The following is a 140862-nucleotide window of genomic DNA, read 5'->3' on the forward strand; positions in this document are numbered from 1 at the left end:
CTTATAAGGAAAGGGGAAGAAATTTTGGTATAGGAAAGGTAAATATCCTCTTTCGATGCGTTATTTTAAGGTAGGCAACACATCTGCAATTACAGTTGTCCATGGGCACCGGTCGCTTTGCTATTTCGGCGAACTCAGATGACCGCTCACTCGTTTGCCACCTTGTAATACAAAAAATCTATAATCATTGAATTATAATGACTTAAAACGTAATTGAGCGTAAACGAACGTAATTAAATTAATGTAAAGTAAGTTTGGCGAAGATACTGAAAGTCCTCTTTGCGATCTAATTATCAAACTGCTCCCCTGAGTATATCTCCGGAACGGCTAAACGGATCTTAATGAAATTTGGCGCGGATATAAAATATAGTCAGGAAGGACACATAGGCTATTTATTTTTATTTATTTATTAACTCTTATTGCTAATACAAATTATACAGAAAAATTACTAAATACTAATTTACATCGCAAGGGCGGCCTTATCGCTATAAGCGATCTCTTCCAGGCAACCCTGTGGGACAGGAGAGACTAACACAAATAGCGGGGTGTATCATAAATATAAAAAAAAGGTCAAAAATAAATAAATAAGAGCAAGAACTATGTATAATTAAACTAGTTAAATACGAATAATTCATTAAATTTTAAGCTAGTTAAAATTATGTATAAACCTGTGTTATATACAACTAGTTAAAACCGTCACTATCATCATGAACTAGTTTCTATAACAAGAAAGTAAACAATTACATGGTTGTCGACAATTCTAACCTAAAAATAATATGTAAATGGTCTTGTCTTAGTGGTATATATATAGGTAGTTGTGAATATTAACTACCACTGCGTTTGGAAACGTAACGCAAACCACAAACTTGTAATAAGATTTCTATTCTCAGATGTATAGGTATTAGATATATTATGTAATCTAGCTGAGCTCAACAATTCTGTTTTCATATAGTAATTATTAAATAGTCTGTAATCTTACCTTAATAACCGAGCTGTCAGATGCACTGTTTGAAATTCAAACTATTGTGCCGGATACAAGTGCGTCAAAACAAACTCTACACAGTTACTCTAGTGTTGATCTCTACTATATTATTAAAGTGTAATGCGACTGAAAATATTTTTGGAACGAAGTTCCTTATAGCGCGCTGTGAAAGGGGGCTAGACGGAAAAAATTCTTACGAAAAGTTGTCACGACACTTTTTGCTATAGTAAGCTATTGTAAGGTATTGTAAGCTGTGCGGCGTCGCATGTTTCTCTGTCTGTCTCTCTCTCTCTTATAGAAAGCAAGCCAGATATTTTCATTTCTATTTCGCATTGAACAGTGTGGTGTCGCGACTTAAAAAAAAATAAAAAAATAATTATTACAATTCCTTCACTAATTAATTGAAAGGAACTTCGTTCCATCCGGGTGTCCCTTGACACCTCTCAAGTTTTTTTCTTTTTGTTTTAATTAGGTAAATAGTAGATCAATAAATAAAAACGCAAGAGTTCATTTCACGTAAGACATATCGAAAACAAAGTTCCACTTTCCAAAGTCATCTAGATTTGTATTTAACTTATTTTGGCAAATGTTCAAGCAATTATTTTACTGATATAATCCGGAAAGATATTAACATTAAAGTATTGGTTTTGCCTTTCGGAATAACAAGACGCCAATGCAAATAGAATCAAGATTTACGGATACAATTCTAACTACCATCAGAGAACTATTACATCTATTTCTCAACATATATTACTCTATGTAGAACATAACCTAGTTGTTGACTTTGAAGAACAAATATTGTATACCTAAAATGAATCATACGTTGAGTTAAAAAATTTAATACACAGTACAACAACCTTAATAAATAAAACATGTTCAACGTTTATGTGTCATTAGTCACTTTATATTGATGGAAATGGAGAATTTTTTGGAATTAATATCCGCTAATGACGCAACTTTTTAGGCCTGATAATATTACTCATATCTTACTAATATTATAATTGCGAATGTTTAGATGGATATTTGTTTGAACGTATCTCCGGAACGGCTCAACGGATCTTGATGAAATTTGGTACAAACTCGTATGCAGAACCTAGTCTGGAAAAACACATAGGCTACTTAATACGTTTTTTTTAATTCCGCGCATACGGAGTCGCTGGCGACAGCTAGTATTTTATATAATTTATTGTAATTTTATTAAATAATACATAATCAACTCGATGGCTCTATCTTACAACTCTTGTCGACAATAGTCACCCCTAACTTAGGGTAGGCTCCGAACCCCTCAGTGGGGACGTATAGTGAGCTGATGATGAACTCATCTTACTATAAACGTAATGAAAAATCTGTGCTGGAAAATTATTATTTATTACAAGTCTAAGTCAATAGCAGCGTTTGCAGTAAGTAAATAAAGGTAAAAATTCGTTTCTATTTTCGAATTGCGATGTTAAATAACGAAATTTCAAAAGGTAAAGTTAATCAAAAAGCAACGAAACTTCGCTTCAAGCATTGTATAGTAACAATAGGTGCAGGAACACAACGCGAATAATATGACCTCAGTTTGCATCGGAAATAATTAATACGTATTTTATTTGATGTCGAATTCGAATAAAGAATTTTCTCTTTATTACTTTAAATATTTCGAACAAAAGTATTATGAAGTATTCATAATCTTTTCGTAAATTAAAAAAATCTTTATAAATTATATATGTTAGTTATAGATATTACTAGCTGTCGCCTGCGACTCCGTCGTAATAAGTAAAAACATAAAAAGTAGCCTATATCGACGCTGGAAAGCATAAACCCTTGAAATCGCGAATATGTTTTTCACACGTTAATAATTTCAACCATTATCAAACGATAATGATTTTATTATAGGTTAGCACAAACTACACAACATTGCTAAATACCGCATGCTTGTAGGCGTATCAGCTCACGAGTTATCATTTTTTGGCTCTCCTGTAAAGTTCATACTTTCGGGGTTACAGCGTTTATGCTTTCCAGCGTCGATATGTTCTTCCAGACTACGATCTACATCTATGCCAAATTACATCAAGATCCGTTGAACCGTTCTGCAGATACCTTCAAACATACATCCATCATTATTGTAATTAACCAAATGTGTTGTCCTTTTACACATCTAAGTGGTGAAAGAGGCCGCGCAATTCATTAAAAAGTTTTTCAATTAACAAACTTTAAGTGTAGCAATTTAATTAATTTTCTCCCTCACGCTACAGATCATGAGAAACATATTACATTAACGAATAAATTTAAATAAATGATATACAAAACAAAATCACGGCTTTAGTCAGTTGATATGTATATATTTAATTTCCCTATCTTTTGTTTTTTACTTATTTTGCCTTTTCTGTCGTGAAGTTTTATCAAAGACGTCTCCTAGCCCCGTAATAATTTTGGTCACGTGACTGCTTTTTTTCTACGTAAAAAATCATTTTCACTTTTCGCATATTTTTCTTTTCACAGTAAGAATAAATGTTTACATTAATCGAAATGGAAACAAAACAATTCATTCTTCTTGTGAACACTTCACGGTATCTCGAAGTAAAAAAGACAATGATTTTTATTTGATCGTTCAGTTTATTTGCAGTTTACGACAGACTGAAGGAGACTTGTTTTAAAACAGTAACGAGACATCGCTCGTAAGCCACATGTGACACCCGACACTTTATTACGTCATCGTATGCCTACATTGAAATATACAGCACATTTATATTCAAAGTTTATCGACATCTTGTTGTTGCCTTCGACTACAAATTGTGAAGAATTTGTCAATTGACATGTTACGAGAGATTAGAAGAATACGAACTTGATGACACATCATTTGACATAATCGGTCATTCAATCTACAAGAGGTCACAAGCACACTTGACATACAAACTCCTGAACCAGTCGTATAATAAGAGGCAGAACAAAACGTTTTTGCAATGCGAACAGATTCTATACCTTTTGAATTAACCTTTTATCCAACCAAAGCGGAATATTCTTAAGATAAAATTGCTCGAAAAGCATTAAATTGATCTTAAAATAATAATGTTTTAATAACACTAGAGAGTAAAGAAGCAGCCATTAACTGGGGTCAATGACATTGACTTATCTGCTCACAATTTATTATTTATGAGAAAATGTAACGTAAAATCTTCTTTAATATTATCTTGCTCAAAATCCAAAACAAACATTTTTTATAGCTAAAAGTAATGCATTATTAATAACCATTACTCTTACTTTTTGAATATTTTAAATTGAAGCGATACACGTAGTTTAACAATAATTGCTTCGGCATCATAATATTAACGTAAACACAATCTCTTAATGTCTAACATCCTACAATATTTTAAAAATATGATTTTATTAAGCATTTTATTAAGACATTTTCAATTTCATGCCAGCTATTTTACATTTGAGTATTTATTTCTAGATATTACTAATATCTCAGTTCATTGTTCCTGCTGAAAAAAGTTTAAAATGCAACTAATTTTACTGTCACATAAAATTGACTAGAGTTAACTGAGTTACGTCATTTTCGTGATTATAAAATCTTTCTATTCTAGAAAATTAACTCGATACCTTGTAATATAGAAATTGTGAAAGCGATTGCCCCTATCAATATGCAAATCTCGTTAACTTTGCCTTGTCCGGGAACAAAAGGCCGCATCAAAGAGTTTACGTCCTGTTTTAACGAAACACAATTTGTCGTAAAACTTAATCAAATGAATAACGTAACTTAATCAAATTAATACGCTTAATTTATTATTACGCTTTAATCTTATATCATCATCATCAGCTCACTGTACGTCCCCACTGAGGGGATCGGAGCCTACCCCAAGTTAGGGGTGACTAGGCCATAGGCAACCACGCTGGTCCAGTGCGGGTTGGTTGACTTCACACATATCTTTGAATTTCTTCTCAAATATGTCCAGGTTGCATCACAATGTTTTCGTTCACCGTAAGAACGTCGGATAAGTTTACATATGTAAATCGAGAATCGAAAAACATATTGGTACATATCGGGATTCGAACCCAGGACCTGCAGATTGCAAGTCAAGTGCTGGACCTCTGAGCCAACGGCGCTCTCTTTCCGCCGACGCTCGTTTTGTCGATTCTCTCACTTCTTCTTTTTTTATCTCATACAGTGAAAGTGAAATAGAAGTTCTGTGGTAGTTTGTAGCGCCCTCTATCTCAACATTGTGTGACTAATCATTTATTATTACCTTGAATAACGTATTGATAAGAAGACGTGTGTACGCGGTGAGAGTAAAAGAGCAAAAATATATCATATAACAAAAATAAAAACAATACATTGTGGTAGGTAAAGATGCTTCATCACTGGATATCCAAGGCAAACTTTTTTTTCATTAAATTATCAATAAAATTGTCAACTTTTTTGGGCAGTGAACTTTCTGCTTAGAAGTACACGCGTGTTTCGTTGCACCCGAAATATTGAGTTCAAAAACAAAACTCCCTTTGAAATAAATAATTGAAAACTTCTTTGGATCATTTGTCTTCGGTTCGAAAAGTAATTCGGAACTTTTGCAATTACTTTGAAAAGTTCCTTTGTATTGGAATCTTGTTCGAGTTTGTTCATCTCGAATTATCGAAGCCTGTTATTTATGTATTGGGAATGTAAATAACTTCACAACACTTTTGATTACAGACAAACAGAATATCAACACTTTATTGAATTCGTGTAAACAAAATTATTATGTAAAATCTGATATTTACGAGGTAAATGATGGTTTACACTCTTTTACATATTTTATGAAAATTTAATTTAAGAAATTGAAAAGTAAAAGATTTATTACCGACTGCTCAACAAATAAGTGTTAGTAATAATTTTATATAAAATCCTATTGTGAAAACTAACTTGTTTTAATATTAGTTGTATTAAAACTCTTTATCGGCACGTCTTTCCAAGATACAGAGCCAAGTAGACTTTAGTTCGCTTTTCGACTTTAGACATGAATCATCAAAGTGTATTAAATTAGAAAGGTTGTGTAAAGTTAATGTACCTCTACAAAACGATGTTGCAAAACAAACACTAACGAAGTGTGTAAATTTTACACAGAATTATGCTTACAACTGTATCTACTTAAAAACACTTAAACTTAGACTTTGTAAACTTTCGTAGATGGTCTACGAAGATCTACACAAACTGTAGAGCTTCTTCAGTTCGCGTGTTGGAAAATGATAACTCAAATACAAATGTTGAATAAATTCGGGTTATTTCGATAGAAATTTTCTATTTGTGAAATCATTGTTTCGAACTAATTATCAATTTGCATTCGAATGATGTCAATATATGAAATTTTAATAAAGTGAAAAGTTTTAATTAAAGTACAAATTAACAATTTAAAGTTTACCAGCGACAAAATTATTTACAATTTGATTCCTTCATTATTGAAATAATGAATTATATTTAGTTAACCTTTTTATTTTACAAATACATTTTAAGTTTCAAAAGGTTTTTATTTGTTTACTTGTGGTTGCCCGCGACATGGTTAGCGCGGATTTAAACATACGAGAATAGTCTATTTTACTCCTGCATTCATCAGCTACCTTCCAGTAAAAATCCCGCCAAAATCGGTTCAGCCGTTTCAGAGATTATCCAAAACAAACACGAATTTGCGGCCAGACAGACAGAAAAAAATGTTTAAATTTGGTTTTTCAATACTTAGACAATTTTATACATACAGATATTACTGAAATTTTAGTAATATGTATAGATAAATAGATATTTGTACTTGCTACTATTTTTCAGGAAAATATACCGTTTTCTAAGTTTTTTTTAGTTCTACGACATTAGACATGGACATGGCATGGACCTTCCACGGGGGTTAGGAAATTTTGTTTTTACACTATATTATGTGCCTTTGCTTCTGTCGCCACTGTTCCCAAAAGCAATGTAGATAAAAAAATGCCATTGTTACCACTTGACAAATGTAAAAGACGCAAAGGCAACGTTAAAACTTTTTACTCAGAACTCTATTAGGTTAATGGATCCTCTAACTGCCTCTGAAATGTTGCGAACAAAGGCAGCACAAACGAAGAGTTATAAATAATTTAAATTAAATCAAGTTATAATAATGTGGTTAAATAAAGAAATTTCCCAATCATTAAGGAACCACACGTATTAAGAGCCACACTAATTGTTTTTCTTGCATTCTACCTGGTTCTACTTTTTCTAACTTTCCCTTCTAAATACATATATAACTCTACTGAACATCAATCCTAAATCTGTTTAATTTTAATATCGTCTCATTGTTGTTTTTTTAACTATAGCAATATATTATCAAACAGCTTTAGAAGTAAAATATAAAACACATATATAAAAATAACGTTTATAATCTGCAACTGTGGAATAAATCTGAATGAGCTATAAACATCGCAGAAAGTCAGGCTTACGTCCGCAACGGACGAATAAAAATATTATATTATAGCTCTTTTTGTTAGTATTCAAGGATTTTGTTATGACACCGTATATTTCCTATAAACGTCCTCATTATATCTGTGGCGCAGTATTAAAGCATTTGATCGGATCGAAATTTATACATCCAGGTCCATTCCCTACTATGTACCAATACGTCTGTAGCTCTTTGAATTTCATATGTACGTGTATCAGACGTTCTTACGATGAAGGAAAACATCATGATGCAACTTGTACATATCTGAAAAGAAATTCAGTTATGCAAGTTGACTGTGGCATAATCCCCTCTAACTTGATGAAACAGAGTAAATTGTAATTTCAAACGAAATTAACACGATTTTTACAAATAGATCAATGTAATGACCTCTGAGATATTTGTACCTTAAAGTATTGACCTTAATTAAATAAAAACGATAAAAATTAATAACGACAATTGAGCAATTAGTATTTCTTACTAATTGCATTTTTTTATAGAAAAATGACAAAAGCTGTGACTTAAAATAACCATAAATGTAGTCAGAACGGTTCAAATATTATTTTTCATCTTAAAAAAAAATATTAATTGGACCTTCTTGAACTTGCTTTTCGAGGAAAGTTAATTGCTTCAGGAAATTCCTTTTTCCTTAAAAATATTTTATACTTGTAAAAATATTTTGTAGACCAACAACGTAAGTTCTTTCCTGGAATGTACACGGTCACCTGTTTGCAACAAGAAAAAGTAAATGGACGAAGACGAATATTTTTAGTTTAATTTATAACTTTTTTCTGTTACGCAAAATAACCGAAAAATGCGGAGAAATACTTTTGGCTATGGCCTAGTTACCCCTAACTTAGGCAGGATAAACTCCGAGCCCTTCAGTGGGGATTTATAGTGATCTGATGATAATTTGACAGATTAAAAAAGCTTTGAACTGAATATAACATATGTAACAAAGTAAATATTCTATGAACTTTTTTTAAATCAGCGCAGTTAATTTGACGGCACAAGTGAATTTAAAGGAATTATGGCTATCGAACTGAGCCCAGATCTGACATTGACATATTTATTGTAGTGACAACCAAATATCATATAGATTACGGATTTACGATTAAATTTATTTTATGAAGCACCAAAAATCTAATAAGCAAAAGATCACGTGTCCATTGGTTCAACTCTCGCCAATCGACTACTGCCGAGAACTTTAACCAACAAATGATTTATAATTAAAAAAATAAAGACATAATTATAATGTCGTAGTAGCTACTAAATAATATATTGTTAGATATTTGATCCAAAAGTATTTTAAAAGAAATAAAGTAACAGCGAAATAATTAATTTAACTGTACTTCGAAATAATCCTCGCAATAGGATAAACTCAAACCAAACGTAAATAAACAAAAATGTCAGACGTTCCGCAATGACGGATGGAAAGAGACTGCCTCGAGCAGCAGCGCACGCTTCCTTATAAAACCTTTTGTGTGGCTACCCTCAACAGTCCTAACACTATAAAATTAAGTTAAGAGGTAGTATGTCATATATTTACTTTCAAGTAACGAAAGGCACTATAGACAACTTTTATTAAATCCGCCAAGTGCCAGGTCAGGTGACATTACATGTGAACAAACGGTTTGCTTTTACTTTATATTACTATCCCCAAATTGATTTACGTGACTGCAATAGTACGGAAGCAAAAAGGTTTGATATATGACGCACAGGTAAGGGCCTCCTATCTCGTCCTAAGTACGACTAATGTTGTGTGGATAACACCCGCATAGTTCTTAAGTCCTTTATATCGTTTGCTATGTATGAAATAGTTTATGAACTTATATGTTTCCCCTATAATACTGCCTTTGCAATTTTAAGTTTATTATAAAATATACTTTGATAATATAGAACCAAGGACATAGATAATGTATTGATTTTCCTTCACGCAAAGTTAACCGAATGTGTTTTAATCATAACATTAGTAAAATCAAAAACAATTACCAAAATAAATAAATCTTATCTTACTTATTACTAATATAATAAATGTGAATGTTTAGATGGATGGCTCAACGGATCTGGATGAAATTTGTCACAGATGTTGAACATAGTCTGAAAAAACACATAGGCTATTTATTAAGTTTTTTTTAATTCCGAGCGGTCGGACTCGTTGGCAAAAGCTAGTATGTAAATTTTAATTATTCAATCAATAATTGTTGTAGAGGCGTCTTTGTGTACATTATCACGTTATTGCGTGATTTTGGACGATATTGTTCCTATTGTCAACGACGAAGCTTTTATTAAAAAGATCCTGAACAAATACCGTTCATGCATACAAACACATGCAACCCATACAAACAAGAAAAGCAATAAAACAACCTCTAATTCATTAAAAAGTGTTAAATAAATCGTAGAGATTTTTCATATGTCAATAAAATGTGAAACTTTACAATGAAAATTTGATTCACGATTATTATCTCGGGCCTTTTCCTACTCACGTAAGGTCAGCACACAAGGTTTTATAAACGTTAAAGTTTTAGCTTAAGTTTTTACGGCCGGCCGCCTGCCTGTCGCCAACCCTACTTAGGATTGCGACAGGCAGGCCATTGCTATACAGTATTAGTATATTTAGAGGTAAATAAATAAGATAGTAATAGCAAGTTACGATTTTAAATAAATTAAAGTAACTGAGAGAACATATACAAGCCAACCGTAGAGAAATTAAGACACGTGAGTCGGGGAAGTATTTACACTCGCCGGTTACCGAGCGACGGATAAATAAATTCTTCGTACATTTTTACTGGACAAGATAATTAAATGAACGGCAAGGTGGCATTATATATTCTGTTTCATTAAAATGGCGAGTATCATCTACGTATATACATCACTTTACATCAGGTGGAATCGTGGTCAAACGCTAAATTATTAATTGTAAAAAACAGCCACAAGTTATTTTAGGACGATGAATTTATTATTGATGAATTTTACTGAAATAAATATTCCTTGTTTTAAGTTCGTCGTATGCGTTTTTGTAATAATAAATCCTAAGTTTAATATTAAAAGTTAATGTTCTTTTTCTTTTACTTATTTAAATTAAAATAAGCCAAGAAACAAAAAACATCTTCATACTATAGCCCGATCAGAAATATAAAATTCCTCGCCATATTTCGGATAAATACGTAACTAATTTCTTTGCGCACATTAGAAAGTGATTTAATAAGGAAACCGATTGAAGTCCCCCAGGCCAGGATGTTTTATATTTTTAGTTAGTATATACTTGATTTACTCTTACATTAATTGTATATTTTACAAAATTCCGTGACCATTTCTATTGCAGAGTTAAGCCTTAACAATCAATAAACTGTCATTTTACACCGAGTAAAGTTTGGTGTTTGCTACAAACAGTCACAAATACCAAACACTTGCCAAATACCGATCACAAACACCGAACACAAATAGGCGAACTTGTTAATTTATTCCAAATTGGCAAAATCATTGTTCAAAATACTTTGATTTGTGTAGGAAAACCAACACTGTCGCCGATCACTGGCACAAACAGCGAACACCTATTCACACGTTCATGTTTGTTGTTCGGTGTTCGCTATTCGCCGTTGTTTACCAAGCGTGAGTAGTCGGCTTAAGACTTTGGATTTTAAACTCCTGAATCATAGTAACCAGACAAATTGACGCGCAGTTTTTAAAAGTAATATTAATGAAGCATACATTTATGAAATTGTGAAAAATAATGGTGTGTCCAATTACTGGCCGAATTCATAATTGAAGCACCGCGTCCGCACTCAGTAATTGCCCGGGGGACAAAAATGTGATGATATTTTTTAAGATGTCCTAAATAAAGATGTTATCATGAAATATACATGTTCTTTGAAGCTTACTTAAGATAATAAAGTGTGCTTAAGCCTGAATAATGTTTGCTCACTTCCTCGACTCAAAAGTAGATGAGGTTTAAATAATTAAATGTCTAAGATTTTTTTAATTTTCTAATATTTTTAATTCCAGTCAAAATTGGTTACAAAAAAATAAGGTACAAGGTAAGTTAAGATGATCAATATTATAATATAGATCTGTACAGTTTTTCGATAAGGTCTTCCCAAGTAGGATTGGCGACAGGTAGACGGGCGGCCGATAAAATTAAAGCCAAAACTTTAAAGATTGTAAAATCTTGTGCACCTACACCACGTCAGTGGGATAAGACCAGGGAGTTGATGATTTTTGATAATATTGAAAATTTTTGTCATCTGTTTATAAGCTTGTCGGTTTATAAGCTCTACTTATTTTGCTATCCACCAGCTTTGAATGTCAATAAAATTAATGTGTTGTGTACAATACTATGAGGCAATTAATCTTATGTAAATATGTATATATAATATTCAGGTTTGCGACGCGACCGCGGCGTTGTAAAACAGAGATATTGCCTGCCGCCGCCGCCCGCCGCCGCCCGCCGCCGCCCGCCGCCGCCCGTCGCCGCCCGCCGCCGCCCGCCGCCGCCCGCCGCCGCCCGCCGCTGATTAACAAAGGTATCATAAAAATATGAAAAAGTAATACGATAATATTTAACAGCCACTTTCTTTTACTCGAATATGAAAATGAAACAACATCGTTCAGTTGTTTCGTATGAAAACGATTTCGAATTGTAATACGGTTTCAGAATTATTCTAAAGCATATCGCACAGCATAAAATAAATTGAATTCAAAAATGTTTATATTTTCTTTAAAATAAAGCGAATGGAATAAAATAAATAAGTTGTGACATCTCAATTTGTGGAGTGCAGTCGAAAAAGAAGCTCATTCCCACGAGCTCTGTACTTTACTTACTTTACTTCAGAAAACATATTTACTTCTTACTCATTTCAAATGTCGCTTTAACTAAAAACAATCAAATTTTAATACGAAAATGCGCATCTTTACACACTTACTAACATACACATACAGAATAACATTTTATTTCTACATATTTTACTTTTCTTTAAATAAGATTAGCATAAAACTGTTTTATTGCTGTCTGTCGTATATATTTTTCCTAAAATTAATGTAATATTTTTTCCCCAATATGTGTTACCCAATGTTACACGAAATAAATAAATAAATAAAATAAAAATATTAGTATAAGATTTTAAAATGAAAACAGTTTATATCTAAAAAGCTATAAAATAGAAAAGGTAAAAAAAGATTCTCTGAAATTATAATACGAGTGAAACAATATTAATGAAACACAAAACGTTATCTCTGTGAGAGTTAACTAACAAGATAAAACTCATCAAATATCTATTCGACGCCGGGACCAATGTGACGGACACCATTATTGTTTTACTGTTAAATTGATTTCGCATTACCGTCACCACATTTGACACTAAAAGGAGATAACTTAGGAGCCAATGCGTGCGTTTTAAAAAAACTACAACTTTTTTTGTAGTATAAACAAGACTGTTAAAAAAACTAAGCTTAAAACAGGAAGATTGATTACTTAATACATCAAAAACTGTAAGAATTGATGTTTGTTTAAAGATATTTTAATATTAAGCTAGATTTATACACATTTATATAGTTTTCAGTAATGTATACTTCTATAAAATTAAATAATTTTAGCGTAAAGTAGTGTATTTTTTAGGTTGAATAGAGTAACAGTACCGGGAGTGCGCAAGTCATTAACTTAAGTGTGTTCCAAGTTTTATGAGCGATCATCATGACAAGTTGAGGAGATCTCAGACAGTACTCAGTTCACTCACTCACATTATGTTACGCTCAGCGTCTTGATTTAATTCTTCTTTTGATTGCCTAATAATTATATTAAGTCATTAGCCTCTTCGTATCTGTAATGTGGATCATCTATACAGTTCATAAAAATTGGAGTATGAATGTAATATCGAAATAAAATAATATTTTGTGTCCGTCCGTCTGTCGGTCCTATGTCTCTAAATGAATAAGCCGATTTTATCGGGACTTTCAATGAAAGCTGATGTATACTGAATATTACAGAATAGATTTTAAAATTTTGCGCTAAGGAAGTCACGGCACACTACTAGTTTGTGCATTTAAAGTTAAAAAATTAACATAACTAATAAACTTGTCTTAAAATACTTCGATTTATCTCGCAAAATATCGCGTTATTAAACGCAAACGCCTATCAGAAAATAATGGAAATGTGTCATTTGTGTTCTCTTTCCTAGTTCTGGCAGGCAGTTTCTGTCGCATATTTATTAAATTAGTACTGTTTTGCTTATAATTTTACATGATTATTATTTGCTTATTTTTTTTTTTTAGAAAAAAAATTAGAGTCTATTAAAGTCTTCTAATTTTATTTACAACATATATCACTCTATTCGAGGAGCAACTTGAACAAACATGTTCCCATTTGTTAAGCTTTAAGGTGAAAAATTCCAAGAAAATTCCGAAGCATTTCACAACACGACACGACGTTGACAAAAGTCCGCGTATTAAAAGCGATATCTTTTGCTCGTCAAAGCGGCCGCGGGGGGCGGGGGGGGGTGATACACGCAAGACAAATCGCTCACGTCAGCAATAGCTTTTATTGAAAACCCGTACATTATTGTTATCTTTTTTTAAAGATTTATTCTGTTGAAAATCTCTAAAATTCATCACGCGGACAGTAAGATGAGTAAGAGAGTTAGGGTAATCCAATTAGTGCTCGGTTCATCTGTAATAAGAACAAGGTGAACATTAAAGGTGAATTAGCGTCCATTAGCAGTTAAATATAACTGCCGCTAAGCCGGCATTCGGGCGGGGAGCGGGGCGGGGAGCGGGGCGGGGAGCGGGGCGGGGAGCGGGGCGGGGAGCGGGGCGGGGAGCGGGGCGGCGAGAGGGGCGGCGAGAGGGGCGGCGAGCGGGGCGGGGAGCGGGGCGGCAAGAGGGGCGGCGAGAGGGGCGGCGAGCGGGGCGGCAGGACTATAAACAATACTTTATTGTATTTCGTTTGCAAGGAAATATTAAAAGAATATAATGCGGAAACAGATCATGTGGTTTTATGATTGCTTTTATATCGTGATAAAAGTTTGCCATTGATGTAAGATACTGGTGTAGACACAGACTGTGTGAGTGTTCATGTGAAGATGTGTGAAGCAGGGTACTACTTCAATATCTACAAACAATGTTTGCTCAGATTTTAAACAGTAGTCGATCATCTCAAACTTCAAACTTCAATTCCATGAGTAAATTTCTACAAATTGCGGTTTCTGTTTAAGAATAATGAATTGTAATAATTTGTCAAGAAGTAATGTAAGTTGAGAAGTCGCGCTCCGCTCCGCCATGGCTATGGCCGACGTTTGAGTCCGGATTAAATCGCAATTTATACAAATGTTCAAATTAAAACTTTGCACAAACCTTCATTGTCACGAAACTGTTACCATTCTTTTTTGTAATTTAGTTTTTTGACAATGAACTTGAAAAATAATTTATAACTTTGGAGAGTTCAAAATCGTTTTTATTTCATGTTTTTATTTTATTGAATATACTCTTCTTAAAAAATAAATAAAGATGTTCAGAAGAATTGAAAAATCCTTCCCTTTTTGTAGTGGTATAAAAAATTAATGCGACCGGCTTATAAACTAAAACGAAAAAAAAAACTGCCATGTTAACGCTTATTAACGCCTCAAAGTCTCATTAATTTCGATATCTAAGTCAAAAATAACTTAAAACAGTTAAGTTACACGTTATGTGAGTAGTAGAATACATCGTCATGTCCTCCTGCCTAGCGACCTGCTAATTTAATTTAGATCAAATTGCTGTAACTTACGTTACTCGACAACAATGTTCCAAACTGAGAACAAAAGTTGTTCTCAGTTTGGAACTGTGGAATTCAGATATTTAATATAACGTCCATAAACAGATTATTTTGTCGGCATTAAATTAAAATAAATAAAGTAAATATGGAGGTTATAACAGAAGAGTTCTACTAGTTACAAACTGTAAATTACTTTAAAATATAAACGAAACATTTCGATGTAATTGCAAAACTTCCAAATTGCTTTCCGATCTAAACACGATTCATTAAGAGAAATTTTGAATTATTAATCATAAATGCGTACATTTTGTATAGAAATGCTTTAAAATTTAATTGCTTGTCGTTTCCTATTGAAAATCAAATAATCTACTTACGACATGAACTTGCAAAGTTGGTACATACTTTTTAAAGCGTATTTAAATCTACGCACTTCAATGATAAAGACAACTTTAATAAAGTTTATTGTAAACTAGCTTTTACCCGCGACTCCGTCCGCGCGGAATAAAAATAGAAAACGGGGTAAAAATTATCCTATATCCGTTTCCTGGTTCTAAGCTACCTGCCCACCAATTTTCAGTCAAATAGATTCAGCCGTTCTTGAGTTATAAATAGTGTAACTAACACGACTTTCTTTTATATATATAGATATAATATTATATTACCTAAATTAAGTTTAAGTGATAATCATTAAATATTTTTAAGCCAATAACGATGGATGTAGTTTATATTTTACGAGAACATTGTAAATATTTTCCTTCGCAGCAGCAAAGTAACCCGACTCCTGGACATAGAGAATCATAACAACTTCCTTATTTCATTTAACATTCTAATTATGTAATTGTTCGTCTCAAAACACAACTGAATCAATGTTTCCGTTGTCAAAACACCTGAATAAAACACATTGATTGAAAAACAGGCATTAATTTATAGTTGTTATAACAGTGAAAAGTCCCGTTTAAATTCCTTATAAATTCGAAAGAATGAAGCTTTATCAAGAATAAACCTTTTTTTATATCATAACATGGCAAACGAGCAATCGACTGCTGTTCAAAATTCGCTGTTTCGACGAGTTCAAATTCTCGTCGAAACAGCGAAGCGACTGCTGCCCATAGACATCCGCAATTGTAGATGGGTTTCCTATCATCAATTGAGGGATGTACAGAAAGAAGATATTTACCCGTCCTATGCGTCCCTCTATCTGTTAAATCCTCTCCCCCCTCCCATCCTTTCCTTATGAGAAAAGGGTGGAAAGAGATTGGGGACTAAAATTAGGCCTCCTAGGTAAACATTTTTTGAGGAATATAATATTTGTAAGTTAAATATTTGATATGTTACTTTTAATTGGTATATTAGACTCATCCCAAGAATTCCCAAGGATCCAAGGATCAAACATATTTCCCTTTGAATGCGCCCGCTCCAGCCCCCGGAAACATACCCGCGTCCTGCGCCTTACAAGCTTCAACAAATACATTATCCTGCGAGCTTTAGAAAATCTTTTTGCCACAACTTCGAAGAAATATTACAAGGAAATTCAACAATGAATTAAAGATGCTAAGCTCATGTGAATTAAAAAAATACACATACATAATATAAAAAATCCTACATAATACATATCTCAAAAAGTGTTAAATTTTGTCTTATTCTGTACTCATGATTGCGATGTAATCAGGGTGACATGTTTTTAAAATCCGCTTCCCGAATGTGTGTATATTTTATTTCCAACCAGCTCCGACCCTCAGCAATTCATGTGACGTCGTCAACTGACAGCTTGTCAATATTTTCACCGACAAGTCTATTAAATTACAGCGCTCACACAATTTTTTCACAATATGCTCTGCGACGAAAAATTAACACGATTATTTTGATGAAAAGAGTTGCTTTTGTAAATCGACCTTTTTTGATGACACAAACGACATAAATAACAATGTTATTCAATAGCCCTTATTTTCCAATATTATTCTTTGACCTTTTAGAACAGATTCAGCTATTCGCATTTATCAAAATATAATCTATAGAACATTTAACATAATGTGTTTAGTTTACTACAGGTATGTTTCAAGTTTTCATACGTCCAGATATAAGTGATGCCAATTCCCTTCCAAAATAAACAACATGGTTTTTATTAGTTAATCAAGCGACATAGCAGAACATTGCGCTCTTTAGTGTTAAATATATTAAATACGAGGTGTCGCCCGCGAGTACCTCCGTGTAGATTAAAAAAAAACTTAATAAGTAGCCTATGTGTTCTACCAGTTCCATGTTCTACATCTGTGCCAAATTTCATCGAGATCCGTTCTGGAGATATCTTCTACAACATCCACAAACATCCATCCAAACATTCGCATTTGTAATATTAGTAAGATATCTCTTATGAATAAATAAACCAGTAGCAGCGCAGCTACCGAAGTCAATCCACGCGCATTGTGACTGTACGTGGGTAGAGAATAATCCTCAACATTAACACCTCGCAGTGTATGTTGACTATTACTACACCCTACAGGGTGCTGCAGGGTGCTACAGCACATCCACATATTATATGTAGTTGACGTGTATTGAAAAACAGCGAAGCTTGATGTAGTCAACGACAAATTGCAAACTACACAACTAGTGCCCGGACACTAGCGTTGCCGACCTGAGTGGGCAAATACAAGGTTAATTCAATTACTGCCAGCAGTTGTACCAAATAAGAAGGCTTATTCTCGGATCTAATATAACACAATGCGAAACAACAACAAAACTCACGCCCGTAACACTTACAGGTAGGCAGAGATTACAAAATCACAAATCTACACACGCATGTTCTTCGGATTCGGGTAATCTTAATATCGTCCTTTCTATAAAAATACTAAGGTTATCGTCAGTTTTGTTCTCGACGCACCTATCACGTACTGTGACGTCATCGTACACTACTCACCTCCTATTGTTCTATGTCAACATCTAAACTGAATACTAGAGATTTCCGACGGTCTCCCTCGCGTACTATTTTTTTTCCTCTTTCATAACATTTTGTTTTTAATTCCGGTATAACTTTGGATTAAAACTGCCACTAATTTTTATTTTTTGTTATCTAAACGTAAAATATTGTCTGCTATGCTGTGTGCTTGTAACTTATTTAGTACATCCTTATGTAGTCCACAAAAAACTCGTCAAAGTTACATGACGATCAGTTAAGTCAATCATATGTTAAAATGTAACAATCACATTGATAATTTAGCATTTACAATGCTTAACTTTAGTGATATTTATTAGTCAGTATATTTTGTGTGTTTCCTCACGTAGCTACCGAGCAATAAGCACTGAGCAAATACCTGAGACCCGTTCACTGGATTACACCGTATTAACTGTGACAATAATTGTCTTGTGATGCAATAAACATTTTTATGTTTATGACGGTAAGAATTAAGTTTGTATTGATAAGAGCGCGCGTGTTCGGTGTGAGACGTAGTTGAGTTGTCGCAGTCGCGGTGAGCGGCCGAGGTGAGTGTGAGTGTGCGCGAGCGCAATGGTACAATGGTCTATACTATCACTGAAAATAAGGACCACGGTCAAAAGAAGTTTGTTGTTTGGAAACGATATTTAATATCTGTATTCGGTGAGTGGTGCTATCTGTTTTATTTTTAATCAACTGTCAATTTTAATTGAACAACAAAATGATTATCAATATACTTCTGATAAGCTTTATAAGTGCACCGTACATACAGATTTGACTTAAACAAAATAGACCTATATAATTACTACGGGTAATATCAACTATGTTTACAAAAATGCCTACCGTTTAATTTTATCAACTGTTTTATGAGTATAACTAGTATGTGTAAATCGTGCAAGTTTGCGCACGAACAAACACCTCATAGTCTCATGAAAATTGTCTATAAATATTCCAAAACATTACTTTCAACACAATACACTTATTATGCACGAGATTATCTTCTACATACACGTTTAGTTACAAGACATGTTGGTGAATTACGGCCACAGGTCCCGGCCAATGTAATTGGCGCCAACCGGCGCTGGCGACCAATTGAGTTCATATCAAGACGTTATGCTACAAGGACGAATAATAACTCTGCTAGTAATGTACGATGCGAAAAACACTAATAAATGTCAAATTATTCAATGCTATATTCAATATTTCTAATTTTCTATGACTAGTGATCCATCTTCTTCTTCCCTTTTCTTTTTTTCCCTCCAAGATTCATCCAGTACTCAGGATGTGGATTTGATCAATTAATTGAAAGAAAAATAAGTCAAATGTATAGGTTTACTTTATTCCGTAAACTTTATACCTTCGAAGGCAAACGACTCTCGTTATTGATTCTTAATAGACCTCATATCAATACCTAACAAAGGTATTTTTATAATTATTCCAGTCAGCATTCCATTCATGACACATGGAGTAGAAAACGACTTGCTGAGTGCCACCTCGCACCTCGCTCCAGTTATAGTGGCAGCGGGCGTGCCATGGACCGATGTTACCTTCCTACTGGCTGCGCTGATCTCCGCGCCCGCACATGGCCTCCTCATCGACAGGCATGGCAGGAGAATAGGCATTTATATATTAGTGCTGTTGCAAGGGGTAAGGATAATTCAAAATTATTCTTAGAATAAAAACCTACAGGAATTATGAAGCCTCTGATATTAGGGGTTGTTGATAAGAACTTAAATATCTTAATTTACACATTCTTACGTACATTTGCTTTATGGTCAATTGAAAGACACTGAATTGCTTCATTTATCACTTAGCTGTAGCTTAGTAAGAGTATAAACGGAAACTATTAAAACGGAGAAAGTCATTTAAACATCAGTTAAATAAGTTAGTTTGTCTTTCCAATTGCAGATGACGAGTGTGCCCCTGCTGTTCTCGACGTCGGAGTTGAGCGTATTGGTGCACGCGGCTGTGGCTGGTGCGGCAACAGGTGGCCTGTTCCTCGTGCTACCGGTCTATGTGCGGGAGATCAGCGGCGACGCGGTGCGGGGCGTCACACTTGCTCTCATGATGCCCATGACATCACTTGGCAACGCTATGAAGCTGCTCCTCACCTTCGACCAGATGCTGTTTCTGGTGCTCGGGCTTGTCGCCTTGGAACTTTTCATCGTCTTTCTCATCCCAGAGAGTCCGGCGTACTTGGTTAAAGCTGACAAGATTGAGGTCAGTATTCATGTGTCGTTAATTTTACTGTAATTTCTTAAACATGTCTGCATTCTTCATTTTTAAGAAAAATCCTGATAGATTTTAATTTTATAAACATTGAAACGATTTTTCCATATATTTTGCTGATCCCATGGAATAACATTGTACTTTCCTGATCTCGCTAGAGCATGACGTATGAGCTTTAAATGTAATATTTTGACCCTCACAGGATGCTAGAGTGGTTGCTGCGAAATTAATATGTTCAAACAGTGACGACTCTCTCGTTGTTGATGATATTACAAAGTTAAAGGAAGAGAGTGATAGGGCTAATGCAAATGGAAAACTAACCCTATTTCAAATACGTAAGTTGATCTATGTAATCTATGAATTGACGAGCGTTATAATTATTTATCCTTCTTTCTATTATTTCGATACATGACCGAGTGTTTTCAGTGAAGAACAATATATACAGGGACGAAATAAAGATAGGATTAGTGTTAAACACTACTTTGGTGCTAAGCGGCAGCGCAATCTTCTTGCAACCAGAGAAGACGCTGGCGGGGCTGGGCGACGACGTCGACCCCCGGCGGCTGCTCGTGCCACTGGCGTTGCTGGCCGGCGCCGCGTGCACTGTAGTACTCGCTCACTTCTTTGAGAGAAAGGTAACAGCTTTACTAACATATAACAAGACATCAACTTAAAAAAACTTAATTTATAGATTCGGTGTAAAGAGTAATATTTCGAAAATACAGTCATCCATAACCGTTCCAATGAACTTCAACAACATTTATCTTACATATGGAGGTATTTAGTCTAGTTTTTCATCACATTGTAACAACTGTAAAACCATGTCTTTACTAGTACGTGCTAACGGGAGCGTGCGGAGTGATGGTGTTGTCAATGGGCACGCTGGCGGTGTACACGCAGGCGGGGCTGCCGGTGACGTCACTGCGCTGGGCGCCCCAAGCCGCGCTCGCAGTGCTCGTGGCCGCTTACGGCATGCTCTGGGCCTTGCCCACGCTCATACTGGTCGACATTCTCAATGTGGAGGTACGCACTATACCTACTATGTACTATAATTACCGTTATTGGCATTTTATTAAATTAATTTCCGTCAGTATATATAATGGCGACCGTAAATTAATCATGTTCACATAAGCAAAATAACTTTACATTTCAGATCCGAGTAAGGGCTATGACGGTAGTGTACGTGTACACTCAGGTGATAAGGCTGGCGCACACACTGAGCTTGCAGCACATTGAGGAGTACGTGGGCGTGTACAACCTGCTGTACATGTACGCGGGCGTCAACACGCTGGCCGGCGTGTACGCGCTGAGCTCGCCGCCCGCCGCCAGGGGGCGCAGTGTGCGACACATTGAGCGACAGATGCGCGCGCGCCGAGTGCCGCTTTGGCAATTATGATATATACTTATTTTGTACACATCAAATGACTTTTATTACGTACCTTTCTGTAAAAATCAATTGCTACCATTGAAGTCTATTTTGTCAAGTAAGTACCACATTAAGAACGTTGGTGAGAAATAGAGCTTTAGCATCCCTCTCCCTCATGAGGTTAGTACCGCATGGGATACATACTCAACTCCCTTTAAAAGATACTCCCAGTACTCCTGAGACGAAGACAAATTGCATTGATTGCGAATATATTTTTAAATGGAAAAGTTTTTAACGTCTTATTTCCTATATAATTGCTTTATGATTGTATTAGAGTGAAGTCGGTTTGAAGTCGATAGGCTTTCAGCCAATAACGAAGCTTTTAACTAAGAACAAAGGGGAATGCGGGGCGTGAGAGGGGTGCGGGAAAGGAGGGGGAGGGGGAACCTCTTTCTACTACATTGCCAAACATAATTTAATCCCACTTAACTTGAACTTTCGATGAAATCTGAAAAATTATGTCTGTAACGAAATTTACTTCAAGGTAACATTTTTTATTTCATATGCTTAAGAAATAAATGTTTAATTGGTAAAAATTCATTTTATTACAAGTTTAATTTTTATACTGAACTTATCTTCATCTTGATTACACGTAGATAATTTAAGTAATCCTTCAGAGAACTGCTATCTCCGGCAGTGAAACATCTCTGACATCTAACAAACCGACATCAACAGGATTTGCTAACTAATGCTCACCTGCAAAAATATCTGCAACAAAATGTTACGGAACGAAACAAACGAAGCCGATAATCATCTACAACTTAACACTATTTACAAAACAAGTTCACGTTTTATTTAGAAAACTCCAGCAACAACACATTACCTCATCCACATAAAGTCAGTAGTATGCAAGTCGTAGCAATGATTGGACATTATAAAAGCGCGAATGTACTCCTAATATTGTTCCTGCACGTGTCGCATGTGGCGCAGGTGGCGCAGGTACGCGCTCAGTCGGCGCTCAGTGACGAGGACGCTTACGCGGCGCTGCTCGACCGAAACACCGTCACCGACAAGAAACACTATCCCTACGTGGCGGCCGTGCTCAAGATGACCAGCTACCTCAGCGCCGGCGCCATGATCAAAGACAACTGGATACTCACCGCCGCCGACGGACTGTACCTGTAGGTATCGCGCGGTCTCATCTCACCTAATACCATCGCGACACAATGTCAGCTATTGTGTTACAAACGTTGATGTCCATCGTCTGAAACAACGCACGATGAGTACACAAAGAAAATTAATTTCAAACAATTTCGAAAGAAACCACACATAAATTTCTACAACGTATCTTAAGTTAATTTCAAGTACAAAACATTGAAACTATGTAACTGTATTTTGAGATAAATCTGTTTAAGTCAGTACTCTGTGTATAATAAGCACCTAATTTGTTACTTGACCTAATTATGTACATGGCAACAGGATCACTAGCCTTAACCCGGCCCTACGCCCTGCGACTTTCAACCTTCGTAACCGACGCGATTAGCTGAGGTCGAGAGGACTCAGTTTGCGCTAAAACTGAACGGATCAGATATATATTACAAATGCGACATACTTATCTATGTAATTTCCACTTGTCGAGATTTTAATCAATAATAAAATAACTTTTTTTCGGGTAATCTATGAAACATAAAAGAAATGTGTTAAGGGATTATTGTGTTTCAATTGAAAATTATTTTCATTATGTTAAAACATTAATGGAAAGAGAAACACCTCTTACCAACAATATAGTTATTACAATATGCCTCCGCTAGGTAAGATACAAGTAACACATGCCATTTGCGTGCAGAGTGCGCGACTCTGTGCGGCTGCTGCGCGTGCGGCTGGGCAGCGTCAACTACAAGAAGGGCGGTACTTTGGTGCCCGTTAAGTACCTTCGCATCCACCCGTACTTCGACGACCGCCGACCCGAGTACGATACCGCACTGCTGCGGCTGTCCGTGCCAGCGCGGCCCTCACCCACCGCGCGCCCCGTGCGTCTGCAGCGCAAACTGCGCCCCGTCACCGCCGCCCACTTCACTGTTACCGCCTGGGCACCGCACTACGCCGTCAGTACTTTATTTAGTATTTAGTTTTGAATAGCCAAATACAATTCATACGCCTAGACCAGTAAACTATTATGAACGTTTTAGCGATATCCATGGTCGAAATTCTTTGACAGCTCCCACCAATACTAATATCGCCTGTTATTTGCAGAACCCGAAGGCCAACAGCGACAACGTTCACGAGTCACTGGAGACAATCCGGCGCGCGCGCAACCTGCAGGTGCAGCAGGTGCACCCGCGCAGCGCGGCCGACTGCCAGCGGGAGCAGCAAGAGCTGGGCCTCAACGCCAGCGCTGGCCTGCTCTGCCTCGACCCGCTCGCCGACTCCGACCCCTGCAGGGTGAGCGCATAACAACTGTCATCTCAGTGGACGAAACTCATCAGTATCTCACGTAAACATTCGTGCAGTTCGTTGGATGTTTACGGACGACATCCAGACTCGAACTTTGGCTTCGAGATCTAATATAATGTCTTATTGTCTGATGCCAATGTCCACCATCGAAAGTCTTGAGCAGTCTCCAGTGCTGGTATGTGAAGGGTGTGTGTGTGTGCAGCGGGATGCGGGCGCGCCGGTGGTGCTGCGTGGCGTGCTTTGGGGCGTGGTGTCGTCTTGGCGCGCGGCTGGCTGCGGAGCGGACGACGGAAGCGGGGCTAGCTTCGTCAACCTGGTGGCGGCGCCCGACATCAGCGCCTGGCTCGACGCCGTCACACGCGACTTCCACTGGAAACTTAGGGAGATCAACTTTGACGATGACAATTTCATATGACTGTAATAAATGTTGTTTAAATATATTCCAGTCATTTTTATTTCGTTCCTGCAAAGAAATAATTTTGGTTTTGAATCTAATTATGTTAAGCGAGTTCTTAATCTATCCACTTATGACCTATAAATACTAACTATCTTAAATCATAAAATCTTATATGAAACCCGTTTCGAGAGGTCGAATACGACTTTTCTTGACGTCTCCAATCTATTTTCAGTCGAAGTTATTTACTGTAATATAAGTACTGTAAGCAGGTACTTGTGGAAATTGTCGAAGTTCACTAAATATTTAATATCCAATTCAAGTATAACATCAATCCTAATATTCCCCACAATCTGCAGAGAGTTATAGTTGAGTTGAATGAAAGACGTACATATATTATGTGTATAATACAAATGTTGTTTGTTTCACGATGCGAGTAATGATTACACTACATCAGTATGTTTGTGGCTTGTCCTCACGATACATAATTAATTTGGTGCGCTGACGGGAACCGTCTTTGGAACGTGAATTAATTATGATAAACCTGTTTGCTAAGACGGAGAACAATACACCAATTTGTTGTTAATTTAAGTTATTAGTTTTGGTTTTTTATTTATTTCTGTTCGAAGTTCGAATATTTTTTTCCACGAAAGGAAAGAATTCCATGAAGTTTGAAGCATTCCATTTTCTGTTTTAGTCGTGCTCATGTTTAATTTAAAGCATTTGAGATCCTGCTTTAGGAGAGACAAGAACAGCAAAGTCTTCATTATCAAGACAAAAGAACGTATTTTAAATAACAGTGAAAATAACTGCTGCTTACAAATAAATGTGACAGTACATTTATGTCTCTACAATCTCTCAATCTTACTAATATTATAAATGCGAATGTTGTATTATAGATGGATGGATCGATGGATGAATGTATCTCCGGAACGGCTCAACGGATCTTGATGAAATTTGACACAGATGTAACACATAGTCTGTAAGAACACATAGGCTACTTATTAAGTTTTTTTAATTCGGCGCGGACAGAGTCGCGGACGATAGCTAGTAAATAAATTATCTCAATAGTAATTGAAAATTATTACTTTAAAACGTACCTATATGTTAATATGAAACGAATTTCTTATATTTAAAGATTTCTTTCGAAAAACATCGTGAAATTTTAAAATACACACATATTATACTTATTATTTACTTTACTATTGCAATATGTATTTTTTTTTCAAATACTCATAAAAAATTATAGACATCAAAAATGTTTATGGTTTAATCGCCACCTTTTGGTTTAAAAATAACACGTACAGAAATAAGTTTTTAATTATTCGAAAGCGGTGACACGCTTCTGCCATTCCATAATAGATGGCGCGGTGAGGTTTTTAGAGTTGGTTTAATGACTTAATTTTCTTTGCTTCGTTGGTTCTTGTTTTTGCCTTTCGCTGATTCACTCACTACAAATATATTTTATTACAATTTTCAAATTGTAATGAAGAACCAAACAAGTTTGTTTTTCGAATAATTTTAGAACTTCGGTCAATGTTTCACTCAAAGGCTTTATTGTGTTACATTGTTGACGAGTTTTATAAAACAAAATTGCAGTGATAGCGATGGCAGCGCCATCTCTTAGCCTTGTATTGAACGACGTTTCATTCAATGTTTGCTAAATCTAACTTCCTGCGTAACAGGTTGACGCTATTTTGCAACAAAATAAAAAAACAGAAAGATTTCTGACTATTTAATATAAAAACACAAATTCTAAAAATACATCAATATATACAAATACACATTTTATAACATTTTCTACGACGGAAGATATTTTGCACGAATTATACCATCCATACAAAACATACATTTTAGATGTCTCAAAACGATTACGTATCTAATTTTAAACATTACTCTAGTTTGTAATTAGTATCATAGAAGAATAAAACCTGAAATATAAAGTGATAAAAATCTGATGAGGTTATAAATAAGATTTAACCTATCTTCTGAAATAGAAGTGAAACTCGGATATAAACAATACGTATAATTACAAAGAAATAAACTTTTGCACGTCTTCACTCACAATACGATGATAACGGACGGAAATTGTATCCCATTGTTATCCCAAATGTAATTTATAATGTCAACATCAATTTTATAAATTATAAATTAAAAAATTATGTCTTTTAAATGTATGATTTCTTATTGGTTTAAATTTAAATGTACATATCTTATTGGTTTTATAATTTTCTAATAGATGGCGTTAGATGTACAATAAAATTGTAATAAAATAAAATCTTATATGTATTTTTGATATAAAATAGACTTCGTAAGATAACACGTGTAGAAATAAATTGAAATAACTGCGCCAGAGAATCTGAAGGAGAAAGTGTAATAGTTTTTTAGTAAAGTGTATCACAAAACTTTAAACATTAAGAGATATTAGGTATATAGGTTTAAAGTATACAGGGGGCTCTCTTCGCTCGCACTAATAAAAAATTCTTTCGTTACGAATTATGGTCGAATTTTGAAAAATTGGCGACCACAAATTATAATAAATTCTCGCATACCTAAGAACACTATAATATAAATTCTTCAAAACTTCAAAATATTCATTCACAGCATTTTCAGTATATTTTCTAATATTGGGTATGAAATCTTTATAATCAATGTGTGAGGTGTCGATTGTTACATGTCTAAATTCTTCTCAATAACAAGTTTTATATAATCGTCCGAAAACCACACAAGTACTACGAGTTCTTATGAATCTAATTTAATAAAATTTAAATGTTAACAAATGTGTTAACTTTACGATGGACAATTATAACACTTTATACACAATACATTATAATAACCGTGGGTTTCTGAGACCAATATATCTGTATAAAGATATCGTCATCCCTGTCATTCATCTTTGACAAAACAGAGATAACAATATGTTTTAAACGGGAATTTTGGTCTCAGAAACCACAGTAGGTAAGTAAAGTTAAACTGTCGTTACAATCGCTACTTTCAATACTAGTTATACAGCAATTTCAAATATTAATATAATATTATAAAATACATTTCATAATGTTTAAAGTTTTTGAACCGCTTTTTTATTATGTCGTTACCGATCTATTTACAAACCATATTTGTAACATAGCTGAATATGATTTATCGATGTCCGAACTCGTTATCTATCTAATATTGAAGAACATTCGAGGACGAAATAGCGTTTGAATTTCACAATGCAATTATATCTATAACTTGTCATAACTACAAACATACGTGCTATATTATAACTTTTACGGTAACATTTCGCTGTATATTATACCTATATACTATATACGTATACATCTAGGACATGTAGGTGTTCCTGTAGACGTTCCCGGCAGCTGGAGCTGCGGGGTGGCACAGGTACCCGCCGGCGAGCCGCTTGTTGCGCGAAGCGGTGCGGGACGCTGAACGCGAGCGGCTCGAGCTGGTCAGCGCCTCGTGCTCCCGCGCAGAGCAACAGAACGCGCGCCGGAACTCACGCCGGTACTTGCCTGAAACACGATGTTGTTAGAATATCAGTGTATACTGTAAACGTAAGCCAGCTGTCAGGAGCCAAAGTAACTACTACCTAGCGATTACTTACTATTAGGAACCGTAACTTGTAATTAATGAATAACAAATTAATGAGCCCGACCGACTGATGTAGGCTACATATGACACTACGAGAAAGAATACCGCTTTGGTTTTAGAAAACCACATTGGGGCAGACATTGTGAGTATAGTGTGAGTAGAGTACTGACCGCTCATGAAGTTATATATGAGGGGGTTGATGGCCGAGTTGGCGTAGCACATGACGTGAGAGAGCAGCGCCACGCACGTCACCACATCGCTCTGCTCCATGTCCAGCGTGTACCTGACATGACATGACCACACATTGTACCACAGTCTCACAACTTAGGTCACGCACATAAGTTAGAGCAGGGGAAATAGATTAAAAGATATATATTGCTATATTTAATTAAAATGCGATAAGTGTCTAATTATGGAATTTCAAAATAAAGCAAACGTTGAGTCATACGGCAAGGTGTCGCGGCGTCGCGGGGTCGAGGTGTCGAGGTGGTGAGGAGGCGCGACACATAAATTATCACGCAACTGCTACTGATTCTGTTTGCTCTGAGCACACGGATTGAGTAACACACCAATGTTCTGAGCACTGCTTGTTTACGTACAGGGCAATTTTTAATTCAAACTCCGTTGGTTAAAAATAGAAATTACGATCAGATTTTATCAAATCATCGGTCACACAAGAATGTCACAATATTTTACTTAGCTCAAAAAGAATAAAGCATTTAACTGAATTGATGGACGACGTCATCCCCCACGTGATAATTAATGAGAGAAATACGCCAGAAACTTATTAAAAAGCTGCAAACAAACTATTACAAGTTCTCATGATTATCGATAGACCTTTAGCACTGGAAGAAAGTCAATCTTACTAATATTATAAATGCAAAAGTTTAGATGGATGGATGGATGTATGGGTGGATGTTTGTTTGAAGGTATCTCCGGAACGGCTCAATGGATTTTGGTAAAATTTATTACGTTTCTTGTTATTTCCGCGCGGACGGAGTCACGGGCGACAGCTAATAATAAAATAAATACATAAGAGGCAGTGTTATTGTATTAAAGGCAATAAAATAGTTGAGTTATAAGATTTTATTACTTTATTATATTTACATAGGATATGAGAGGTCGTTGAACTTGCGACTTGAGACACAACAACTCACTTTTACTTATTATATTATTCATGTGCTACCTAATATTAAAAGTTTTATATTCGTAATATATTCTATGAATAAAAATGTTTGAACAATAATTATTTACTTATTACAAATTGCGATATAGGCTTTATCATATGTTAATATGTTTGACTATTAGTTTGTTTTTTTTTTCTGTCTTGTGATCAAATTAATATATTAGCGGAAAGGAAGGACTGTACTAGAGTTAACTTATAACTTTTATCAATAAAAGTACTCGAGAATATCACAATATGTTGAGAGCAAATAGTAATTTGCTATACGTAATATAATTCCAATTATTGTTTTAATTACGTTGGGTATATGAGGAGATACAAATATCTATTACAATGTATCTATTACATACTTCTATTCGATCTTTTATCAGGTTTATAGATTGCTCTCGCGAACTTTAGATCGTTTTAAATTAAAGCAAATGAATTAAAAATGAAATTAAATAAGAATTAAAAATGCTATCTTGGATTACAAATGGCTCAGCCGTGAAAGGATAATATTTATAAACATACTAGCTTTTTCCCGCGACTCCGTCCGCGCGGAATAAAAAAAAAAAAAAAAGAAAACGGGGTAAAAATTATCCTATGTCCTATTCCTGGTTCTAAGCTACCTGCCCACCAATTTTCAGTCAAATCGATTCAGCCGTTCTTGAGTTATAAATGGTGTAACTAACACGACTTTCTTTTATATATATAGATAACATTCACCATTGATCTCTGAAAGAAATCGTTAAAAACAGGTCTATGCCGATATCAATCAAAACCAAAATATATAATACATGCGTTCTCCCATGCCTTACATACGGATGTCAAACTTGGCCTTCCACAGTCAAAAATAACTTAAAACTTGCAAACTGTCAACGGCATATGGAACGAAGCATGCTTATCATAAAGCTACAAGACAGATGGAGAAATGTAACAATAAGAGAAAAAACTAAGATAAATGAAAAAAAAATATTAAAAAACTTAAGTGGAATTGGACAGGGCACATCATTAGGACAAACAAAAGAAAATGGACTAAAGACATCATAGATTGGTATTCCAGAGAAGGGAAAAGGCAAAGAGGACGACAAATAAAAAGATGGGAAGATGACCTCCCAAAAGGATGGAGTAGATTAGCTCGCGATAGAGAGGTGTGGAAGAAACTAGGGGAAGCCTATGTCGAAGGACATCCTGACACGCAACTGGATGCGGAATACTAAAACTGTCCAAATATTGCTTATACAAATTCTATGTGTAAAGTATTCTTAGAAAATAAGTTATAAATATTGTAAAGTGTAACTGTCAGTGAATAAAGGCTTTATCTATCTATCTATCTAACATTCACCATTCAACATATTAACATTTTAGTATTTATTTCTGAAATACACGTAACAAAACTGAGGCCTGGAACATAACGTGGTTAAAGTTTGAGAATTAATTAACATATTTAGTATTTACAAAAGTAATGATGTGGATACAGGGGTCTCAGTTGCAGACTTACCGTCGAGCGTCGCGTGGCGCGCACACACAACACGACTAATTAAATAATAAGAGATTTTTCACAGTTAAAATACAATATTGACATTGAAATGAAGCATTATTAGTATTTAACAGTTTGGTGCTCAGATTTCTCGACTCTCAACGGACCCTTAATAAAGTACACACTAAGGGTGACTTACAAAATAAGACTTAACTTGATAATTTTTGTTTGACTTGTTTCAAGTTGAGATGTGAATTAAATTTAGTTACAACAAATTACGCCATCGTTAGTTACGACCCACGCCATCATACTCCGCTAACTTACCGTATTTACTAATGTAAATATAGTTACCAACTAATGAAATATTATTTTGCGATTTTTTTTAAATTATGTTAAATCCAGGCCCAATGTCTGCTCGATTTCTGTTTAAGCTCCCAATTACCAACCAATTAGACCATACACAAACAAGCGATACCTACTTTTTGAGGTATTAAATGAATAATAGCATAATATAGACCTGAGTACAGAGAGCAGATGCACTGGGAAGTAGCAGACAGCGAACATGGCGACGACAGCCACTAGCATCTTAGCCGCCTTGCGCCGCGACCGTAGCTGACCTGTCAAGCAAACCATACATGCTTTATACACGGACTGCTTCAAGCAGTTGGTATCGGAACCTTCAATTCAAGCTATCAGCCGTCGAAGTATGTATATACACATATGTATGTGTATACACAGACCACAGTTTGTTCGCAGCTAAAAATACCTTCGTTAGTCCGCACCGCTTGAAGATGTGTCGTTACCGATTACTGCACAACGTGTATACAAGTAAGAGTCGATTATTTAAGTCACAAAACACAACTTTTTCACATGAAACAGAACTTTTAACAGTCGTTGCGTGAATAGATTATAACAACGCAAACAATTTCGATCGACGTTTAAGCAAGACATTTTGTGTAAACGAAAGATAAAATCTCTCGCCATTATTTGCAATTTGTGAAAGCATTGTCGCCGAACATTATCGATAATTTACGTCAATCGTCGTTTGCCGATAGTAATTGAGGATAAAAATAAGAAATTCACTGTTATAAGTATATAATACTAAGTATTAGTTTGCGCCAATTTCAGGGGATAATATTTTTCGCGGCTAAGTATGTTTTTAAATATATGAGTGTGTATAAATGATGTGACCTATGTATACTGATTCAATCCGGTCGTCAATTCCACTTTGTAGTTATTTTCGCAAAATGAAAGCATACGTAACAAGACATATCGCGGCTGTAACATTGTTAATTATAGCTATTAGACAACGAAAGTACAACCCATGGCCGCGCTCTACAACACCGCCGCGCCGCCGCTTCAATTACGATGCCGGCGCCGAGTGTCGAAATCCGTAGCTTTCATTACGTAAGACTACGCTACTTCAAAGCACATCTTGCATTTGCCTTGCCACCAAATGCTCTTCCCCTTATTTCTTGTGTCACATTTACTTGTCATATTTATTTCTTGTGTACTTTAATCTGTACATTGACTAATGAGTAGGTTTACGGGGCGGGGGCGCGGGGGGGGGGCGGTGGCAAGTTGTCGCTACCGACCACATTTTTGTTAAATTTGATTACAACAATATACAAGTTTCATCAATCACTTCATATGAAATCAAAGATTTTAAATAAAATAAATCAATGGAATACATAAGGTCCCTCATAGATAAGAACTCATCAACAAAACACAATATTATCACAAACAAAAGAAAGTCACAAGCTCTCAGCTTGACTCTCGTATCGTGGGTTTCTTAGTCCAATATCTCTGCATAAAACATATCGTTATCTTTGACAGCACAGAAAAAGCAATATGTTTTAAACTGAGATTTTGGACTCAGAAAGCCACGGGTATTCGCGTTGTTGTCCGACATCTAAATAATATTTCATAAGTTCGGTACACAGAAAGTCTAATACGTTAATATCTGTACCATTGCTAGTATTTATCTATATTATTATTATAAACAAGAAAGCTTTGGTAGTTTAATGTATGTTTGCATTGAATAGGTTCCGAAATCCCTGAACCGATTTGATAAATTCTTTCACGTGTCGTATCACAAAACTATTGTGGTTTAACTATGTCAAATTTTTGTTATTAATAAATGGAATTAATACAAAACATTTATAACTACAGTATAACATTTAAATTAACTAATAATAATGATCGAGTCAGTAGCTTGGAATCCGCGAGCTCATTTACCTGTTGCCAATTCACTCGTACGGAGCAATATTTTACAACGGTAACCAATCGACACCATCCACATCGAAATGTTTTGTATAAACATTGCGTTTTACATCGCTATTTGTATTTGATTTTTACTTTACTACGAACACATTTCATTAATTCTGGATAACTTTTAATTTGAAACAAATCTCTAGAATACCCTTAAGATTAAGAACATTGTTAAGAATGGCTTCGCAATCGGTGATGATGTGTTTTGTTGGTTTAAAATTTACATTGGATTTTGTTTTTGACACAATACAAATACAAATATTCATAAAATTGTACGAAGTCAATCATTTAGTATTTACGAGTCTGGTAAAAATGAAAATACATCAGTAACTCATTGTAATTATGTTTGTTGATGTTTAAATACAAAAGTGTTGAGGATTATGTAATCAAATACTTACCTCTTAGCAAAAGAAAGTTTGAAAAATAGAAAAAAAAGAAAAAGAAGAAAAATGTAGTGAAAAAGTGAGATAAAAAAGGAAAAAACAAAGTTTTATTGTGTTGAAGATTTTTTTGTAAATGTTGTATTAATAACAAAATATAGAAGATTTATTACCTAGTACCGTTTGTATTTAGCAGGGTTGGCTTACTTTGCTCAGCGGAGGCGAGTTTTACAGTCTCCGCCTGTCCCGGCACGTTGTCTGCGCGCCACAGCACTCGCACGATCTGTCGATACGCCACCGTCATCACCAGCAGAGGGATCCTGACATACATAACACAATTCTCTAAGGGCGCAGTTTCATTAGTATATATAATATACAGTACGCGGCATGTCCCCGCACACGGGCTAACGATTAATAAAATGATCGGTCAATGTAAACGACTTTCAAACTTTCATTTGTTTTCAGAGTTTATAATCACAAGCTTAAGACAGTAATCCGTATATATTGTACGGTCATTATACTTCGACTTATACAACCAAATGAAAAGGGAACACATGTGTTCGGGACACGGGAATCGGGGCGAGACATTACATGCTTTCATTGAGCATGGCTTAAATAAATCCATCGCCGCCAAATCAACGTCAGAAACTTAACGACTTCCATTATCGATATAAATTTATGTGGACCAAACTAAATCTGTACTCACGTGTAAATAAACTAGATCAAACCCGAAACTAACTTATCATTATTTGTAGCCATTCGATGTTCACAACTGGAAGTAAGCATCTACAATGACTGGCCGAAGATCGGTGTCATCCAGTCAACACCTGTGCCAGATCCTACTGAGATGTTTTCATAACTATTGACTTCATCGGCCAATGCCACGCGTATTGACAATTGAAAATCGGTACTCACGTGTAGATGAAGAGGACCTTAATGACGTGCCAGACGAGGTCGCTGGTGGCAGACCAGGTGGGCATGCACTGCACCAGCAGCCGCAACCCAAAGCGCAGCGGCACCGTCTGCACCGTCGTCAGTACCGCCAGCTCGGGTGCATCTGACATCGTACACACGTTACACAACAATAACGATTGTACGAATACTTATGTTTGTGTCCCGCGGTATTCAATACTAGTTATGACAAGCGTATGCTTACTAAAAAGGAGAGAGACGGTCCATATGATGAGTATGGCAGTGGTGGCGCGGCCCGTTGTTGACTTGAACTCGAGCGGGAAGCAGACGGCGTACCAGCGATCCAGCGAGATGAACGTCAGCGTCAGCACAGACACCGTCACTGACACAGACTGCACACACACATAGCTAATGTAACCATCTTGGAACAGAAATTGGACAATGGTCTCTTGAGGTAAAGTTATAATTTTTAAAACACAATTAGTTTTTGGTATAAAAGTGTTATGGGGAAGTGATACCTACCACCTATATATTTTTACATTCTAAGAGCTTAAGCTTTTGTCGATTGATAACAAGAAACATTGGCGAGTATTGAGACCGCCTGTTACATTGATATTTTTGTTACGTACAAAACATGTAAACAATCCTTGAACGGATGGAAGTTTTAAATTTAAATTCGATATAAGTTTGCGTGGATATAAGCTGGTCTTAATGTGTTATTGCGTTACAAACTCCCTAATATTGGCGAATTGTTGATTTTATCACATTAAAGAGCGCAAACACCACTCGCTACAAAATCGTTCTCGTTTACTGAATATAAACAAATTATGGATTACCATCGACATTGTTTATGTTTGTATCCGTTTATTTTAGTGATGATGAGGCTCGAGCTCAACATATATTTACATTTCGTACAAATCTGCTCAAAATATTCGAAAATATGCAGCATTCTTTAGCACGGCCGTTATGACGCGCAGCCAATGTTTGACTGAGCCTTCACACCTGCTTTATTGTCTATCAATTATATATTGTGTGGACTTAGTTGTGATAAGTTTGCTTTAAATTAGCTATGCTGAATCAAAATTTACATTAATATATATTTGTTTTAATATAGTTTCACGTCATTTCACGTCAAAGAAGACAAGTCTATGTGGTTACAAGTATCTTTGTTGTTGGTTGTCTTTGCTGTTGGTTGAAAAAATGAACGTAGTTTTCGCCCTACAAATACACTTAATTATTTTAATAATTGATGTCTCTTTTCACTTTAATATTTTAATATTAAAGTGAAAAGAAAAGAAAAAAAGAAGCCAAGAGAGCGTCAACAAAGGATACAAGGCGTAGGCGCTGAGTGTGCGTAATACTATTTCTAAGTGATGATTGATGATGTTACCTCTACAAATACCTACCTATAACTAATACACAGCAAAAATACCAAACTAATCGGATATAACTACTACGTATAATCAACAATGGACAAAAAAGTCATAAATGTAATTAAGTATGAAAATAGTAAAAACTGACCTGAAAATACAGCAGTATCTTACAAAGCGCGTCTCCTAGAAACCAAGTCTCAGTGACATCCCACAGTACAGTCGGCGGTAGACAGAACAATATCACCATAAAGTCGGCGACCGCCAAGTTTACGATGAAGTAGTTGGTGACCGTTCTCATGGTGTGGTTTCTGTACACCGCGATGCAGACCAGCGCATTGCCTACTAGCCCTATGACGAAAACTGCGGAGTGCGTGCCTATCAGCACCCACTCGTACGTCTGAGGGTAGATGTACTCGTGCAACATCTTCACATATTCTTCTTTGGTTAGATTGCAAAACTCCGGCGAGCCAACGCACGGCTCATCTGTACTATTCATAGGTGTCAAACTTTGGTTTGCAGATTGTTTTCCATCAATGTCTTCGTTTATGGCAGTCGTCGCCGTGCCCTCGTCTGTCTGAACGGTTCTCTTGAATCTAACGGCTAGCTCTCTGTCTTGGCACAAACCATATTCCTCGTTTGCTTTAATTTCAAAACAGACGATTATATTGATTAAAAATAAATTACCAATAACTACGAAGTTTATACATTTTATAAAATTGAAATTCATGTTGGCGTTTTCAATGTCAACTGGATCGTTCAATCTGGAACAAAAGGGAAACATCGAGTTAAGACGCTTTCACGTTTATAAAACAATATTTTGGGAATATAGTAAAAAGTGCAAATCAAAAGTTGACAAATTACTTAAAAGTTGGCGTGATCCCTTTGATCTCATCGGCAACCGAGGGTTTATTAGACAACATGTCGCTGCGGGGCGGAGGGACAGGGCGGGGGAGAGAGGGCGCAGGTCGATGTCCCTGTACTAGCACATCTTGCTGACATTTGCCGGTTTTGTTTTTAATTCATCATAATCTTATCTATGAAATGAGGCAGCTACGTCCCTATCACAAAGATAAAAGAATTAACAAAAGTGGAAATGTTCGTATTACAAAGTTTACAATTGCAAGAAGTTTACTGAAGTTTTATATTCTGTAATATCAAAAGCCGAACTTTACGGTGACCAGTGGACGCGGAGTCATCGACAAAATTTATCTTATCGGTAGTCTTAAATTTATATATCATACTAATTTGACATAATTGGCGATGACGATACAAAGACGCCTGTCGCAAATATTAGTGCTAAGTCCATTGATCAACATTGTAAGTTTATTTGTTTTGTAAACGCTAGTTATGAAAAATTAGCGTAGAAAATATTAACCAAAGTAAATCACATGACGAGCCTGGCAGAGATATTTCAAAAACCTTTACTCACTGTATTCTAATCGTCTACCGAACAAACACGAAAATAGAAGTGAAACATTATTTTTTCACGTTCTATTTTTCTCTCGACGATTTAAATCAGCCATCTTTGACATAATTATGTGTTTTCACTAGACCCCGAAGTGTAGCGGCATTACAAATTATGAATTGTTATAGCGTTCGAGCCCATTACAACCGCAGGCAGCGGCCGACCACAATGTCACTTATGATTGATCACTGCCACACTCATATAACTATTTTTGTAAATTCCTCCATAGAATTATATTTGATCTATATTTTTTAGTCTAGTTTATATCAATTTTAATATGATACCTATTGATGTTGAATTAGTTTCGCTAAAGTTTATATTTAATTTACATCTTGATAACATTATAAAAGCTAAACATTGGATGGATGTTTATTAGAAGGTATCTCGAGAACATACACTGTCTGGAAAAACACATAGGGTTCTTAAAAAGTGTTTTTAAGACCACACGAACGAATTTAAAAGTTAGTATTTTATTTATCCGACGTTCTTACGGTGAAGGAAAACATCGTGATGCAACCTGCACATATCTGAGAAGAAATTCAATGATATGTGTGAAGTCAACCAACCCGCACTTGGCCAGCGTGGTTGACTATGTCCTAGTCACCCCTAAATTGGGGTAGGCTCCGAGCCCCTCGGTGGGGACGTATAGTGAGCTGATGATGATGATGATGATGATTTCATGGTATAATAAACAATTCAAATGAAAACAAACTTTTACGTCATAACATTTACATCATTAAGCTAATGCTACTCTGTTCAAATGACAATCAGCTTTAGCAAAAACTGAATATGTAAACTAAAATAAAGAGGGACCAGAACAAGACAACTTTTACGTAATTTTCCAATACTACAATTACAACAGTCTTTGGTTTTTGTTACTACAGTAAGATACTCTCCATCTACTTCATATTTTCAAACAAACGAAGGCGATTTGTACCAGAGTTTGGTAGCTAGTCGCTTCTAAAGGCAGGGAGATCAACGAACTTGTTCATGTTTTGCTAATAAATGAGAGCTCCAAACAATTTTCCTTATCCTTATTTCATATTCTTTCAATTTTGTCGTTTCAATTTTACTTGACTGAGTTTGAGTTGTGAATATACGCTTCCCTTAACTCAGTCAAATGGACAGTTTCGAGAACACGAATACATCACGTTGTGTATCTGTACCTTTATACGACACGACGACGACGACTTCGGGAAGAGATTTTTAATGAGAAAATATGGCCTCGGAAATAAAATGTATGCAAGATCAAAAACATACATTCCTTTAAAAAATCTTGTATTGAACTAACAATATACAGGCTGCTCTAAAAATAATATATAGTCAAGAAAATACATGTCAAATAATATGTATTATTATAAATTTCATTACTCAATTACGAGTACAATAGAAAATTCAATTTCCAAGTTTAATTTTTATGGTATCGGGGCTAATCTTTTCTTTTTTGTTTCGCCATGTAACACCAGAAGCCTAGCAAAAATAAAGGATCCTAATTCTATGTGAGCACTTCCCTCATGTTAACAAACAAAAGAATACGGACACATCTAATGGAGGCTGTTGTACTTTCGCTCCAATAACTAAACACACACATAAAAGCTTCCTTTGGGGTTTATTACCTATAACAATAACTTATCAGATATCTTATTTCATTAGCTTGAAAGAATATCAAAGATCGGTCGTTCACAGTAGACACACGAATCCAGTAATTGTCGCTTTTTTTTTTCTTTGATGCCAAAATATTCAGGTAGTTGCTAGGTCCGTGTAACAAAGCATTTTATGCATTGATGAACGTTGAATTTACTTTTAAATAAGTTAACTTTAAAGGTCAACTTAGGCTGCAATTGTATCATATTTTAAGATTAAAAAATGAAGTTGTGAAAGCAATTCGTAACAAAAGCTTTTCATGTTTTCTAAGTTTTTAATCTATTTTGTAGTTAATTTATCGTTTTATTAGTTACTAGCTTTTACCCGCGACTCCGTCCGCGAGGCATAAAAAATAGAAAACGGGGTAAAAATTATCCTATGTCCGTTTCCTGGTTCTAAGCTACCTGCCCACCAATTTTCAGTCAAATCAATTCAGCCGTTCTTGAGTTATAAATAGTGTAACTAACACGACTTTCTTTTATATATAGGTATATAGATTAATGTAGTTACGTGTTGAAACTATTGTAGTTATACAATCAATAATACTAAAATCTGAGTTTAAATCTGACTCGTTTTTTAGAAGAAGGAAGAAGCCAATCAGTTGTCAATGATTTTGCACATACTTACATAGAAGTATGTGGTATGAGATCTTTTCGACCTATTTGCATTGTGAAGATTATCAATTTTTGTTTTCTCGATATTTCCAAAATTTGTAATGTTGACCAAGGTGAGCTGAATCACCCTGCCCACGCCCAAGTCCACGCCGCGGAGTTGGATGGGCTGCGTTTATCAAATTCTTAGGCAATAAATTTATCTCTGGCGCTTTAGAGTTCTTTCTTCGCCGCGGAGCGTTAGTACAACATATAGAAAAAACGTCTTACTAATATTAAAAATGCGAATGTTTGGATATACGTATGAATGGATGTTTGTTAGAAGGTATCTCCAGAACCTCTGAATGGATCTAGCTGAAATTTGGTATAGATGTATACCTATAAAGTTTGGTAGTTTGAAAGGCCACATAAGCAACTAATTAAGTTTTTCTTAATTCCGTGCAAACAGAGTCGCGGGCAACAGCTAGTATGTAATAAAAGAATTCAACTCAAGCAAAACACATATAAAATATAGCTGTTATCCACGCTCGGTACTTTTTTAATAATAAAAAGTTTTTGTTTAGTTTCATACTTAATATTTGTTGACTAAGGCAAATCCTTGTCACCTTTAAATAGGGTTGGCTCCGAGTAGGCTCCGGGTAGATACTGAACTCCTCGATGGAGATGGGACATATGATGAATACAATCAATAGATGACATTCGTAACGATGTTAAATTAAAACAAAGTAAAACAATTGAACGTAGTTCTTATGTTGAAAAAATAGAATGAAGTCAATTCAACGATAGATATTTGATCGATCTATCAAAGTTATACACTGTCATTGATACGTACGAATACAAATTAAAGCTTGAGAACCCGAAAAACTCCAAAAGTCAAAATGAAACATATAGTTTGGGCAAGGTAGGAGAGCAGGGCAGGGAGAGATAACTAGTATATTAGTACACTTTAATCAAACGCGGTGTTACAGTGATCGTTGTTAACATTTTGTTATCTACTAAATTGGCTCGGTTATGGAGTAATCATAAAAAATATGTGATAACTGAGAGCGCGCCGGCTTCGCCCCTCCCCTCATAGTGGTACTATAATAATTGTCTACTTAAATATATAATGTTTACTTAAGATCAACATTAATGAGTCATTTATTGTTATTAGTACATTTATTAGAAAAGCAAAAAATATTGCAATTTAACATTTTAATCATTTTTACCTCAGATCGTTCTTCTCTTAAAAATATACGGTAAGGTAACAAGAAAGGTATTTTTAAAAGGCTTACTATTTTGGATGCCGGTGAATTTTTATTTTTATATTTCTTCTGAGCGCTTTACGAATGTATTATTGGGGGTTTCAGGATTATCAGTTAATTATGGGACACCCTGTATATTCACCGCAATATGATTGAAACGTTTCGCAAATCAAGAATTAATTACTCAGACAAAGTTTCAAGTTAATTAACATGTTCTTTCATTCAAGCACTATTGGATTTTTGCTCAAAAGTTACAGAAAGAAACGAGACTATAAAAAGATAAAATTTTAAAATCTCTCACCTATGTATTTAATAATCTCGACATCAAACACAAATTTATAAGTAAGAAATATCACAAAGTATTTTTTAATTACTTGGGTTCAAGTTGAAAGTTTCGCGTAAGCTTTTCGCGTAGAAGCTTTCGTTATTGTGTTGTAAAGACGCGCGCGGCGGCTCGCGGGTGGCAATTGACTGATGTGAGCCGGCGGTGCGGACCTCTGCCTCTGGTTCTGTATACCTAGTTAGTGCTGGGTGCTGGGGATCGCTCACATTGTATTTACTTACTATATATTACATATTTAACGATATCACGGTGGGTGACATTTCTAAGATCACCGAACGATCTACGAATATTTTAATTTTGATAGGCTTCGTTTCATAAAAAAGTCTTTATCCATCTGAACACTGACATACTATATACTATATAATAAACGTAATAATTAAAAATAAAGGTAATAATTACACTGATACTGTAAAAATAATTTTAGAGTGATTCGTTTTATATGTGTTTTGGCGTAAACCGATTCGTTTTGTTCCATTAGAGCTGTGTTAACGTGTAATATGAAAAGCAATGCTCGTTGATGACGTCACTGATATCTGATCTTGTTTAATTACCGCCACTCGATACTGTACCCTAATGATTGTATTTTGATGAGAGGAAACCGGCATCTTGTCTGTGAAATGGACCAAAAACAACAAGTACTCAGTTAACTAGTCTCTTATTATATTGCTATTGTTTATAAAATATGTTGAATATCCTACATCTAAACCTACATATATCTCTCAAGTTTATAATTTATGATATTGGTCAATGTTTTATCTGTAAATACCAGTATGAAACACCCACAGCTCTTTATAAACTTTTGTGTTTGGAAACAATTGTATGTCTTCACAAGTAACATTTTTCACAGAAACCAAACTCCGACACACAAACAATTTATGAGGCAGGGTATCACTTTTCCTTGCGAGAAATACCAAAAATTATCCCCGTAGCTGTTTTTTTTTTTTCAGAAATTTAATTAACCTAAAACATCGAAATGAATAAAGGCCGGAAACGCGAGAATTACTTCATTTGTAAAATGTTTTTGTGATTGTAAAGTTTTCGGAAGTGATTATCGCGTTGTAAGGTTCGCGTCAGATCTTTTGTTCTTAATAATTTACGATCTTTTCAACGTTTTAATAAAAGTTTACCGGTTATAAGATTTTTTTATAAAACAGCAGCTGAACCTGTCATCCGTTTAAATACCAAAGAAAATGCAATGCTAATGTATAAACGAAACTTAGGGTCATTGTATATGGGCTAGAATTCGCTGATATATTGTTTGCGAGACATTATATGTATAAAATTGTAAATATATCGCGTTATCTCCTAATGAACGATTAAATGGCCCACGTTGGTGACTAAGGTTTTTTCACCGCAACTTCGCAGTAGTTCTAAGTTTTAACAAACGTCGACCCACGTCAACATCACCCGCGCTCTCTCATCCCAGATGAGAATATAAAATCGTTAAATTTTCAACTTCGTTATTCAATTCATGCATAAAATCTATTTCGATGCCGGCTGTGAATGATATTGTGTGTATCGACTGAGCCTAACTTGAAGCATTCAATCAAATACAATAGACATAGTAGATGCAGATATATTGTTAACGTTTAACAGTGGTAGACGCTATCAACAACATCTGTTGCACAAATTGATCGCCTCCCCAGGCCTACTACGAAGACACGTCACGACAAGTCATTCCGCGTTTCGTCTGATGAGTGTGCGTTCCGGAGGCGTATTAGGAAAAGATGGGAAGGGGAAGTGTTGACGGAGAAGGGGACCCATAAGAAAAGGAAATATTATTTTTCTGTGTTGCATCTGCAATTGCGAATATCTATGGGACAGCAGTCACTTCGCCATTTCGACGACTTCAGATGGTCGCTTGCTCGTTTGCCACTTTATAGTATATTAATAGAAATCGATCTATTTACTTTATAATAACTAATAAGGTAATAATATATAGTCAAATGTCAAATAAAATATGGTTTCGGTATCGGATATCCGCTTTTGGCGAAATGGCGACCCATTTACAGTAACGAACCGCTTCGTATTAATCCTTTTCAGTGACAAGGCACTTTATTATTACGGTAATAGGTAAGTGGGCCACAGCGCCTTTCTGTTAAACAAAGGCCGTACCTTTGATACGTAAAATACATATGTATGTATACACTTTCGTACTTACTCTTACTTCTGTATATTACTTGTTAATTTTAAATGGAAATTAACTTATAATACAGTTACAATATTTAACTTTGAAAGTCCGCGCCAAATGAGTTAGGAGTAATTTTGAGTAAGACACAAGTCCGTCGCTGTGCTACTATCACTTCTGCCCGAGTACTGCTGTACTGTAGCCTGTAGCTCTGTCGTAGCCCGTAGCACGTAGCACGTAGCCCGGATGTACAAATACGGGACCCTGAGTGACGAAATTTTAAAACTAGCGTAGCTTTTACACATTAACAATTTTTATGTTAATTCATTATAAATAATTGTGATTTTGTTAATTGGGGAAAACGTTATCCGTGAAATAAGACATCTGAATTCAACATCCTATTTTGATGTTACATTTTCTAAATTGTTAATTATTTGTATATGTGTGGTGATGATTGTTTGTTGCATATTAATCATAGGACATATTTATATCACAGTTTCCTACAACATTATCACGTTATCATTACAAACTTCCCGTGTTCAGTTCACTGGATATCACTTCTATGAACTGAACTATTTGCTTTAATAAACTAATATAAAACACATACTAGCTATATACAAGTAAATAACAATATAATGCAAATTGCAATTTAACATAAATATTGTAAGGTTTTGAGTACAGGCAACTTAAGTATGTTATTCTTAAAGGCAGCCTGCAAACTCATATTAGGAGATACAAGATTAGTTACAACTTCGTTAAGACTTTGTTCTGGAGTGATATCGCATTGAATGATCAATTGTTAATTAAAATGTCACCCGCAACCGACACTCCGTTACGTCGACTTGATAAATAACTTTGTGCACAGACTGGGCATCGAAGCTGACCTCCGTGGGCGGCGAGTCTGCTGCCGGAGAAAGGTCAACGTTAACTGGTCATCAAATCCGCTCCAACGCCATATTAGATTACCGCAGCTGAAATCGCTTATAATTGGTTAGATTATAATTGAATAGGTTTTGTTGTGTAATTTGCTGTACTATATCACATCACACATCACACTGCCTGCCTGTCCAACAACAAATTAGAGTTGAGATGAGAAGCAAGAATTGTATTTTATAAATAGAGTTTTATTCGAACTGAGGAGATGGTGAAAGTCAGTGACCTGAACAGCATTGTGTAGTAAAAGTTGATCCGTCATCGCGAGGCAAGGACCGACTCCGACGTGGGCCCGATAACAGATCGAGCCTTTGTCGATTAGATTGAATTGTTCTTATCCGTAAATAAATTCTATCTGCTAATTATCTAATTCCAAGCCACAGGACACACGTCCACCGCCCCCTCTACCCGCACACTCCAATCCAGGATCAGAAATCCAATCAGAAAAGGATAATTACGATTATATTATATATGTAGGTACATATGGCACGCACACAAGTGAGCACCGGCTTCCGAGTGCGGCTTTGGTTACATAATATTGTAAACGAGGTTGTATTATACAGTTCTACCGACTTAAGTACTCCGGCTGAGAATTTTACCTCATAAAGTAAAATATTCTCCTTAAAATAATTTAATATCAACTGATATTTAAAAATCGAGGTTTTGTTTATTTTTTTTTTTAAATTCGTATTTTGTAACTGGACTGGAAATGCTTAATAATTTCAAATAATAAAAACGATGACTTGTGATGACTTACTTTATCGCATGAATATATGTATGTTTGTTTGTGTAGTTAGGAATGATTGTTTTGTTGATTTTACCCGCTGGAACAAATGCTTTCGGGCGGACTGTTTGTTTATAAAACTTTAACAACTCGAATATTTTATTATTCGTTTCATCTCTCTAGTTATCATTAACAATATAATCAAAATAAAAAAAACATCAGATCTTTAACAACACCGAACTGCAATATTAATGTCATCAATACATTGTCATTAATACCAAAGTTGGAATCTAATTTTAATTAAGTGAACTTCAAACCAAGTCACATAGTCGAGTGCGAGGATATTAAGTTTGTTGAAACACAACAATACGGCGGTGGCGCGGTGCGGTGTCACCACACAATTGATGGAACACGCTTTAATTAATATTCATTATATATAGACTAGTTTGTGCCCGTGACTTCATCAGAGCGAAATTAAGAAAGATAGTAGCCTATGCGCTATTTCCAGGCGGTAGTCTCTGTGCTAAATTTGGAGATGCCTGATGAACATTCGTTCATTCATCTTAACTTTCGAATTAATAATATTATTAAGAAAAGTAAGAAATAAGATTATCCCAACATTTCAAACAATATGAGCCTTACCTCAACTTCAAAACGTAGACATCTTGTCCCAAAGAGTGGCCAACGCCATTTGTTCTGCCCTGTGTATAACGTAGTTACCTTATCTGAACAGTACCTGCATCCCACCATTGCACCACACTGTCACCCTGCGTCATGTGTGGTGCCAGAACGCTAGTTTAATCGTTTTAAAATAGTTTTTTTTTTTTTTAAAGAAGTTTGATGTTTACAAAGTGTCAGCAGTAACCTCACAGTTCTCAGCACGGGATCTCTTGGATCTATGTCAAGGGAACGTCTGAGGCAATGGGAAAACCAAACAACAAAAATCCCTTCAATCAACGAATCGTTTGTTTACACAACATTTGAGCTTCTGAAGATATGCGAGTGACACAGTTTTGCTACTTTTGATTTATGAGTAGTGAATGTTTTACTTGGAATTTGTAAATAGTAAGATTTGTTTCACCTAATCACAGCATTTAATAAAACGTATGTAATACAAATAGAGCTTTATGATTTATTATTAATTAATGATATAAAAATATTTATATTAATCTGGAAGACTATTATATTATAATGTAATTTACAACAGACATGACCTCGTTATAAGTGATAGAAATAGCGGAAGTTTATTGTTCTCATATTATCACAACGTATTAAGATAGTGTTTGTAATTATATTTTCTTATAATTCTTTAAAGGTATTTAAAGATGGCAAATAAAACCATTCGTAAATACTTGTAGCTCGTTAATATCGAGATATAATAAATAAAGTATCCAAAATATAAATAAATAAATTGAAATTATACAAAAATTAGAGCATTTTATTTCATGAAAACATCAAATAACATTAAACTCCAACTGATGGTTAACACAATATCCCTGTTTTACTAAGTTTGTTTACATTAAAATAATATACTTATGTATTGTGGTTTTATGCGTCCACTGTGCGGTGTGCGGTGTGCGGTGTGCGGTGTGCGGTGTGCGGTGTACCTCTCGGTGTGCGGTGTGCGGTGTCACGTGCGGTATGCTTTGTGCGGTGTGTGATATGCAGAGCATAATAACACGTTTATATTAAAAACATTTTTAATCAGTTGTTTCGTGTTAATTGATTAAAAACAATATTAACGATGAAACGTTCCGCCGGTGAGCAGGTACATACTGTATGTCAGAGGCGGCCTAGCCTTGTTCTAGTGAAATTGTGTCAATTCACGCCTTTAATCTTATCTATAAATAAGACATGAATAAAATAGAAAAGAAATACTACACTTACACATGTAGAAAACCAAAATAATCAAGAAAAGACAGAATTAAGAAACATGGGAAGCCAACAAAATGCTACAAATATGAATATTATATAATTAGACTTGTGTGTTGTTTCCATCATTGCGAGGCTGTGTCATGCCGCTAATTACAGACGACCAAACGCGTCTCGAGGGAACGTCCCAAACGGAACATTGCGACTGCCCCCCTGAAGCCAGCCTGCCCGACCGCCCGCTCTCCCACCTGTCTGCCCGCTTGATCGCCTGACCGCCCGCCCTACCGCCAGCATTGGAAACCTTATATAATTAAGGTATCCTTCTGATATCAAAATAATTTGATATCAGAAGCAAGGTTAACTGGTAACTGCAACTTTGTAAAAAAATAATATAAGTTTTTGGAGAAAGTAGAAATTTTAATCACGCTATACTTTGCTTCCATGACGATTGTCTTTCGCAGAGCAATAGTCAGTGTGCTACAAGAAAAGTTTTATTTAATCATTCATTTGCACAACCGACAGCCGACAGATTTTGTATCCATAGTATTTCAATGTCACAATTTCATTTTACTCGCAGTAGACTTCGCAATTTACGAATTACCGGCTGATTTGCTCTTAAATCGCGCTAGTGGCCATGCACAGCAGCGTCGCGCAGCTGGCGCGCCAGCCAGCTGACGCCGTCGGCCAGCCCGGCGCCCCCAGCGCACACAGCACTGCTGCTGCATACATGCCACGGCTTGTCCGTTACGCGCTCCAGTCCCAACGCTGCGCAACACATTACCTCGTTTACGGCGAACTACGGGTAACACTCTGCTGGTAGCTGATGTTTGCTGGCTTTGTGTGAACGTGCTGAATGTGCGTGCAAGCTATCTGTGTGAGCAAACTGGCTGTGTACATGTGGATAAGTGACGTACCGGCAGCGACGTGCGCTGTGGAGAGCGCGTGCGGCGCGTCGCTCTTATTGGCCAGCACAAGAAGCGGCAAACGGCGCGCGCGCAGCTCAGGGTGCGCCAGCGCCAGCTGCAGCTCCTCTCGCGCCACCACTGCACCACAAGTCTGCCATTAGTGTACTCTGCGGCCGGTACATTGAGAGCCGTGACGTCACCGACCTAGGCGCAGATGGTCTGCCGCGTCCACCACGAATATGATGGCGTCGGCATTCGAGAAGTGCCGCTCCCACAGCGCGCGCAATCGCGCCGCCCCCGGCGCCTCGTGCGCCTCGAACGTCACGCCGCCGCCTGCACACACGCGCCGCCCCTACATCTACTTTAAATGTACGTATATAAGGCATATTTATTTACACTTACATTTTAACTTAAATCTTAAAACAATACTGAGAAAGTAGGTTTTCTACTGTTTTCATAATAGCTTCATCTCAATCATAGTATTAGGTTTTATTTGTATGAACAAGCGGCTCTCCTGTGATATCACCAACATCGCCACTTAGTGACAGAGACATGAACGCGTTTTCAGCTTACGTGTGGAATTAAAAATATGTGGAGAAATATTGAAATAAATGGTACATCACCTCGCTCGCACACGGAACACAGTTAAATAAAAATATCTCCACTTCAATCTTGTTAACATATTCAATCTAGTTCGCCGGGTGAGCCGGCACAGTTATGCAACAGTTGATGGAACTGCCCGGATATTACGATGTGCATAGAGAAAGGCGAAATGTACTGGAAAAGTGGTCTCCGTGCGTGGCCGGCGAGTCGTGCGGCCGCAGCGCACGCAGCAGCGAACTCTTGCCGCTGTTGTCGAGGCCCAGCACCAGCACGGTGGCCCGCGTGCGCCCGCCGCTCAGCCAGCCCGAAACGCGATCCAACAGCCCCATTTGAAGCTGTACATCGGTCAGATCATATATGAGAATAATGTCCAACGCGCGATGATAACACGTTAAATATATTAATGTTCCTATTTTCAATAATGAGATAGTCAAATCAATACTACTGTTACATTTATGACATACTGTTTTATTTTTTCAATACTTACCAATGTTAGGCGACCACCATATCTACCCTCTGTAAATATGCTGCGCAATGCTTTGTCTGAACGAACAAGTGCTGCTGTACGGTCGGCTGCGTCGCATCGAGTGGCGTGGCGCCGAGGTCGCGGCGGCACGACATCGCGACACCGCGGTACGTGTTGCTAGGCAACGCCGACACAACACTGCGCCTTTACGGTAAGACATACCCCGGCACCGCCTCGCACCGCCTCGCCTCTCGGACGACGCGGCGTACACCCGCGGTTGCCTCGCCAGCGCACATTGAATGAGCTAAAGTGATTCGTCCTGACTCGCTTCCTCGGGTTTGCACCGCGTAAGAGGCGCGCAGACGCCGCGGCGAGCTGACGACGGCAACTCGGCGATCGAGTAGACGGAGCGTACGCGGTTGTAGAAACGTCGGTTTTAAATAAAGATTTCTAAATCTATTTTAAGGTCCCTCTAAATTTTTAAAATACAAAAATTTCAAAGGCGATTTTTAAATAGTTGAAGATGTATAATTATACAAGTTTTTATTAATTAATTACTAAAGCTTAGTCTTAATTGTAATTAGTTTATAATTTCAACAACTCAACAATTTTAACAAATCTAGCAATAGTTGAACAATTATCACAGATCAGTACTGTCTGCGTCTCCGCTCCCGCCGAGCACGCTCACCACGCACTCCGCCGCCCCGAGCCCCGCGACCTCGCACCCGTCACCCGTCGTCGTCGTATCTTCTTTCACTTTTTTTACATTCGCATCGTGTTCCTTATTAATTTTTTTCCCCTTTGAATCTATATCACCATTCACGTAACCGTCACCTTTTTCGATTCTACAACTGCTAAAAGTATCTTTCAATGTGAATATATTGAAGCGCGGCAGGTTGCGTAGATGCGTTCGTTTATCGGAGCTCGGCGGGCAGAGCGCTGCGTAGATCTCCCGAGGGGTGCGACGGCGCGTTTCGGGCACGAGGCAGTGCGCGACGCCGGCGTAGGCCAGCGTGAGCGCCGCGGCCAGCGCCAGCGCCACGCGCAGCCCGCCCAGCGCCGCCGCCAGCGGGAACGCCGCCGCCTCCAGCGCATTGGCCACGCAGCCCGCCGCCGTCACCAGCAGCACTGCGCAGCCCCGGTACTGCACACGGAACACACCATCGCAATCCATCACCCTACTTATATTATTGTTCCCATATTACGATGTCGGATATGAAAAATAATTAAGCAATTATGTTGCCCGGATTTATGATTATTTAATGCATATGCACTTCAAGAAGATAGCCTGAAAAAAGGCAGCGATAAGAAAAAATTCAAAGCGCTGTTACTAGATACCTACGCTACCGAGTAAGTAATTGTATCATTTGTAGCTTAATTTATATCTTTATTTTAAATTGTAGTGTCTCATTTGTAGTAATAAGTATTAGTGTATTGTTAGGATTTTGGGTGCAGTTTTTCGCAAATAAACTGCTCATGCAGTTTGGCGAAATTATTGTATTGTAATCAAATTTGATGTACTGCTTAAATAAAATAAATAAAAAAAAAAAAAAAATGAGCACCTTGTAATTAAACATGTCGGCTAGCAGAGCGTAGGGTGCGGGCTGCAGGCCTGCGGAGTCCGCGGCGACGGCGACGGCTAACGCGAGGCCGGCTGGCGCCACGCCGCCCAGCACCGCCAGCGGGCGCAGCGGCAGCAGTGCGGCGCCGAGCGCCAATCCCAGCCCCGTCGTCACCCCCGACCACACGATCATCGGCTGAAACCACATGTCGTCGCTTTTTATTCTCCCCGGATTCGAACCGCCGTACGAAGAAATAAATTAAGTTTTTGAAAATCATTTTCGTGAACGTCTTTACAAAACACTCACCCTGCGGCCGAGACGTTCTACGAGGTAGAGGCCCGCGACGGAGGCGGCGAGCTGCACAGCGCCAAGGATAACGGCGTGCCCCGCGGGCGAGACCAGCACCCGCTCTGCCACCACCGCGTGCGTCACGTTGTCTGCCGAGAGCGAGCCCGCGCGGGTCCCGTCGCCGCCCGCGTCCTGCACGAGCAGAAACACGCGCTCGGCGTACTGCAGTAGAGCGAGCACGCCGCACATCTCCTGCCCCACTACCGCAAACCCGCCTATGAGGAAAGCGCGACGCCGGCACTTATCGCTCACTGAAAATTTTTACAAAACAAATAGATTGTCGTCGAGAACGGATTCCATTCACGTTAGTTCCATACCAGCTTGTAATGTTACTTACTCATGTCCTTGGCGAGGGCATACCAGGAGGTGCCGCCGGCGTCGGGCGCGGGCAGCGTGGCCAGCTCATCGCGCAGTGTCCCAGCAGCCGGCGCGCCGCGTAACCAGCGCAGTGCCCGTTCCGCCGCCTGCACCGCAGATTACTTCACAACCCCGTACACAAACAACAAACTCCGAAGAATGACATCCTCCTCAACCCTCCTAAAAAGAATAGGAACATTTTCCTATCGACTTACTTCAAGTTTCCCGCTGGCGGCGAGGAATGCAGGTGACTCGGGCATAAGCAGAAACGCGAAGCAGTGGACAACGGAGAGCGCCAGGCACCACCATAACACTGTTCTGCAACACCATTACCACAGCTAATGTAGCCCGCATGTCGACAACAATGGATGGATTGTGTATGAAGCGAGTTGGCAGTGTGGGGTACGCACGCGTGCGGCAGACGCGCCTGCGCGGCAAGGTACATGAGGAGCACGCCCAGGTTGTGTGCCGGCACCAACGCCGCCGCCGCTGCACCGCGCCACCTCGCGCTGCACATCTGTATTATATTATACGATTACACACACAAATATAAAGTCAAATATGTTTTTTAAAATTGTCTCCCAACTGAGGAGTCAATGTGCTAAAAAATGAAATATACAATTAATATTATCTCCTCTTCTATCGATCAAAGGTATGCACCTTCTTTAGCGTGTCATAATATATAGCCATTAGCGACCGTCACCTAAAATCGGGTGTTTCGCTCTGCCACCTTCACCTTCATTACCTTCCCGTTTAAGAAAAGAAAATTGTAGCAAACCTCCTGCGCGAGCAGCGGCGCCTGTCCCCAGGTGGCGGCTGCTCCCAGGCCGGCCGCTACGCGCGCCGCCAGCACGCACCACGCACCGCCCGACAGCTTCAGCGCCCAGCACGCCTGCCAACACATCACTCATATCGAACCCTAATACTAAAATAGCCGGAACCAGTAAAAAATATTCATTTCTTTTTTCTATATTTAGGATATCAATAGTTTTCGAACGTTGTGGATGTTTATGGTTCGCAGTAATCAGTGATAGTAGCAGCATACAGTGATAGTTAGACTCACTACGAAGGTGGCAGAGGTGGCTATGACTGCGAACTTCCTGCCGTAAGTGAGCGCGTGTGCGCTGAGCGGCACGCCCAGCAGTGACGCCGCGAAGGTGGTGACGGCCGCGACTACCGCGCCTTCGCCGCTCTCCCCGCTCGCCAGCGACACCCAGCCCAGCGCCAGCCCGAACGACACCGTCGGCACGTTGACTGTGAACACATAACGCACATGCATTTACAACCATCGAGCGATACGCGGCTCGCTGAGACACTGTCGCGGTGCTAGTTGCTCCCTAGAAATTTCGAGCTCTTGTCTGGATCAAACGTACTGTACCGGTGGCGACAACATTATTACACTCTGCTAATTCTCCTGTTAACTAATACCTATAGATATTAATTTAATTGAAAGTTAATTTGTAACCACTTTGCATTATCTAATTCATTTTATTTTCTATTTCGTTATTGGCTATATAAAGATGTTAATAAAAAATATGGACCTCAAAAGTTTAACAACTGTATCAGTACCATATCGAACATTTTGCTAATTAAATAAACAAAGGAAATAAGCAGTAAATGGTAAATACTTAGCTACATAATATATTTATAGTTTATGAGTTGTTATTATCGTCTATATCTTATATCACAAATAATAAATTAAAACTAACTTGCTATAAAAAATCGTAAAATGTAAATAAACATTTTCCTGTTCGCTTCAGTCGTCGAGATGATGTAACACCCGCCACCCGCCACCCGACGACATACGCCTGTCCTGTATAAATACGTTAAGGTCTAGCTACCGACCTGGCCTGTCACAACTTGCTGACACCTCTATACAAGCTACAGGCTACAGGCTATAGCCTATAATCGAAAAGCGACTGTGCGAGTGGTGGTTCGGTACCAGCTCGCTAGATAGCCTCTACTTTCAGCGAAAAGTCACTTGGTGAAGATGTAAAAACTCAAAAGCGTTGATATTTATAGAAATGGTGAAGGGACATCTATGAACAGGCATGCTATGATATCCCTGCTTTTGCACGTTATAATGTGAATTCCGAGGATATGAACGAAGACGCTAGAATTTTTTTCGTTCCAAATCACAAAACCGCGCATCAATATAACGTAGGTAAGTACGCGCTTAGTTTTATTTTTTTTATTTTTTCGCAAATTCTCTCAATTTGAAATTGACATTGACATTTCATTACTTCTATTAAAGTGCAATTTTCAACCTTAATTAATAAACACTAACATTATCGCGAAATAGCCATTTTTTTTAATTGTCCTATATCCAGTAACACTGTTATTATTATTAATTCATCTGGCATTAAATATATCTGTGTGGTATATCATATTACCTTCAAGTTACGAGATATCTTCTCTAATGTATGATGAAAATATTTATATGCTAGTAAAGAATTGATCAGATCATGACGACACTTTGTGGCAGTGGTGTGAGGAGATGCTTCCTACACGGAGAGACATCTACTACAGGGGGCATTGCGAAGCAGCACTTGGCACACTCTACCTTAGTTCTTTAATCAATATTTTAATTATTTTGAAATTTATTTTAAACTTATCTTTTTGATTGAAATATTTTGCTAATATTAAGTTTAACAATGCCTAGTACCTAAGCATTTTGCTAATACAATAGCAGAGTGGCGGATTTGACCCCAAGTCCATATGATCACAGTCCGCACTCCGTTACCTTCGCTTAGGTATTGGCGTTACAAATGTTTGGATGGATAGGTGGATGAATGTTTGTTAGAAGGTATCTTCAGAATGGCTGCATGGATCTAGATGAAATTTGGCATAGACGTAAAACATATTCTGGAAGAACACATGGGCTACTAATTTAATTTTTTTTTTTTTAATTTCTCGCGGACGGACTCGCGGGCGATAGCTATATAGTATAACTTACTAATATTATAAATACGAATGTTTAGATACATGGATGGATGGATGTTTGTCCAAAAAGTTTTAGAAGGTATCTCCAAAACGGCTTAACGGATCTCAATAAAAATTGGCTTAAGGCAAAAAGTTTGTTTTTCATTCCGCGCGGATAGAGTCGCGGACGACAGCTAGTATTTATATAAAAGTAAATCGATGTTTGTACCTTTGACTACCTACTATTTTGGTCTAATGCATGAGAATAAATACATGAGTAGAACTTGATGTATAGAAAGTAATTGTTACTTCCACACACTTTTGAGTTTGCGATGAGCGATATCGCTAGCAGAATGATACTTTGTCTAGGGGTCTGGTTATGTAATGGTATGTGGAATGGAACAAACTTTTAAAAATACTCAGAAAGCGTCGGTCGTTATTGAATAACATCGTATTCAACGATTCTGAACAATTTTCTATTAAATTTAATCGGATCAATTTAAAATAAAAATAAAAAAATATTCTTAGTGATTGAACAAAAGTTGAAGTTGACCGTGAACTTCGTCTGCGATAACGTGAACGTGGAGACGCTTGCGGCCCGCCCGGCCTGCGTAATATACACATACTACATTTATAAATAAAAATAAAATGTATAATTTTTGAGCAATTGCTAAATACTTTATTGCCTCATTGAATTAGGATAAAAAAACATTGTGTTAACTTACTGAGCACAACCAACAGCAGCTGTCGGGCCGCACCGCGCACTGCGGCTAGCCTTGCCGCGCCCATTCCTGCTGTCATCGCGCGACAAAAGCACAAAAAAATCTCAAAATATTAGCACAACATTCACACACAATCTCGCGCCAACTGAACTTAGCCTAAACTTGTAGGCAGCTACGTCGGCCGCAGTGTGACGAAGGCGTACAGAGAGGCTGTCAGCTGCGAGGTAGGCTGTGGAGTGAGCCGGCGGCGCGTGCACCTAGCTTTATGTACGGCATGGCTCAGCGTGGCCAACGACGTTCTTTGAATTCAATCCACCGCTCAGTGCACCTAGCACGAATATTTGTCACAATCGCCTTAGTATCTTTACGCCCGATAATACGTAATGCGCGAATTTTAATATAAATTTTGATTATCGATTATCGACGATTATCACAAATATTCGTACTAGGACCACTGTTCTTGTCTTTCTGGATAGGCGCACTCGGAAAATCGTTTGAGCCCTAGGAGTGCGGAGGTTGCAGCAACTCGTTCGTGGACGATCTGAACGTCGCCGCCTGACGCCTGCTGTCTGCCACTTGCCTCCGCCTCCTTCTCTAACAGATTATTAAGATAGTTACAAGTTACTGATGTGATTAGTGTCATTTTTAAGACTGATATATAACTGAAGAAGCGCCGCATCGTGTGCTTATCGGCCACAGCTCAAGTCGCTAAGTTTGTTATCCGGCCGCGGCGGTGTGACGTCTCGTGTTGACTCTTGACCCTCCGAATGTTCAAATATTACAAACACTTCGATGGCCACGCGATAGTAGAACAGATTAACAATTATTACCGAACTTACACAACTTTTACATCGCTTCGGTCCGTCTTCGGCGGTCGGCAGACCGCGGCCCTAGTCGTCTTTCCCATTGTATCCTACTTCTTTACAATTTTCCTATCAAAAATACCTATCAAGGAAGTGCCGTCTCTTAAGACACTTACAGTTATAATTAATATATTTCGTGTGTGAACCAGTAGTTGGGTTCATCTTAATTCTTAAAAGTCAATAATATTTTTTCAAAGACTCATTATTCCATTCGATAAGCCACTGCGTGGATCTTTAGTGCGGTCCTGCAGCGGTCCTGCAGCGGCAGGGCTCTCGTGACAGTCATCACCGCTGCCGCAGCGCCGCCTGTGAACATCTTAAGTCAACCTGAGAACGACTACCAAAGAAACTTTGTACATACGCACCGTGTATTTTCTTCATGGATAAAAAAGTTGTTTTTCGTGTCCATTATAACCATGTTTTTTTTATAAGAGAAGAGGGCAAACGAGCAGCGGGAACACCAAGGTGTTCATCGACGCCCATGGAGTCAGTGGTTTTCAGATTAAAGATTGCGAGTAGTCCTTGTTATTGTAAGTTGGCATTTAAATTGGGATAATTGTCAATTGATGACGTCGATATTGTCGTCGAGAGCTTCCGCGGCTTCCGCAAACAGCTCGGTTGGCCTTGACCCGAGGTCAGGCGGAAGGAAGCTCGATCTCTCGGGCAACGACCGGCGCAATTTGTGAATGCACTGCGCGCACATACATATTATGTACATACATGGAATCATTTGTCAGCAAACACTTTATCCTATAGGCAGGATTAAAATGTGTATTTAAGTTAGTGAACTACGCAATAAGTTTGTTTCCCACAAGGGTAAAATAGTGAAAAGCAATGATAATTAAACTTTAATTGTTTGATTGTTGCGTGGTACGCGGTCGGGGTTTATTAGATAATTGCTAAGAGTTGAAATTGAACGAATGTCGAAGTCGAGCGCACATCTTGATTTTCTTTCTTAACGAGGCATTTTCTTGTTAAGAACTTTTTCGAATCCATTTCGCGCTGTTTTAAAATATTTCTCATTTTATACACTTGAACTTTTTAATGGATTAATAACTTCTTCCGTCTTTTTTCCGTGATTTTTTTATCCAAACATCTTTAATAAGTTGACCATTGCTCTTAGTAGTTGAATATAATTTTAAACATATGAAAAGCATTTAAATTCTTAAAAGCGTAGTAATTTGAAAATAATTTACAGTTCTTAAGTGGTTGTGCAAACCTAATAATAATTAACAGATAGGTACATCTTACTACTCCTCGACCGTGTGTTGGTGCCGCAGTACCTAGTTATCTACTGGACTTGTAATCTACAGAACAGGGTTCTACCCTTGCCATGCATATATTCGTCAACCGTATAAACGTCACATAGGTACATCTGTGTGAAGTGATAATGTAACAATTTCCTTAATTGACTAAAGGTTAACGCGCATTTCCACTCCTCGTCCACCCAGCACCGCCCCGCGTAAGCGTTCGTTCGTCGGCGCCTCGACGCTTCCAATTGAGTGGGATAAAGTAAAGATATAAATGTTATTTCATTCTCGCTTGCAGGACGCGAATTTACACGCGACGCAGTGACGGCGTAACGGCGGCGGTGGCCAGTTGAACGACGAGTTTAGTAATGCGTGTTAACCTTAATTCTGTTATCATGAGAGTAGCTGAAACAGTCTAAAATTATACTCGTAAAGTATCTTTATATTCAACTAGCTTTTTCCCGCGACTCCGTCCGCGCAGAATAAAAAAAAAAAAGAAAACGGGGTAAAAATTATCCTATGTCCTATTCCTGGTTCTAAGCTGCCTGCCCGACAATTTTCAGTCAAATCGATTCAGCCGTTCTTGAGTTATAAATGATGTAACTAACACGACTTTCTTTTATATATATAGAAGATGACTATTAAAAATAAAGAAAATATAAATGTATTCTTTTACAACACAACAATATCGTAAGTTACAATTACGAGTATAACACTAAATGGTTTAAATAAACAAAGAATCATTCAATTTATGAAACCACTAGCTTTTGCCCGCGACTCCGTCCGAACAAAATTAAAATAGAAGCCTATGTTCTACATTTGTGCCAAATTTCATCCAAATACATTGAGACGTTCCGGAGATACCATCAAAGAAACATCCATCAAAATTTTCACATTTATACTTTTAGTAAGATTTAGAGACTGAGAAACTGTAAACTAATCAAAAAAACATTATAAGCTTGACTTGGCTTGACAAACAAAAGTTGCAAGCTTTGCAGCGCCATGCGCTTTTTGTATATCTGTCGATTGTCACTGTCATTTTACACTCTTGCTGTCATCTGTCGTTTTGAAAATTGTTAATGTCAATTTGATTATTTGATTTGAAGCTTCTTTCACTGTAGACCTAGGTTTTTATATTAATGTATTTTCTTATCTACGTTTTTGATTAGTGATTGTGTTGTATTAATGTTTAAGTGTATAGTGTGTGTGTCAATTTGTGTTCTTTAATCTATTTCAATTAAAGTTATCATCAAAGAGACCGTTATCACTACGAATGTGTAACATTCGTACTCACATTCAGTCTTAGTCGTCGTGTCAAGATGCTGTCGCGATGCGTGGTGTCTCAGGTCAAACATAACTCCTATTTCCTGGTGGGACTGGCACTGGGGCTGTGGCTGGCGCTGGCAACGATCCCGCTAGAGGATGATGTGACCCCGGCGGCGTGCAGCGCAGCGGGGTCCCCGCCTATCGTGGACGAGTGGGAGCCGGTACGCGAGCAGCGCGAAATGGGCGCCGCGGGCGCAGCGGGTCGCAGCGTGCAGCGGCCGCGCTACTACAGCACGGAGCTGGGTATGCGCGCGGGCCTGCTGGCGGGCGCGCTCAGCTCTGAGGCGGCGCTGGCTGGCCGTGCAGCGGCGCTCAACCGTACAGCGGCGCGCCTGCTTCCCGCGTTACGGTTTTTCATCACGGCCAGCGCGCTGCGTTCCGCGCCTGCGGGCGCCAACGTGGTCGGCTTCACTGATACCAGAGAAATGCTCAAGCCCTTCCATGCACTGAAGTATCTCGCCGACAACTATCTGGAGGAGTACGACTTCTTCTTCTTGGTGACAGATGCGACATATGTGAATGCCCAAAGACTGACTGAGCTAGTTTCCAAGCTAAGCGTCAGCCAGGATGTGTACATGGGAACTGTGGCCGATGATGACACACAATACTGCTCATTAGGTATAATTATCAAGTTATTACATTGAATTATTTTACTGAGTTCAGATTATAGAAAGAAAGGCAATTCATTTATTGATTAAATTCAGTTAATTTTTTGTCTATTTTGTGAGTCATAACACCTCATGTATGTAAATGCATTTTTCAACTGTGCTAGGGATTTGTATCTGCAATGACATGAAAGGTACTACCTCCTTCAATATTACTATTTGTTATCCGATTAGACAACAGAAAACTTTGCCGTATTGAGAAAAGCCAAATTAAACTAATTACTTATAATAACAGTTTAATAAATGAAATCCAATGCCATGTCATTGACATCATTGACAGTTGTTGAGTTGTCAAAGGGTACTTCTTATTTCCTGCGTTGCCTGTCTTAACTTATACAATATTATATTTAATTACAATGTAATTTTTGTGCTACAGATATAAAATGTTACAATAGAAAAGTGCATTGAGTACAGTTTTTGATAAAAAGAAATCAACTAATTTACTCTAATAACAAATATTAAGAAATGATCTATTAATGTTTGCATTGTAATGGCCACAAGTTGGCCAACAGACCTTCATTAGTGGCGGGACACTTGCAACACCCGTTACTGTCCACCACTCAGCCAACACTGGCTTTGGCAACTGCACCAACAAACATAAAGCAATACCAAAAATTTTCTTATTTAAACAAACTTCTTTAAATCAACACAAAACTTGTTTATTCAATTTATATTGAAATATTTCTTAGCTGTCTTATTCTAGTACTACTTCTGTTTTATCCTTATACTAAATGTCTCCTGCAACTCTGTCCATGCGGAATGTGTATTTTCAATATGTATGGACACATCTATGGCAGTTTTTAGCAAGATCTGTTTAGTGATTTTGGATTTATGTAATAACAAATATAAACTATACACTAAATACATAAAATTATGCATTTATAATATAAGTAAGATTTTATACTATTTCCAGTGTACTCTGGCCAATTGTAATAGTGTTAGGGTTGAAGGTTTTGTATGTTTTCTGAACATCTTTACTACACACTAAGGGCCAAAGTCAGGATAGGCCGCGGGTAAGGGGGGCAGCAAGGGGCACCAAAGCCTATGATAACATTGTTAGACCCCTCTAAAAGGGATGGTAAATAAGAGGGCACCATATATATCTCGCTTCGGGCATTAGTAAAATTAGAAATAATCATTATAATAGTTTATGTATGTATATGTTAGTGTGAGTGTGTGTGTCTGCGTGTTGCAGAGAGCGGGATCCTGTTGTCGAACTCTGTGCTGCGCGCGGTGCACGGCGCGCTGGACTGGTGCGTGCGCAACTCCTACTCGCCGCACCACCACGAGAACATCGGCCGCTGCGTGCTGCACGCCGCCCACACCGTCTGCACCTCCGCGCTCCAGGTCTCTCGTCTCTCCGTTCTGTACTCTTTTGTACACCAACACTTGCTATGCGAGGGACCACAAGACAGTATTGTTTGTGTGCAGGGCGAGAGCTACGTGTCGTGGCGCGTCGGCGAGGCGGGCGCGGGGGGCGAGCTGGCACCCGCGCTGGCCGACGCGGTGACGGCGCATCCGGTGCACGACCCCCACCACATGTACCAACTGCACGCCTACGTCTCCAGGGCGAGTACAACCTCCCTAATACCTACGAAATATAAACGCGTCTCGCTTCTTTGATAGATCAAATGTAAATATGTGTGTGTGTGTGTGCAGGTACTGCTGCAGCGTGCGCAGGCGCAGGTGGCGCGGCTGCGAGTGCAGGCGGCGGCCAGTGCGCGCCGACACCCGCGCGGCTTCCGCAACGCCACCTGGCCGCCCGGCCTGCGCAACTCGCCCGGACTCGCCTCCCCGCCCCCCAACAACAGGTACTGTGCGGCGTCGCCCCCGCCCGCGCTCCTCCGCCCCGCCGCCCCGCCTCCCCGCCCCCCAACAACAGGTACTGTGCGGCGTCGCCCCCGCGCTCCGCCGTCCCGCTACCACTCCGCCCCGCCGTCCCGCTACCACTCCGCCCCGCCGTCCCGCTACCACTCCGCCCCGCCGTCCCGCTACCACTCCGCCCCGCCGTCCCGCTACCACTCCGCCCCGCCGTCCCGCTACCACTCCGCCCCGCCGTCCCGCTACCACTCCGCCCCGCCGTCCCGCTACCACTCCGCCCCGCCGTCCCGCTACCACTCCGCCCCGCCGTCCCGCTACCACTCCGCCCCGCCGTCCCGCTACCACTCCGCCCCGCCGTCCCGCTACCACTCCGCCCCGCCGTCCCGCTACCACTCCGCCCCGCCGTCCCGCTACCACTCCGCCCCGCCGTCCCGCTACCACTCCGCCCCGCCGTCCCGCTACCACTCCGCCCCGCCGTCCCGCTACCACTCCGCCCCGCCGTCCCGCTACCACTCCGCCCCGCCGTCCCGCTACCACTCCGCCCCGCCGTCCCGCTACCACTCCGCCCCGCCGTCCCGCTACCACTCCGCCCCGCCGTCCCGCTACCACTCCGCCCCGCCGTCCCGCTACCACTCCGCCCCGCCGTCCCGCTACCACTCCGCCCCGCCGTCCCGCTACCACTCCGCCCCGCCGTCCCGCTACCACTCCGCCCCGCCGTCCCGCTACCACTCCGCCCCGCCGTCCCGCTACCACTCCGCCCCGCCGTCCCGCTACCACTCCGCCCCGCCGTCCCGCTACCACTCCGCCCCGCCGTCCCGCTACCACTCCGCCCCGCCGTCCCGCTACCACTCCGCCCCGCCGTCCCGCTACCACTCCGCCCCGCCGGTCTCACCGTGGCGCGTGTTGCAGGTTCGACCATCTGCGCTGGACCACCTTCAACACCACGCACGCGCTGATGCCGGACGACCACCGCACCGCCGCGCCGCTCAGCACCGCCACGCGCCGCGCCATTGATGTCAGTCAACATCTTTTCTTATTCTATTCTATTATATCTTAAGTTAGCGAACGAGCAAACGGCCATCTCGATTCACCGAGATGCGTCGCCTATCTTCGATCGCCGGAGGAGAAGACGCATAGAAAAAGATCACCTACGGGTCCCCTCTTCCATCAAATCCGCTTCCCCTTTCCAGTCTTTCCTTATTTATTAGGCCTCCGGCACTCAGCCTCATCGGACCTAACGTGGTATTACTTCCACTTGTGGCCTATCTTCGGCGTGGTCGTGGTATTGCAGCGAGCGAGCCGGATCATTCGTATCACGGATGTTGTCGTCGCTGGCGTCTACCATTGTTAAAATAGCAAAACAATCGCAAAACAACAGTATCGTTACATAATATTGATTGTACAAAGTAATGGAGGAAGCCGCGTGTCGGAGTCTCTTCAATACTAGCAAGTGTATGTTGTGTGTGTGTGCGGTGCAGCTGGCGCTGGCGGAGGCGGGCGCCTGGGCGCGCCGGCGCTGGGCCGCGGGCAGCGTGCGTCTGCTGGAGGGCGCCTGGTGCTGGGAGCCCCCGCACGCGCTGCGCTACCGCCTGCTGCTGGCGCTGCGCCCGCTGAGCCCCGACCTGCCGCAGGTACACCGAGCTCGCTGACAGACACGCGTCATGTGCACCGACAAATGTTCTCGAATAACCTCATCGATGTTCCCGTTCGAGGAGGCGAGCGGCGAGGTGGTGCGCCAGGTGGAGGTGGCCCGGCCGCTGGGCGCCGCGCGCCTCGTGCCCGCGCGCTACGTCACCGAGAGCGCGCGCGTGCTGCTGCTGGTCGCGCTGGCGGCGCCGCACGCCACCCTCGCGCTCGACCTGCTGGCGCGCTACGACTCCGTCTGTCTGCAGCGCGACAGGAACACCGCGCTCATGCTGGTGCGTACCCGCCCCGCCCCCGCCCCGACCCCAGCCCCCCGCCTCGCCCCCCACCTCGCCCCGACCTAACGCTGCGCGTGCGCAGGTGCTGGCGACGCGGAACGACAGCGCGGTGTTCGAGCCGGTGCGCGCGGCCGTGGAGGCGCTGGCGGGCGCGCACCGCGGCGCGCAGCTGGACGTGCTGGAGGCGCCGCTGGCCGCGCCCGCCGACAGCGCCGAGGACCCGCACGAGCTGCTGGCGCGCGCGCAGCTGGCGGCGCTGCGCGAGGCGCTGCCCCGCCTGCCGCCCGACACGCTGGTGCTGCTCGGCGTGCCCCACATGGAGTTCAACGAGGAGTTCCTTAACAGGGTATGCGGTAGGGTGGGGGACGGGGCGGGGCGGGGAGGCAGGGGAGCGAGTGTACGAGCTGGTGTGTGTCGCAGGTGCGCATGAACACGATAGCGGGCGAGCAGTGGTACCTGCCGGTGGCGTTCGCGCGCTACGCTCAGTTCGCGCACCCGCGCTTCGTGGACGCGGCCGGAGCTCGCCCGCAGCAGAACACGGGCCGCTTCAACGAGCGCCATCGCCACGTGCTGGCCTTCTACAAGGCGGACTACGACACAGGTGCGGTCACCTGCCAGACCCTCCCCCACCTCCCCCACCACCTCCCTACACGCTCACATGTACACTCGTCCTTCAGCGCTGGAGCAGTGGCAGCGCACGCGCAGCTCGGAGGTGCGCGGCGCGGCGGAGGTGCTCGCGCACGGGCCACTCCTGACGCTGAGCGCGCCCGAGCCGGCGCTGCTGTTGGCGCCGCAACCGCCGCCCTGCGCCGCGCTCTGGCGGGAGGCGGGGCGGGAGGCGGGGCGGGAGGCGGGGCAGGAGACGGGGCAGGAGGCGGGGCGGGAGGCGGGGCAGGAGCGGCTGGCGTGCCTGCAGCGCGCGCGCGACGCCGGGTTCGCGGAGCTGGACCTGGGCGCGCGACACGCCCTCGCCAAGCTGCTGCTGGAGACGCAGGCGGAGCTGGAGTGACCTCCACATCTCACTGCAATACACTGCACAGTACTGCAGCTCATTTTACAAGTACAAAATACGAGTACAATTACTTCTGCATTTACACGATGTTTTGATAAATCTTCATCCGCGTCCTTCAGTACAACGTCTCGACGTACAGACGTACAGACTCTCACACAATTATACATATTTACAGTACTTTGATGTAATAAAATATTTTTTACAAAGTTTATTTTTACTATATTATTTTGAACATTATTTCCTTTTATTGTAATAGAATTCAACAAATACTATCGGTAAGTAGTGAAACGGTCCGCAACAAGCTGCGGCTGCGAGCTCGTTCATGTACTACTACGACTCCGGTATTAACTTACTGTTGTGTAAAAACAGTAAAGGAAAGAAATGTATACAAAGAAAACGAATGTACATATCTTGCATTTATTGTTATATTTTCATCGATAGATAAATGTTATGTAAGTATCGGAGGTACAGAGCGCGTCGCGGCGCAGGTCAGAGCTGCGCGCGCACCCACCCCGCGTACGTCGTCACACGCGTGTAGCCCGCGGGCTGGCCGCGGTCGCACCCCGCCGCCCACACGAACGACGTCACTCCGATCTGACGAACAACAATTACGTCAACAACTGCCGCATCTCCTCGCCGTCAACTGGTCCGCGGTCTCAACCTCACCAGTATCCTGCGGCCCGCGAACTGCAGCACCAGCGGGCCCCCGCCGTCTCCGCCGCACGGCCCGCGCGCGCCCGCACCGCTCGTACACAGCACGCCGCCGCCCGCAGCGCCCGCGCCGTACACCGCCTCGCACTCCGCATTGCTCAGCACCGGCACCACCGCGTCCCGCAGACCGGCACTCGACGTTATCTCCGCCCCTACACGGACCACAAGCGGACACATGAATCTACCCCAATGGCGAAGCGATCGCTGTCCGTACACATCCGCAATCGCTAATGAGTTGCCTACCTTACATCGACGAAGAAGGAGAACGTACAGAAAGAGAATATTTGCTCTTCCTATGCGTCCCCTCCTCCATCGAATCCGCTCTCCCGAAGGGTGGGAAGAGAAGAAAACTAAAATAAGACCTCTTCTGTTAAGAATTTTGTAAAGCGACGTTCTTTTGCTCGCGACGAGGACGTCTCGAGGACGAGTAGGAATTCTTACAAACCGAAATGAATATCCCACCCGAGGCGGGCGATGCGTCGTGTGAGACAATAGTGGAACTTACACTCGCCGGTCTTCCCGTACCCGATGGCGGTGGCGCGCAGCCCCGTGAACGTCAGCCCCAGCTCGGAGTTCTCCGGCAGCGCGATCGGCCTGATGTAGCCTGCACACACAGAATATATCGTCTTGTTTAAATTAGTAATTCGAATATAACGTTTCATCCCAAAACTGCACTTGGACCGCCGAGTCGATGTGGCGTTGATGAAAGAAGAAAAGCGGTTTTTCCGGCTGAGCGACTCACCGGTGGTGGAGATGTAGGGCACGACGAGCACGGCGATGTCGTTGCGGAGCGTGTCGGGGTCGTAGCCGGCGTGCGCGATCACCGCGCTGGCGGACACGCGCGTGCCGCCGGAGAAGAGCCGCACGGAGCCCAGCACGGCCAGCACGCTGTACGCCTGCGCGCGCCCGTCCCACCAGCACTGCGCCGCCGTCACCAGCCGGTAGTTGCTCACCAGAGCCGCGCCGCACACCGACGTGCGCCCCGTGTTCAGCGTGATCACCAGCCCCGCCTGCCGCGCCACAACCGTGCCGGAGGACCGGACGTCAATCCACTACTCCGTACATACTCGAGCGATTACAGATTCCCGCCGACTTACAAAGAACGGATGCTCGCCGAGGTAGGAGGCCAGGCCCCCGGTGATACGAGAGGACCTCCCGCCCGCTTCCTCGCCGGCCTCGGCTTCCGTGCGACGCAGCGCCTCCGCCAGCGGCTCGCCCACGCGCTCGTGGTAGCGCGCCGAGCCCCCGCCCGGGCCGCTCAGCGCGTCCGGCGGCGGCGCGCCCGAGTGCAGCTCGACACGCAGCGCCTCATGGCCCGCCCCCAGCGCCCCCAGCGCCCCGCACGTCGCCCACGTCGCCCACATCGCCCACACCGCCCACACCGCGCTCAGTGTCGCCGCTCGCATGATGTACAGATGCAGTGATGCCACGGAGCCGCGGCGGGGCGCTTATATCGTGTGCGCTTGCGCAGGGACTTCCTACGGCGGAGTGCCTCCTCGAGCTAATCTTTTCCACGTAAACACTTCACGATGTGAAGCGATATGAGGATACTTTAATAGCTAGATACGAGCGCTGTCTCCGCTTTTTCCTTTATTCAGATGTATTAAATTAGCTACACATGATTCTGCTCCGCTGACAGTAGGATAATAATTTTAACGAACATGTATGATGTACATAATAATTAATTATTTTAATAATATAAATGCAAATGTTTGGATGGATGTTTCTTTAAAGGTATCTTATGCTCACCGGATCTCGATGAAATTTGGTAAAGATATAGATCATAGTCTGGAAGAACACGTAGGCTACTTAATATGTTTTTTTCAATCCGCGCGCACGGAGTTACAGGCTACAACTAGTGGGTATTATAAATTGAAGTTTTTTGTAGATTGTGCACAAATAATATTTATTGACCAACAATTAACTAATTATATACTCTTACAAATTACATCAAGATAGAGAGGCTCAACAGAACATCTCGAATCGATATTACTCAGATAAGATAAAGTATGTTATAACGTCCTCTTCACCAGCCTGCGTCTTTGACAAATACATTTCTACCTATCTAACATGAAAGATAGGTAGTTCCCTACTACCTTGCATAGTTATGAAATATCTGTTAATTAAAAAAAAAACGTGGCATACAGCTCGAATTGTGTTCGATGGCCGCCACTCATCTTTCTATAAGCGTAAGGAACAACCTGAAACGAATGGCCTAGAAAGACAAATTACTTCCCAAGAATCATACTATAAAACTGACATATATTGATCGATATCAAATGAGACCTTATGTCTAACAGTCTGTTATAAGATGCTAAATTATCAATGAATCCATTGCAAACGTATTGTGTGTGGTACAATTCAATTAACACTAAGCCGTTGTATAAGTTTCCGTCCGCGCACAATTAAAAAAAACTTATTATTTACCTATTGCTTCAAACAAACATCCATCTATCTAAATTCTAAACATTCGCATTTTTAATATTAGTAAAATGCAGCACCTTTCATGATAAAAAGGGTAGGTTGGTTTTCCGCAAATGGCAACCAGAAAACAAAGAGTATGAAATGGCAACTGGCAATACTTCAATTAAGATAAATTTAATGTCAACGTCAAGTCAAGATCAAAACAAGGCGCGTGAGGCACGCGGGCAGTTGATCTAGTGCTCGAACACAACTAGTGCTCGCTGGCGGATGCAAAGCCTAAAAAAAATAGTAGTTCAGCAATACATCCGGTTTTGGACGGCGTCGCGAGGCCGTCCGAGCACGAAGAGGCGGCGAGGCCGAGCACCGCGGCCCCGTGCTCCGGTGTGAGCCGGTTTTTGGCTGACGATCGCCCAGCGCCTGGCCTGCACCACGCCGACATGAAGCCACACGACGACGGAATCAACGGACATGGTGAGCTGATTTTCCTCTACTTATCTAAACAAAATAATATCGACTCGTACGAACAAAAACCAATAAGCAATCCAAAAGTAATAAAATTAAAGTACCACGATTGTCAGTTTAAAAGTTTAGTTTAATAATTCTATTAATGATTACTCAAGGTTATCGATTTAACAAACAAATTAATCACTACTCTGGTCACATTAAAGTTAAATTACAATTAGGGTTTTTTTTAATACACGATATTGTTTACACTGCGCAACATAAATGTATGTACGTAACAAAACATACTTCGTTAAACTCTTGAACGGATTTAATTGTTGTGTTGATTGTTGAATATTGCTCAGTTAATGCAGAATGTACTGGGGCTCTGATGTCATACTGTTGCGTGGTTCACAAACCTCTCAATAGTCATTGTAGTTAATTAATTTGATTGATAAATTGGCTGTGATGTAGACGCCGGTAGCAGGCTGCTCCTGCCACACACTACATATGTTCCATTGTCAAATGATTTTAAAGCATCAAGATTTTGTTCCAATGTTGAATTGCTCTAATTATACATTAATTATGAGACTATTACTGCATTCAAAGTTTATTGTTATATATTTTAAATAATGTCATTCTCTTTAGCATACTTTTAGTTTTTTGTTAAAAAAAAAACATTTTCTGTGATAAAGTATCTATTAATGACACTTTTTTGTATCAATTATCTTAACAATATTATTGTCTTAAAAAAATTATAATAAACTAGCTGTTGCCAGCGACTTGGAGTTATAAAAATTAATTAGTAGCCTTTGTGTTCTGTTTTATATCTGTACCAAATTTCATCAAGGTCCCTTGAGCCATTCTGGACATACCTTGTAACAAACATCCATCCATCTAAACATTTGCATTCATAATATTAGTTATTTTTTAACAAGTATGTATTATCACTTTTCACAATCTCAGTTTGGTTTTTTCTGTTTTTTAATCTCTACTCTGTTGAAAACAATCAATCAAATTTTTCCTCTTTATAAAATTTTATAAAGAGGAAAAATTTGGTTGTTTGTTTGCATTCAATATCCTCCGAAACTACTGAAGCAACTTACAATATCTTTCACTGTTGGGAAGCTGTACTATCCCCAGGTTACATAGGCTATATTTATTACTATAGCATTTTTTTTTATTTAATTCATAAAAAAATATGGGCAATTGCTATCTATAGATATAAAAGAAAGTAGTGTTAGTTACTCTATTTATAACTCAAGATTGGTGGAACTGATTTAGCTGAAAATTGATGGCGAGGTAGCTTAGAACTAGGAGACGGACATAGGAACTTTTTTTTTTTTTTTTTTATGTTGTGCTTTTTTTTCCGCGCGGACGGAGTCGCGGGTAAAAGCTAGTCTTTTATAAATATAGCATCATGCAATTACAATATTTCAGCCAACAAAAATAAGTTTTAGGTAGAATTCATTTGTTCAGAAAAGTTCCAATAAATTAAACATTAAAGTTATCTTTTTTACAGTATTAATATTATAAATGCATTATTTTGTCAACTTTTGATTGCTTCAATGCACACAAAGAGTATTTGTTTTGGTAAACAAAAAGTGTGTTGATTTTCCACAGAAAACCTTTGTGCTGAGGGAGGCTTGTCTGTTTGTCTTTCAGAGAACATGGAAAAGTGGTGGGGGACAGGGAAAATATTTGAAATAAGCCTTGACTTTGTATCCATTGAGCTTTGAGTGATGAATATCTTATTTTATGTCATTGAGCTGCATTAAAGAATGCCGCCAGGCCTTTGTGCCTGAACCATAATTTTTCCTTTTTTACTCAGATGGTGGCATTAAAATGTACATTGCCGTGACTAAAACGTCACCAAAACATAAACAAGCGTTTGGTAATGATAGATTATGTAATGCAAAGGCCACGTGACTCCCGAGCTCAGCCTGAGCCTGCGCGAAGGCCGCCGCGCCGCCGTTGTTTACGTGACGTGCGCGCAACCGGATTACATTATAAATAACGAATAAATAATGTTGTTTAACCATATTATACATTCTAGAGCCGTTTGAAAGTGTACATCGCTGCCAATGCGAAAGTAACACTTGTCTGTCGCCATTTCACGCTTAAACTACTGAACCTACTTAAATTGAATTTAGATAGTTTAGAGCCTGAAAAAATATAAAGGCTACATTTTAACGCGTAAAAAGAGGATTGGAAGTGGGGGTCGAAATTTGTATCGAAGTATGATTATTTATTTTTCGGCTGTTAATTTGATATAAATAAATATGACATTGAAAGTTCGTAAAAGTTTTACCATCAAAGGTGCAATATAACAACAGGGAATGGGGGATGAATGTTTGTATTTTTTAAATGTAAGTCATCAATAAAGCTATATGCGAGACAGTATTTCACGCGGGCGAAGTCGTGGGCACAGCTAGTAGTTATATATTTTCTAGATATCTGCCGAGTACACACCACATGGTGTGAAGTAAACTTAGGTTCTAAAGTTGAATGAATAAGTTCGCATCAAGCTGCGTTGATCAGAGATAATAATTTTCTATTTGTAGTTGTGTCCTTTCTTATAGAGGTAAAAGAATTGTCTAAATCAGTTTTTAAGTAAATAGAAATTGTAGAAACCACGTCTTCAACAATAACAACAAAAGGCAATATGCCTATAACGCATTTTATTTTCTGCCATATAATAATATAATAAGGCTTATAAAATTGATAAAAATTACCAATTCGTAACCAAACATTTTCCAAATGTGGTTGAAGCTATCGTCTTTTAGAATATGTACCATGTAGGAGGTGTAAATAGTGTGGATGTTCCACTTATGTTGAAACTCATTTCATTGGTGCGAAATTTTAGATGGATATAGGACAAGTCAATGATGAGAAAACTAAGTTATGAAGGGGCGCAGTGGACGAAATATCACGCTTCCACAGAGACATACACATGTCGTTGGGGTTTTTTCAATTACTATTATAATATTATTTTGAGGTCTTTTCTCCGCCTTCTATCGTTCTTTTTTTTATTGATATTTTAGATAATTAAAATGTTCAATGTCATCGTTGCGATAGCTTATCGCGTCGATTTAGTTTGTTTTTACTGCGACGCAATGAGGCCGCAGCAATCATTAGATTAGGATTATCGAGAACGATTCGATACCGCGGCGGTCGGCCGCCAGCAGTGCGCCCCCGAACACCGACATCGGCACGCTACCACAACGTACGTACAACAACTTATACACGAGTGCGTGCGCAGAGAGCGGCGGCAGCGCGGCCAGCGGCGGCGCGCGCTCCGACGACAGCGAGGGGGAGGAGGCCGCGCTGGAGGAGGAGCTGTCGCTCGTGGACGAGGCGGCGCCGGCGCGCGTCTTGGCCGCGCTCAACGCTCTGCGCAAGGCGCGCCAGCACTACGACGTGCTCCTAGCGGCGGGCGCGGGCGGCGCGGGAGAGGAGGTGGCCGCGCACCGCGCCGTGCTCGCCGCCGTGTCCCCGCGCCTGCTCGCAGCCCTGCCCGCCACGCCGCCCGCCGCAGCGCCGGCCGCGCCCGCCCTGCGCCTGCCCGACGTCGACGCCGAGGCCCTGCGCGAGTTGGTCGAGTACGCGTACACGGGCCGCCTGCGAGTGCGCGACGCGGCGGGAGCGCGCCGCCTGTACCGAGCGGCGGCGCGATTGCGCGTGGAGACTGCGCGCGCGCACCTCGCCGAGCGCCTGGTGCGACGTCCGGCGCCGCATGACGCGCTGGCCGTGCGCGCGCTGCCCGATCTGCAGCGCCACCACCGCGCCGCGCTCGACGCCTACATCGCAGAGCACGTGAGCACATCTCGCCTCCTCGCCTCCTCCTCTGTCGCACAATGCAACAATTTTGACCGTTCATGCGTTTCCAGTTTGACGAGATATGTGCGTGCGGCGCGCTGGCGGCGTTGCCGCTCATCCACATCGAGATGCTGCGCGAGACGAGTGCGGAGCGCGGGCAGGAGGCGCCCGCGGCCGTGGCCGGCGCCGCGCTCACCTGGCTGCGCGACCAGCTCGCCGCCGGCACGCACGTGTGTACACGTCTATTACTTTTGCTATATTCGGGCCGCGATATCTGTTGCCGAACGAGACTTTAACTTTAATAGTGATATCTCACAGAAGACAAGCATGGTATAGATGTAAATAAATAGTAGGACCTCCATCGGAAAGAGTTAGTCTCTTCTTTACTGTAAGATTATAATTAACAGCTAGAAGATTTATGCTCGCGGCCGCATCTTCTGTTCGTGGACGCGGAGGGCGCGCTGCGAGACTGCGGCGAGTTGCCGGCCAGTGGCGGCGACGCGCCCGAGCTGCACGAGTACCGGCGCGAGGCGGCCGAGCGCGAGCGCGGCGTGCGGCGCCGGGCCGCGGAGCGCGAGCGCGCCCAGCCCCCCGCGCCCCCCGCACACTCCCCCGACGACCGCGCAGACGACGACACCGGCGTGCTGGCGGCGCGCGCGGCTCCCGGCGCCGGCGTCACGCGCGCTCTGCTCGCGCTCAAGGGCAAGCTGGCCGCGGCGCGCATCGCCTGGCGCACCGGCAGCGGCAGCTCGGCGCGCGGCGGCCGACTGGGCGGCGCCGTGGAGCCCGGGGACGCGCCGCGCCTCGCGCCCATGTCGGTGCCGCGGTGCGCGCTGGGCGCGGCCGAGCTCGGCGGCCGGCTGCTGGTGTGCGGCGGGTACGACCGTGCGCGCGTGCTGCGCTGCGCGGAGGCGTACGACCCCGACACGAACACGTGGACGGCGCTGCCCGACATGCGCAGCGCGCGCGGCCGCTTCCCCGCCGCGGTGCTGGGCGGCGCGCTGTACGCGCTGGGCGGCAGCGACGGCCACGCGGAGCTGGACTCGGTGGACGCGTTCGGCGGCGGCGCGTGGGAGCGGCGCGCGCGGCTGCCGCTGGCGCGCTCGCACGCCGCCGCCGCCGCGGACGAGGAGGCCGGCGTGCTGTACGTGGCGGGGGGCTGGGCGGCGGGCCGCTGTCTGCGCCAGGTGCACCGCTACTCGCCCCTCACCGACACATGGACGGAGGCGCCGCCGCTCAACACCGGTGAGTCGACGGCCGCATCCCTTCCGATCGGACCTCCTCCGACCCCATTAACAGTGGTCGTGTGCGGTGTCAGGACGGTCGCAGTGCGCGGGCGTGATGTGGCAGGGCGAGCCGTGGGTGCTGGGCGGATGCGACGCGTGGCACTGCCTGGCCGGCACGGAGCGGCTGCGCGCGGGCGGGTGGGCGCCGGGCCCCGCGCTGCCCACTGCGCGCCGCTCGGTGGGCGGGGCGGTGTGGCGCGGCAGACTGGTCGCCGCCGGCGGCTCCTCGGGCGGCGCCTCGCTGCGCACCACCGCCTGGCTGGAGCCCGACGCGCTCGCCTGGCGGGAGGTAGGTCTCAGTGCCGCGGGGGAGAGGCGCTCGGGGAAGGCTGCGGCGGCTGACTGTGTGACTGTGTCAGGGGCCGCTGCTGCGCGAGGCGCGCGCGGCGCCGGCGCTGTGCGTGGTGCGCGACGTGCTGTACTGCGCGGGCGGCTTCAGCGGGCAGGAGTTCCTGGCGAGCGTGGAGTGCCTGCTGGAGCCCGACGGCTGCTGGACGGCGCTGTGGGTGCCGCACTCCCCCGCCGCGCCCGCACCGGCCACTGTGAGCGACACCGGCTATAAACCTATCACGCCTGGTCTGTTTTAGCGATACGTGATGAACATGTTGTTTTCGATTTCCAGCAAATCTTGGAGGAACAAATTCTTGAAAACCACGAGTCCGTCGTCGTGAACGGGAGCCACGATGTTGAGTTGGAGCGAGAGGACGAGATGGGTGCGCGCTGCGAGAGCGAGCGGGACGGCGCTCTCGCCAAGAAGAGTGCGAGCGAGAGAGGCGGCGCGCTGGAGCGAGACGGCGAGAGCGGCGCGGTGGGCGGGGCGTGAGCGCGGTGGGCGGGGCGTGAGCGCGGTGGGCGGGGCGTGAGCGCGGCGCGGTGGGCGGGGCGTGAGCGCGGTGGGCGGGGCGTGAGCGCGGCGCGGTGGGCGGGGCGTGAGCGCGGTGGGCGGGGCGTGAGCGCGGTGGGCGGGGCGTGAGCGCGGTGGGCGGGGCGTGAGCGCGGTGGGCGGGGCGTGAGCGCGGCGCCCACTTACACTGCATTCAGATTCAATTAAAGTTAATGAACAAGTGCGCGAGGCTCAGGTCGCGTCTTCTTACTTCACATTCACACCTACAACAGACATCTGTTCCTTCGCGTCGACATCAATTATAGAAATAATGAAACATTGTAAAAAAAAAAGATAACTTCGCTGTCAGTAGTTTTTGTTACGTCAAATGCTGCCTTTGCGAGAGGCGCGAGGTATTTGTATTTGTTGCGTCGCGCATTTCGTAGGGTAAAAAAAAAAGTATAAAGATTATATGCAGTCATATTTAAACATTACGAGACCAAAAAAACAGTATTGTTTTACTGAAATACTGAACGTAACTCGTTTCACTGCAGTGGGCGGGAATTATAGATATTTAAGTTTATTCTGTCGACCAGACTCGCCCCCCCCCTCCCCCCACAGCCTCGTCCCGAGACTCGTGCAATTTAGTTTTAAAATTAACGTACATTCCTGTTCAATCGGAAAATTCCATTAGCTTATAGTGACATTGTACTGCAACAAAAGAAATGAAAGAAAACATTTCTTATGTTTGCTATCATCATATTATTTATCCGTCCTTCCACTTTGTGCTGAACACTGCCGCCCCCCCCCCCCCCTCCCCCCTCCTCCCCCCCTCCCCCCTGCACACACACACACACACACACACACACACACACACAACGACACAGAGACTGTACACTCTGCATCTGTAACTGTAACATATTTAAATTTTATATCTGTATCGGAATACTAATTTAAATTAAAAATATATTCGTTTGAACATTTTTTTTAATAATGAAATAAATGTTAGTTAAGATGAAACAATTAGTATTGAGGAAATGCAAGCGATTCATTTAATGTTATGTGACGACTCTCACTCGTAACAATCCGCAACGAGCAGTGCGCGGCGTCTACGCGGAGTGTACGCGGAGTGTACGCGGAGTGTACGCGGAGTGTACGCGGAGTGTACGCGGAGTGTACGCGGAGTGTACGCGGAGTGTACGCGGAGTGTACGCGGAGTGTCCGGGGAGTGTCCGGGGAGTGTCCGCGGGCGCGCTGCGTGCACCTTCAACTCTAGTTACCTCTGACACTCCTAGATGGGCTAGTAGAGATTGTTTATGGTTTTTTTTAAATAAATAAACAAGGCATTTAAATAACAAAGGCGTTTTATTTCCCTCGCTTCATCTTGAAGTAATCTCCCTGATATTGCGATGTGGCCAGCGACTTGAAAACCATTTTGTTATGTATATATTATCCTTAAGCCGCATTCACATTTGTCTGACGTATTGTGTCGTTATGGCTACTGTTCACATCTATGTGACGCGTTATGACGCATTTTTAATCAGTTCCGTTATAGCTCTCGGAGAGTTTACACATTCGCAATGTTTTTTCATGAATCATCCGATTCGGATTCAGATTATGAAGAAGATATGCAGTTATTGGCACTGGCACCACTTCTAATAAAACAAAAAAAGAGAAGAAGATATTGGATACATCCAGTAAATACAAAAAGAGAGACTAAAGGCGAGTTTCATTGTCTCGTTAAAGAGCTTGAGAGTGATGCTGAAAAATTTCATCAGTATTTTAGAATGTCTACCTTCTGACGCGTCACAACACAACAAAATGGCGCGTGCACACTAGTCCGACCCGCTGTGTCGTGTCGCTGCGCCGTCCCCCGCACCTCACCCAACTGACGCGGACCGGGATCGCTACTGACGCGACACGACACAAGCCATCACGACACACTGCGTCAGAGAAGTGTGCACGCAACCATATTAATTGTATGAGACCGATACCTTTCTGATGCATCACGACACAACACGTCAGACAAATGTGAATGCGGCTTTAGTCAATCCTAAAACAATGAAAGTATAATTGACATACATGCATACGTAGGGCACTCGGAAAGGTTTGCGATACTAAAAAAAAAAAAATCTATAGGAAAATATATTTTTATGACACTTTTTCAAGGTACTCACTAATGAGAAGTTTTTTTTTTTTTTTTTTTTTTTTTTTTTTTTTTTTTTTTTTTTTTTTTACATCACCTTAACTAAACTCGAATTGACGATATGTACTAATTTGTACAGCAAATAATAATTGAAATGACTAATAATGAAAGAACTAGATGGCGTTACGACATTTCTCCTGCGCCGCAACAGATGGCGCTGTAGTAACTGTTCATTTGATTTCATCGCGATGTTTAGAGACATGTGACATGTCATACATACATACCTCGTAGGTAGCTAGGTTTTTTTTTTTTTTTCCCACCCGAGAGTACATCCTCCTGGGTGGGAGTATATTGTCATGTTCCACAAAATTTTATACATGATCTTACACATTAAATTATATACAGAGCTGGGCATTAACTCGTTAATCCGTTAATCGTTAATTAACAAAGTTAACATTTTGCTTAACGGATTAACTTTTAAGTTAACTTCAAAAAGTGTTAACGCTTTTGTTAACTTCCGTTAAACTCAAATTCCGTTAATAAAAGTCCGTTAATCGTTAAATTAGAAACTTGGAGACGTGCTGTCATTTTGTTTAAATAACGTGCCACGCCACGCTCGTAAGTTCAACTATGTTGAGAGACTGTCGGCGACTCGAATGGTGAACGAACGAGTTGATAATGTGAAGTTCGCGTGCAAGTGTGATGCATCAGAGCGTCCGGGAAAGATGTGACCAACAGGACGAAATCAGTATGTATAATTTTGGTATGGTTAACTGCACAGGTGGGCACAGTTAATCGAAAAGTTAACTTCGTTAATCGTTAATTCGTTAATTAAAAAATTAACTCCGTTAATCGTTAAAGCGTTAAATTCTCGAAAATTTAACGCAAGTTAAAGTTAATCGTTAACAGTTAACCGTACCAAAATTATACATACTAATTTCACTTATGTGGCGACACTTTTTTAAAATAGTAATTGTACTATACTTTTATAGAATGTACACATTAGTATTAGAGATAAGTATGAATACATTATAGTATATTTCATTACGAGTGCGGAAAGCCTGTCATTGTAAAGAGTTCCGAAGTTGAGGGTTGACAGTTGGAACAAGTTGTAATGACGGTTCCGCACGTGTACTAAACAACTATTTTTAATTCAGTTGCGAAAAAATGAAGCAATTTATATATAATAAAAACAATAAACTTAACTAACTAAAATGTTTGGAAAATGGCGCCAACTGTAAAAGATTAAAAACAGAGATTTTTTTGTTTTCTTCGCCCATTCTGGGTAGGCAAAGGGAACTATGCCCAAACAGCCAAGTCTTCAGTAGATTATTTTTATTGATATGAAATTTAATGAGATGAAATAAAATGAAACCTAACCTAATTCATCGAATCAAATCATTAAATCTGATATTGTAACAAATTAGGAGCTTCTTTTTAGAAATATTTGCATGAATCATAAAAACTTCAAAGATTTTTTTTTGTAAAAACATCGTGGTTGGTTTTTCTTTTTAACAGACATTATTTTGAGAGTTGGGAAAGAGAACGCACGAGTTTGGAAAAGCTAAAGAAAAAGCATGAGTAAAAAATGTTTTAATACAGTTGTTCAAAAAATAGCGTATTGCAGTGACGAAGAGCGTTGGGAATGTGGGCTATTACATACTCGTGCTTTTATATACTCGTAATGAAATATACTATTTCGAACCTTCTTTTGATTTTGCCCTGTAGGTCACGTCTTTCCCGGACGCTCTGATGCATCACACTTGCACGCGAACTTCACATATATCAATTATCAACTCGTTCGTTCACCATTCGAATCGCCGACAGTCGCCTGACATAGCTGAACTTACGAGCGTGGCGTGGCGCGTAATTTAAACAAAATGACAGCACGTCTCCAAGTTTCTAATTTAACGATTAACGGACTTTTATTAACGGAAGTTGAGTTTAACGGAAGTTAACAAAAGCGTTAAAACTTTTTGAAGTTAACTTAAAAGTTAATCCGTTAAGCAAAATGTTAACTTCGTTAATTAACGATTAACGGATTAACGAGTTAATGCCCAGCTCTGGTTAACTGTTAACGATTAACTTTAACTTGCGTTAAATTTTCGAGAATTTAACGCTTTAACGATTAACGAAGTTAATTTTTTAATTAACGAATTAACGATTAACGAAGTTAACTTTTCGATTAACTGTGCCCACCTGTGATTATATAAAACATTGTTCGCAAGGTCCAGACAGCAATCTTCCTTAGCGATTTGATACTATTGTCTGACTGCTGCCTGGACACAGTGCTCATAATAAAAACTAACTTAAAATTAAACCTAAAGCTAGACTATTATATGTAGAATAATTTTATACAACAAAATAAAACAAATAAATGAATAAACGAGAATGATCAATTTGAGTCTTAAGGGGTGGGATTGTTGAACGCTTTTAAATGGTCAACTCAGTAGGTAGGTAGGTAGGTAGGTAGGTAGGTAGGTAGGTAGGTAGGTAGGTAGGTAGGTAGGTAGGTAGGTAGGTAGGTAGGTAGGTAGGTAGGTAGGTAGGTAGGTAGGTAGGTAGGTAGGTAGGTAGGTAGGTTAGGTTAGGTTAGGTTAGGTTAGGTTAGGTTCCCCACCAACGGTTCCCGCCTTGTCGTGGCGGTGGGGCTCTAGTAACCGTGGCTGCCTCCCACGGTGAAGCTAAGAGGAACCAGGGTCGGCCTAGCGTGCAGGACCGGCTGTCTTGGGCCGGACTGGGCTGGTCTAGCGTGCAGGGCCGACCCACCCGGAGGAGGCTGCCAGAGGCGGACTGTGGTGTCCGCTTCGGAGCATGCCAGGAGGTGGGGCCGCGGGGGGTGCGGGTGGGTACTGGTTTATCCTGCCCCCTGCAGCCCTCGTGGCCGGATGTGTATGGTGGGGCCGCGGAGGGGTACTGGCATACCCAGCCCCTCCGCGGCCCGTAGGGTCAACGGCGGGGCCCGACATCGGACCCGCCGATGGTGGCTGGGGAGGCGGGGGTAAAACCTCGTCTCTCCGGCTTCCATAGCCCCGTGGTGGCAGGTTCGGGGGGACCTGTCACCCGCTTCGAAGGGCAAGGAGGATGGCGCGTATCGTTCCGGCGCGCCTCCCCTAAAGGATGGATGGTGGGTTCACCCACCCCAGTGGTGGAGCTGCTTCGGCGGCTAGCGCAGACGGGGCCGCGGAGGAGTGCGAAAGCGTGCCCGTAGCCCCGTCACCAATGCGCAGGAGGAACAGAGGTGGTTTAGCGGGTATGCTCCCACTAGGGGAGAGAATCTCGCATAACTTCGTGTCCCCCCCGGGGCATGTCGTATGCATAAAGCATTCCCCTCTTTAAAAAAAAAAAAAAAAAAAAAAAAAGGTTAGGTTAGGTTAGGTTAGGTTAGGTTAGGTTAGGTTAGGTTAGGTTAGGTTAGGTTAGGTTCCACGGACCTGAGCTCGGGGCGAAGCCCCGGTTCCCGAGGAGCTCTCCCGCGCCCGGGAGGCGAGGAGAAGGACGACCGTGGAGCTGTGGGCGAGAGGCCTAGCGCACGCCAAATATGGCGTGCGCACCATAGAGGCCATACGCCCGCAGCTCCCGGAGTGGTGTGGGAGGAGCCACGGCTCCCTCACCTTCCGACTGACACAGGTGCTGTCCGGGCATGGTTGCTTCGGACGGTACCTGTGTCGGATCGGAAGGGAGGTGACGATGCGCTGCCACGGGTGCGGCGCCAGCGAGGATACGGCGCAGCACACACTCGAAGTGTGCTGCGCCTGGAGAGAAGAGCGCCGCACCCTGATGGCGGCGATAGGCGGCGACCTCTCACTTCCCGGCGTCGTACGCGCCATGTTGGGAAGTGAGAGGTCTTGGAACGCGGTCTCCTCCTTCTGCGAATTAGTCATGTCGCAGAAGGAGGAGAGGGAGCGGGAGCGCGAAGGGGATCCCCTAGCGCCCCCGCTCCGACAGAGAAGAGTGGGGAGAAGGAGGCGGCAATTCGCTGCTGCCCTTCTCCCCACGCCTTAGAATTTTTGAGGGCCGTAAAGGCTAAACGCAGGCGGGGTCACGGAAGTAAGCTAACGCGTTTCCCGTGGCCCCGCCGTAACGCGTGAGAGGGCAGTCTGGTTTTAGTGGGTATTCCGGTCGCCTTCTGCGGCCGGCGAGTCCCACACTCCCCTACGCCATTGCACAGCCCGGCGTAGGGGGTGCGTAAATGCATTTCCAGACTATAAAAAAAAAAAAAAAAAAAAGGTTCCACGGACCTGCTCGGTTGTCCGAGTGGGCGGAGAGGTGAACTCCGACGTGGCGCGTCCCCGGGTGGTGGATAGGGGAACGCCCCGGCATATTGCTGGGGTAGGGCTTTTTTCGCCCCGCGAACCAAACACCAAAACCCGTAAATCCGCACCCAGCGGAAACGGGGGCTCTGCGCACTGAGCGTGGGGCCGCGAGGAAGAAAACCTCTATAAAAAATTACCCTGGTGGCAACACCACACTTGGCGCCCACTGGTCTTTATGATCGGTGGACGCCAAGTAAACCGTAAGTCCGCACTGAGCGGAAACGGGGGCTCTGCGCACTGAGCGTGGGGCCGCGAGGAAGAAAACCTCTATAAAAAATTACCCTGAGGAGGAGGTGGATGTTCCGTAGGGCTACACCGGACAGGGCCACCCATACCGGGCAGGCCTGCGGAACATCGACGAGGGCGTGCGGCATCACGTTAAAAGGCAGCGGACTTCGGTCGGAGTATGGCGGCCTCCAAGGCCGCGCGTCATGACTGGGGGACCTCACCCTGCTCAACAAAGGCGGCTTCCGGTGTCCGACAACGCCGGACAAAATGGACAATGGCAGACTTTAATAAGTATATACCCCAGGAGGGTACCGCTGGCTATGCCAGCGGAGAATCCCTCCCAGAGGTCATTCTGACCTCTGGCCGGCCCACGTACTCTGGGGGGGCCAAAGCATGCCAAACCACGACCTCAGCACGAAACCCGGAAATGATAGCAAGCGATATGGATTTGACGAATCGGAAGGAGAAGGAAGCGTGGACAGGAAGAGGAGGAAAGGCTGGTAAGGACCAGGCAGAGGAGGAAGAGACGAGCGACGCGGAGTTGGTGTCGGTCTCTGAAACACCTGGAATGTCCGGAATATCCGGTCTGTCCTCGTCTGACTCGGACAGCACGATAGAGGGCACAAAAGACCTAGGGGAGGCGAACAGGGCCGCCCCTACAGCCCCGAGACTCGCCCTCAGATTTGCGGCGAAAATGCCAAAGAAGAGGGCGTTGAAAGATGACGGAGCGGCGGCCCCGGTGGCCGTCAAAGTATCAACGGCGGCAAGAGGCCGCCCAAGACGACCAGCTCACAGCAGCTACCTGAAGGAGGCCAAAGCACATCTGGCGGAGGGGGGGGAGAGTGGAGCAAGCAGCTCGAACCCCCCCCCCTACCGGCCCCCGTGCCTCCCGCCCAGGGACCCGTCGGAGCCGAGGTGCTCCCAGCCGGCGGCCGCGACGATCGAGGCCCTTGCTGCTAAAGCCCTCCTGAATGTGGCCGCCATTCAGGGGGAAGTGAAGAAAAGCGGCAACATTAAGGGCACGGTCCTGGGACAGATCAACCGGGCCACAAAAGAGGTGATCGAGGCGGTGGAGGAGCTCCGCTCGATCACCCCTCAGGAGGAACAGCGCCGACTCCGCGCGGAAAATGCCCGGCTAGCGAGGGAAGTGGAGCTCATCCGCGCGGAGCTCAAGGCATTCAAAGAGGCGTACTCGGAGTCGCAGAGGAAAGCGGCCGCGACTCCGAGGGAGGTTCCTCAGGCCCGGGAGGAGGGAGTGGAGACCGTGCTCAGGGGCGCCCTCGAGGAGATGAGGCGCGACCTTCTAGAGTCCGTAGGCGGGATGGTAAACGCCCGCCTAGGAGACCTGGAAACGCGCCTCCCCCCTGAGCCGGTGGTCAGACCGCCTCTTCAAGCGGACCAACACCACCCGCCGCCGCCGCGCCCTGTGGCCCGGCCAAGACTGGCAACCGGTGCCACCAAAGGCGCCGAAGCACGACCGGCCCAGGCCCCCGTGGCCAAAGCCGGTCCAGCCCCGAAGCCGAAGAGGCGAATTAATAAGACTGGACCAGCCGCCCCTCCCCCCCCTCCACCTGCTGGCGGAGGAGGGAGTGCGGAGACGGCCACAAAGGCCAAAGCCGGAGCCACCAAAACTGCCCCCCAAACACCCGGGGGCGAGGAAACACCATGGGCCAAAGTGGTCGGCCGGAAGGCCCGTAAGAAGAAGGCCCCGGCCAAGGCCCCGCCCGCTGCACAGGTTCACCCTGTAAGAACGCAGCGGGCTGCCCCCCCCCCCAAAGCGGTAAAGATCGTGGCCCCTAAGACGGCGGCCATCACCGTCACCCTCAAACCGGGGGCCACGATCACGACAGCGGAAGGTCAGGTCGCCGAGGCCAAATATACAGATATATTGGCCAAGGCCAAGGCGGCGATCTGCCTTAGAGACCTCGGCTTGGAGACGGTCAAGGTACGTACCAGCATGACCGGCTCCAAGCTGATGGAGGTGGGGGGGAGCACCCCAGAAGAGACGGCCGACCGCCTGGCCGCCGAATTGACACGCGTCATTGGCGGCTGGGCGGACATCGCGCGTCCGTCCAAGCTCGCGGACCTCCGGGTCTCGGGTTTGGACGAGACGATAACGCGCGAGGAGGTGGCAGCCAAATTGGCTACAGTCGGGGGCTGCCACCCCGAGGCCGTCAAAGTGGGCCTAATCAGGCCCAGCTTCTGGGGTGGGGGGTCCACCCTGGTGAAATGTCCGGCGGCGGCGGCGAAAACTGTCGCTCAGATAGGGAAGGTGGCCATAGGGTGGAGTATGGCCACCGTCACCGCGGTAAGGGCCCGGCCGCTGCGATGCTTTAAGTGCATGCAGCTGGGCCACACCCGGGCCCTATGCCCGTCGGAAGCGGAGGATGGTCGCCTCTGCTTCCGATGTGGCCAAGAGGGCCACAAGAGGGCGGCGTGCGAGGCGCCTGTCAACTGCGCCGTGTGCAAAAGGACAGGCTGCCCGCACGCCCACGTAATGGGGGGAGCTAAATGCACCCCCCCCACCATGAGGGGGAAGGCCCGCTCCACCGGCCCTCCCCCTGCGCCAAGAGCGCAGCCGCCGTCCGGGCCGCATCAACCGCCCGAAGAGGAACGTATGCAGGTGTCATAAATGCCCAGACACCTGCATACGGAGTTCCTGCAGACCAACGCCAACCACTCCGCCCGCGCACAGGACCTGCTCATGCAGGCCCTGGCGGAGTGGAAAATTGCCGTTGCTGTCGTGGCCGAGCCCTACCTCATCCCTTCCCAGCCTCATTGGGTCGGGGACACGGAGGGCTCGGTCGGAATGGTGGCGCCGCCAACGGGCCCGCAAATCCTCTCTCTCAGAGAGAGAGGTGCGGGTTACGTGGCGGCAAACTGAGGAGAAGTAGTGCTCATCGGAGTCTACTTCTCCCCGAACAGGAGCCTCTCGCAATTTGAGAGGTTCCTGGATGGCCTGGAGCTGGTGGTGCGGAGGGCATTGCCAGCCCAGGTCATCGTGATGGGGGACCTCAATGCTAAGTGCGCGGCTTGGGGATCCCCCATCACCGACGTCAAGGGGGCGCACCTTCGGGACTGGGCCCTCACTATTGGCCTGGTCCCGGAGAACCGGGGCAGCGCCTTCACATGTGTGCGCGCACGGGGTGGCTCAGTTGTCGACGTGACGTTTGCCACCCCCAATATCGGCGCGCGCATCTCGTGTTGGCGCGTCCTGGAGGATGTGGAGACCCTGTCAGATCACCTGTACATCAGGTTCAGGGTCTCCACAGCGCCCCCTGGGCGTCAAACCCGCACGGCGGGCGGCAGGGGCGTCTTCCCTAGGTGGCAGCTGTCACGTCTCGACGAAGACCTGGCAGAGGAGGCCGCTATTGTTTGTTCGTGGGCCTCCGACCCCCCTCAATCCCTGGGGGTCGGAGAAAGGGCTGCCAGGTTCCGTCGGGACTTGACAGCTGTATGCGACTCAGCAATGCCTAGGGCTCGACGCCTCACGCCCCGAGAGGGGGTGTACTGGTGGTCGCGGGACCTCGCGGCCCTGCGTGCCACCAGCAACGCTGCCCGCCGTGCACTCTCCCGGTGCCGAAGACGTCGGCATCGGGAGCCGGGCGAGCTGGAGCGCCTTCACGCCGAAATGCGTTCGGCCAAGAAGGCGCTCCAAGCCGCCATAGGGGCCGCCAAGGACGCTGCATACTCGGAGTTCTTGGCGGCCCTGGACGCGGACCCGTGGGGGCGCCCGTACCGGATGGTACGGGCCAAATTCAAAACGGCGCCCCCCACGGAGGCCATGGAGCCGGCCGTCCTCAGCGCGGTGGTAGAGGGGCTATTCCCAGACAGCCCCCCATTCGAGCCACCGCGCATGTCGCAGCAGAGGGATGACGACGAGGACGACGCCGCCGTCCCTAATCCTCCTCCGATAACCGAGGAGGAAATGCTAGGGGCGGCCCGCCGGCTCCAAGGCCCGCGGAAGGCCCCGGGACCGGACGGGGTCCCGGGGAAGGTTCTCCCCATCGCGCTGAAGCACCTCGGGGACCGCCTACGCTGCCTCTTCGAGGACTGCCTGGCAGCGGGGCACTTCCCTGAGGTGTGGAAGGAGGGGCGACTGGTCCTCATCAGGAAAGAAGGCCGCCCCGCGGACTCTCCGTCGGGATACCGCCCACTAGTGATGCTGGATGAGGCCGGGAAGCTACTAGAGCGTGTTATAGCTGCCCGGATCATCCAGCATCTAGAGAGGGACGGGCCGCAGCTTTCGGTGAACCAATTCGGGTTCCGGTCAGGACGATCCACCTTGGACGCCCTGGCCGCCCTGAAGAAGTTCACCGACGAAGCGGCCCAAAAGGGGCAGGGAGCCATGGCGGTGTCATTAGACATCGCCAACGCCTTCGGCTCCCTCCCCTTTGCGGTAATAGAGGAGGCGCTCCGATATCACGGAGTGCCCCTCTACCTGCGGAGAGTCGTAGGACACTACCTGCAAGGGCGGGTAGTGTCCTACATGGGGAGAACCGGCAGAGAGGAAAGGCGGATGGCCTCCGGTGTTCCACAGGGGTCCGTGCTAGGGCCCCTGCTATGGAACATCGGGTATGACTGGGCCATCCGCGGAGAGGTGCTGTCCCGGATGGCGGTCATCTGCTACGCAGATGACACGCTGGTAGCCGTCCGGGACACCACCTGGAGCCGGCTCGTGAGAAGGGCTGAGGCCGGAGCCACATTGTTGACCCGGAGGATCGAGGCACTAGGCCTCCGAGTGGCCCTCAGTAAGACCGAGGCCCTCTGTTTTAAAGGGCCTCGGTGGAGGGTACCTGCGGGGGCCACCCTCCGGGTCAACGGAGAGGAAGTCCGGGTCAAGGCCCGGATAAAATATCTGGGTCTTGTCCTCGACGGGGGTTGGCGCTTCGGCGATCACTTCCGAGCGCTGACCCCCCGGCTTGTGGGCGCGGCCTCAGCCCTAGCGAGGCTCCTCCCCAACCTCAGCGGTCCGGGTGTACATGCGAGGATGCTGTACACCACGGTCGTCAAGAGTATGGCCCTGTACGGTGCACCGATATGGGCTCGCGCCCTTAATGCACCGAACAGGGCCCTCCTCCGCAGGCCGCAACGCATTGTTGCGGCGCGTGCGTGCCGGGCCTACCGAACGGTAGGCCACGCGGCGGCCTGCGTTTTGGCCGGCACCCCTCCGTGGGAGATCGAGGCGGGAGTGCTGGCCGAAGCCTACTGGGCGCGGGCTAGACAAAGAGCTCGGGGCGAAGCCCCGGTTCCCGAGGAGCTCTCCCGCGCCCGGGAGGCGAGGAGAAGGACGACCGTGGAGCTGTGGGCGAGAGGCCTAGCGCACGCCAAATATGGCGTGCGCACCATAGAGGCCATACGCCCGCAGCTCCCGGAGTGGTGTGGGAGGAGCCACGGCTCCCTCACCTTCCGACTGACACAGGTGCTGTCCGGGCATGGTTGTTTTGGACGGTACCTGTGTCGGATCGGAAGGGAGGTGACGATGCGCTGCCACGAGTGCGGCGCCAGCGAGGATACGGCGCAGCACACACTCGAAGTGTGCTGCGCCTGGAATGATGAGCGCCGCACTCTGGTGGCGGCGATAGGCGGCGACCTCTCACTTCCCGGCGTCGTCCGCGCCATGTTGGGAAGTGAGAGGTCTTGGAACGCGGTCTCCTCCTTCTGTGAATTAGTCATGTCGCAGAAGGAGGAGAGGGAGCGGGAGCGCGAAGGGGATCCCCTAGCGCCCCCGCTCCGGCAGAGAAGAGTGGGGAGGAGGAGGCGGCAATTCGCTGCTGCCCTTCTCCCCACGCCTTAAATTTTTGAGGGCCCGTAGCGGCCAAACGCAGGCGGGGTCACGGAAGTAAGCTAACGCGTTTCCCGTGGCCCCGCCGTAACGCGTGAGAGGGCAGTCTGGTTTTAGTGGGTATTCCGGTCGCCTTGTCTTTCTTCTGCGGCCGGCGAGTCCCACACTCCCCTACGCCATTGCACAGCCCGGCGTAGGGGGTGCGTAAATGCATTTCCAGACTATAAAAAAAAAAAAAAAAAAAAAGGTTCCACGGACCTGCTCGGTTGTCCGAGTGGGCGGAGAGGTGAACTCCGACGTGGCGCGTCCCCGGGTGGTGGATAGGGGAACGCCCCGGCCTTCTGCCGGGGTAGGGCTTCGGCCCCACGAACCAAACACTGGTAGGTTAGCTAGGGTAAGCTAGGTTAAGTAGGTTAAGTAGGTTAGGCTGCGGGTCCCTTGTGGGCCCGCAGAAAAGAGGGCGGCGCTCGCCACAAGGCGAGCGTCTATTAGGTTAAGTTAGGTTAGGCGGGCCCCATGCGAGCCCGCACATTAGGTTAGGCTGCGGGCCCCTTGTGAGCCCGCAGAAAAGAGGGCGGCGCTCGCCGTAAGGCGAGCGTCTATTAGATTAATTAGTTATGTAAGTTAGGTTAGGGTGCGGGCCCACTTGTGGGTCCGTACAAGAGAGGGCGGCGTCTCGCCGCAAGGCGAGCGCCTTTTAGGGTTAGTTTAGAGTAGGCTAGGTTAAGTTAGTTAAGGTAGGTTAGGGTGCGGGCCCACTTGTGGGTCCGTACATGAGAGGGCGGCGAACCCGAGCTGAGTAACTGCCCTTTTCAGGGCAGCGAAAGGTGAGGGTGAGCCTTGAGTGTGGTGGGTGGCGCGGCCCACTAGGGTCGCGGCCGTCGGTCGGGACGTGGGAGCACGACCTCGGTAGCACTCTGCTTGCAGAGCTGTTATGCGATGGCGTGTGATCCTGCGTCCCATCGCGTAATCCCGGTGGCCATCACCGGGACCGCGGGCCCCTGTCTTGATCAAGACGGGGGCCAAGAGGTGGGTCTCTATAAACCCTGGCGGCACCAGCGGGGGAGGCGGGGATTCCGAACCTGCATTGCACGGTGTCGTCTTGAGGAGCGCCTAAGGGCGCAGAGAGGGCCCCTCCCGGGGCGGTCAGTGGGGCGTCGCGGTGGCAAGCTCACGCGATCCCGTGGCGCCCCACAGTATGGCCATGAGGGAACAAGGAGGTTTAGTGGGTATGCTCCCATTCGGGGAGAGAATCTCACATAACTCGCGTGTCTTCCCCGAGGCACGGAGTATGCATTAAGCATTCCTCCTTGTATAAAAAAAAAAAAAAAAAAAAAAGGTTAGGTTAGGTTAGGTTAGGTTAGGTTAGGTTGGGGTGCGGTGGCCGGTGACCTCCTCGTGGTGCACCCTGGAAACTCCCCACCTTATGTGGGGAGGCTAACAACTGGCCGGGAGGGAGATAGGGTCTGCGGGGCTAAACCGGACAGGGCTACCCATACCGGGAAGGCCCGCGGACACTATGGGGCTCTTGCCGGGTCCTGCGTTTAGCGCAGGCCCTGGACGGGGTCCAAGCACGCCCACTGGGCGGTGCTGGGCGCGACGTGCACCGAGGTGCCGCCGTGCGGAGCGGAGGGGTGTTTTCCCGCGGGGCTATGCCGGACAGGGCCTCCCATACCGGACAGGCCCGCGGGGAACACCAGTGGACCCCGAGGGGTCGGAGGATGGCGGCCTTGTAGGCCGCGCGTCATGGGGACCACACCCCGTATTAAAGGCGGTTTCCGGTGTCCGACAACACTGGAAAACGGTATGAAATGGCAACCTTAAAAACAGACATACCCCAGGAGGGTACCTCCGGCATTGCCGGAGGAGAATCCCTCCCCGCGGCCTCGGCCGCGGGCTGCCCCTCGTATTCTGGGGGGGGCAAAGAGTGCTATGGATTCACAACGACCTTGGAAACGGAAATGGATATTGAAGCAAGCGGAAACAACATAGATTTAAGTGAGGAAATTAGCGGAGACTCGAGCACACAGACGCAGAGTGGGAGTGGTCAGTGGCTTGAATCTCTCGTAGATACCGGGCGCACGCTGAGGGTCATGCTGACGCGCTGCGACTCGTTTGGATTGGACAGGGGCGCTACGGCGTCCAATACCGATTTTGACTCGGACTCTTCGGCCGCCAGCTACATGTCGGTCGTGTCCGGAGAGTCCAACAGAAGGGCCTACCTCAAAAGAGGAAGGGGCCCTTCTGACCCGGAGGAGACAAATGGTGCTGCTCCCGCTAAGGGGGCGGCCCATAAATCAAAACGTGGACGGGGCCGGCCCCTCAATACGAAGTCAGCCGAGGACGAGGTGGCCGCAGCGCTGCGCACAGCGAGAGAGGCAAGGGCCTCTATACCATCCGGCCCGGCTCACCTCTCGCTGGTGGAAACCGAGGAGGACCAGACGAGTGTTGCCCTCAACAAATGCGTTGAGGCATCACTCAAAACGATACTGGACGTGGCAACCAAGTCCACCAACATAAAGGGGACACTGGTGAAAGCGCTGAAGGAGGCGGCGGCAAACATCAAGGCCGCCGTCTCTCAGCTAAGAGAGCGGACGATGTCGGAGGAGGTGTCGCGGCTGGAAGCAGCAAACGCGCGCCTCCAAAGAGACATGGAGGAGCTAAGGCGCGAACTCAAGGACATAGACAAGCGCCGACCTGCCCAGCCTGGCGAAGCAGATATCCGGCAGCTGCTGGATGAAGTATCGCGTGCCAACGTGGAAAAGTTTGGCACCATACTCAACGCCAGGCTGGCAGGATTAGAGGATCGTCTCCTCCCCGAACCGCGGCGCCGGCCCACGCTGGCGGCGGACAGGAGAGAGGAAGATGTCGCCGCCCCCGCTTCGCTCCATAAGGCGAAAAAGGGGGCGACGAAGAAGGGACCAACGAAAGAGCCCCTGCCCACAACATCGGGCACCGGGGCCCAGGATCGGGCGACAACTTCGGCGGCGGCCCCAGGCGAGGCTCCGCCCAAAAAGAAAAAGAAGAAGAAGAAGAAGAAGCAGCCGAGCCTGGCCGCTAAAGAGGCCGCACAGGCAAGGGACAAGTCTGCCCCTACGCCCGCCGAAGCCCCGTGGACTACGGTAGTGTCCCGCGGGGCTAAGAAAGCGGCCAAGAAGGCGTCCAAGGGGCCGGACAAGACTCGCCCCCCCGAAAGACCGAAGGCCAAACTACGGGCCCCAAAGACCTCGGCGGTCACCCTCACTCTCGCTCCGGGAGCAGAGGAGAGTGGCACCACGTATGCCACGGTCTTAGCCGAGGCGAAGAGCCGCATAAACCTCGCGGAACTCGGCATCGCCGACGTTAAGTTCCGCAGGGCGGCCACGGGCGCCCGAATGTTAGAGGTGGGGGGCGATGCAGCCCCGGAAAAGGCCGACTCTCTGGCCGCTAAGCTCAGGGAGGTGCTCGGCCCGGAGAAGGTCAGGATCGGCCGGCCGGTGAAATGCGCAGAAGTGCGCATCACTGGCCTCGACGACTCTGTCACCGCGGCCGAGGTCGTGGAGTCAGTGGCCAGAGAGGGAGGCTGCGCTGCCGACTCTATAAGGTCGGGCAAGCTCGCCTTCGGCCCGAGGGGGGATGGCTCCCTCTGGCTGAGCGTGCCGGTGGCGGCCGCCAAAAAGGTGACCGACGCTGGTCGCGTGAGGGTCGGCTGGACCTCGGCCAGAGTGGTGCTGCTCGCCCCGCGGCCGACGCGGTGCTTTCGCTGCCTCGAGACGGGGCACATGGGTGCCAAGTGCCAGTGTGAGGTGGACCGCAGCAAGTTGTGTTTCCGCTGCGGAAAGCCGGATCACCGGGCGCGAGACTGTTCGGCAGACCCGAACTGCCCCGTCTGTGAGGCGGCGGGCAAACCGGCGGGCCACTCGATCGGCGGCGACGGCTGCGTCACCGCCGGACAGAAGTCGGCGCGCAAAGAGAGAGGTGCGCCTAAGCGATGGCCTCGGCGCAAGGTCAAGAAGGCCGGAGTGGAGCGGATGGACACCAGTTCGTAAATGGACACCATCCGACTCCTACAATGTAACATCAACCACTGCGCCCGAGCACAGGACCTGCTGGCCCAAACCATGGCGCAGTGGTTGATAAATGTAGTGGTGGTTGCCGACCCGTACGTCATCCCCTCTCGGGACGACTGGGCGGGTGATGTCGGCAACCTGGTGGCCATCTCCGCTCCGGCTCGCGGCGGCTCCCCCCCTCTCCGGAAGGTAGCGAGAGGCACGGGAAGCGTGCTCGTGGTCGTCGGGGGAGTGGCCATAGTGGGGGTATACTTCCCTCCCAGCTGGCCCCTCGCCGACTTCGAGCGCGCCCTCGCAGAGGTGCAGGCGCTCACGGCGCGGGTCTCCCACCTCCCCGTGATCGTCGCGGGGGACTTCAACGCCAAATCAACGGCTTGGGGATCCCCCGCGACGAACCCGAGGGGGGAAGAGCTGGAGGACTGGGCGGCCGCGTCGGGGCTGATGCTCCTCAATAGAGGAAGGGAGCTGACCTGCGTGCGCCAACAGGGGGGGTCCATCGTGGACCTCTCCTTCGCATCCCCGGTCTTGGTGCCCAAAATCTGTGGATGGAAGGTCGAGGTGGGTGTGGAGACGTTGTCGGATCATCGTTATATTCGATTCGACCTCTCCACTTCCGCCTCGGCCACGACAAACTCGCCACGCACCACGGCCGGGGATGGCCCGCGCTGGGTGCTAGGGCGCCTGGATCGAGAGATGGCAAAGGAGGCGGCCATAGTCGCAAGCTGGACAGCCGACTCTGATCCCGTCGATTCCGCCGAGAACGTGGACGCGGAAGCGGACCGGCTGGGCGAGTTGCTGGCCAACGTCTGCGACTCGTCTATGCCGAGGGCCCAACCGTTCCGTCCGCGCCGGCGAGTGTACTGGTGGCGCCCAGAGCTGCGCGAGTTACGACGGGCGTGTGTGGCGTCGCGCCGCCGGTACACTCGCTGCCGAAGGCGTCGAGTCCGGGATCAGAGTATGGAGGAGGAGCTGTACCAGGCGTACAGAGCCGACTGCCTCGCTCTCCAGGTCGCCATTGCGAAGGCCAAGCAGGGAGCGTGGGAAGAGTGGCTCCAAACGCTGGAGGAGGACCCGTGGGGCAGACCGTACCGAGCGGTGCGGAAGAAGCTTCGACCCTGGGCTCCACCCATAACAACTACTATGGAGCCACAGTTGGCGGAGGAAGTGGTCGGGGCTCTCTTCCCGCACCGGGTAGGGTCTGCCTTGCCGGCGGAGGAGGAAGGAGAGGCGGTCAACGATGAGGTGGAGCCGGTGTCCGAGCAGGAGGTGATGGACGCCGCCGTAAAGCTCCGCCTCAAGAAGACCGCCCCCGGGATGGACGGTGTGCCTGGCCGGGTACTATACCTGGCGCTTCCCGAGCTCGGGGGGCGGATTAGGGCCCTTTTCACCAGATGCCTGGAGAAGGGCCGGTTCCCCAGCTCGTGGAAAGAAGGTAGGCTCGTCCTTCTAAAGAAGGACGACCGCCCGCCCGACCAGGCATCGGCGTATCGGCCGATTGTGTTGCTCGGCGAGCCGAGTAAACTCTTCGAGCGCGTTCTCGTTGCTCGTCTCGCCGAGCACATAAATCTGAGTGACGCGCAGTTTGGTTTCCGCTGTGGCCGGTCGACCATCGACGCGGTGTCCCGACTCAAGGGCCTAGCCGAGGAGGTAGTCGCACAGGGCGGCGTGTTGGTGGCTGTGTCGTTGGATATTTCAAACGCCTTCAACACGCTGCCCTGGGCGGCGGTGATGGAGGCACTACAGCACTTCCGTGTTCCGGGTCACCTGCAAAGGCTGATCCGGGACTATTTTATCGGAAGGGCTGTGGTGTACCCCACAAGAGACGGCTGGGCCCGACGGGCCATGTCGTGCGGTGTTCCACAGGGATCGGTCTTAGGACCGTTCCTGTGGAACATCGGTTACGACTGGGTGCTGCGCGGTGACATGTTGCGGGGGGTCGGCCTGATATGCTACGCCGACGACACCCTCGTGACTGCCCGTGGCGGCACACACCGCGAGGCGATGGTTCGCGCTACAGCGGGGGTCGCCCAGGTGGTCCACCGAATTCGGAGGCTGGGGCTCGAGGTGGCGCTCAACAAGTCTGAGGCCCTGGCATTCCATGGGCATCGACGTGGGCCGCCTCGAGGCTCCCAAATAACGGTGGCCGGGACACCCATCGCCATCGCAGGTACCATGAAGTACCTAGGACTCATCCTCGATGGTCGGTGGGCCTTCCGGGAGCACTTCCGGCGCTTGGCTCCGAAACTGGTAGCCGCCGCAGGTGCTCTCGGAAGGGTCCTTCCAAACCTGGGCGGCCCTGGAGGGGCATGCCGCCGCCTCTATATGGGGGTGGTGAAGTCGATGGCGCTGTACGGGGCGCCCATATGGTCGGAATCCCTCAGCGCCCGTAACCGCATCCTGCTGCGACGTCCGCAGCGGGTGATGGCGCTGAGAGTGGCTCGGGCGTACCGTACGGCGTCATACGAGGCGGCGTGCCTGATCGCCGGTAGCCCGCCGTGGGCGCTCGAGGCCGAGGTCCTCGCGGCGGTCTATCGGCGATTGAAGGAGAGTGACCTCCGCCCGCATCCGTCGGAGGTCAAGCAGTGGAGGGAGGAGGCCCGCGACGACCTCTTCCGGAAGTGGGCGGAGGAGCTGGAGTCCCCGGGACCGAGCCGGCAGTTGGTGGCGGCGATCCGGCCCATCCTGCGGGAGTGGGTGGAGTGCCGCCACAGGGCCCCCAACTACCACCTCACTCAGATGCTCACCGGGCACGGATGCTTCGGGGCGTATCTGTGTGGGGTGGTGAAAAGGGAGCCCACCGCGGACTGCCACCACTGCAGCACCGAAGAGGTGGACACGGCGCAACACACGCGCGAGGCATGCCCAGCGTGGGCGGAGCAGCGCGTCGCCGTGTCCTCGGTCCTTGGGACGGACCTCTCCCTGCCTGTCATGGCAGCTGCTATGGCAGACAGGGAGGAGGTATGGAAGGCGGTCTCCTCTTTCAGCGTCGAGGTTATGACGCTGAAAGAAGCGGCGGAGCGGGCGCGGGAAGACGCCGTCGACTCGCTCCCGATCCGCCGCAGGAGACCGGGGCGGCGCCGTCGGGCGCACCTTGTGGCGCTAGACAGGGCGCCGCCGTGAGGGACCCGCGGGCGGCGAATCGGGGTTCGCCGCCTGCCTCGCAAGGGTCCCGTGCTGTAGGACTCCCCACGTGTTCCGGGGAGTCCTCGGCGAAGGTCGACGGCGCCTTCTGATGAAGGCGTCGTCGCGGAAGCAGGGCCCGCCGCATCTCCACGTGGCGGGCAATCCGCAGACGGGGCCGTGGTGGTGTGCTATTGCGTTCCCACGGCCCCATCACAAGCGGAGAAGGTGGAACACCGTTGGGTTTTGGTGAGTATACCCGGCGCCCCTATTGGCGCCGGGGGAGCCTCACATAACCGCCCGCCCCCCCGAAGGGCGGGCGGTATGCTTAACACATTTCCCAACGATAAAAAAAAAAAAAAAAAAAAAAAAAAAAAAAAGGTTAGGTTAGGTTAGGTTAGGTTAGGTTAGGTTAGGTTAGGTTCCACGGACCTGCTCGGTTGTCCGAGTGGGCGGAGAGGTGAACTCCGACGTGGCGCGTCCCCGGGTGGTGGATAGGGGAACGCCCCGGCTTCGGCTGGGGTAGGGCTTCGGCCCCGCGAACCAAACACTGGTAGGTTAGCTAGGGTAAGTTAGGTAAGGTTAGGTTTAGTAGATTAGGGTAGGGCGGCGTCTCGCCGCAAGGCGAGCGCCTACTAGGTTAGTTAGGTTAGGCTGCGGGCCCACTTGTGGGCTCGCAGAAGTAGGGAGTATTTAGGTTAGTTAGTATAAGTTAGGTAGGGTAGAACGGCGTCTCGCCGCAAGGCGAGCGCCTATTATTAGGATAGTTTAGTTAGTTAGTTAGTATAAGTTAGGTTAGGCTGCGGGCCCACTTGTGGGCCCGCAAAGGAGAGGACGGCGTCTCGCCGCAAGGCGAGCGCCTTTTAAGAGATGAGCCCGAACCTAGTATCTACCTATGCCAGACTGGTGACCTGGCCAGAGAAAGGTGAGGGCGATTCTGTAGGTGGAGGGCGCAAGCCTGATGCCGGGGCGGCGCGACCATCAGAATTGGTCGTAGGTCGCGGCCGTCGGTCTTAGAGTAGGCTAGGTTAGGTTGGTTAGTTTAGTTAGGCTAATTAGATTAGTTAATTAGGCTAGAATAGCTAGGTTAGGCTGCGAGGCCCCTCGTGGGTCCGCAAAGGAGAGGGTGGCAAACCCAAGCCGAGTACCTGCCCTTTTCAGGGCAGCGAAAGGTAAGGGTGAGCCTAGTGTGGTGGCGAGGCCGTCAGTGGTGGGTCACAGCAGTGGCTCCGCCCTGACCATGCCTAACGGGGTCGCACCGTTAGATGCGACGTGGTGGGGCCGCGGGGGGTGTGGGTGGGTACTGGTTTATCCTGCCCATCTTACAGCCCTCGTGGCCGGATGTGGGGTGAGGTTGTGGGGGCTGTGGGTGGGTAACCCCTGCAGCCCTCGCGGCCAGATGTGGAGATGGATGAAAGTGAGATGGAGAGGCCGAGGGGGGATACTGGTTTTCCAGTCCCCTCTGCGGCACGTAGAGTAGGGCAGAGGGCGGGACCGGTTGGCTCCGCCGGTGGGGGCTGGGGTGGTAGGACACAAAAGATCCTGCCTCTCTGGCTTTCACCACTTAGGGTGAGGCGCTTCGGCGCCAGACGCACGGCCCGAGCTTTGGTTAAGGCTCAGCTGATACAAAGCTCGGGCCACCGCGTTGAGATGGGCATGAGGGTTTTTAGTGGGTATGGCTGAACGACTGTAGGCGAGTCCCACACTCCCTGCGCCATTGCACTGCCCGGCGCAGGGGTACGGAAGTGTATTTTCCCTCGTTACAAAAAAAAAAAAAAAAAAGGTTAGGTTAGGTTAGGTTAGGTTAGGTTAGGTTTCCATCGCAGGCTCTCCGGCCTTCGTGGACGTGGTCCGAGGCCGGGGATACGTTTCGGCCCTCGTCGGCGACATCATGGTGGTCGGAGTGTACTTCTCGCCGAATCGGAGTCTCGCCGACTTCGAGTCTTTTCTTTCTGAGGTCGGCGTCCTGATAGGCGGAAGTCGCTCCGCCCGGGTGCTCGTCGCGGGGGACCTCAACGCCAAATCCTCGGCTTGGGGGTGCCCGGCGACAGATCCGCGAGGCCGAGAGTTAGAAGACTGGGCGGTGGAGACCGGACTCGTGGTCCTTAACCAGGGGTCGGTCAACACGTGCGTGCGGCGTCAGGGCGGCTCCATTGTTGACGTCACCTTCGCCGATGCCGTCCTGGCACGCCGTGTTCGTGGCTGGCGGGTGGCCGAGGACGTGGAGACGCTATCGGACCACCGGTACGTGAGGTTCGACATCTCCGCGTCCCCGTCCAACCCGAGCCCAGTCCCAGGCCGGCCCCCGAGCGGGGAGGGCCCACGCTGGTCGCTGTCGCAGATGGACCGGGATTTCCTGGTCGAGGTCGCTCTCGTGGAGGCGTGGTTCTCCGCGCCCCGAGAGTCTGTGGTCGAGGTCGGTCAGGAGGCGGCGCGGTTGGGTGCGGCCATGTCGCGTATTTGCGACGGGGCCATGCCGAGGGTCCGTTCCGTCCCCTCCAAAAAGCCGGTGTACTGGTGGACCGCCGAGCTCACGCTGCTGCGCGGTTCTTGCGTGGCGGCGAGACGCCGGTACACCCGCTACCGTCGGCGGAGGCGTCGGGACCCGACGGAAGAAGAGCGGCTCTACTCCCTCTACAGAAGTGAGATTCAGGCCCTGCGGGCGGCGATCGGCGCGGCGAAGGACAAGGCGAATGACGAAATGCTGAAGACTCTGGATATCGATCCATTCGGGAGGCCCTACAAGGCCGTGCGGCGAAAGCTCCGGTCTAGGGGTCCCCCCATCACCCAGAGTCTTCAGCCTCATGAAGTCAACACGGTGGTCGCTGGCCTGTTCCCGCCAGCAGCTGCCGGTTTCGTGGCGCCGGAAATGGCTGACCCCACTGTAGAGGGAGGAGCGGATTCAGGTGCACCGCCGGTAACGGAGGAAGAGCTGAGGGCGGCGGTGTTGCGCATGCGCGCTAAAAACACTGCCCCCGGCCCCGACGGTGTACCCGGTTGCGCCTGGGTTCTAGTGCTGGAGCCGCTCGAACCGTGGATTCGGGCACTTTTCCAAGCCTGCTTGGAGCGGGGCCAGTTCCCGAGTGAGTGGAAGAAGGGGAAACTGGTCCTGCTCAAAAAGGATGGACGTCCGGCCCACGAGCCGTCGGCGTACCGGCCGATCGTTCTGCTGGACGAGATCAGCAAGCTCTTTGAGCGTGTCGTTGCCGCTCGTCTCGTCCAGCATCTGGAGAGGGTGGGGCCGAATCTCAGCGCCAACCAATTCGGCTTCCGCACTGGCAGGTCCACCCTTGACGCCATTGCGCGGGTGAGGACCCTTGCGGAGGATGCCGAGTCCCAGGGTGAGGTGTTGTTGGCCGTGTCTTTAGACATTTCCAACGCCTTCAACACCCTGCCCTGGGAAACCATCAGGGAGGCGCTGGGATACCACGGCTTCCCGCCGTACCTCAGGAGGATCGTCGCGGCCTACCTCTCCGAGCGATCGGTCGCGTACCCAACCAGCGTCGGCTGGTTGCAGAAGGCAACCTCGTGCGGTGTTCCGCAGGGGTCGGTTCTCGGGCCGCTCCTGTGGAATATCGGGTATGACTGGGCGCTGCGCCTGCCCCTCCCGAGCGGTGTCGAAGTCGTCTGCTATGCCGACGACACCTTGGTGACGGCGCGGGGCAGCACCCACAGGGAGGCCCGATGCAGGGCCACAGCTGGCTTGGCCACAACGGTGGCCAGAATTCGTCGCCTGGGTTTGGAGGTTGCATTGCACAAGTCTGAGGCCATGTATTTCTACGGGCCTCGACGAGCACCTCCAACCCAGTCCGCGGTCATGGTGGGCGGAATTTCCATCGGCGTCGGGGGTACTATGAAATACCTCGGACTCGTCCTCGATAGCCGATGGAAATTCGAAGAGCACTTCCGGCGTCTCGTCCCGAAGCTCATGGGGGCGGCTGGGGCCCTTAGCCGGCTCCTGCCAAACGTGGGCGGCCCGGGCTCGCGGTGTCGCCGCCTGTACACAGGCGTGGTGCGGTCGATGGCGCTTTACGGCGCACCTATCTGGGCGGATACTCTGACCGCCCGGACTCGAGCCCTGCTGCGAAAGCCGCAGAGGGTCATGGCGGTCAGAGTAAGTCGTGGCTATCGCACCGTGTCGTGCGACGCGGCCTGTGTGCTGGCGGGGACGCCGCCATGGGACTTGGACGCGGAGGTGCTCTCCGGCGCCTACTGGCGGAGAGTGGATGCCCGATCCCGGGGGGAGATCCCTCCCCCGGATCAGGAGAGTGCGTGGCGGCGGGCGGCGGAGGCGCAGCTCGTCACCGAGTGGCGGGAGCGGCTGCTTACGGCGTCCGCCGGCCAACGCACCATTGAGGCGATCCGGCCCGTCCTCGAGCTCTGGACGGGTCGGAAGCACGGGGCTCTCTCGTTCCGTCTGGTGCAGGTACTCTCGGGACATGGTTGTTTCGGGGCGTATCTGTGCCGGATTGCGCGGCGAGAGCCCAGTGCGAGGTGCCATGAGTGCGGCCACGCTGAGGACTCGGCCCAGCACACCCTGGAGTCGTGTGTGCACTGGTCGGCCCAGCGCGCCGCACTCGTGGCAGAAATTGGGATGGACCTCTCGCTGCCCGCTGTCGTCAACGCGATGGTGGGTAGCGAGAGCTCCTGGAACGCTGTCGCCTCCTTCTGCGAAGAGGTGATGGCGCTGAAGGAGGCGGCGGAACGTCGGCGGGAGGAGGACGCAGCCGCGGACCCTCTTCGTCGTCGTCGCGACGGGCGCAGGCGGCAGGCGCACACCCGCCGTCTGCCTCCCTAATGGAAGAGCTCCGGGCGATGGACGGCCTATTGCCCTATCGCCCGCCAAACCTTCGGGTGTAAGGCGCTCACTAGCATTGGGTGCGCCTTTAAGACGTGTGTTGTGGGGACTCCCTACATCTCTGTCCCCACAAGAGGAGAGTCCGAGTGGACAACGCCGGCTGGGTCGCGGAAGATTGCGCAAGTGTTCCCGTGACCCAGCCACAAGGCGGAATGGAGGGCCCGAGGGGTTTTAGTGGGTATGGCCGAACGACTTTAGGCGAGTCCCACACTCCCTGCGCCACTGCACACACAGGCCCGGCGCAGGGGTGCGTAACTGCATTTCCCCTCGTACAAAAAAAAAAAAAAAAAGGTTAGGTTAGGTTCCACGGACCTGCTCGGTTGTCCGAGTGGGCGGAGAGGTGAACTCCGACGTGGCGCGTCCCCGGGTGGTGGATAGGGGAACGCCCCGGCATATTGCTGGGGTAGGGCTTTTTTCGCCCCGCGAACCAAACGCCAACAAACCCGTAAGTCCGCACTGAGCGGAAACGGGGGCTCTGCGCACTGAGCGTGGGGCCGCGAGGAAGAAAACCTCTATAAAAAATTACCCGGTGGTGACACCACACTTGGCCGCCCACTGGTCTTTATGATCGGTGGACGCCAAGTAGACCGTAAGTCCGCACTGAGCGGAAACGGGGGCTCTGCGCACTGAGCGTGGGGCCGCGAGGAAGAAAACCTCTATAATAAATTACCCGGTGGTGACACCACACTTGGCCGCCCACTGGTCTTTATGATCGGTGGACGCCAAGTAGACCGTAAGTCCGCACTGAGCGGAAACGGGGGCTCTGCGCACTGAGCGTAGGGCCGCGAGGAAGAAAACCTCTATAAAAAATTACCCGGTGGTGACACCACTTGGCCGCCCACTGGTCTTTATGATCGGTGGACGCCAAGTAAACCGTAATCCGCACTGAGCGGACCGGGGGCCCTGCGCACTGAGCGCGGGGCTGCGAGGAAGAAAACCTCTCTAAAAAATCACCCGGTGGCAACACCACACTTGGTCGCCCACCGGTCTTTATGATCGGTGGACGCCAAGCAAACCGTAATCCGCACTGAGCGGACCGGGGGCCCTGCGCACTGAGCGTGGGGCTGCGAGGAAGAAAACCTCTCTAAAAAATCACCCGGTGGCAACACCACACTTGGCCGCCCACCGGTCTTTATGATCGGTGGACGCCAAGTAAACCGTAATCCGCACTGAGCGGACCGGGGGCCCTACGCACTGAGCGTGGGGCTGCGAGGAAGAAAACCTCTCTAAAAAATCACCCGGAGGAGGGCACGCCTTCAGGGCGGTGCGGGGCGCGACGTGCACCGAGGTGCCGCCGTGCGGAGTGGTGGGGTGTTCTTCCGCGGGGCTACGCCGGACAGGGCCTCCCATACCGGACAGGCCCGCGGGAAACACCAGTGGACCCTGAGGGGTCGTAGGATGGAGGGCCTTCAAGGCCCTCGGCGCGGCAGGGTCGGTTTGAGTCTTCCGTAAGGCCAAATCAGGCCAGGTCGTGCAAACATCGGAGTGCGGCAGCACTATAAACTGCAGCGGACTTCGGTCGGAGGATGACGGCCTTCAAGGCCGTGCGGGACCTCACCCTGTACCAAAGGCGGTTTCCGGTGTCCGACAACACTGGAAAAAGTAAAAGTAAATGATGGCATCTCCCAAAACACAACTACCCCAGGAGGGTACCTCCGGCACCGCCGGGGGAGAATCCCTCCCCGTGGCTTCGGCCGCGGGCTGCCCCTCGTACTCTGGGGGGGGCAAGGACTGCCTTTCAAATACAAACACAACGACGACCCAGGCTAGGATTATGGAACTGATAGCAAGAGATTTGGACTCAGAAGTGACGAGGCGCCCATCACTGGATGGCGCCGAACTAAAGGAGGTGAGAGTGCGGCTGGAGCGCGTTCCGATCGCGGCGTCTAACGCCCCTCGACAGCGCCTACCGGCACTCAGTGACACGTCGGACTCCGACATGGAGATTGAGGCACCGGAGAACCGTGCAGACCGGCACCCTGGACAATGGGGGAGTCTTGGTCGAAAACGACATCTAGCCGCCGCATCAGGCGATACAGAGGTGGGACCCTCGCCCAAAGTGGCAGGAACAAGGAAGGGCCGTGGACGGCCGCCTACAACTGGAGAGTACGTCGGGCTCGCCCAGGCGAAGCGGGAGCTGGCAGAGGCCACCCGCCGCCAACTCGAACTGGAAGCGGAGAAGGACGTCGCCGAGCTTACGATGGGGCTGCGGTCGACCAGAGCGGGGGTCCGACTATCAGAGACCTCCGCATCTGAAATAGAGGATGAGGACGAGCTGGGCTCGGTGGAACTTGGCGGACAAATCGAGCTTGGCGCAGCGGCAGTGGCGGCCGTCTGCGACAAGTCAAATAACCTAAAAGGGACTTCTAAGAAAGCTCTTAAGGAGGCGGTAGCGCAGATCCGGGCGGCGGCAAAACGTCTGACGTCACGGAACATTAATGAGGAGACGAGACTGTTGCGATCGGCCAACTCCCGCCTACAGGCGGAGATGGCTGCGTTAAAGAAAGAGGTGGAGGAACTGAAGGCGTGCATGTCGCAGGCGGGGGCGTCACCCAAACCCGTCGCAGCGGCATACCCGCAACCCACGGAGGAGGAACTAGAAAACCGGATCTTGAGCAGGCTCTCGGACCGGCTCAACGCCCGAATTGACGGGCTAGAGCCGCGTCTGAACCCGGAGCCTCGCCTGCGACCGGCACTTGCTCACGACAGGCGTGAGGCGGAAGCCAGGCAGAAACCCCCGACAAGCCGCCCACGCCAAACACCGGACATGACCCAGGCGGATCTGCCTGAAGTGCGCCTCCCAGAAACGGCCCAATCGGGCTGGATCAAGGTTGGCGCAAAAGGAAAGTCGAAGGCGCCGAAATCGGCGCCGGCCGCCCCTTCTTCTTCTGCTGCGGCCCAACCCGCCCATACGGGCCAAAAGGCGAAGACGAAAAGGAAGGCCAATAAAAAGAAGGATAAGACTAATAAACAAGAGACGGGACGCCCCCTCCCGCCGGCGCCTGCTTCCATGAAGGAGACCATGGCGTCGGTGGTTAAGAGGGGCCTCAGAGAAAAGGCGCCGACTACCACCAGATCGGCGCCCTCGACGGAGAAGAAGAGGCAAATGAAGGCCAAACCTACGCCTAAGCTGCGGCCCCCCAAGACCTCGGCAGTCGTGGTGACTCTTCATCCCACGGCTGTGGAGAAAGGGGTCACATACGCCAAGGCTCTGGCGGAGGCGAAACAAAAAGTTAACCTCAAAGACTTAGATATTGAGAGCGTCCGCTTCAAGCGGGCGGCAACCGGGGCGTCCATCATCGAGATCCCCGGGGCCACTAGTGCGCCAAAAGCGGACCTCCTTGCTGAAAAGCTCCGCGAGGTGTTCGGCAACGGTGGCGATATCACCGTCTCCCGGCCAACGAAAATGTCGGAGTTGATAGTGGCGGGACTAGATGACTCCGTCACTAAAGAAGAGGTGGTAGCTGCGGTCGCAGCCAAAGGTGGATGCGCGGCAAACTGCGTTAAAGTAGGCACACTCCGCCAGGAGAGGTCCGGTCTATTTGCCGTGTGGGTTTCCTGCCCCGTTGAAGCCGCCAAGAGGGTGGTTGAGGGGAAGCTCCTCGTCGGATGGGTCTCGGCCAGAGTGAAGCTCCTAGAACGAAGGGAGCTGAGGTGCTTCAGGTGCCTTCACTCTGGCCACGTCAAGGCGCGGTGTACTGCGGAGGTCGACCGGGGGCTTCAATGCTACCGGTGCGGCCAGTTGGGACACCGCGCCGCAGAGTGTAATGCTGCCCCCCACTGCACACTGTGTGCGGAGGCTGGGAAGGCAGCTAACCATCTCTTGGGGAGCAAGATATGCTCGGCCCCCAAGAAAAGGATGCTTAGGAGGGTATTTGTTGCGAGCAGAGCCAGCCCGCAACAGGCACAATCACCACCGAGCGGTGAAGAAGTAGAGATGGAGACAGAAAACACCACAAAATGACGACGACGGCTAATAATAAATACCTGCAAGCCAACATCAACCACTGCGCCAGAGCTCAGGATTTATTGATCCAAAGCATGGTGCAGTGGTCGATAGATGTTACGGTGGTGACTGAGCCCTACTTCATTCCCACAAGAAATAACTGGGTGGGCGATGACGACGGGCTGGCGGCAATAGTGGTGTCAAGCGACGTCGCAATAAGGAGGTCTCGGAAAGGTCGAGGAGTCGTTGCGGCGTTGTGCGGCGAAGTGATGGTGGTCGCGGTATATTTCTCGCCAAACCGGCCACTATCCGAATTCGAGGCATTCTTAGGGGAATTGGACTCGGTCCTGGCCTGGTGCCGTCCAAACCGGATCGTTGTGGCTGGCGATCTTAACGCAAAGTCCACGGTCTGGGGATGCCCTGCCACGGACGCGAGAGGAGAACTGGTGGAGGAGTGGCTCGCCTCGAATGGTCTGGTCGTTCTTAATGTGGGAAACACGGACACATGCGTGCGGATGCAGGGTGGCTCCATTGTGGACGTGTCCTTCGCCAGCGCGGACCTGGCACGAACCGTCCGGGACTGGGCAGCCCTGGAGGGTGTGGAGACTTTGTCCGACCACAGGTATATTCGGTTTGACGTCTCCCCCCTCCCTGGCGGTTCCGGTCCTGGGCGTGTTGCGTCGTCGGAGATCGGCCCGAGGTGGGCCCTCAAAAAACTTGACGGGGAAGCGGCGATCCAGGCGTCTCTGGTCGCAAGCTGGAACCCAACACCGAACGTGACGGAAGTAGAGTCCGAGTCGCGGTGGCTCCACGAAGCGGTCACGCACATTTGTGACGTCGCGATGCCCCGCGTGGTGCGGCCGCCGGCTCGGACGGCGGTGTATTGGTGGTCGGAAGATCTCGGTCGTCTTCGTGTGTCCTGCGTGTCAGCAAGGCGGCAGTACTCCAGGTACCGTCGTCGCCGTAGACGAAGCGGGCATACCGAGGAAGAGGAGAGGCGCCTCTACACCGCCTACCAGGACGCGAAAAAGGCCCTCAGGGTGGCCATCACTGTTGCGAAAGAGGAGGCCTGGCAGGAGCTGCTGGCGTCGTTGGAAGTCGACCCCTGGGGTCGGCCATATCGGCTCGTGATGAGCAAACTCAGGCCCTGGGCCCCACCTCTAACGGCGAGCATGGACCCAGAAGTACTGGTCAGGGTAGTGGAGACCTTGTTCCCCTCGATGAGGGAGGAATTTGTGCCGCCATCAATGGTGTTTGTGCCAGCGACTTCAAATCGCGATGCGGACGGGGAAGTCCCGGAAGTAGAAGAAAGGGAATTGTGGGCGGCTGTGTCACGGCTTCAGGCCAAAAACACCGCCCCAGGCCCCGATGGGATCCCCGGACGCATATGGGTCCTGGCCCTAAAAAATGGACTAGACGACAGGTTCCGAGCTTTTCTTACTCGGTGCCTCAAGGAACATACTTTCCCAGACGACTGGAAGACGGGGAAACTCGTACTGATCGGGAAGGCTGGAAGACCGGCGGATTCACCTTCGGCATATCGCCCAATAGTCCTGCTCGGGGAGGCGGGTAAGCTTTTTGAGCGCGTTATTGCGACCCGCCTCACAGAACACCTCGACCGAGTAGGGCCAAATTTGGCAGACTGCCAGTATGGTTTCCGGCGCGGCCGCTCTACCATCGATGCTATTGCACGGGTGAGGGCCGTCGCCGAAGAGGAGGTCGACAAAGGTGGCGTTGTCTTGGCGGTATCTCTAGATATCGCCAATGCCTTCAACACATTGCCTCACGCATGTATAATGGAGGCCCTGCGGTTTCATGGGGTCCCGTTGTACTTGCGTGAGACGATCCAGGCCTACCTATCAGATAGGACAGTGGTATATCCCACAACCACCGGATTTGGACAGAGAAGAGTGTCGTGCGGCGTTCCACAGGGTTCCGTTTTAGGGCCACTACTGTGGAACGTCGGTTACGACTGGGTCCTTCGTGGCCCGACTCTCCGTGGCGTTAGCGTCGTCTGTTACGCGGACGATACACTGGTGTTGGCAAGGGGCAGTAGCTATCGGGAAGCGAGCGTGCTAGCTACTGCCGGAGTAGCCCAAGTTGTGGGCAGGATAAGGAGTCTGGGCCTGACGGTGGCCCTGGAGAAATCCGAGGCCCTGTGTTTTCACGGGCCTCGCCGAGCACCACCGCCAAGCGCCCAATTGATTGTGGGCGGAGTTTCCATCGGCGTCGGGTCCAAAATGAAATATCTGGGAGTTGTACTCGACAGCCGGTGGAACTTCCAAGAACATTTCCGGCAGATGGCACCAAAGCTCGCGCGCACCTCGTTCGCCCTGAGCAGGTTATTGCCTAATCTGGGCGGACCGAGCGCGAGCTGTCGCCGCCTCTATGCCGGAATTGTTAGATCTATGGCGTTGTACGGGGCCCCTATCTGGGCGGATGCCCTCGAGCGCCGCAACAAAGCCCAACTGCGCAGATCGCAGAGGGTTGTGGCGCTCCGAGCGGCACGAGCATACCGCACCGTGTCACTGGAGGCGGCATGCGTGCTGGCCGGGACTCCCCCATGGGAGCTGGAGGCGTCGGCGTTGGCGGAGGTCTACTGGAAGTCCGCCGACGCCAAAGGTCGGGGAGAGGTTCCAAGTGGAGAGGAACTCGGAGAGTGGCGACGGAGCGCAAGAGACACTGTCCAGCGCTGCTGGCTCGAACAGCTGAGCCAGCCGGGAGCGGGTCACCGTACCATAGCGGCGATTCGCCCCGTTCTCAAAGATTGGTTGACGAGACGATGGGGTGCACTCTCATATCGCCTAGTGCAGGTCCTTTCGGGGCATGGCTGCTTCGGGAAGTACCTGTGCAACGTGGCCAGACGGGAGCGCACTCCACAGTGCCGATTCTGTGGCGCCGAGGAGGATGACGCGGCACACACCCTGACATACTGTACAGCATGGGCGGAGGAGCGAGCCGTGCTTGTGAACAACATTGGAGATGACACCTCACTGCCGGCCGTTGTGTCTGCGATGGTCGGCAGTGAATCTGGTTGGAGCGCCGTCGCCGCCTTTTGTGAGGCGGTGATGGAAAAGAAGGAAGTGGACGAGCGGCGCCGGGAGGATGATCCGGAGGAGGATCCCGTGCGCCGCCGCCGACCGATGCGCCGACGCCGGGCTTTTGCCCAGGCGTCTTAATAGTCTTACCATCAAAGACGTGTTGGTCGGTGCCGGGTTGGGGGACCCGGTAGGAGTAGGGCGATAGTTCTCCGTCGCCCACTCGGAGATGATTGATGTGGCCATAAAGTGCGTCACGAGAGATGTGTCTTGCTAAAGGACAAACGCCCGCCGGGGACAAGGATAAGGGTAACTGTCACCTTACCCCCGGCACTGGCGGGATGGCGGTCTCGAGGAGTTTTGGTCGGTAGTAGCCCCTCCGGTCATTTTACGGGCCGGGGGAGCGGCTGAGTCCGACACACCTGCCCGCTCCCTCCCCCGAGCGGGTAGACGGCTCATAAACGGGTTTCTCCTCGTAAAAAAAAAAAAAAAAAAAAAAAAAAAAAAAAAAAAAAGGTTCCACGGACCTCGGGGGCCACCCTCCGGGTCAACGGAGAGGAAGTCGGGGTCAAGGCCCGGATAAAATATCTGGGTCTTGTCCTCGACGGGGGTTGGCGCTTCGGTGACCACTTCCGAGCGCTGACCCCCCGGCTTGTGGGCGCGGCCTCAGCCCTGGCGAGGCTCCTCCCTAACCTCAGCGGCCCGGGTGTACATGCGAGGATGCTGTACACCACGGTCGTCAAGAGTATGGCCCTGTACGGTGCACCGATATGGGCTCGTGCCCTAAATGCACCGAACAGGGCCCTCCTCCGCAGGCCGCAACGCATTGTTGCGGCGCGTGCGTGCCGGGCCTACCGAACGGTAGGCCACGCGGCGGCCTGCGTTTTGGCCGGCACCCCTCCGTGGGAGATCGAGGCGGGAGTGCTGGCCGAAGCCTACTGGGCGCGGGCTAGGCAAAGAGCTCGGGGCGAAGCCCCGGTTCCCGAGGAGCTCTCCCGCGCCCGGGAGGCGAGGAGAAGGACGACCGTGGAGCTGTGGGCGAGAGGCCTAGCGCACGCCAAATATGGCGTGCGCACCATAGAGGCCATACGCCCGCAGCTCCCGGAGTGGTGTGGGAGGAGCCACGGCTCCCTCACCTTCCGACTGACACAGGTGCTGTCCGGGCATGGTTGCTTCGGACGGTACCTGTGTCGGATCGGAAGGGAGGTGACGATGCGCTGCCACGGGTGCGGCGCCAGCGAGGATACGGCGCAGCACACACTCGAAGTGTGCTGCGCCTGGAGAGAAGAGCGCCGCACCCTGGTGGCGGCGATAGGCGGCGACCTCTCACTTCCCGGCGTCGTACGCGCCATGTTGGGAAGTGAGAGGTCTTGGAACGCGGTCTCCTCCTTCTGCGAATTAGTCATGTCGCAGAAGGAGGAGAGGGAGCGGGAGCGCGAAGGGGATCCCCTAGCGCCCCCGCTCCGACAGAGAAGAGTGGGGAGAAGGAGGCGGCAATTCGCTGCTGCCCTTCTCCCCACGCCTTAGAATTTTTGAGGGCCGTAAAGGCTAAACGCAGGCGGGGTCACGGAAGTAAGCTAACGCGTTTCCCGTGGCCCCGCCGTAACGCGTGAGAGGGCAGTCTGGTTTTAGTGGGTATTCCGGTCGCCTTATGCGGCCGGCGAGTCCCACACTCCCCTACGCCATTGCACAGCCCGGCGTAGGGGGTGCGTAAATGCATTTCCAGACTATAAAAAAAAAAAAAAAAAAAAAAAAAAAAAAAAAAAAAAAAAAAAAAAAAAAAAAAAAAAAAAAAAAAAAAAAAAAGGTTCCACGGACCTGCTCGGTTGTCCGAGTGGGCGGAGAGGAGTACTCCGACGTGGCGCGTCCCCGGGTGGTGGATAGGGGAACGCCCCGGCTTCGGCTGGGGTAGGGCTTCGGCCCCGCGAACCAAACTCTAGGGTCGGTCATCGTGTTGGGTGTTGCACATGACCGACCCACCTGGAGAGGGCCGTCAGTGGTGGGTCACAGCAGTGACTCCGCCCTGACCATGCCCAACCGGGGTCGCACCGGCAGATGCGACGTGGTGGGGCCGCGGGGGGTGTGGGTGGGTACTGGTTTATCCTGCCCATCTTACAGCCCTCGTGGCCGGATGTGGGGTGAGGTCGTGGGGGCTGTGGGTGGGTACTGGTTTACCATGCCCCCTGCGGCCCTCATGGCCAGATGTGAGGAGAAGGATGAATGTGAGATGGAGAGGCCGAGGGGGGATACTGGTTTTCCAGTCCCCTCTGCGGCACGTAGAGTAGGGCGAGGGCGGGACCGGTTGGCCCCGCCGGTGGGGGCTGGGGTGGTAGGACACAAAAGATCCTGCCTCTCTGGCTTTCACCACTTAGGGAGAGGCGCTTCGGCGTCAGACGCGCGGCCCGAGCTTTGGTTATGGCTCAGCTGGTACAAAGCTCGGGTCATTGCGTTAAGGTGGGCATGAGGGTTTTTAGTGGGTATGGCTGAACGACTGTAGGCGAGTCCCACACTCCCTGCGCCATTGCACTGCCCGGCGCAGGGGTACGGAAGTGTATTTTCCCTCGTTACAAAAAAAAAAAAAAAAAAGGTTAGGTTAGGTTAGGTTAGGTTAGGTTAGGTTCCACGGACCTGCTCGGTTGTCCGAGTGGGCGGAGAGGAGTACTCCGACGTGGCGCGTCCCCGGGTGGTGGATAGGGGAACGCCCCGGCTTCGGCTGGGGTAGGGCTTCGGCCCCGCGAACCAAACTCTAGGGTCGGTCATCGTGTTGGGTGTTGCACATGACCGACCCACCTGGAGAGGGCCGTCAGTGGTGGGTCACAGCAGTGACTCCGCCCTGACCATGCCCAACCGGGGTCGCACCGGTAGATGCGACGTGGTGGGGCCGCGGGGGGTGTGGGTGGGTACTGGTTTATCCTGCCCATCTTACAGCCCTCGTGGCCGGATGTGGGGTGAGGTCGTGGGGGCTGTGGGTGGGTAACCCCTGCAGCCCTCGCGGCCAGATGAGGAGATGGATGGATGGGAGAGGTATGGAGAGGCCAAGGGGGGGTGCTGGTTTACCAGCCCCCTCTGCGGCATGTTAGGGTAGAGGGCGGGCCGGATGGTTCCGCCGGTGGGGGCTGGGGTAGTAGGACAAAAAAGATCCTACCTCTCTGGCTCTCACCACTTAGGGAGAGGCGCTTCGGCGCCAGACGCACGGCCCGAGCTTTGGTTAAGGCCCAGCTGATACAAAGCTCGGGTCACCGCGTTAAGGTGGGCATGAGGGTTTTTAGTGGGTATGGCTGAACGACTGTAGGCGAGTCCCACACTCCCTGCGCCATTGCACTGCCCGGCGCAGGGGTACGGAAGTGTATTTTCCCTCGTTACAAAAAAAAAAAAAAAAAAAAAAGGTTAGGTTAGGTTAGGTTAGGTTAGGTTAGGTTAGGTTAGGTTAGGTTAGGTTAGGTTAGGTTAGGTTAGGTTAGGTTAGGTTAGGTTAGGTTAGGTTAGGTTAGGTTAGGTTAGGTTAGGTTAGGTTAGGTTAGGTTAGGTTAGGTTAGGTTAGGTTAGGTTAGGTTAGGTTAGGTTAGGTTAGGTTAGGTTAGGTTAGGTTAGGTTAGGTTAGGTTAGGTTAGGTTAGGTTAGGTTAGGTTAGGTTAGGTTAGGTTAGGTTAGGTTAGGTTAGGTTAGGTTAGGTTAGGTTAGGTTCCACGGACCTGCTCGGTTGTCCGAGTGGGCGGAGAGGTGAACTCCGACGTGGCGCGTCCCCGGGTGGTGGATAGGGGAACGCCCCGGCATATTGCTGGGGTAGGGCTTTTTTCGCCCCGCGAACCAAACACCAAAACCCGTAAATCCGCACTCAGCGGAAACGGGGGCTCTGCGCACTGAGCGCGGGGCCGCGAGGAAGAAAACCTCTATAAAAATTACCCTGGTGGCAACACCACACTTGGCGCCCACTGGTCTTTATGATCGGTGGACGCCAAGTAAACCGTAAGTCCGCACTGAGCGGAAACGGGGGCTCTGCGCACTGAGCGTGGGGCCGCGAGGAAGAAAACCTCTATAAAAAATTACCCTGAGGAGGAGGTGGATGTTCCGTAGGGCTATACCGGATAGGGCCACCCATACCGGGCAGGCCTGCGGAACATCGGCGAGGGCGTGCGGCAACACGTTAAAAGGCAGTGGACTTCGGTCGGAGTATGGCGGCCTTCAAGGCCGCGCTTCATGGCTAGGGGACCTCACCCTGTAGTACAAAGGCGGCTTCCGGTGTCCGACAACGCCGGACAAAAATGAAATGGCAGACTCCAAAACAGAATTACCCCAGGAGGGTACCGCTGGCTACGCCAGCGGAGAATCCCTCCCAGAGGTCAACCTGACCTCTGGCCGGCCCTCGTATTCTGGGGGGGCCAAAGGATGCCACACGACCACTGCACGGAAAACGGAACTGACCTTAGCAAGCGAATCGGATTTGTCGATCAGGAAAGGAAGGAAAGAGTGGACAAAGAGAGGAGGAGAAAAGACAGGGAAAGACCAAGCAGAGGAAGATGAGTCGAGCGACGCCGAACATCAATCGGTGTCCGAGATTTCCAGGATGTCTGGGATATCCGGACTATCTTCCTCAGACTCGGATAGCACCGTCGAAGGAATAAAGGACGCAGAGGAAGGGAAGAAGACCGCCTCTACGACGCCGAGGATTACCCTCCGATTTGCGGCCAAAATGCCGAAAAAGAGGGCACTCAAAGGTGACGAAGCGGCGACCCCGGTCGCCGTGAAAGTGTCCACGGCGGCAAGAGGCCGTCCTAGAAGACCAGGGGCCCACACCACCTATCTACAGGAGGCAAGAGCACAGATGGCGGAGGAGAGGGAGAGTGGAGCAGGCGGCTCGAACCCCCCCCCCTACCGTCCTCCTTGCCTCCCGCCCAGGGACCCATCGGAGCCGAGGTGCTCCCAGCCGGCGGCGGCAACTATTGAGGCCCTTGCCGCTAAAGCCCTCCTGAATGTGGCCGCCATTCAGGGGGAGGTGAAGAAAAGCGGTAATATTAAGGGCACCGTATTGGGCCAGATAAACCGGGCCACAAAGGGGGTGATTGAGGCGGTGGAGGAGCTCCGCTCAATCACCCCCCAAGAGGAACAACGCAGACTCCGCGCGGAGAACGCCAGACTGGCGAGAGAAGTCGAACTCATCCGCGCGGAGTTAAAAGCGTTTAAGGAAGCATACTCGGAGTCGCAGAAGAAAGCGGCCGCGACTCCGAGGGAGACTCCTCTGGCCCGGGAGGAGAGCGTGGAAACCGTGCTCAGGGGCGCCCTCGAGGAAATGAGGCGCGACCTTCTAGAGTCCGTAGGCGGGATGGTCAATGCCCGCCTAGGAGACCTAGAAACGCGTCTCCCCCCTGAGCCGGTGGTCAGACCGCCTCTCCAGGCGGACAGGCACCACCCGCCGCCGCCGCGCCCTGTGGCCCGGCCCAATTTAGTGGCAAGTGCCACCAAAACCGTGGAGGTTCGACCGGCCCAGGCCCCTGTGGCCAAAGCCGGTCCAGCACCGAAACCGAAGCGGAAAATCAGCAAGACCGGACCGGCCGCCCCTCCCCCCCCTCCATCTGCTGGCGGAGGAGGAAGCACAGGGAAGGCCACAAAGGCGAAAACCGGAGCCACTGAACCCGCCCCCCAAACATCCGGGGGCGAAGAGGTCCAGTGGTCAAAAGTGGTCGGCCGAAAGGCCGCCAAAAAGAAGAAGGCTCCGGCTAGGGCCCCGCCCGCTGCACAGGTTCATCCTGTAAGAACGCAGCGGGCTGCCCCCCCCCCCCAAAGCGGTAAAGATCGTGGCCCCCAAGACGGCGGCCATCACCGTCACCCTCAAACCGGGGGCCACGATCACCAACGCCGAAGGACAGGTCTCTGAGGCCAAATATACCGACGTCTTGGCCAAGGCCAAGGCGGAAATCTGCCTCAGAGACCTCGGCTTGGAGACGGTCAAAGTACGGACAAGTATGACCGGCTCCAAGCTGATGGAGGTGGGGGGGAACACCCCAGAGGAGACGGCCGATCGCCTGGCTGCCGAATTGACAAGGGTCATCGGCAGCTGGGCGGACATCGCGCGCCCGTCCAAGCTCGCGGACCTCCGGGTCTCGGGTTTGGACGAGACGATAACGCGCGAGGAGGTGGCAGCCAAATTGGCTACAGTCGGGGGCTGCCACCCCGAGGCCGTCAAAGTGGGCCTAATCAGGCCCAGCTTCTGGGGTGGGGGGTCCACCCTGGTGAAATGTCCGGCAGCGGCGGCGAAAGCTGTCGCTCAGATAGGGAAGGTGGCCATAGGGTGGAGTATGGCCACCGTCACCGCGGTAAGGGCCCGGCCGCTGCGCTGCTTTAAGTGCATGCAGCTGGGCCACACCCGGGCCCTATGCCCGTCGGAAGCGGAGGATGGTCGCCTCTGCTTCCGATGTGGCCAAGAGGGCCACAAGAGGGCGGCGTGCGAGGCGCCTGTCAACTGCGCCGTGTGCAAAAGGACAGGCTGCCCGCACGCCCACGTAATGGGGGGAGCTAAATGCACCCCCCCCACCATGAGGGGGAAGGCCCGCTCCACCGGCCCTCCCCCTGCGCCAAGAGCGCAGCCGCCGTCCGGGCCGCAGCAACCGCCCGAAGAGGAACGTATGCAGGTGTCATAAATGCCCAGACACCTGCATACAGAGTTCCTGCAGACCAACGCCAACCACTCCGCCCGCGCACAGGACCTGCTCATGCAGGCCCTGGCGGAGTGGAGAATTGCCGTTGCGGTCGTGGCCGAGCCCTACCTCATCCCTTCCCAGCCTCATTGGGTCGGGGACACGGAGGGCTCGGTCGGAATGGTGGCGCCGCCAACGGGCCCGCAAATCCTCTCTCTCAGGGAGAGGGGCGCGGGTTACGTGGCGGCAAACTGGGGAGAGGTAGTGCTCATCGGAGTCTACTTCTCCCCGAACAGGAGCCTCTCACAATTTGAGAGGTTCCTGGATGGCCTGGAGCTGGTGGTGCGGAGGGCATTGCCAGCCCAGGTCATCGTGATGGGGGACCTCAATGCTAAGTGCGCGGCTTGGGGATCCCCCATCACCGACGTCAAGGGGGCGCATCTTCGGGATTGGGCCCTCACTATTGGCCTGGTCCCGGAGAACCGGGGCAGCGCCTTCACATGTGTGCGCGCCCGGGGTGGCTCAGTCGTCGACGTGACGTTTGCCACCCCCAGCATCGGCGCGCGCATCTCGTGTTGGCGCGTCCTGGAGGATGTGGAGACCCTGTCAGATCACCTGTACATCAGGTTCAGGGTCTCCACAGCGCCCCCTGGGCGTCAAACCCGCACGGCGGGCGGCAGGGGCGTCTTCCCTAGGTGGCAGCTGTCACGTCTCGACGAAGACCTGGCAGAGGAGGCCGCTATTGTTTGTTCGTGGGCCTCCGACCCCCCTCAATCCCTGGGGGTCGGAGAAAGGGCTGCCAGGTTCCGTCGGGACTTGACAGCTGTATGCGACTCGGCAATGCCTAGGGCTCGACGCCTCACGCCCCGAGAGGGGGTGTACTGGTGGTCGCGGGATCTCGCGGCCCTGCGTGCCACCAGCAACGCTGCCCGCCGTGCACTCTCCCGGTGCCGAAGACGTCGGCATCGGGAGCCGGGCGAGCTGGAGCGCCTTCACGCCGAAATGCGTTCGGCCAAGAAGGCGCTCCAAGCCGCCATAGGGGCCGCCAAGGACGCTGCATACTCGGAGTTCTTGGCGGCCCTGGACGCGGACCCGTGGGGGCGCCCGTACCGGATGGTACGGGCCAAATTCAAAACGGCGCCCCCCACGGAGGCCATGGAGCCGGCCGTCCTCAGCGCGGTGGTAGAGGGGCTATTTCCAGACAGCCCCCCATTCGAGCCACCGCGCATGTCGCAACAGAGGACTGACGACGAGGACGACGCCGCCGTCCCTAATCCTCCTCCGATAAGCGAGGAGGAAATGCTAGGGGCGGCCCGCCGGCTCCAAGGCCCGCGGAAGGCCCCGGGACCGGATGGGGTCCCGGGGAAGGTTCTCCCCATCGCGCTGAAGCACCTCGGGGACCGCCTACGCTGCCTCTTCGAGGACTGCTTGGCAGCGGGGCACTTCCCTGAGGTGTGGAAGGAGGGGCGGCTGGTCCTGATCAGGAAAGAAGGCCGCCCCGCGGACTCTCCGTCGGGATACCGCCCACTAGTGATGCTGGATGAGGCCGGGAAGCTACTAGAGCGAGTTATAGCTGCCCGGATCATCCAGCATCTAGAGAGGGACGGGCCGCAGCTCTCGGTGAACCAATTCGGGTTCCGGTCAGGGCGATCCACCTTGGACGCCCTGGCCGCCCTGAAGAAGTTCACCGACGAAGCGGCCCAAAAGGGGCAGGGAGCCATGGCGGTGTCATTAGACATCGCCAACGCCTTCGGCTCCCTCCCCTTTGCGGTAATAGAGGAGGCGCTCCGATATCACGGAGTGCCCCTCTACCTGCGGAGAGTCGTGGGACACTACCTGCAAGGGCGGGTAGTGTCCTACATGGGGAGAACCGGGAGAGAGGAAAGGCGGATGGCCTCCGGTGTTCCACAGGGGTCCGTACTAGGGCCCCTGTTATGGAACATCGGGTATGACTGGGCCATCCGCGGAGAGGTGCTGTCCCGGATGGCGGTCATCTGCTACGCAGATGACACGCTGGTAGCCGTCCGGGACACCACCTGGAGCCGTCTAGTGAGAAGGGCTGAGGCCGGAGCCACATTATTGACCCGGAGGATCGAGGCACTAGGCCTCCGAGTGGCCCTCAGCAAGACCGAGGCCCTCTGTTTTAAAGGGCCTCGGTGGAGGGTACCTGCGGGGGCCACCCTCCGGGTCAACGGAGAGGAAGTCGGGGTCAAGGCCCGGATTAAATATTTGGGTCTTGTCCTCGACGGGGGTTGGCGCTTCGGTGACCACTTCCGAGCGCTGACCCCCCGGCTTGTGGGCGCGGCCTCAGCCCTGGCGAGGCTCCTCCCTAACCTCAGCGGTCCGGGTGTACATGCGAGGATGCTGTACACCACGGTCGTCAAGAGCATGGCCCTGTACGGTGCACCGATATGGGCTCGCGCCCTTAATGCACCGAACAGGGCCCTCCTCCGCAGGCCGCAACGCATTGTTGCGGCGCGTGCGTGCCGGGCCTACCGAACGGTAGGCCACGCGGCGGCCTGCGTTTTGGCCGGCACCCCTCCGTGGGAGATTGAGGCGGGAGTGCTGGCCGAAGCCTACTGGGCGCGGGCTAGACAAAGAGCTCGGGGCGAAGCCCCGGTTCCCGAGGAGCTCTCCCGCGCCCGGGAGGCGAGGAGAAGGACGACCGTGGAGCTGTGGGCGAGAGGCCTAGCGCACGCCAAATATGGCGTGCGCACCATAGAGGCCATACGCCCGCAGCTCCCGGAGTGGTGTGGGAGGAGCCACGGCTCCCTCACCTTCCGACTGACACAGGTGCTGTCCGGGCATGGTTGTTTCGGACGGTACCTGTGTCGGATCGGAAGGGAGGTGACGATGCGCTGCCACGAGTGCGGCGCCAGCGAGGATACGGCGCAGCACACACTCGAAATGTGCTGCGCCTGGAATGATGAGCGCCGCACTCTGGTGGCGGCGATAGGCGGCGACCTCTCACTTCCCGGCGTCGTACGCGCCATGTTGGGAAGTGAGAGGTCTTGGAACGCGGTCTCCTCCTTCTGTGAACTGGTCATGTCGCAGAAGGAGGAGAGGGAGCGGGAGCGCGAAGGGGATCCCCTAGCGCCCCCGCTCCGGCAGAGAAGAGTGGGGAGAAGGAGGCGGCAATTCGCTGCTGCCCTTCTCCCCACGCCTTAAATTGTGAGGGCCGTAAAGGCTAAACGCAGGCGGGGTCACGGAAGTAAGCTAACGCGTTTCCCGTGGCCCCGCCGTAACGCGTGAGAGGGCAGTCTGGTTTTAGTGGGTATTCCGGTCGCCTTGTTTTTATCTTCTGCGGCCGGCGAGTCCCACACTCCCCTACGCCATTGCACAGCCCGGCGTAGGGGGTGCGTAAATGCATTTCCAGACTATAAAAAAAAAAAAAAAAAAAAAAAAAAAAAAAAAAAAAAAAAAAAAAAAAAAAAAAGGTTAGGTTAGGTTTTTTTTTTTTTTTTTTTTTTTTTTTTTTTTTTTTTTTTTTTTTTTGTTGACCTAACCTAATCTTTGGTTAGGTCATACTGTCTACTTCTAACATGGGTGGTCAGAATCTTTGTCTGCCTATTTTAATCTTTCATGCAAGTTCTCTCTTTTATGCCTCTCGCACTTTCTTTCTTCATACTATTTCTTTCTTACTTTCGTCTTCTTTCTTACTGTATACGGGTGGGATTCCCGTCTATTCTACTCTATTCTATATTTTACTTTATTTATTTATTTATTTATTCTTATAGGGTATTAAAACTACTACAACTCTGTCTCTTTATTATACATCTTGAAACTTACATACTAACTTATTTTATCTTATTTCTATTTTACATTTTATATCTTATATTACTATTTTATATTTTGCTTTATTTATTTGTTTATTGTTGTTACAGGTGTAATAAAACTACTACAACTCTGCTTCTTTATTTTACAGCTTAGTACTTACATACTAACTTAATCTATCTTATACAATAATTTTGTTACTTTTATTTTCTTATGCTAATTTACTTATTTGTTCTAACTTACATGTTTATTTTATATTATGTTTACAAAGTGCCATGTTGGTATTTACTGTGGATTTATCAGTGTTTACAATTATTCTGGTTTTTATAATACTTAATTCCACTTATTATGTTATAATTATCAATTAAGGTTTACAATTTTACTTAATTAATGGTACTATAAACATTTTTATTTTTAATCTTTTGTAATTTTACTTTACATTCTTTGTACCTGTTTTACTTGTTTACTTTACTTGTTTGTTCACAATATTTGTTGTTATTTATATTATAAACCATTATACTTGGTTGACTGATATTTGTATAATTTTGTCTCGGTGCCTTCTATATGCAATTTTATAAAATTTTTAAAATTCCTTCCCTGCCTGTATATGTTTTATTTTTATATAATTTCTATATGCATATGTGTGTGTTGTGTGTGTGTTATAATTTGTTTTTATGTATTGTATGTACTTGTGTTTTAGTGAATGTTGTATGATTGGTATGTTTACATTGTATTGTATTGTTGTATTTTGAGTGTATGTGTGTATGCACTTTGTGTTTGTGTTGTGTATTGTTTGTGTTTATGTATGTTTGTATTTTGTGTGCATTTGTGTATGTTTGTTTATATTTTTGTATATGTTTTGGGTGTATGTTATACCTAAGTGTGATATACATATATATTTTAGTATTGTGGTTTGGTTGTTTTGTTTTATAAGTTTACTAATTTGTATAATACTATAGTTGTGAGTAATATATTAATAAATATTTTGTGAATTTTGTTTTAGTCGCTGTGTTATACTTTTTATGTATAGTGTGTTATTTAATGTTAGTATAAATCCACTTTTACTGTTTTACAATGGTTATTATTTTTTAAATTTTGTTTGCATGTTTATTTACAATATTTGTTTATTATTTAATTTGTATAAAACTGTAATAGTGGTTTGTTTATATACCTAAGTGTGATGTACATATATATTTTAATATTGTGGTTTGGTTGTTTTGTTTTATAGATTTACTAGTTTGTATAATATTATAATTGTGAGTAATATATTAAATAAATATTTATATGAGTATTGTTTTATTCGCTGTGTTATACTTTTTATGTATAGTGTGTTGTTTAATGTTAGTATAAATCCACTTTTACTGTTTTACAATGGTTATTATTTTTTTTTTTAAAATTTTTTGCATATTTATTTTACAATATTTGTATTTTATTTAGTTTGTATAAAACTGTAAAAGTGGTTTGTTTGTGAATGTGTGTGTTTATGTATTTTCTTAGCTTGTGTATGTGTATGTTATTATGTGTGTTTATATATTTATTTATATATTGTATATATGTATATTATAATGTGTTTAGTTGTGTTTGTGTTATATTTATGTATATGTATGTGAAATCTATGAGTATGCTATTGTTGACCGTGCTATTTGTTCCCATTTTCTTCTTATTGGGCATTCCTGGCTGAATGCGTTGTGATTGTGGTTGTTTATTTTTGCTTGCTTACAGTTACAGCATGTGGGTTCAGATTTGTTTTTCCATTCTTCACATTCAGATCGTTTGTGGGATCCTCCACAGTGGCTACATTTTTCTTCTTTATCTTTGCAGAACCGTTTGGGATGTCCATAACCCAGGCAGGTCGAGCATTGGATCAATGGTGATTGGTCTTCTACACGTAGCTTTTGTAAGTCTATCCGGACTTTACCAGCTTCCATCATGCTCTTCCAGACCTGGGGGGGGACTCTTATTACTACATGATTTGTTTGCGGATTTTTTGCTTTCTTTTTGTAGAGGATTTCCATTTTGTCTGTTTCAGTGTAGTTATTGAAAATATCTTTGTTTTGTTTCTGTAGGGCTGCCAGTATTTCCTCATCGGTGTTGTAGTTTAGTACATCCCTAATAACAACCAATGGGTTTTTGTTTTGTATATCCTGCACGTTTAGGTTTTCTGTATCTTTTAATTTTTCTTTTACTAGTTCTCTTTCTTTTTCTGTTTTAAAACCTATAATTATTTTCTGGTCCTTAGCTTTTCTTATTCTTTCTATTTCGACACCTCCCTCTTTAGCCTGAAGGGCCTTTCTAATTTTATCTAGAACCTCCTCTCCTGTATCTATTGGATTTTTAGATGTGATCTTTATAGAGTGTAGTGTTTGTTCTATTGTTTTTATTGGTGTGTTAGATGTTACTACTGATGCGTATGTTTTGCTTCTGTTGTTTTCGGTGTTTTGGTTTTTTATTATATTTTCGTTTAATTCTTCTATTCTTTTGCTGTTTTCTTGAATGATTTTGTTTCCCCTCTCCGTAATGCTTGCATATGTTTCTATTTGTTTGCTTATTCCATTCTCAAGTTTTTCCAATTTGTTCAAGTTATCCAGGGTGTCCAGTTTGTCCAACTTGTCCAATTTTACCGAATTTATTATGTTAGTCCTTCCCATCCCTTCCAACTCTTTGCGTATAATGTCCATCGTTTTGTTGTTCTCTGCGAGGAGTTTTGAGTGTTCCTCTATTTTCTGTGAAAAATTTCTATATTCATTAGTACTTGGGGGTGGGGGTGGAGAGGGGGGGAGATGGGTGGAGTTTGTGTTCTTTCTTAGGTTGCTTGATTCGAGTTCTTTGATGGTTTCCTTGAAGACTTTGAAGAGGCGCTTTACGGCGTTTTCGATTCCTTCTTTTATTTCTCTTTTAAGGTTTCTGGAGTTGTTTAGATTTATAAGGGCTTGTTTGTGGGCTGATTTCGCCTCTTCTATGTAGCTGTGGAGGGTGTTTGTTTCCCTAGTTGGTGTTTTGTTTTCTTTTCTTTCTAGTAGTGATGTGTGTGCGAGGTAGGTGTAGTATTCTGATTCAGAATCGGTTTCCATTTCTATTTCACTATACTGTGGTATATATATATTACTGTGTGCTGGTGTGGTTATTTCTGCAACTTCCTGTGTGGACGATGGTCTTTGTTTGGTTGGTGTTCGTTGCATGTTGTTTAGTGATATTTGTTTTATAATAGTTACTATCTGAGTCTAAATTCAAAATATTCTGTAAATATTTGCCGTTAGAATGGGTTGCGGTCCTAATATTATAGAGTTTGATAAGAATGATTGGGTACGGGCTGTGATTCACTAGAGTGATGATTTAACTGATTAATATTTATGTTTTCAAATAAGTATCTATTCGCTTGTTGGTGTAATTAATGTTGATTGTAGTTGCAAATAATTATAATGATGATATCAATACAGTGATAATACTTATTAAACTAATCTTATACTATATGTGCACAAGTATTATTACGAACAATTAAAGCGAGTGACACACAACAGTACTTAAAATAATTTTAATATTTTTAAAGAGTGTTTAATAATTTTCTATATAGAAGTTAATTCTAATTTAGTTATATACAATAATTATTTTATAAAAATGGTAAGTTTAATTATCTAAATTTAACTTATTAATGGTATATTTGTTCGTTACTCTTATATTTAATGGTTTAATTTTAGTTTTACTTAGTATTAACTTCTAATCTAATATCTAGTAATTATTTGTAATTTATGAAATAATAAATTTAAATGTATTAAATGTATCAATTATATTTCTATTTCTTCCACCCTGTTGTGTGTCAGTCTTTATTTCTTAATTTGTTATCTTTAGTTGAACTTTTCGTCACTAGGTGGCTCTAGTTCAAAATACAGTTGTAATACAAGTGTTTAAACTTAAGCTGGTGACACACGACAGTTTTTGAATTAATATAATATATTGAAGTTCTAAATATGTTTATGTAGGGTTTATAATCTATTTCCGCTATGTGTATTATTTAATTTATTTGATATTATACTAATTTGATGAATTTCTTATGAAGTGTAATACATTAAACTTGAAATATGTTAATTATTCTAATTAAATTCTATTTCTTTTACTATGGTGTGTGACTGTCTTTATATTTTATTACTGTTATCTACAGTTCAGCTTTTCGCCGCTAGATGTCACCAACTTTAATTCACAGTCAGAGTACAATGGATTTTTCCAGAACAACTTAAGTGGATTACACACAACAAGAATATTTATTTGATATGATATTTTGAAATTTCTATTTCTATTTTAATTTGATTGATAAGTGAAAGTATTTGTTTTGATTTCTTAATTTGTTCTAGATATTTTTAATTAACAATTATTTTATAAGTTTTGAGTTTTTATTTAGTTATATGGATTCAAAATTTTCTTTACACAATTTATTTTCCTAGTTTAATATAAAATCTAATTACTAATGTTTAATGCTTTAATTAAATGTTTTGACTAAATCAGACTGAGAATGTTAAAGAGTTAAATTATTCGTTATACTAATACTATAAACTTAATATTTTTAAAATCTTCCTTTCGGTGTGTGTGCAATCCTCCTTATGTCTTGGCCTTGGGTGAGTGGTTTCCGCTTCTTACCACTAGATGTCGCCGGCTGCACGTGTGTTTAAAATTTTGTTTTTTGCTGTATTTTAGTATTAAACCTTTGTAAACTTCAGTTTTTTCACTGTATTCAAGTACACTACACTTAGATGAAATCCTGTATGTATTCCACTTCCCACTTTACACACAGTATTTCAAACAGCACGTGTTTGAAGTTAAAAGTATTTGTAAAATTTTATTCAATAATGAGAAAAATCAAATTTATATACTGCAAGAAAGGTCCATTTATACTGATTCCAATGATATAATTTAATATATAGGTCCTCGATTTACTTTCGGAGTTATTCCTCTGCGAAATTTTTGACTCTAACGGTTTTTAGTTTTTGCTTCATAACTTTCCACTAGATTGTCCAAATTTCACGATTCTTTCACTATTAGACGCATAACACTGAGACGCATCCAACGGTATACGACACTTTATAATTCTGCAACTTTTTTCTGCAACTTAAGATTTTCTTGCTCTAGAGCCGCGCGGAACGATCCGTTCGCCTTGGCGGTTGGCACGCGACTGGGTTAGGTTAGGTTAGGTTAGGTTAGGTTAGGTTAGGTTAGGTTAGGTTAGGTTAGGTTAGGTTAGGTTAGGTTAGGTTAGGTTAGGTTAGGTTAGGTTAGGTTAGGTTAGGTTAGGTTAGGTTAGGTTAGGTTAGGTTAGGTTAGGTTAGGTTAGGTTAGGTTAGGTTAGGTTAGGTTAGGTTAGGTTAGGTTAGGTTAGGTTAGGTTAGGTTAGGTTAGGTTAGGTTAGGTTAGGTTAGGTTAGGTTAGGTTAGGTTAGGTTAGGTTATGTCGTGCGGTGTTCCACAGGGATCGGTCTTAGGACCGTTCCTGTGGAACATCGGTTACGACTGGGTGCTGCGCGGTGACATGTTGCGGGGGGTCGGCCTGATATGCTACGCCGACGACACCCTCGTGACTGCTCGTGGCAGCACACACCGCGAGGCGATGGTTCTCGCCACAGCGGGGGTCGCCCAGGTGGTCCACCGAATTCGGAGGCTGGGGCTCGAGGTGGCGCTCAACAAGTCTGAGGCCCTGGCATTCCATGGGCATCGACGTGGGCCGCCTCGAGGCTCCCAAATAACGGTGGCCGGGACACCCATCACCATCGCAGGTACCATGAAGTACCTAGGACTCATCCTCGATGGTCGATGGGCCTTCCGGGAGCACTTCCGGCGCTTGGCTCCGAAACTGGTAGCCGCCGCTGGTGCTCTCGGAAGGGTCCTTCCAAACCTGGGCGGCCCTGGAGGGACATGCCGCCGCCTCTATATGGGGGTGGTGAGGTCGATGGCGCTGTACGGGGCGCCCATATGGTCGGAATCCCTCAGCGCCCGTAACCGCATCCTGCTGCGACGTCCGCAGCGGGTGATGGCGCTGAGAGTGGCCCGGGCGTACCGTACGGCGTCATACGAGGCGACGTGCCTGATCGCCGGTAGCCCGCCGTGGGCGCTCGAGGCCGAGGTCCTCGCGGCGGTCTATCGGCGAGTGAAGGAGAGTGACCTCCGCCCGCATCCGTCGGAGGTCAAGCAGTGGAGGGAGGAGGCTCGCGACGACCTCTTCCGGAGGTGGGCGGAGGAGCTGGAGTCCCCGGGACCGAGCCGGCAGTTGGTGGCGGCGATCCGACCCGTCCTGCGGGAGTGGGTAGAGTGCCGCCACAGGGCCCCCAACTACCACCTCACTCAGATGCTCACCGGGCACGGATGCTTCGGGGCATATCTGTGTGGGGTGGTGAAAAGGGAGCCCACCGCGGACTGCCACCACTGCGGCACCGGAGAGGTGGACACGGCGCAACACACGCGCGAGGCATGCCCAGCATGGGCGGAGCAGCGCGTCGCCGTGTCCTCGGTCCTTGGGACGGACCTCTCCCTGCCTGTCATGGCAGCTGCTATGGCAGACAGGGAGGAGGTATGGAAGGCGGTCTCCTCTTTCAGCGTCGAGGTTATGACGCTGAAAGAAGCGGCGGAGCGGGCGCGGGAAGACGCCGTCGACTCGCTCCCGATCCGCCGCAGGAGACCGGGGCGGCGCCGTCGGGCGCACCTTGTGGCGCTAGACAGGGCGCCGCCGTGAGGGACCCGCGGGCGGCGAATCGGGGTTCGCCGCCTGCCTCGCAAGGGTCCCGTGCTGTAGGACTCCCCACGTGTTCCGGGGAGTCCTCGGCGAAGGTCGACGGCGCCTTCTGCTGAAGGCGTCGTCGCGGAAGCAGGGCCCGCCGCATCTCCACGCGGCGGGCAATCCGCAGACGGGGCCGTGGTGGTGTGCTATTGCGTTCCCACGGCCCCATCACAAGCGGAGAAGGTGGAACACCGTTGGGTTTTGGTGAGTATACCCGGCGCCCCTATTGGCGCCGGGGGAGCCTCACATAACCGCCCGCCCCCCCGAAGGGCGGGCGGTATGCTTAACACATTTCCCAACGTTAAAAAAAAAAAAAAAAAAAGGTTAGGTTAGGTTAGGTTAGGTTAGGTTAGGTTAGGTTAGGTTAGGTTAGGTTAGGTTTTTTTTTTTTTTTTTTTTTTTTTATGGGAGGCTCCTTTTGTGCCTCCCCGCTGCTCCCCCTGACATAAGGGTCAGAGACTTTGTTTTCGTTGTTTTATTTTGTTGCCCTTTGTTTAGTTTATGTTAGTTGTTTTTTGTTTGCTCATCTAATTGGTGCTATTGTTATAGGCGGGTGACTCTTCTCTCTATGTATGCAAGCATACGTACAAGGAAGCGTCGACTGTTGCGGCTTGCTTCGCAAATTCCGATAAGTGCCTTTTCAGTAACTCCAATTTTGATTTTTTACTATTGCTGTTTTAAGTTCTTTAAATTTTGTTCTATTTCTATGTCTTGATTTCTTTTGTAATTTTAATTTTACTTTGTTGTGTTTTATGTTTCAGGTAACCGAAAATCGGCGGATCCAAAAGGGCAGAAGTATTTTAGATGCATGGGACGACCGCGACGGCTTCTTTTGCGCGGTGAGGAAAGACAGACTTATTTTTTCTCTTATTAGGGGCACCTCTAGACTCTGCGCTGTTGCCGCATAGCAAAACTCGGCGGTCAATCCATTGGTTCTCGGAGCGTTTTTTCGGGCTCAACGACTTTGAGGTCCACACGACTTTTCCTCTGATAAGTGCCGGGTGACATGCCTCATCATGCAACTCGGCATTTCTTTCCGAGTATTTTCTCCGTTGGTTTTGCGGACCTCGGCATCGTTCAACTCTATATCCTTTATAGCTTCTTGGTGTTTTTTCCCACAGCCCACTCGCGGCAGCTCGGGGCGACGCTGGATGTACGGTTCTTTTTTCCCCGGTCTTCTCGTTTTTTATTGGTAAGTATTTAAATTTTGATTTTGATCCACAATAACAATTCAGTTCTTTTTGTTTCATTAGTAATTTAATTTTGAATTTTTTGTCCCGAATTTCTATAATAGCCTTTATAAAATTATATACTATTTTATTCCGACTATTATTAATAATTTTTCCAAATTTTATCTTTTTATTAGTTTTATTTTCTTGTAAATTTTTATCTATTTTGTCACGAGATTTCCTCCTGTTTGCCGTTCTCGTATTATCTATAATCTCGAGGAGAGCAACCGAAGAATTATAGACCTCGTCGCGAACAATCTCCATCTTGTCTCCCCGAATATGATCGAGCGTGGGTTTAAGAAGAGTGCCCGGTGCGCCTTTAGCAGTATGAGAACGACGATCTGGCTATAGCGTCCCATCGCTCTCGCACCGGGCATTCTCGACTGAACGCATTGTGATCTGCTCTATCCAGTTTGGCCGTTTTGCAGTTGCAGCATATGGGTTCCAGACCAGCCTGCCAGTCTACGCATTCGGTCTTCTTATGCGGCCCCCCACAGTGGCTACATTTCTCCACAGTTTCTGTACATAAACGTTTGGGATGGCCATATCCCAGGCAAAGCGAACATTGAACCAACGGCGATTGGTCTTCGACCCTAACTCGTTGAAGATCAATTCGTACTCTACCTGCCTCGGTCAGTTGCTTCCATATCTGTGGGTTCACTCTCATCACTATGTGGTGCGTCAACGGGTTTCTCGCTTTCTTTTTGTATATTATTTCAAATTTTTCCTTCTCGATTCCGTCTCTTAACACATCTTTATTTTGATTTATTATTGCGACAATAATTTCTTCATCCGAATTATATTTAAAAACATCTCGTATTATGATGAGCGGGTCTTTGTTTTTTATCTCTTGAACCTCCAGATGTTCCTCCGCACTCTTCAATCTTTCCTTTAATTGATTTCTTTCTTCCTCTGTCCTGCATCCTACAATGATCTTTCTATCTTTTGCCTTTCTTATGCTTTCTACTGTTATCCCTCCTTCTTTTGCCTTCACTGCTTTCCGTATCCTATCCAGCACTTCCTCTCCCGTCTCCATTTCATTTTTTCGATGTTATAGCTACTGAGTGCAGAGACTTTTGCTCTATCGGACCTTTCCTTCCCTGCATCACTGCCTTGGCATAGGAGTAAGAGCATTGCTGTTGTTGCTGTTTTTCTTCTTGCCTTCCTTGTTGTTTTTCCAGCGTTATCTGTAGTTCTTGTATTCTTAAGTTATTTTCCTTCAATAGTTTTGCGTGTTCTTCGATTTTCTCTGCTAACTCAGCACACTCCTTAGTCTGTTCCTTTTCCTTTACCGTTCTTTCTTCCACTTTCTTCTCTGTTTCTTTCTTCTCTTTGCCTTCCAATTCTTTTACTATATGGTACAGTCTATCTATTGCTTGCATTACTGCTTCTTTTATCTCCGTTTTGGTATTCCTTGATTGATTTAGGTTAAATTTGGCCTTTAACAGGCATGCCTTAGCCTCCGCCGATTTGGTGTCGTATTTTGTTGGGCTCGCCGATTCTGTAGATGCCTTTCGGGTTATAGCCTCTTTTTTATCCTTTAGGGGCAATGTCCTTTTTGCCGGTGCTTTGGTTTTTTCCGGGGTACGGTTTGAAGTCTCTTTCGTCTCCGCTCTCCCTGCTTCCCACTCTCCAATACTCCTTCTTACGTTTGACGTGTTTGTCTGAGATGGGTCGCTTTGCAGAGACATTGCTCCTTCAGCATCTGTTGCTGGGGCTCGGTCGGTTCTTTTCTCGGGTGTTCTATAACCGAACATGTTGTCTTGTCAGGGGTGAGTATCAGTTATTGAATTTGAAATCTTAGTCAGTTTTTATTGGGTCAATAAACCCTATCACACTATAACTTTGTTCTGACCTAACCTAATCGCCACCAAAAGGGGTGGCGGTCAAAAGACTGAATTAGGAATAAGATAAATACTTAAGAAGAAATCGTAAAATCCCAATAGGGGACAGGACAACACAAAACAAATATTGATTGGTTCTCTGGGTCTTTGACCGGTCTATTTTTTAAAAATTAAAACTTAGTGTGAGGTTAGGTTAGGTTAGGTTAGGTTAGGTTAGGTTAGGTTAGGTTAGGTTAGGTTAGGTGCGACTCGGACGCGGCGGCGAGCATGGCGTCCGCTGCTAGTCGTGTTGGGTCCCTAGAGGTATTGAACCGGGACGATCTCGGTAGGTTCTGGAGTGAGGGTCGCGGGCAAAAGCGCCCCAGTGAAGTAGATATGGCAGGCTGGTCTGATGAGGAAAGGTCGGAGGCATCAGTTTGCATAGGGCCTCGTACAGAAAAGAGGGCCCAGGCGAAAGCAGCTAGGCAGCGGGCTGAGGAAGACCTCGCCAGGGAGGCAAATATCGCCCGCTTTCGGCGGGAGACCCGGGCTAAGTTGTTCCCGGAGCCCAAGCAGAGGATGGAAGAGAGGGGGGCAGCCCAGCTGCAGGAACAAGTAAAGGAGGACTTGGAGGTCATCACCAAGGTAGCCACCAAGTCCTCCAACCTGAAGGGTACATTCGTGCGGACCCTTAAGGACGCCGCGGCATCTATTAAGGAAGCCGTGGAAGTCCTCGGGGCCCGCACAATCACGGAAGAGACGCGGCATTTGCAGGCGGACAACGCCCGCCTAAGAGCCGAGATGGCCAGCCTCCGCAAGGAGCTGGCAGAGCTACGGGAGGAAATGCAGAGAGGGCGGACAAAAGGTCCCGCCCCCACAGCCACGGACATGACCGCGGAGGCCGCCCCTACAGGGCCCTCCCAACTAGAGGAGATCTGTCGGACGGTGATGGTCCAGGTGGGCGGGATGTTAAATGCCCGCCTGGCCTCGTTTGAAGACAGGCTTCTCCCGGAGAGAAGATTGCGGCCGCCGCTGGCAGCCGACAAGAGAAATAGCGGACGCTCTTACGCGGCGGCGCTCTCGGGGCCAGCACCGGTATCAGCACCGGTGCCAGCTCCACGAGTACAGGGCAAGGCGCCCCCAGCGCCGCCAGCCAAACCTGGCGCCAGCGGGCTTCCGCGGCAGGCGCCCGGTGTGTCCACACAGCGCCCTGCGGCGTCCGCACAAATTCGTCCGTCCCAAGCCCAAGCGAGGGCTACAAAAGGAGGCACTTCTTCTACCCCGCTTTCGGAGGGGGAGAAGAGAAAAAAGAAAAAGAAGAAGAAGAAGAAGACAAAAAGTAGTCCTCCACAGGGGCATCAGCAGCCGCCGCAGCCGCCTCAGCTTATTGAGTTCCCGTGGATTAAGGTGGGGCCTAAAAAGCGGCCCGACGCAAAGAGTCGCGCCCGTAAGCTCCAAGCACCCCAGTCGTCAGCAGTCGTCCTGACGTTGCAACCGGGGGCGGAAGAGAAGGGCGCGACCTATGCGAAGGTGATTGCCGCGGCAAAAGAAAAGATTGACGTGGCGGAATTCGGTGGCCAGGGGGTCCGACTTCGAAAGGCAGCCAATGGAGGCCGCCTTTTCGAATTCCCAGGGGCCTCCAGTGGTGAAAAGGCGGACTCCTTGGCTCAAAAGCTGCGGGAGGTCTTAGGTAGCGAAGTCGTCCGGGTCTCCAGGCCCATGAAAATGGCTAGCCTACGGGTTACGGGTCTGGACGACTCCGTTACCAGTGCCGAGGTGGTCGCCGCTGTTGCGGCGGCAGGAGTGTGTCCAGCGGAACAAGTGCGGGCTGGAGGAATAAACGCTGGCCGCGACGGACTAGGGTCAATAATTGTTACCTGTCCCGTCGCAGCTGCGAAAAAAATTGTAGAGGGCGGAAGGCTGCTCGTGGGCTGGGTGTCCGCGCAGACTCAGCTTCTGGACGCCCGGCCCCTTATGTGCTTTAAGTGTCACGAACGTGGGCACACGGTGGGCCAATGCAGCGAAGAGGTTGATCGCAGCGCTTTGTGTTACCGTTGCGGTCAACCGGGCCACAAGGCCCGCGAGTGCTCCGCGGCACTGTGCTGCGCGGTTTGCACTGCCGCTGGCAGGCCGGCAGGCCACCGCGCGGGCAGCAGAGCCTGCGTCTCCCCACCCAAGGGGAAAAAGAAGGGAGGAACAGGCAGTTCGAGCCAGGTGGCCGGACAGTCTTCTTCCTCGCCCCAGGCGGTAGCGCCAGTGGCTGAGGAGGTTCCAATGGTCGAGGGTTAAGAATGGACCTGAATCTCCTCCAGGCTAATATCAACCACTCCGCCAGAGCTCAAGACTTATTGTTCCAGAGTATGGCGGAGTGGGGGATCCACATCGCAGTGGTAGCCGAGCCCTACCGCGTCCCGTCAGGGGATGATTGGGTGGGGGACATAGATGGTGTCGTGGCTTTGACGTCCCGGTCCATGGTGGGATCTCCGGCCTTCGCCAACGTTGTCCGAGGCCGGGGATACGTCTCCGCTCTTGTCGGCGACATCATGGTGGTCGGGGTGTACTTCTCGCCGAACCGGAGCCTCGCCGACTTTGAAGAGTTTATAGAAGAAGTCGGCGTTCTCATAGGCAGAAGTCACTCCGCCCGCGTGCTCGTCGCCGGAGACCTCAACGCCAAGTCAACGGCTTGGGGGTGCCCGGCGACGGATCCGCGCGGACAAGAGCTGGAGGAGTGGGCGACGGCGACCGGACTCACGGTCCTGAACCAGGGGTCGGTTAATACGTGCGTTCGGCGCCAGGGCGGCTCAATAGTAGACGTCACTTTTGCCGGTGCCGCTCTGGCACGACGTATTCGGGGCTGGGAGGTGCTGGAGAACGTGGAGACACTGTCGGACCATCTTTACATAAGGTTCGTTGTCTCCACGACTCCGGCCAACCCCACGGGCCCAAGCCGACCCTTGCGGGGGGATGGTCCCCGCTGGTCGCTCCCACGCATGGACCGCGACTTCCTTGTTGAGGTTGCCCTTGTTGAGGCGTGGTTCTCCGCACCGCGTGAGGACAAAGTCACCGACGCCGTACAGGAGGCGGAGCGCCTCGGTGCTGCCATGACGCGCATTTGCGACGGCGCCATGCCGAGAGTGCGTTCCGCCCCCTCGAGGCAAGCGGCGTATTGGTGGTGTGCGGAGGTCGCCTCACTGCGCCGCTCATGTGTGGCGGCGCGGCGCCAATACACCCGCTGCCGTCGTCGAAGAAGGCACAACCTGGCCGAAGAAGAGCGACTCTACTCCCTCTACAGGGAGGCGGTAAAGGCTCTGCGGACGGCCATCGGTGTGGCCAAAGACAGGGCCAACGACGAGATGCTGGGGACTCTGGATAGAGATCCGTTCGGGAGGCCCTATAAGATGGTTCGGAATAAGCTTCGGTCCAGGGGTCCTCCCATTACCCGGAGTCTTCAGCCTCTCGTCGTGGAGTCGGTGGTCGCGGCGCTGTTTCCGCAAAGAGCCGAACACGAGGCGCCCTGCATGGCGCCTCCAACTGTAGAGGGAGAAGAGAGCCTAGGCGCGCCACCGGTCACGGAGGCCGAGCTCGGGGCGGCGGTGATGCGCATGCGCGCGAAAAATACCGCCCCAGGCCCTGATGGCATCCCCGGTCGCGCCTGGGCGCTGGCACTAGGGCCGCTCGAACAGTGGGTTCGGGCTTTGTTCTGCGCCTGTCTAGAGCAGGGTCAGTTTCCGGGAGAATGGAAGAAGGGAAAGCTGGTCCTGCTCAGGAAGGATGGACGCCCGGCAAACGAGCCGTCGGCGTACCGACCGATCGTGTTGCTGGACGAGGTGAGTAAACTTTTTGAGCGTGTGATCGCTGATCGCCTCGTCCACCACTTGGAGACGGTGGGGCCGCACCTCAGCGCCAACCAGTATGGCTTCCGCAGGGGCAAATCCACCATCGACGCAATAGCGCGGGTGAAGGCCCTTGCGGACAGTGCGGTATCCCGGGGGGAGGTGTTGGTGGCGATAACTATTGACATCTCGAACGCCTTCAACACCTTGCCCTGGAGCTGCATCAAGGAGGCGCTGAGGTACCACACGGTCCCCCGGTACCTTCGGAGGATCGTGGCGGCCTACCTCTCCGAGCGATCGGTCGGGTACCCTACCAGCGGTGGCTGGTCAGAGAGGGAGATGTCGTGCGGTGTTCCACAGGGGTCGGTTCTTGGGCCCCTCCTGTGGAACATCGGGTACGACTGGGTCCTGCGCGGGGCCGTCCCGAGGGGTGTTAACGTCGTATGCTACGCCGACGACACCCTCGTGACGGCCTGTGGCAGCACGGACAGGGAGGCTCGAAGCAGAGCAACAGCCGGCGTGGCCCAAATAGTGGCCAGAATCCGAGGACTGGGATTGGAGGTAGCCTTACACAAATCTGAGGCCCTATACTTTCATGGGCCTCGAAGAGCGCCTCCAGCCCAGTCCGGAGTCGTGGTTGGCGGAGTTTCCATCGGCGTCGGGAGCACAATGAAATACTTAGGTCTTGTTCTCGACAGCCGATGGAACTTCGAGGAGCACTTTCGGCGTCTCGTCCCAAAGCTCGTGGGAGCGGCTAGAGCCCTCAGTAGGCTCCTGCCGAACTTGGGCGGACCGAGCTCGCGGTGTCGCCGCCTTTACACAGGTGTGGTGCGATCCATGGCGCTCTACGGAGCGCCTATTTGGTCGGACGCTCTGACCGCCCGTACTAGGGCCCTTTTACGTGGGCCCCAGAGAATCATGGCGGTCAGAGTGATCCGAGGATATCGCACCATATCATGTGAGGCGGCCTGTGTGTTGGCGGGGACGCCGCCCTGGGATTTGGACGCCGAAGTGCTCGCCGGTGTTTACTGGCGGCGAGCGGATGCCCGTCTCCGGGGAGAACCCCCTCCCCCAGTGCAGGAACGTACGTGGCGGCAGGCGGCAGAGGCCGAACTTGTCGTTCAGTGGCAGGAGCGGCTGTTAACGCCGTCTGCCGGCCACCGCACAATTGAGGCGGTCCGGCCCGTCCTCGAGCTATGGACGGGCCGGAAGCACGGAGCTCTCTCTTTCCACCTGGTGCAGATCCTGTCGGGGCACGGTTGCTTCGGCAGGTATCTGTGCAGGGTGGCGAGACGAGAGCCCACCGAGGAGTGTCACGAGTGCGGCCACGTGGAAGACACAGCGCAACATACGCTGGAGTCATGCACTCATTGGTCGACCCAGCGGGCCGCACTCGTGGCGGCAATAGGGACTGACCTCTCGCTGCCCGCCGTCGCTAATGCCATGGCGAGCAGCGACAGTTCGTGGCAAGCCGTCGCCTCCTTTTGCGAGGAGGTGATGACGCAAAAGGAGGCGGCTGAGCGGCGGCGGGAGGACGACGCAGTCGGCAATCCTCTCCGCCGCCGCAGGGCCGGGCGCAGGCAGCGTGCCCAAGACCGCCGCATGCCCCCATAGTGGCAGGGCTCCGGGCGGTGGACCTGAGATAGCCATCGCCCGCCGAGCGTCAAAATTGATCTCGAGGTGGAAGGCGCACTGTAATGTTCCCGGTGCGCCTTACATGAAGTTCGGGGACCCCAGGTCCCCACAAAGGAGGGTCTGCTTTGTCGGACGGCGCTGACCGGGTCGCGGAAGATTGCGCAAGTGTTCCCGTGACCCGGTCACCAGGCGCGTGGCGGAACATCGTTGGGTTTTTAGTGGGTATTCCGGCCACTTCTTCTTGGCCGGCGAGTCCCACATACCCTCCCGGAAACGGGAGGGATGCGGAAATGCATTTTCCCAACGAAAAAAAAAAAAAAAAAAAAAAAAAAAAAAAAGGTTAGGTTAGGTTAGGTTAGGTTAGGTTAGGTTAGGTTAGGTTAGGTTAGGTTAGGTTAGGTTTTTTTTTTTTTTTTTTTTTTTTTTTTCCCGTGATCCCCCGACATGTTGTGATCGGAGACTTTATTTACAGCTTTTATTTTATAACTATTAATATTACATTGTGTGTAAAATTTATTTACTAAAAACAATGGTGCAAATGTTGTGTTGTGCAGGGTGCGGCATTCACTCTGAGTATGCTAGTCATACTCACAAGGAAGCCGCACAATGGCCAAGCCTTTTCTGCCGCAGCATTTGCACCATTATTTGTTTTCCAGATTTCTGGTGCCCATTCGGCTGATTTGGTACATTATATTCGCCTAGGATACTACGTGCGTCGACTTTTCCAACGAAGGGAGTCGGTAAGTTGATTTTTACATTTACATTTTCTCTTACATTTAGATTTACATTTACATGCTTATTATTCCTTACTATTTTTATTTCTATTTGTCTGTTTCCCTCATAAACCTCTTTCAATTTTGATTCTTTTTCACCTTCCGTCCTCTGGTCAGGGGACAGAGCGTCCGCCGCGGTCCTCGACGAACCGCCCTCCATCAATGTCTGGTTGCATGGATCACCATGCAACGCCACATTTGCTGCCATTCCGGTGTTTTGTGCTTTTGCTAGGTCCGCTCCGTCCTCCGACCGTTGGTCTTCGGTGCTGCCTTTTGTCCTCTGTCCGGACAACAGAACATCCGCCGCGATCCTCGATGAACCGCCCTCCATCAATGTCTGGTTGCATGAATAACCATGCAACGCCACATTTGTTGCCATTTCCATATTTTGTGCCTTTGCTAGGTCCGCTCCGTCCTCCGAACGTTGGTCTTCGGTACTGCCTTTTGTCCTCTGGCCGGACAACAGAACATCCACCGCGATCCTCGATGAACCGCCCTCCATCAATGACTGGTTGCATGAATAACCATGCAACGCCACGTTTGCTGCCATTTCCTCTTTTGTTTCCTTTTTGTGGTCTGCTCCGTCCTCAGGCCTTCGGTCTTTTGGGTGGCGAAGAATCATGGGTACCCCATCCAGCTCTTCGTTGCTTGAAGCCCGCCCATCTTTTATAATGGGCGGAACCTCATGCCAAAATACATTTCTTCCCTTGTCTAGGTTCCACATTTTTCCTTCCAGCCAGCTGGAGTAGACCCTTCTGTCCTCGATCACCATTTTCATTTTAATATTTGGTTTCCAGTTTTTGTGAATGCCCGGGAGGACCTTAGCAGTACGCTATAGCAGATCTCGCTATCGCGTCCCACCTCTTCCTCACCGGGCATTCCTGGTCGAAAACATTGTGATTACATCTATCCATGTTTTCCCTTCTACATAGGATACACATTGGTTCCTTGTTGGCGATCCAATCGTCACAGTCTGCCTTCGTGTGATCTAGGCCCCCACAATAGCTGCAAGTCTTTAACGTGTCACGGCATAGACGTTTAGGGTGTCCATAGCTAAGGCACATTGAGCACTGCACGAGTGGACTTTGGTCTTCGACCCGCACTCGTTGCAGGTCAATGCGCACTTTGCCTGCCTCTGTCGCCTTTTTCCATACTTGCGGGGGCACTCTTAGGACGACGTGACTTGTTTGTGGGTTTCGGGCTCGCCTCTTGTACAAAACTTCTATTTTATCTTCCTCTTTTATTAAATCTTTGTTTTGGTTTTTAAAAGCTGTTTTTATCTCTTCATCAGAGTTATAGTTTAGTACATCCCTTAGAATAATTAAGGGGTCTTTGTTTTTGATATCTTTTATTTCTAAGTGGTCTTCCGCTGTTTTTAATCTTTCTTTTAGAATGTTTTTCTCTTCTTCTGTCCTACATCCAACAATCACTTTTCTGTCCTTAGCCTTTCTTATATTTTCCACTGCTACTCCACCGTCCTTCGCGTTTACGGTCTTTCTTATTTTACTTAAGACCTCCTCGCCTGTATCTATCTCATTCTTTGATGTGATCACAACAGAATGCAGAGCTGTCTGTTGTGGTCTTTTCATTCCCTTCGTCACGGCACTAGCATAAGTATAGGTTTGATTTTGAATTTCCTGATGTTTATCCAATGTAGTTTTTAAATCACTTATATTTAAATTACTTTGTTTTATTAACTCCTCATGTTCCTCCATTTTCTGTATTAAAGATTTTTTCATTTCATACATTTTTTCGTACATTTTGTCCTTTTCCTCTTTTTCCAGTTCTTTACTATCGTTCTTCTCTTCCTTCTTCCCTTCTTCCTTTCCTTCCCTGTTTTTATCTCCCTCTAATTCTTTAATTATCTGATAAAGTTTATCAATAGCTAGCGTGACTTCATTTTTTATTTCTGTTTTAGTATTTCTGGATTGACTCAAATGTATTTTCGCTTTAACGACCCATGATTTCGCCTCCATGGCCCTGCTTCGATGTTTGGGCGAACTTTCCGCTTTCTCCTTGTTTATTGTCAATTTCTTTTGCGCTTCCTTCACTAATCCTTGTGTTTTTTCAGGTGGAGTTTGCCGTGCTGCACCAGATGTGGATGCCTGTCCAACCTTATTCTCGGGTGTGCGGAAACCGAACATCTTGTATTCGGGGGATTGTGTCAGCTTATAAAAAAGTTGTCAATAGACCTTTTACTTATTACTAGCTATTTGGGCAATAACCCTGTCAATAACAATTTAAAACTTAAACTAATATTGATGACAAAAGTCTAATCAATATATATACTTACAACAACAAGGATTGACCCACTTTATAAATTCAATAATTATTTTAAAACTTTGTTACCAACTAAGTATTGAACAAATATTGAGTTAAATATTAAATATTAAAACCTTTGTAAAGCAGTATTGAAATTAGAATTGAATTTAAAACTTAAATATATTTCAGTACTGCTAGTTAATATAATGTGGATAAGCCTCTTAAAAGAATTTAAATTTAATTTAGTAAAATTAATATTAAAGTTTTATAGTTAAGTGAAATTAATTAAAACAAAGTAAAAAACAATTAAAACAGTTAAATTAAAGTAGTAATTAGGTAAGTTGAGTTAAAACTTCTAGTCTTATCCACAGTATTTACAATATATTAAGCAAAAACTTAAATTACAATGATATAATTAATAATGAAATATATATATTTATAATTAGAGTAAAACTAAATTAATTTAAAATTAAGATTTAAAATTTTTAAAGTTAAAATTAAAGTTTTGGTCTTATCCTTGTTGTCTTACTAACGATGCCCTATTGTGTTACAGTGCCGGCCGCCGCATTCCTTCTTTTGTTTTACTAATGACTTCGAGCGAGCTCTCGGCCACACAATGGGCGTATGCAACAACAATGTATTGTAAGTATTGTAAGTATTTTAAGTTTACGTAAACAAGTATTTTTGTTTATGTTTCACAAAATCTTTTTATTTTCGACTTCTTATATTTAATTTATGATAACAGCCAAAAATTTTTTTTTTTATAAAGTCCACCTTTAAGTAAATTAATTTACAATAATTAACCAATTAATTAATTAATTAAAGTAATTTAGATTAAAAACAGAATTAAATTTAAAATTAAATTTAGATTTAAATTTAGAATTCAGTCAATATTAAAAGTTTAAAAATTTTACTCACAATACAAGTTGGTTATTTAACTTTCTAATTTTACAATTTAATAAAATATAAATAATAATGGCAAAAACGCCTGTCAGATTTTTACATAAACTTATCACTAATATTGCAGGCAATAGCCACGGACAATATGTTTAATTTAATTACAATATTCCAATTAATTTAACAAATTTTTTCGGGAGGGAATTTTACAAAAACTTTCTTTTGCTATTTTCTCCGGCCCCTTTCGTCCGATCTGGACGTTCGAGGTATCAAAGTTATTTTTTCGTCGAGACCTTTCTTTTGAGACCACTCCCGCTATTCTGGTACCAGTATTTCTGGTACCAGTTTTTGGTTTCAAATTACGTAAAACCAAATTTTTATTTAAATTTAATTATTTTTAAAATCTTAAATTATAGCTTCCCTATTATATAGTGGGTCGCTATACTTTGTAGGTCGTATTTACAACTATTTTCGAATATTTACACACTTATATAAAAATTTACAAAACTTTGTTTACCTTATTCTAAGTTGTTTCAAACTAAAATCCTTAACTTTTTCTTGCACTTTTTTATTGTATATTGTTCACTACACTGTCCTCTGTCTATTCACTGTATTTTCTTATAAATTAATCCTTAATGTCCTTATATTTTCACCATTTTTTGTCAGAGTGTTTTAATCAATCACGACCTACTGTGATTAATTTGTCATAACTTTTAAGATATTAGCCTAAAAAATCCAAGTGAGGTATCAAAATGTTCGTCAGGAGTTGTAGATTCTATTTTAATAAATTTTGATATAGGTCGCAGCTTTACTTTTCGAGCTACGATTTTTTGAAAAAGGGGGAAAATTCTTCCCCACTTTGTGCCTCAATATCTCCTTTATTTGTTGTCCGATTTTAATTTTGATTACACCATCAATCTCGGTTTTTCGCAGGCTTTCCAACGAGGTGTGTCACGTCCCTCTAGAAGTCTTGGATCCAGGACCTCGTGTCCACGCGGTTTACTTCTGCAGGTGATTTTCCGCGGTTTTCCTCAGCGGAAAATTCTGGAAGCTGGCCGAGGACCTAGATCTCGTCAAGATCTTTCGATCGATACCCAAAAAAGGGTATGTTGTCGATCACTTTCGAGCAGCGTTATTTTTTAAAGGTCAAAATTCTTCAAATTTTCAAGTTTTTCAGTTCTAAAAATTTCTTCTTTCACTTTTTTAATATAAAACTTTCACTGTTCGAACCACCGGATTTTTGCGCGTTCAACGATATATCGCACTTATAATTTTGCGGAAAAAATCCCACAACTTAGAATTTTTTCACGTTTTCGACGTACGGAGCTACTTTTCGCAACTTTGCGCGCGCGGTGACACCTGGGCGGGCGGAACGTGACTGGGGGTTGGTTAGGTTAGGTTAGGTTAGGTTAGGTTAGGTTAGGTTAGGTTAGGTTAGGTTAGGTTAGGTTAGGTTAGGTTAGGTTAGGTTAGGTTAGGTTAGGTTAGGTTAGGTTAGGTTAGGTTAGGTTAGGTTAGGTTAGGTTAGGTTAGGTTAGGTTAGGTTAGGTTAGGTTAGGTTAGGTTAGGTTAGGTTAGGTTAGGTTAGGTTAGGTTAGGTTAGGTTAGGTTAGGTTAGGTTAGGTTAGGTTAGGTTAGGTTAGGTTAGGTTAGGTTAGGTTAGGTTAGGTTCCACGGACCTGCTCGGTTGTCCGAGTGGGCGGAGAGGTGAACTCCGACGTGGCGCGTCCCCGGGTGGTGGATAGGGGAACGCCCCGGCATATTGCTCGGGTAGGGCTTTTTTTGCCCCGCGAACCAAACACTAACAACCCGTAAGTCCGCATTGAGCGGAAACGGGGGCTCTGCGCATTGAGCGTGGGGCCGCGAGGAAGAAAACCTCTATAAAAAATTACCCTGAGGAGGAGGAGGATGTTCCGTAGGGCTATACCGGACAGGGCCACCCATACCGGGCAGGCCTGCGGAACATCGGCGAGGGCGTGCGGCAACACGTAAAAAGGCAGCGGACTTCGGTCGGAGTATGGCGGCCTTCAAGGCCGCGCGTCGTGACTGGGGGACCTCACCCTGCACAACAAAGGCGGCTTCCGGTGTCCGACAACGCCGGACCACCAATGACCATGGCAAGCTCTAAAAAGATATTACCCCAGGAGGGTACCGCTGGTTACTCCAGCGGAGAATCCCTCCCAGAGGTCACTCTGACCTCTGGCCGGCCCTCGTATTCTGGGGGGGCCAAAGACTGCCAATCAACGACCACTGCACGAATAATGACCTCGATAGCAAGCGATATGGATTTGTCGAAAAAGGAAGGGAGAAAAGCGTGGAGAGAGGGAGAGCCAGAGATTGGCAAAAACCGGACAGAGGAGGACGACACTAGCGAAGTTGAGCTAGTGTCTGTATCCGAAGCGTCCGGAATGTCAGGATTGTCTGAGCCACCCACCGACTCGGACAGCACAATAGAGGGAAGGCAGGACACGACGGAGGCGAAGAAAGCTGCTCCGACGGTCCCTAGGCTGGCCTTAAAGTTTCCAACGAAGAGGCCCAAGAAGAGGACGCTCAAGGACGATGAGACGGCGGCTCCGGTCGCTGTCAAAGTGTCCACTGCAGCGAGAGGCCGCCCCAGAAGACCAGGGGCGCATAATGCCTACCTGCAGGAGGTGAGAGCACTTCTGGCAGAGGGAGAGGCAGAGGAGAGTAGAGCAGGCAGCTCGAAAGCCCCCCCCCAACCGCCCCCGTGCCTCCCTAGGGAGCAATCAGAGCCGAGATGTGCTCAGCCGGCGGCTGCGACGATCGAGGCCCTTGCCGCGAGAGCCCTCCTGAATGTGGCCACCATTCAGGGGGAGGTCAAAAAGAGTGGCAATATAAAGGGCACAGTGCTGGGGCACATTAACCGGGCCACGAAGGAGGTGATCGAGGCGGTGGAGGAGCTCCGCTCGATCACCCCCCAAGAAGAACAGCGACGGCTCCGCGCGGAAAACGCCAGATTAGCAAAGGAAGTTGAAATCATCCGCGCGGAGCTGAAGGCATTTAAAGAGGCATACTCGGAGTCGCAGAGAAAAGTGGCCGCGACTCCGAGGGAGGCTCCTCAGGCCCAGGAGGGAGTGGAGACAATGCTCAGGGGCGCGCTTGACGAGATGAGGCGCGAACTCTTGGAATCCGTAGGCGGGATGGTGAACGCCCGCCTCGGAGACCTGGAATCGCGCCTCCCCCCTGAGCCGGTGGTCAGACCACCCCTCCAGGCGGATAGGCTCCATCCGCCACCGCCGCGCCCTGTGGCCCGGCCAAACCTAGTTGCTGGTGCTACTAGAACTACAGAGGCACAACCGGCCCCGGCCCCAGCGGCCAAAGCCGGACCGGCCCCAAGGCCAAAGAGGAAAATCAAAAAGACCGGACCGGCCGCCCCTCCCCCCCCTCCACCTGCTGGCGGAGAAGGGAGCGCAGGGAAGGCTGCAAAGGCCAGAGCCGGAACCGCCAATCCCGCCCCCCAAACACCCGGGGGCGACGAAACACCGTGGTCCCAAGTGGTCGGCCGGAAGGCCCGGAATAAAAAGAAGAAGGCTCCGGCCGGGGCCCCGCCCGCTGCACCAGTTCACACTGGTAGGGTGCAGCGGGTTCCCCCCCCTCCCAAGACTGTAAAGATCGTGGCCCCCAAAACGGCGGCCATAACTGTCACCCTCAAACCGGGGGCCACGATCACAAACGAAGAAGGACAGGTCTCTGAGGCCAAATACGTCGACGTCTTGGCTAAGGCCAAGGCAGCGATCTGCCTCAGAGACCTAGGCTTGGAGACGGTAAAGGTCAGAACCAGTATGACCGGCTCCAAGTTAATGGAGGTAGGGGGGACCACCCCGGAAGAGACGGCCGACCGCCTGGCTGCCGAATTGGTCAGAGTTATCGGCGGCTGGGCGGACATCGCGCGTCCGTCCAAACTTGCAGACCTTCGGGTCTCTGGTTTGGACGAGACGACGACGCGCGAAGAGGTGGCAGCCAAACTGGCGTCAACCGGGGGCTGCCACCCTGATATGGTCAAAGTGGGCCTAATTAGGCCCAGCTTCTGGGGTGGGGGTTCCACCCTGGTGCGGTGTCCGGCAGCGGCGGCGAAGGCCCTCGCACAGATAGGGAAGGTGGCCATTGGATGGTGCATGGCCACCGTCACCGCGGTGAGGGCCCGGCCGCTGCGGTGTTTCAAATGCATGCAGCTGGGCCACACCCGGGCCCTATGCCCGTCGGAAGCGGAGGATGGTCGCCTCTGCTTCCGATGTGGCCAAGAGGGCCACAAGAGGGCTGCGTGCGAGGCGCCTGTCCACTGCGCCGTGTGCAAAAGGACAGGCTGCCCGCACGCCCACGTCATGGGGGGGACTAAATGCACCCCCCCCACCATAAGGGGGAAGGCCCGCTCCACCGGCCCTCCCCCTGCGCCAAGAGCGCAGCCGCCGTCCGGGCCGCATCAACCGCCCGAAGAGGAACGTATGCAGGTGTCATAAATGCCCAGACACCTGCATACGGAGTTCCTGCAGACCAACGCCAACCACTCCGCCCGCGCACAGGACCTGCTCATGCAGGCCCTGGCGGAGTGGAAAATTGCCGTTGCTGTCGTGGCCGAGCCCTACCTCATCCCTTCCCAGCCTCATTGGGTCGGGGACACGGAGGGCTCGGTCGGAATGGTGGCGCCGCCAACGGGCCCGCAAATCCTCTCTCTCAGAGAGAGGGGTGCGGGTTACGTGGCGGCAAACTGGGGAGAAGTAGTGCTCATCGGAGTCTACTTCTCCCCGAACAGGAGCCTCTCGCAATTTGAGAGGTTCCTGGATGGCCTGGAGCTGGTGGTGCGGAGGGCATTGCCAGCCCAGGTCATCGTGATGGGGGACCTCAATGCTAAGTGCGCGGCTTGGGGATCCCCCATCACCGACGTCAAGGGGGCGCACCTTCGGGACTGGGCCCTCACTATTGGCCTGGTCCCGGAGAACCGGGGCAGCGCCTTCACATGTGTGCGCGCACGGGGTGGCTCAGTTGTCGACGTGACGTTTGCCACCCCCAATATCGGCGCGCGCATCTCGTGTTGGCGCGTCCTGGAGGACGTGGAGACCCTGTCAGATCACCTGTACATCAGGTTCAGGGTCTCCACAGCGCCCCCTGGGCGTCAAACTCGCACGGCGGGCGGCAGGGGCGTCTTCCCTAGGTGGCAGCTGTCGCGTCTCGACGAAGACCTGGCAGAGGAGGCCGCTATTGTTTGTTCGTGGGCCTCCGACCCCCCTCAATCCCTGGGGGTCGGAGAAAGGGCTGCCAGGTTCCGTCGGGACTTGACAGCTGTATGCGACTCGGCAATGCCTAGGGCTCGACGCCTCGCGCCCCGAGAGGGGGTGTACTGGTGGTCGCGGGATCTCGCGGCCCTGCGTGCCACCAGCAACGCCGCTCGCCGTGCTCTATCCCGGTGCCGAAGACGTCGGCACCGGGAGCCGGGCGAGCTGGAGCGCCTCCAGGCCGAAATGCGTTCGGCCAAGAAGGCGCTCCAAGCCGCCATAGGGGCCGCCAAGGACGCTGCATACTCGGAGTTCTTGGCGGCCCTGGATGCGGACCCGTGGGGGCGCCCGTACCGGATGGTACGGGCCAAATTCAAAACGGCGCCCCCCACGGAGGCCATGGAGCCGGCCGTCCTCAGCGCGGTGGTAGAGGGGCTATTTCCAGACAGCCCCCCATTCGAGCCACCGCGCATGACGCAGCAGAGGGCCAACGACGAGGACGACGCCGCCCCTAATCCTCCTCCGATAACAGAGGACGAAATGCTAGGGGCGGCCCGCCGGCTCCAAGGCCCGCGGAAGGCCCCGGGACCGGATGGGGTCCCGGGGAAGGTTCTCCCCATCGCGTTAAAGCACCTCGGGGACCGCCTACGCTGCCTCTTCGACGACTGTCTGGCAGCGGGGCACTTCCCTGAGGTGTGGAAGGAGGGGCGGCTGGTCCTTATAAGGAAAGAAGGCCGCCCCGCGGACTCTCCGTCGGGATACCGCCCGCTGGTGATGCTGGACGAGGCCGGGAAGCTGTTGGAGCGAGTTATAGCTGCCCGGATCATCCAGCATCTAGCGAGGGATGGGCCGCAACTCTCGGTGAACCAATTCGGGTTCCGGTCAGGACGATCCACCTTGGACGCCCTGGCCGCCCTGAAGAAGTTCACCGACGAAGCGGCCCAAAAGGGGCAGGGAGCCATGGCGGTGTCACTCGACATCGCCAATGCCTTCGGCTCCCTCCCCTTTGCGGTAATAGAGGAGGCGCTCCGGTATCACGGAGTGCCCCTCTACCTGCGGAGAGTCGTGGGACACTACCTGCAAGGGCGGGTAGTGTCCTACATGGGGAGAACCGGTCGAGAGGAGAGGCGGATGGCCACCGGTGTTCCACAGGGGTCTGTGCTAGGGCCCCTCCTGTGGAACATCGGATATGACTGGGCCATCCGCGGAGAGGTGCTGTCCCGGATGGCGGTCATTTGCTATGCAGATGACACGCTGGTAGCCGTCCGGGACACCACCTGGAGCCGATTGGTAAGGAGGGCTGAGGCCGGAGCCACATTGTTGACCCGGAGGATTGAGGCATTAGGCCTTCGAGTGGCCCTCAGTAAGACCGAGGCCCTCTGTTTTAAAGGGCCTCGGTGGAGGGTACCTGCGGGGGCCACCCTCCGGGTCAACGGAGAGGAAGTCGGGGTCAAGGCCCGGATAAAATATTTGGGTCTTGTCCTCGACGGGGGTTGGCGCTTCGGTGACCACTTCCGAGCGCTGACCCCCCGGCTGGTGGGCGCGGCCTCAGCCCTGGCGAGGCTCCTCCCTAACCTCAGCGGTCCGGGTGTACATGCGAGGATGCTGTACACCACGGTCGTCAAAAGTATGGCCC

General features: G+C 47.8%; 11 protein-coding genes across 11 annotated transcripts; 8 read left to right on the forward strand and 3 right to left on the reverse strand.

Moving 5' to 3' along the window:
* The first annotated feature begins 18576 nt into the window (after nucleotides 1-18576).
* Nucleotides 18577-22069, forward strand: LOC106708767 (facilitated trehalose transporter Tret1). The gene is made up of 7 exons (XM_014500323.2): nucleotides 18577-18734; nucleotides 19513-19718; nucleotides 19980-20291; nucleotides 20503-20635; nucleotides 20727-20935; nucleotides 21135-21323; nucleotides 21454-22069. Exons 1-7 carry the CDS (start codon nucleotides 18653-18655, stop codon nucleotides 21694-21696), a joined length of 1374 nt encoding a protein of 457 aa, XP_014355809.2. The 5' UTR covers nucleotides 18577-18652; the 3' UTR covers nucleotides 21697-22069.
* Nucleotides 22070-22423: 354 nt separating this feature from the next.
* LOC106708701 (trypsin iota) lies at nucleotides 22424-24535 on the forward strand. Its single transcript, XM_014500243.2, has 4 exons — nucleotides 22424-22847; nucleotides 23513-23771; nucleotides 23920-24108; nucleotides 24323-24535. The coding sequence occupies exons 1-4, from the start codon at nucleotides 22573-22575 to the stop codon at nucleotides 24533-24535; spliced, it is 936 nt and encodes a 311-aa protein (XP_014355729.2). The 5' UTR covers nucleotides 22424-22572.
* Nucleotides 24536-27591: 3056 nt separating this feature from the next.
* Nucleotides 27592-36438, reverse strand: LOC106708787 (orexin/Hypocretin receptor type 1). The gene is made up of 7 exons (XM_014500346.2): nucleotides 35832-36438; nucleotides 34555-34702; nucleotides 34314-34455; nucleotides 33606-33718; nucleotides 31265-31364; nucleotides 28276-28388; nucleotides 27592-28026 (listed from the first exon to the last, which is right to left on the reverse strand). The coding sequence occupies exons 1-7, from the start codon at nucleotides 36408-36410 to the stop codon at nucleotides 27836-27838; spliced, it is 1386 nt and encodes a 461-aa protein (XP_014355832.2). The 5' UTR covers nucleotides 36411-36438; the 3' UTR covers nucleotides 27592-27835.
* Nucleotides 36439-46998: 10560 nt separating this feature from the next.
* Nucleotides 46999-55209, reverse strand: LOC106708690. The gene is made up of 14 exons (XM_045684393.1): nucleotides 54536-55209; nucleotides 51952-52142; nucleotides 51667-51780; nucleotides 51299-51405; nucleotides 51098-51206; nucleotides 50869-50995; nucleotides 50490-50782; nucleotides 50184-50378; nucleotides 49310-49765; nucleotides 48643-48798; nucleotides 48331-48490; nucleotides 47757-47885; nucleotides 47562-47690; nucleotides 46999-47412 (listed from the first exon to the last, which is right to left on the reverse strand). The coding sequence occupies exons 1-14, from the start codon at nucleotides 54609-54611 to the stop codon at nucleotides 47273-47275; spliced, it is 2382 nt and encodes a 793-aa protein (XP_045540349.1). The 5' UTR covers nucleotides 54612-55209; the 3' UTR covers nucleotides 46999-47272.
* Nucleotides 55210-57775: 2566 nt separating this feature from the next.
* LOC106708679 (chondroitin sulfate synthase 2) lies at nucleotides 57776-63396 on the forward strand. Its single transcript, XM_045684394.1, has 10 exons — nucleotides 57776-58589; nucleotides 59832-59983; nucleotides 60068-60205; nucleotides 60296-60447; nucleotides 61367-61490; nucleotides 61936-62055; nucleotides 62110-62376; nucleotides 62462-62725; nucleotides 62800-62980; nucleotides 63057-63396. Exons 1-10 carry the CDS (start codon nucleotides 57965-57967, stop codon nucleotides 63386-63388), a joined length of 2355 nt encoding a protein of 784 aa, XP_045540350.1. The 5' UTR covers nucleotides 57776-57964; the 3' UTR covers nucleotides 63389-63396.
* A 463-nt stretch (nucleotides 63397-63859) lies between these two features.
* On the reverse strand, nucleotides 63860-65508 carry LOC106708669 (collagenase). Its single transcript, XM_045684395.1, has 5 exons — nucleotides 65200-65508; nucleotides 64845-65112; nucleotides 64608-64706; nucleotides 64058-64254; nucleotides 63860-64000 (listed from the first exon to the last, which is right to left on the reverse strand). The coding sequence occupies exons 1-5, from the start codon at nucleotides 65506-65508 to the stop codon at nucleotides 63881-63883; spliced, it is 993 nt and encodes a 330-aa protein (XP_045540351.1). The 3' UTR covers nucleotides 63860-63880.
* Nucleotides 65509-66574: 1066 nt separating this feature from the next.
* LOC123722505 (influenza virus NS1A-binding protein homolog B-like) lies at nucleotides 66575-72895 on the forward strand. Its single transcript, XM_045684396.1, has 7 exons — nucleotides 66575-66997; nucleotides 70230-70783; nucleotides 70858-71016; nucleotides 71194-72031; nucleotides 72105-72361; nucleotides 72432-72614; nucleotides 72695-72895. Exons 1-7 carry the CDS (start codon nucleotides 66964-66966, stop codon nucleotides 72893-72895), a joined length of 2226 nt encoding a protein of 741 aa, XP_045540352.1. The 5' UTR covers nucleotides 66575-66963.
* Nucleotides 72896-79859: 6964 nt separating this feature from the next.
* On the forward strand, nucleotides 79860-82217 carry LOC123722506 (nucleolar protein dao-5-like). Its single transcript, XM_045684397.1, has one exon. The coding sequence runs from the start codon at nucleotides 79860-79862 to the stop codon at nucleotides 82215-82217; it is 2358 nt and encodes a 785-aa protein (XP_045540353.1).
* Nucleotides 82218-99012: 16795 nt separating this feature from the next.
* Nucleotides 99013-101361, forward strand: LOC123722507 (axoneme-associated protein mst101(2)-like). Its single transcript, XM_045684398.1, has one exon. The coding sequence runs from the start codon at nucleotides 99013-99015 to the stop codon at nucleotides 101359-101361; it is 2349 nt and encodes a 782-aa protein (XP_045540354.1).
* Nucleotides 101362-108648: 7287 nt separating this feature from the next.
* On the forward strand, nucleotides 108649-111016 carry LOC123722508. The gene is made up of 2 exons (XM_045684399.1): nucleotides 108649-110127; nucleotides 110186-111016. Exons 1-2 carry the CDS (start codon nucleotides 108649-108651, stop codon nucleotides 111014-111016), a joined length of 2310 nt encoding a protein of 769 aa, XP_045540355.1.
* Nucleotides 111017-136109: 25093 nt separating this feature from the next.
* Nucleotides 136110-138473, forward strand: LOC123722509 (actin cytoskeleton-regulatory complex protein PAN1-like). The gene has a single exon (XM_045684400.1). It carries the CDS (start codon nucleotides 136110-136112, stop codon nucleotides 138471-138473), a length of 2364 nt encoding a protein of 787 aa, XP_045540356.1.
* Nucleotides 138474-140862: the final 2389 nt, after the last annotated feature.

The sequence above is a fragment of the Papilio machaon genome, chromosome 26, assembly GCF_912999745.1.
Source record: "Papilio machaon chromosome 26, ilPapMach1.1, whole genome shotgun sequence".
Taxonomy (NCBI): domain Eukaryota; kingdom Metazoa; phylum Arthropoda; class Insecta; order Lepidoptera; family Papilionidae; genus Papilio; species Papilio machaon.

Excerpts from the sequence above, each read along its gene's own strand:
- LOC106708767 (XM_014500323.2), top strand. The coding sequence starts at position 18,653 with ATGGTCTATACTATCACTGAAAATAAGGACCACGGTCAAAAGAAGTTT. Across the intron at positions 19,719-19,979 it reads TATTAGTGCTGTTGCAAGGG|ATGACGAGTGTGCCCCTGCT; the intron begins GTAAGGATAATT and ends TTCCAATTGCAG. Across the intron at positions 21,324-21,453 it reads TCGACATTCTCAATGTGGAG|ATCCGAGTAAGGGCTATGAC; the intron begins GTACGCACTATA and ends TTTACATTTCAG.
- LOC106708701 (XM_014500243.2), top strand. The coding sequence starts at position 22,573 with ATGCAAGTCGTAGCAATGATTGGACATTATAAAAGCGCGAATGTACTC. Across the intron at positions 22,848-23,512 it reads GCCGCCGACGGACTGTACCT|AGTGCGCGACTCTGTGCGGC; the intron begins GTAGGTATCGCG and ends ATTTGCGTGCAG. Across the intron at positions 24,109-24,322 it reads CCGACTCCGACCCCTGCAGG|CGGGATGCGGGCGCGCCGGT; the intron begins GTGAGCGCATAA and ends GTGTGTGTGCAG.
- LOC106708787 (XM_014500346.2), bottom strand. The coding sequence starts at position 36,410 with ATGAATTTCAATTTTATAAAATGTATAAACTTCGTAGTTATTGGTAAT. Across the intron at positions 31,365-33,605 it reads ACTCGCCTCCGCTGAGCAAA|GTCAGCTACGGTCGCGGCGC; the intron begins GTAAGCCAACCC and ends TTTGCTTGACAG. Across the intron at positions 28,389-31,264 it reads CATCTGCTCTCTGTACTCAG|GTACACGCTGGACATGGAGC; the intron begins GTCTATATTATG and ends ATGTCATGTCAG.
- LOC106708690 (XM_045684393.1), bottom strand. The coding sequence starts at position 54,611 with ATGACAGCAGGAATGGGCGCGGCAAGGCTAGCCGCAGTGCGCGGTGCG. Across the intron at positions 50,783-50,868 it reads TGCCCTCGCCAAGGACATGA|TGAGCGATAAGTGCCGGCGT; the intron begins GTAAGTAACATT and ends AAAAATTTTCAG. Across the intron at positions 48,491-48,642 it reads ATGGTGGTCGCCTAACATTG|CTTCAAATGGGGCTGTTGGA; the intron begins GTAAGTATTGAA and ends ACCGATGTACAG.
- LOC106708679 (XM_045684394.1), top strand. The coding sequence starts at position 57,965 with ATGCTGTCGCGATGCGTGGTGTCTCAGGTCAAACATAACTCCTATTTC. Across the intron at positions 61,491-61,935 it reads ATGTCAGTCAACATCTTTTC|CTGGCGCTGGCGGAGGCGGG; the intron begins TTATTCTATTCT and ends TGTGCGGTGCAG. Across the intron at positions 62,726-62,799 it reads ACGAGGAGTTCCTTAACAGG|GTGCGCATGAACACGATAGC; the intron begins GTATGCGGTAGG and ends TGTGTGTCGCAG.
- LOC106708669 (XM_045684395.1), bottom strand. The coding sequence starts at position 65,508 with ATGCGAGCGGCGACACTGAGCGCGGTGTGGGCGGTGTGGGCGATGTGG. Across the intron at positions 65,113-65,199 it reads TCGGCGAGCATCCGTTCTTT|GCGGGGCTGGTGATCACGCT; the intron begins GTAAGTCGGCGG and ends GTGGCGCGGCAG. Across the intron at positions 64,707-64,844 it reads GCCCTACATCTCCACCACCG|GCTACATCAGGCCGATCGCG; the intron begins GTGAGTCGCTCA and ends CTGTGTGTGCAG.
- LOC123722505 (XM_045684396.1), top strand. The coding sequence starts at position 66,964 with ATGAAGCCACACGACGACGGAATCAACGGACATG. Across the intron at positions 72,362-72,431 it reads ACGCGCTCGCCTGGCGGGAG|GGGCCGCTGCTGCGCGAGGC; the intron begins GTAGGTCTCAGT and ends TGACTGTGTCAG. Across the intron at positions 72,615-72,694 it reads CCGCGCCCGCACCGGCCACT|CAAATCTTGGAGGAACAAAT; the intron begins GTGAGCGACACC and ends TTCGATTTCCAG.
- LOC123722506 (XM_045684397.1), top strand. The coding sequence starts at position 79,860 with ATGGCAGACTTTAATAAGTATATACCCCAGGAGGGTACCGCTGGCTAT.
- LOC123722507 (XM_045684398.1), top strand. The coding sequence starts at position 99,013 with ATGGCATCTCCCAAAACACAACTACCCCAGGAGGGTACCTCCGGCACC.
- LOC123722508 (XM_045684399.1), top strand. The coding sequence starts at position 108,649 with ATGGCAGACTCCAAAACAGAATTACCCCAGGAGGGTACCGCTGGCTAC. Across the intron at positions 110,128-110,185 it reads CCGCTGCACAGGTTCATCCT|ACGGCGGCCATCACCGTCAC; the intron begins GTAAGAACGCAG and ends GTGGCCCCCAAG.
- LOC123722509 (XM_045684400.1), top strand. The coding sequence starts at position 136,110 with ATGGCAAGCTCTAAAAAGATATTACCCCAGGAGGGTACCGCTGGTTAC.